The sequence below is a fragment of the Onychomys torridus genome, chromosome 8 (assembly GCF_903995425.1).
Source record: "Onychomys torridus chromosome 8, mOncTor1.1, whole genome shotgun sequence".
In the NCBI taxonomy this organism is placed as follows: domain Eukaryota; kingdom Metazoa; phylum Chordata; class Mammalia; order Rodentia; family Cricetidae; genus Onychomys; species Onychomys torridus.
Window position 1 is genome coordinate 20057266 of NC_050450.1, and position 125730 is coordinate 20182995.

The window sequence follows — 125730 nt, forward strand, 5'->3', positions numbered from 1 at the left end:
TCACCATGGGCAATCACAGTAAGACATCCCAGATGGCCAGTGGTGACACCCAATTGGACTAGAGAAGGTTAACACTTAAAAATATCCAGAGAGGACTCCAGGCATGTCAAATCAGAATGTTCTCTAATCAGAGAGACCAAGAATGGCTAGATAAATCCCCAATTCTTGCTTTTCCAGATCCAGTGGTGCTGATCCTCGGAATACGAGGGAGGGAGAATACTGAGGGAAATTCTCAATTTATAATTTTTAAGGAGGCAATATGATCAGAAAGGCAGAGAGCATATCCAGGATAGCAGATTCAAAGCTGGTGGCTTATGTGGAGATGTGTTTGTGTCTGTGGCAACTGTGGTAAGTGCTGGTCCACGTCAGTGGAAGCATAATCCAAACAAACACAGGCTGAGAGAGTGGGATTAAGGAGACTGCCTGGGCATGGGACAGGGCTCAATGACAGAAACAGCTCTGTGTCTGACTAACAAGAAACATGAGCTTCCTAGGGGAGCTTCAGTATACTGTGAAGTCAGTCTTCACTGCCAATTAAGAGGAAGCAGGACTCATGTGGCCGAAGTTCCTGTAACCTAGAACTCCTGGGCATAGTCCACCGTCTGGCCCACTTCCCCATGATTTCCAGTGGCTGAAAGATAATTAAGTAGTAAAACATCTCACAGTCCATTTGTCTCCAGTAAGCACAGATACCTTACTTCATAACCCGGGTATCCTTGGAATATATTTTGTTGTAATTTATCATTGAAAGTTTAAATGTATCTTAAAATAGAAATGTTGACACATTATAATACTCGGTAGTTTACATGAGACATGGACCAAATAAAAGACAACACATACAGAGCTATGGGATTATAACCCCGGAGGCCACAGCCTGTAACACCAGTCTCCAAAAGAACTGAGTGTTCAAAGACAAAGGAGACTTGTTTTGAGACTAGAGATGAGGCTCAGGGATGGAACATGTGCTTAGCACATGGGAGGTCCTGGGTTCAATCTCCAGGAGGGAGAGAGAACATGTAGATCATAGGCTGATACCCCACCCCAGATACACACACACACACACACACACACACACACACACACACACACACACACACGGCAGCAGGAGAACTAACAGCAAGGCCAAAGACACTTGAGCTGCCAGCTCTTACAACTTACATAAGCTAGGAATGCTGGCCCAAGCACTCAGATGACTAAACACTTTGTCAGACTGGTTTGTTCGGTAGGGGCCTAACAGGACATTCCTAGTGTTTTAAAAATGTTATATTCCCAACCGGGGAATCTACTTATGTTAAAAAGAAATAAGTATAGTAAAAGAAATCTGAGTTAAAAGTTTTATTCATTCAACATCTCACATTACAAATATTTAAAAATTATATGCATACTGGTATAAATAGTCATTTGCAAACTATTTAATAACATTAATTTTCCACTAGCACTTCAACAAATGAACTCTTTTAAAAAAGGAACTGTGTTATATAACTTAAGAGTAGAACATACAAAAATAGGAACTTAACGTGAAAATGACTTTAATAAAAAAATGAATTACCCTTATTTAAAATGCTAGAATAAATACTACAACCTCCCCATACACAGTAAAAACTATATGGAAATTCAGCCAAGTAGTACAATTAACTGACGCACTTAAATAACGCTTCCTTCTGATAATATGAGCAATCACTGGGAAATCAGGGATTAGTAAAAACTAGACACCCACTTGCTAAAAGTTTCACTTCCAAAAAAATATAACAAAAATCTGATGAAATTATAAAAACTAATTATACTTTAAATTTTAAAAATATAAAAAATAAAACAGTTGAATACAATATTGTCCCAATTCTTACAATGCTATCAATCACAGTAGCTTTAAAATAAGATAATAAAATAAAGCAAATGACCAAAACCTCTTTTATTCCATTTTTAAAAATAATCTCAAATTTACATTAGTAGAAAGATTGATTTCTGATTCTTTTCTTTAGAAACACCAGCAAGAAAGAGGATTACTCTTAACAGTAGAAAATGACATTTTTAAATGTCTGCAATTAAAAACAAAGAATTACACTGCAAAGATCTTCCAAAGTGTGAGATAAGTATTGCACATAACTGGAGTGAGCTTGCCACAATTCATCACATTCAAGTTTTAAATCACCTTTTAACAGAAGATTCAACTCTTCAAAACAAAAGGGGTGAATTATCAAGTCTTTCCAACAGCACTCTCATAAATGCTAAGTTCATTCACTGCAAGTTTTAGTTTGCATTCTGCAGAGGTCTGTGTATGGAGAAGTATATATATTATACCAAAGCCAGGGGGTGGGGCTTGGGGGGGGAGTTCCTTTACATAGAAAATAATCAGAAACACTTTATTTTACATTGCAAAAATAACCATGTAATTACTCTGTAACTACATTGTAAATACATGGCTGGTGCCATGCTAGTGCGCTAGAACTACATGCTTGGTAAATTGAAGTGATACCCTAAAACCTGTAAACTAATTACATGTTAATTATGTTTGAGTTACATGGTAACTCCCAACTACAATCCCATGTAATCTGAAGGACATGTAATCATAAAGTTCAGAGTAATAGATAATCATTGTTTATGCCCTGTAAAGAAGTGGAACCAAATCATCTGTAAACACGCTTGTCACACAATCACAAGTAAATATTAGCAGAATAACAATTTCTTACATTAGTCATGCATACTAACATTACAAACCTGTCCTGTGGCAGGCGATTTTGTTTTATTATATAGAATTTAAAAGAGCAGACATCTCTGAATCAAACACGTAACATCAATTAATTAAGATTAAAAATGGTTAAACATTCACTCAAAATGTCTGCATTTTATGAATAATTTAAAAAACTTAGTAAGAAGCTGTAGACAATTTTGTTATTTTAAATTTCTACCCTATGCTTATGCATTTAAATTTTTAGGAACTACTGTGTTATCTTGTAATTTTCATGCGAATTTTTTTTTCATTAATTTGTGACTTTACATAGACTATTTCTTAAATTATAGGTACACCAATAGCTGGTGCTGGGGAAGGATGTTTAAGCAACATGCTTTCTCTTCTCTGCAGACTCTAAAATAGCATTGCCAGTGCACAACATTCATAATTTAAAATGTATGCAGAGCACTGAAATGTATAAAAAGCAGAATATAAGAAAATAAAATTTATTAAAATTATTTATATTAAAAAATGAAGTATATGAAGATCTCTCAGTAATAAAAGTACAAAAAGCTACTCTTTGCAATATGAAAAATTGAGGTATTGCATAAAGAGATATCCCGTCAGTGAAAAGTGTGCCTAAAAATGTTCACTGTTGGAAAAACAAGATATACAAAAGTAGTGCATAACAAATATACATCATGTGCATGACAAAATAAGTTAGCTACAAAACACTGTACCGAAATTCAGCAGGTCATGTACAAAGGGAAAACTATTCAAAGCTAGTTCTCAAGCAGTGTTATTTCTTAACTCATCACGCCCATTTACTGGGTAGGAACGGCACAACAGCACACCCCAAGCCACCTACAAGCAGTAAAGGAAGAAAAAGAGGCAAATGAACATTCCAATTAGAATCATGTAGTCCAGGAGAAAAGAAAATCCGTCCCTGACCAGCTACACGAGAGCACTCTCCATTCGTACGACTGCTTCACTGTTCTCTTAGCAGGGGAGTCTGACAGCGGCTCCCTCCTTCTGTTGGACTCTTAGACAGCAAGTGCCTCCATTTTGACCTTTGGAACTTAACAGGTGTAGTTCATTAAAGCCTGTGTTAAAAATAAAGGGCTGCTTTTCCTACAGACAGCAGAGGGGTCACCAGCCAGGCGATGACACAGCACTGCAGGGCAAGTCTTTGGTTCTGAAGGATCCAAGATGTTACTGTTAGGCAGCACAGCTAGCAAGACTGCACTGAGGCTGCTGCTGTTAAATGCTTTGCACACTGATAGTAATCCTTTGAACTACGGTAGGGCATTTAATAAGAGAAAGTCAATTAAACAAAAAGTTACTTCCATGACCAGGGCTTCAAGAGACTATTTTAATTTACCTCTGAAGCATACTGTTCAAAACATAAGAACATCTTTCAAAGCTAGGGTTGTATTTATAATAAAGCATGCATTACTTGATGAAGTTGGCACTTCAAACACTATGTCCCATGCTAAGTTCGGAAAGTGTATGTTATTGTACTTTATAGGAAGAGTAAGATAAACATACGGACTTTTGCACAGATTTACACAATTACTTAGTTCAACAGTGCAAAAACACTTTGCAACTACTTGACTTTTTTTTTTAAACCTTCCCCCCCCAACGTTTTCTATGTTACAACTAAATTACAGGATTCCAAAATAACTTCAAATGGAAAACAAAGCCAATGGGCAGCCAATTTGTATGCTGTTTTTATCTTCCAGTTTTGGCTACAAGTATAGTGTAACACAAAGTCAAAAACTCTGTCCTTGAGGTATGTCTAGATACGCTGTTTTCAATGTCAAAATGGAGAGCAAAGGCTGACAGCTGATGACGTAGTAAATTAGGCTATAGAGTTTCTATAGAGCAAAAAAAAAAAAAAAAAAAAAAAAAAACCCCAAAAACCAAAAACCAAATGTATGCATTTGTTCTTCTTTCCCTACCAGCTATCATTAATTCTAGCTTTGGTAGGTTTCCTGGGGCTGTGACTAGGAAGTCAGATAAGTAAATAAATGCACTCCCCTCAGTAGTAAAGTCACCCAATTCTTACATTCAGAATTTTAAGAATTACTTCAAAGAAAACAAACTCAGCTCTGCCTGCTTTATTTTTTTTCTGATGTATGATGCATTTGAGGCATGATCATACCATACTCCGCCTCAAAGCCCTTCCAGTTACACTGCTCAATCTTGCTCATCATTTGCTTGTTCTGACATACTCTTTCCTGTTAGTAACTGCTAACTTCCTCCGTTGCTGTTAAGAAGGAACAAGGATAGAAGAGATAAGGAAGAAAAGAAAGGAAAGGAAACGGCAAGAGCACTTCCCTGGGGGAGACTGTCAGAATAGACAATAGTGTTACTGTTGGTGGTTATCTCAATAAAGTATTCTTATATGTTATATCATTACCAGCAATTAAAAACTCAAAATATTGTCTCATTTCTCTGTTAATATTTCTCTCCTCTAAGAGAATGCTGCAGCAAGTTTGGATCCTCTTGGCCTCCAGCAAAATAAGAGAATGAAACCTTGCATGCAGCATGATGGCAATGTGGAAAGAGTTTAAACACACTGTTTGTAGTGACACGAGAGTCTACAAAATACCTATGTTGTAGGTTGTTCTTTTCATTCTACTACTGTTAGTTACACACTGCTACACAGGACATGCCAGCGTGAAGAGGCTGAGGAAGGGTCGGAATTAACAGAAGAGGGCACTTCGTCTGCAAACGAGCTCTGCAGCCATTCATTCTTCAGTTCCAGCGGAATGAAATATGCCGAGGGCGGTCACCACCTTCCTTCACCAGGGGCTTGTGGAATTCCCTGCCAGCACGAGAGTGAATAGCAGCCCAGCAATATTCACAGTAATACTGCAGACAGGTAACGTTAGCACAGAAAAATGGAGCAAATTTCCCCCCGCAACGAGCCCCCTGACATTCATCACACAGCTGGTCATCCAAGACATATGGCTTAACCTCCACCTGCAATGGAGAGATAAAAGGGAGTTGGCATTTCAGACCATGTGCAAGCACACTTTTATCCTGTGCCTCAACCCCACCTGTGCCAAGGTATCAACAGGGAAGGGCAGCAATGACTTACTGAAATGAAGACCGTCCATTTTATCCTAAGTTGTTTATATCTATATTTACATGCTTGTCTTATTCAAATAAACTTTCAAACAAAAGAGCAAAAGAAGAATTTTATTAGAAATCATAAAGTAAGTAAAACCAACTGTTTAGAGCATTATGAGATTAAACTCTCAGGAGGTTTTCCTCAGAAACCCTTGTTTTAGTTAGTGGATCTAGATTTTTTTTTATCATTACTGGAATTATAATGTAAACAAAACCATCTTCCACAAAATAGCATACAGTAAGGGTTAGTGGGCAAGAAGATGCCTGCTTTCTGCTTCATGAACTTCTCAGAGGTTGCCAAGCCTGGCTGGTGGGACTCTGGTGAAGCACGATATCACTGTGGTCCTCACAGCCTAAAACCTCACTTTGTTCTTTGTTGATGAGAGTGGTTTACTTGAATCTAAAGGTGAGAGGGGATTTTACAGAACTGGGCCTGTTCCAGCATTCAGCCATCCCACGTCAAGCCTCTCAAGCATTAGAATAACCTGTTGTTAACTCACTGGCTACAGCGAGATTGGCAGACTCCTGGATGGAACTCCCTAGCACTTGGAAGATGAGGAAGGGCAGTTAGCCTTTAATCCTTGGACTCTGTAGAGGACCTAGAGAGGGACTGAACACTGACCCAGGGAGTTCCCAAGGGAGGACCAAACCTAAGCATTTTTAATTGTAAACCCCAACTCTGAAACTCACACTGACAGGGAAGTATGAAAGAAGAGCAAGAGGCATGCGACTGTGCTACAGCAAATCCTGCCCGTCACCTACAGCTATAGCCCGAGCTTCCTCTTTCTTTATACCAGCGAACGACCACTGACATAGAATAGACAATAGGCATAACCCACCACTGACTTGTTTTTACAGCTCAGACTGAGACTAGCACAATAAAATCACCAATGAAGACTTCAAAGTGTAGTGTCACGATGTTGGATATCAACGCCAGTGCATATCAAACCCAGTCTTATGTTAGATGGTACACCATTTCTAGAACTTTCCAAACACAGTCCAGGACTTACCCGTTTATCTATCTCTCCATGCTGTAGCTGAACAAAGCGGGCACTGATAGCAGCTATGTAACTCTGTTGATTAGAAAATGCGACTCGTCCAGCTCCTTTTGGGTATTTGAGCTCAGGGTCAGTATCAATCCCAGCGTAGCAGACACCTCCATACAGCCGATCCATTATCATTGCAAGCTCCACTACAGAGAGAGCAGAGATACTTACAATCGGGAACACTTATCTGGCTCACACCTAGTTTCCTCAAAACAAAGTTATGTGGCCTCTGAGTTTGCATCATTATAGTCATTATTAAAATCAAATTATTATAATAATTTTTTTTGCTGGGTAAGTATTTATTCACCCAGTAAGCTGGTTGATTTACAATGTGCCCTCTTAATTTTCATAACTTATGAAACAGGCAGTAATTTTCTGAGAAAACTGAGGCTCCAAGTCTGTCACAGGTGACAGGGCCAGGCCTGGCACCTACGTTTGTCTGCTCTAGGCTGCACTGCTGTCATATCTGTACTGGTTAGCAAGGTATTGGTTACTATAAATTGAACATTAGAAAATTAACTGGTAGATTCTTTGGGAGCCCTTTAGACCCCCTCACCATCAAAGTCTGGTACCTTTGCTTATATCTAGTTATTCACTAGCACATCTTGCATTGGCTGCTCTTTCAGAGGAACTGTGTTTGATTCCCAGCACCCACATGACAACTCACAACTGTCTGTAACTCCAGACCCAGGGGGTTCAATACTCTCTTCTTCCTCTGGGGGCACTGTACACACATGGTACACAGACATAGGTGCAGACAAAACACCCATACACATAAGATAAAAATAAAGTCTAAAAAAAAGAGTTTGAACACAGGAGAGACAGCACTTCTGCCAGACGTGACTAGGGAATGAAAATCTCAGTGCAGGCTCGAGGAGACCTCCCTGTGCATCACTGATCAATGACATCCAGCGGTCCACTAAACAGCACAGATTGTCGTCACTGTCGTCTTGGGTTGTCCACCATAACTAGACTGCTAAAGAAAAACAACATACTGACTAGTTTTCATAGTGCCAGAAGGTGCTATGAAGGCCAATGTGAGAAAAAGCCATCTATGGTATCACACAGCAATGACCTCTGGATGCTACTATACCGTAACCTGACAGGTAGTGTGTGCTCACTGGTGCTCAGTTGTAGCACAAGGGTAACCAACTGCTTTTGGATTGGATTTGAGGCCTTCTCCACAGGAGGGAATCCATGCCTGGTACTATAAACCTCAGCAAATGCCCATGGCTTGGGAGGCCATAGGCCCAAGAGGGAACCCGCCACTGTTGTCTTGCTAAGTGTCAAACTGTCTCCCAAAAGTTTGTTTATTCACATGGATTAGTGTTGCCCTCAACTTAGCCAGAGAAGCTAGGCTCTTTGGTGGGTAGCAGTCAATGTGAGACTCATAACTGGTTAAAGTAAGGAGAATAAGTGACTACTGAGTGCTCAGTCCTAACTGAGACATCTCACCAACTGTCCCCACAATGCTCAGAGGACATCCCAGAAGGGGGTAGAAAGAATGGAGAACAGGAGGATGGGAGGAGCACTGTGCAGTGCTGTCTCCTGACAGGACATGGCCACTGCCCTTGTGAACTCACTGCAGCTGAGGCCATCTGTACAAGGTCAGGCCACTGCAGCCAGCATTCTAGCAGCAGCACCAGGTAGACTCCACAGGTGGCAAAAAATGCCAAAAAAACAAAAAAAAAAAAAACAAAAAAAAAACAGGGAAAGGACATGGAGGCGGAGGTGCCTGGGGAGCCGGGGTGGATGTAATCAAGGCATAGTGTTCGAAACTGTAGAGAATAGTAAGAGATACTCCAGTTCTAAAACTTGAACTAGTGAATGCAGCTTCTCCATGACATTTCAAAAACACGAAACTACATTTTTCTTTACTTTGCTCTTACTTATGCTCTTAAACCTCAAGTTATTTATGTAATTTAGGATGCAATTTCACTATAGTGATTAGTCTTAAAACATGCTGGACTGAAGTTGTATTTGGGGCTCGGTAAACAGCTGCTGAGAAACCGAGGACTTGGGAAGTGACTGTACATCTCAATACAAGGGGCTTTGGGATTCAAGATAAATCCTACAGTGCTACACCTAAGCACTCTGTGTCAGTTCTTTCACTTAGTCCCCAACTACAGAGCACACACCCTTTTGATTTCATTTTTACAGATGAGAAAATTGATGAAGAAATTTACATAATTTGTTCAAGGTTGCTCAACTATTAGTAGGAAACAGAACACATTAATTCTAACCCAAACATTTGGATTCTAGAACTCTCCCTCTTGCACATTAACTCAAAGCTCATGGAGTATTTCAGCTGGAAATCACACATGTGCTAATGATATAGGGATTTTGTCTGTTTAACTATACCAGCTCGTAATGGTCGAGGAACACCACCAACAAATATTGTTTTTCGTGGGTCAAGTGGCTGTGAACCATCCATCACAAAGTCACTGTCACTGAGATTCCAGGGTCGAATCTGCACCTAAGGAGTGTGTAAACCAAAATCTCATATGAAAAAAACGTTCAAAATTATTGCAGAGTATTTTACAATAACCTATTTCATCACAAATCAATAAAGCTGTAAAAACTAAAAGGCTTAAAATCTGCCTTCCCTGCCCTGTTTACTTACTATCAGCCAAATCCCTTAACACACCCATACATCTTTAATTATCTACAAGTCAACTACCTGTTTTTCAGTTTACAGGATCTCTATTTTACCTATCCTTACAAGATCTACATAATTTAAATTTAAATAAAATAGGTCTCAGCACATTTCCAGGAAATGCAAACTTACTATTGATACTAATGAATCTGTTACATTGTTTCAAAAACTATTTCAAAGTAAATATATTGCTAATATTTGCAGAATTTTTAAAAGATTTATTTATTGGGGTGCTGGGAACTGAACCAGGTCCTCTTCAAAGGTAGAAAGTGCATTTAACCACTGAGCACTTTGATAAACACTTTAGTGCCCATTAGCCCAATCAAGAATAATGTACCTAAGCCAGGTCTGGTTGTGCAGTCTTGTATGCCCTTCCCCAACCCCTCCTCTGCCCTTCCCCCTCATCCTTGTCTCTATTTAAACCTTCCCACTTATAGCCTAGAAGGTGCTTTGTAGGCTGCTGGGGAAGAAAAGTCATCGACAGTCTTATCCAGCTGTGTACCCTGTGAGCTAATAACAACCAGACTGGCAGATTTGCCCATTGGTACAATAGTGGCATGAATGTTATGGGAGTAACCAACAGCTTTCTATTGGACTTATGCCCTACTTCAGAAGACAGAATTCAGGTCTGATACCATTAACTGGGCCAAGAAACTGTAGTTGGGTAGGTCACTGGCTCTAGAGGAGAACCAACTATTATTTTGTTAAAAGAACATAGCATCAAAATGACTTCTAAATATTTATCCTTCTACCCAGAGATTAAGCACATCTCATTGCTCATCAGATAAGTTTCTTTATGCAGTGGATGGTGGTTAATACACAGACTCACAACTGGTCAAAGTACACAGATCATGCGACTGTGGAGTGTTCTCTTAAATGGGACATCTGTCTCACACTCCCTCATCCAAAAGGCTCAGAAACATTGAGGAAGAGGGAATGGAAGACTGTAAGAGCTGAGGTTTGGGAGGATGCTGAAAAATAATGTCTTCACCAACTTGAAGCAGCCGTGGTTGCCTGCATAAGATCAAGCCAGTCACAACTTGGGCAGATGCTCACAGGGCCCATCCATAATGCTTTTGGCAGGTGGTGGCTGCTAGGGGAGGGACAGTCAGTTTTCTTCAGTACTGCAGCGCCCATAGTTGGTTGACCATGCTCTAGAGGATGATTCCACACCCATGTACATATATATATGGAGAGCACTAATTGGACTCAATAAGTTATTAGGAGGAGGAAGAGGATGAAGGAGGGGGATGGGTGAGGAGGAGGAAGAGATGTTAGTTAGTTAGAAGGATGAAGTTGGATGTTTTCTAAAAGCTGGAGAGGGGATGGTAGGGAATCTAAATACACTGTATTCATGTATGAAATTACCAAAGAATACATATTAAGACTTGTTATATTCTATTTTCAAATATATAAATTGAAGTAGAAAACATAGTAAGAAAGCAGATGAATGGAAACATAAACAAAAGGCAATTTTATGCTAAGCTAAACTTACTGGTTTATCCTTGATGGTTGGACTTGATACACACAGGTAGAGTTTTCCATCTTCTTCAATGCACGCATCAATGAGAGCCTGGACAGAACTTTCATCTTGAAACAGCAGAAATGCATAGCCTGGTGGGGGTGGGGAGCATAAAGTAAGACATACAGGCTTTCCTGTCTTTGTCAAACATAGGATAAAAAGCTTAAAGTAAAATTAAGGAAGGAAAAAAGAATAGAAAAATACAAAAAAATTAAAACAACATTCCTACTAAAAGTCTGAAATATCAATAATACTCATTTTAGTAGTATCTTTTTTTAAAAACATTTCTCTCTCTCTCTCTCTCTCTGTGTGTGTGTGTGTGTGTGTGTGTGTGTGTGTGTGTGTGTGTGTGTGTGTCTAGATCATGCATGAAGGTCAAAGGTCAACTTGCAGGAGCTGGTTCTCCTTATTCACCAGAACCTTGGTTGTCAAGTGTGCCATAAATACTGAGTCTTCTCACCAGCTCTATTTGGTAGTATCTGGAAAAATATTGCAATGTGTATTTAAAACTGAATTAAAAGTATATTAGGTAGAAAATTTAAAAACACATTTAGAAAAATACAAATTTAACAATGAAAACTTTTGCCATGAAAGTAAATATTTATGAAAATGCTCACTGTTAGACAATCTGAGGATAAAATGTACTTCAATAATGGGAACCTCAAGAATTACCTTTGGGTGGAAAATAAGATTTGCTCTCTGCTTTATGGGGCCAATCCACGATCAAAGGGCCAAAGCGACGGAAGCTAGCTGTGATCTCCTCTAATGAAAGACGGAAAAAGTAGATTTAAATGTTATCAGTTTTAGCAGTTTTTTTAAATATGAAACCATTTTATTGCAATGAAGTCACAAAAAACCCTTCCAAAGCTAGAATATGGCCACTCAAACAAATATGTGCCCAGTTCCAGAGTCTGCACATCTCAGTAAACTTCTGCCCAGTCACAACACACATTGTGACACTGTGGAGCTTCACTTGGGGTTTCCAATTTTCACTATCAACTACATTTGTAATGTACTTATCCAGCACATAAGGAAAAGACAAGACACAAAAGGAAAAAGAAAGAAAATAAAACAAAGGTAAAACTAGAAAACATTAGCTATCTTCTTTCATGACTCATGTGCCCATTACCTATCTTTCCTCATCACCTGATATCACCCTTTCTTGCTGTCCTTTTTAATAAAAATCTATCTCCAACAGCAGTGTGAAAAGCTCCTGTATTACTTCATGTACTCATCATACTCACGATGATGAGTACATACTCAGCACATCTGCCTCAACTTCTTCCTTTTCTTCTTTCTCCCTCTAGTTAGATACATATATGAATCAATTTATCCATCCATTATCTTTTACTGACATTATGTTTTATAATTCCCAAATACTATTAGCTCAAAGCAAGGTTGCTTTCTTCTACACCTCTCTAAGTAGCCTCCACTGTCAAGAAATCAATACTGATCCAATTACTCTCTAGTGCTCAGACTTCTTTCCATAACCTAACAAAATCTTTTCCTTTATTATTGATCAAGAATCCCATCCAGAGCACATGCTGCATTAACTGCCATATCCCTGAAGCACTAGACTTTTTCAGCTCTCCCAGGCATTCTATATCAGCAGTTTTCAATCTGTGGGTCACAACCCCCAGGCTGAATAACCTTTTCACAGGGATCACTTAAGACCATCTGCATATCAGTTATTTACATTATGATTCATAACAGTAGCAAATTACAGTTATGAAGTAGCAACAAAAATTATTTTATGGTCGGGGTCACCACAATATGAGGAACAGTATTAAGGGGTTGTAGTATTAGGAAGGTTGAGAACCACTGTTCTATAGTATGCTGCTATGGAATAAATGTTGGTGCATTCCATATTGCAAATCTCTATGCTGAAATCAAATCCCCAGTGTGGTAAGAACTTAGAGGAGGAACCTTAGGTAGGTGACTGGGTTATGGGGTAAAGCCTCATCAATAGTATCAATTTAGCACCTTTATTCATATAAGAGGCCCATGAGAGGTCCTTTGCCACTTCTGTCATATGGGCTAACAATGATGGCTATTATCAAAAGGCTTATTGGGAAGCAGACACTTGAACAGGCAAGGAACCTCCTAGTGCTTTGACCTTGAGCTTCCCAAGGCCCAGAATGATGAAAAGTTCCTGGTGTTGATAAGCAACCTAGCCTGGGGTATTTCAGTCTAGCATTGCCCTTGTTTGGATTTGTATTCTGCTTCCTCATGACGAGTTTCATGCTGTGTGTACCAGATGCAAACACTACCAAATGATGCTGTGTCACTTCATCTTTTAATTAGACACAATTGATCTTGATCACTTGGTTTCTCTATCAAGGAGAAGCCATTTTCCTCTCTGTATTTGATTAGCACTTTGCAAGGACTACTGTGTTACCTACCAGCATTCTGCTTCATTTGTCATGACATCTATTAGAAGGCACCCACTGATACATATTTAACCACCATGATGGCTGCCAAATGTTGGTGACCTGTTCCCACTGTTCCTTCTACATTTGCTCATTAGTATCACACAGTATGGAAGAGCTCTGCTTTCTCTTCTAGTTATTTATTATATCCGTACACACCTATTTCACTCAACAGGTTATAATATTCCAGTTCTCTAATTATTTTGATTCTATCTACCTACCTATCTACCTACGTACCTTTCCCTGAGAGGGCGAGTGGGTGCTCCCAGGACCTTCTGACCTTTCCCTGTCATTTTAAAAAGCACTTCAACACTTTGTGGCTCAGGAAGATATTCCATTATATCTTGTTTTCCTGCCTCATCTCTAAATCATGTTAACATATGAAATGCTTTTTTATAAAGCAGTCTTGGTTCCCTTCAGCAGCAAAAAGAAAACTCCACATGATTATAACTAGAGAATATGAATTATTTCCAAATCTTCTTCAGTAGATAAAGATAGGAAATAAATGAATATACATGCAAACAAACATGTTTATAACTTTGATGTATTATAAAAGTCAACACACATATTTTGAGATTTCCAATGCAACTCCAACATCTCATGGGTTTGCCTAGCCTTGTTCTTCCCCTTAAGCTTCTTCCTCCAACTGTGAAACAGTGCAGTCTATTCTGTTATACCTGTTTCTGCACAACTTAGCTCAAACAAGACTGATTTGCAGGAGAATGCTGCTAGGCTAACTTGGAAGTTGTATGGTTCGTAAGAGATTTTTCTAAAAAAAAAAAAATAAATCTTTAAACAAAAAAAGAAAAAGAAAGAGATTTTTTTTTCCTGAGCAAGATGGTGATATAGAACTAACTATAATGCTTACCATGAAAGGAAAAGCTTTGGCTTATGTGATGCAAAACTGGAACCCTCTCAGCTCCAGCTTAAGAAAATCAAATCCAAATGTAACAACCAAGGCTCCCTTGCCAGAGAGAGGAGCCCAGCCTCGAGGGCTCCTGGCATCCTCTCAGGTGTTCAGTGGTCCATCTTTACTTGCCATATTTCCATGACTACTAGCTAGCATTTTAACTTTGTTCCTTTAGGGGCATTGTCACAGGACACTGGGCTACCTGACTAGTACTTGGGCTGTTCAAGTTGTATCCAAGTACTAATTCTGGTTTTGTTTCTGTTTCAGGTACAAAGCTTCTTCAATTTCAAATGATCTCCCTCTCATCCCATGTCCCAAAGAAATTCTGTAATTTTTATAGCACAATTCTCCAGAATACAATATTTTTCAAGCTCTGCATTCTGAGGATGATATGGAGAACGAATGTGAATGGAATTGAAATTTCAGCAGTTTTACCAAGATACTTAACAAGTGTGTTTGTTATAATCTTCAACCTTCTAGAAGCTTGATAAACTTGATCTCAGTCTAAGTGACAAATGACTAAATATTATTAGATCTTACAGACTTTTACAGAAATCAATTCTATTCTCTAGAACATGAATTGGTCTATTTCCATTTCCATTCAGAAAACCAAAACAAAAGAAACAGAAAGTATCCAAGGCTGTATGATTGCTGGATGGTCTGACACTGTGATTTTTATTAGGGTCACTGAAACCGAGAAGTAAACTCAATATTACTGGGTAACTAATCCCTCCAGGTCCTAACGATTCAGGTCTCAGCTCAAATACTGCTTCCTTAAAGTGGGTTTCCTTAGCCACCCAATCTAAGAAGACTCCTTGCATGCCAGACCCCCTAACACTGTTTGCTTTCAAACCCTGCTCTCTGATGCTTTCATACTTTCCATGCACCTTCTCCTATTAGAATGTAGATTCCTCAAATGGGCCTTCTGTCTTATTTGCTTCTATAAACAAGCTCAAGAATAGTGCAGCTGCTTAGAGAACATGTAAATGTGAAATTTAATCACTTTTAAGATTTTCTTTCTTGTAGTACAAGTATAGACATTTTTTAAAAGTTCATGCTTAATCTAAAATTTGAAAAAACAAAAGTAAGCAAAGAAAAACACCCCCCAAACCCAATAAAACTGGACAGAACAGAATAGGGCATTTAAACTCATGTTGTCCACAACAGAATCCTTGGGAAATCTTCTCTGAGGTCTTCCTCCTTCCATTGAATCTGGTCATTGCTTCAGCTCATCCCTACAGTCCTGCCTCTCTTCCGCCTGCAACTAATCTTATCGTATGATAGGATGACAGGACAAGAGAACGAGGGTGAGCAAGACTGAAGAGTCAGAGCCAGGTAAGACAAGGACCATAACAACAAACCGTAGGTACAACTTCCCCCTGGGCCACCATGTGGCATGCTGCTCCAAACAGTCCTTCCTGAATATACCTTCATCAATGTCAGGAGGCAATCCACCCACGAACACCTTGCGGGAATATCGTTCCACTCTCTCCCCATTCTGGTGAGTAAAGCAGTGAGGTGAACCCAGGCCACTATGAAGAGGTTGATCCCCACGGCCGTCATCCAGGAATCCATCTTCCATCGGAAAAAGTGAAGACTGACCTGAAACAGAAAGCAGAATAGAAAGCTAATAGAAAGGGCTCCTTGTCACTGATTACTACACACACCAAGGAAAAACATGAGTTGATAAAACTGCTGCTTTTATTTGCTCCCTACAGGATCACTAATGCTCTTGAATTGTTATCACCTTAAAGTCTACTGAATCAGAGAGACTGTAGTTGGTTAAACAGAGGGCTACTCAAGTATCCCACAGGAATCCAGAAGCTTCAGCACGTGAAATGGAAGCACAGTAGAAGAGAGCCCTCTTTTGAAAGCTGTTGGCAACAGACTGCACTGCCTTGGCAGTGCCCCATGGCAACCTACACAAGGACATGGAATATTAAATTTAGCTATAAAATGCTGGTCACATAAATTTCTTTAAATTGTACAGCTTCTGCACACTTTCCTAAGAATGTACTTAAATGAGCAAGTCAGTTTTAAGTGAGCACTCAGTTTACATTAACTAATAAGATATATCAAAGCCCACTTAATGTTGGTACCCAATTCAGCTTCTAGTCTTACAGCATTTAAGATCTGGAGGCATGTTTAAGACATATTAGCTGAGTGATTATCAGCTTACCAAAGATGTCATCTGTTTTGAGAAACTATTCTAGAAATTCCTGTCCTCTGGAATACATAGGAAAGCAGAAAAGACTAGAAATACCAATGTGCGTAAGTCTTCCCATACTCACCTGGCAGGAAAATAGAACTGTCTATAATATAAACAAAGCAGAGAGGTGCAGAGAACTGCAGTCTCTCAGGCTTGCCCCTGCTCAGGCTGCTATTAACTTCGAGGTGCTCTCTGAGGAACTGTCAACTGTACTCTAGAAATGATCTCAAGTCTCCTCCTTTACTGGTGCTCTGGCATGCCCTTTGGTGCCACAGTTGTAATTCCCATTCCTGAGCATAGACAACAGCGTCTCTGTCACAAATTCATCTTATGAGCTATTAGTAAATTATGATCCCAAATCGCTCTACAATTGGAGATTATTTTCTGAATGATCTTTTTTTTTAATCACATTTTAAATCTAAGTGATTTAATGGTCTTATTCTCTTATAAATTAGCAAAGTATTACAGACAAGAAAATTAAGTTTAGTTGGGAACTTCTAGGAAATGAGTCTTTAAAATTCCTATTCTTTCTTGAGCATTTGTAGAACTATTCATTTATTCAGTTCATCATATTTTAAACTAAATAAATACACCATGTTTACTTAGTAAAAGAAGCTCATGTAAGTTGCTTAAGTATAAATGACTCTCCAATTAGAGATATTTTTTTAGACAAGTCTAGCTTTTAATGAATCAAATCTTTAAAAAAATTCTTAAATTCTTCTAAGGAATTAAAAAAGATAAATCTTTAGCTACAAGTCAGCTAAATATCTAATACAAAGAATTCAATCCCCGCCCCACCATTTAGGTAATTTGTCCAGCTCTTTAAGTTTCCTCAATTAGAATGTCTACAGCTCCAACTACAACACAGAGATTCTATAAAGGTCAAACCCATACACTGCCCTTCACTCCTTCCCCTCAGAGATTATAAACTGGGTAAACCCAAGTCCTCTCCATATAGAACTGTACATTCAAAAGTGAGAAACATTGATGTTACCTCTCCTTCGCCCATAAGTCCTTGCTGCATGTCAAATGAGAAGAAAAAACAAAAAAACAAACAAAAACAACCTTTCAAACATTGTCAAAGAATCCACTGAGATTTCATCTATGAGCTTTTGAAATGGAAAAAGAAGGCCACATTCTTCATTTCCTGGTCATCAAAAAACCAAGGAATTGGATGGTTGTGATCAGTCTCATGCATTTTTAAAAAGAACTTCAAAGACCCACAAATCTTTACTGAACTTCACTCGTTTTAAAGGAAACCTTTGGCTGTCGTCATCACCCAGGGCCAAGACATTATGAAGCTAAGGCTGTGTGCAACATGATCTACACTGTTTGTAGATCTACACTACATGATTAGCGCTGTGTTGATTATATTTTCTCTCAGATTTCCAAGCTATCAATTTAGTAAACATACCAATATTAAATTCGTGAATTTTCACCATTATAGAATACACATTTGACAGTACTTTTCCGTTCATTTCAAATAGAAGATAATCATAACAAACAAAAATTTTAGGCAAATTATATATTGGCTTTACTCAACAGTTTTGTATCAACAAACAAACAAACAAACAAACAACCCTCAACCCAGTCTCAAATGTTGAAAACTGAAGGTTTGGCATTTTGTCATCAAGTCAGTTGCAGTTCAAAGGAAGAGAAAAAGGTAATTACTGAATCACAGGAAATAGCATAAACTTTAGAGCATCCTGAGAAAATGCTCTCTCTGAAATGAACTGGCACTGAAGTTCACCCTGTTCAAGGGCCTTGGCTAAATTCAGCATTTCCTGACTCCATGGTCTTGCTAAGCATAGTGGATAAAACAACCTGAGGCTTTGACTTCAAGGAACCAGTGATCATAAATGCCACAGTCACATAGCCATTTGTAATGATAATGAGCCATGCCTATGGCTATAGTGACCTCTCTTTACCCACTTTCATTTTCCATGGTTTCATTTGCCAATGGTACATCTCAATTTGAAAATATCCAATGGAAAATTCCAGAAATACAATTTATAAGTTCTGAGTAGCATTATGGAACCTGGTACTTCCCTTCTCTATCATGTCCAAGATGTGGATCACCTCTTTGTCCAATTTGTTCATGCTGAATGTGCTACCTGCCTATTAGTCACTTCTGAGATATTTTGAGAAAGACTATATTCATATAACTTTTCTTACAGTTTAATTAAATTAAAATCAACAAAAGTAAATTATTGTTAATTTCTTGCATACCTCATCTATAATTAAACTTTATCACAGGTGTGTGTATGTATATATGTGTATATACATACACACACACACACACACACACACACACACACACACACACACACCCAGGTTCAATTCCCAGCACCTACATGGCAGCTTACAGCCATCTGTAACTCCAGCCCTAAGGGATCTGACGCACTCTTCTGGCCTCTGTGGGCACTAACATACATTCAGGTAACCATACACATAATTAATAAGTAAATAAATAAATAAATAAATAAATAAATAAATATATACATGTGAAGGAGAAAACATAGAAAACCATCATCAGTCTTGGGTGTCTTTGGGGAACACAGTTCTGCTGGTTATGTAGTATGTGAAATAGGGATAGAGGAGAATGCGTTGTATGTAAGTTGGTGGCAGGGATGGAATATAGGTGAGATCTTAAAGGAAAAACAGCAGAGTATCAGGATTGCCATGCCACAGGGTGCTGCCATGCTCAGGCAAAGAGTGTATATAGTACAAGTAGGATTTGATTAGGGTCTGTGTTTAAACAGGATATTGGGATAGGCTTTTGAGTTAAATGTAACTCTAAAAACTGCCAGGACTTTCACTCTGTCTTCTAGACACAAATCAGTTTACTCAGAACAGGTGAGTATTTTGCAAAATAAAATTAGTTTTCATACCCAAATACATTTCTCCCATTACTACAAAGCACTGGGTTCCACTGAACCACTGGAGTAAAGGACTAAAACTGCGCTAAGACTTCCTCAAGGAAAGCCTGACTGGTGTTCACTCCATCGAGTTCAGGATTATCAGGTAAAGAGCTACTTTCCAACTTACCAGACAGAGGTTAGAAAGACAAGTGACATGACAAAAGTGGGTGTCTGCTTTTATAAATAGAACATTCCATTTAGATAACCACTCCAAAGACAAAGGAGTTCAAGAAAAGAATGACTTGGAACTCTAAGTTCTATCTTAACAAGTGGATTGATGATACTTCAATGTCTGAGAAAACAGATATTTGAAAGAGTAAAAAAATTTAACAAAGCCCTAAAGCCTTCAAGAATAGCAAGAGATATGGACAAACAGCTAATATAAAGTGCCTGGTGTCGCACACCTTTACTCCTAGCACTCAGAGAAGGCAGAGCCACGAGGATCTCTGTGAGTTCGAGGCCAGCCTGGTCTACAGAGTGAGATCCAGGACAGGCACCAAAACTACACAGAGAAACCCTGTCTCAAAAACCAAAAAGTTTTTATTTATATACCATAAAATTAAATGGTTAGTATAGAGGGATTTATAGTTAAATTCTGGGATTAATGTTTGAAAACTAATCAGACATCTTTTCCTATATTAAGGGAAAATAGGCTGTGGATACATAATGTTTACAACTATAAACACTTTAAAAATCAAACAGAAAAATTTGTGTAAACTTAGTACCGAAAAATAATGATGTTTGGAACTTAAAAACGACAATGTATTTTTTTTTAATTTTCACTTATATTTTACACATGTGAATTTTGACGTGACATATATGGAAAAGTAAGCATTGACATGTGACATATAGGGAAAAGTAAACAATCTGTAGCTTTGATGAACATGCCAACACAACTAGAATCCATGTAGTAATTAAATGCTAAATGCTGCTTCTCTATCCTATATAAAGACATACTAACACCCTTTCCCCACCGACTACAGGTTATATTTGGAATACACATTGTTATGAAATACTTGCAACACAGACTTTCCTGGGGAAAATGTCACAGAGATTTCTAATCTCATGAATAGAAAGATAGTTTGTCATTTGATGTTTTGCAAACACTAGGAGTGACAAGAGGAAAATTCACAAAGACACATATGCTTTGGAAAAGTTCTAGTTAAGTCAGCTGAAGTACACTATGCTAAGAATTTCCCCAAAGTTACTAAAGTGTCAACTATTATCATTTATTAGATACATGCTTGTATTGCTAGACTGTTATGATTTTTTAAAGATACATGTTCCTCTTGCTAGGTTAAGCCTCCCCAGTCTCCATTAGAGTTAAAATGAATACCATTTGTATGGCCCTACCTTTATTTTTATTGCTTACTTTGGACTTACAGAGTCTTCAATGATTTAATGTCTAGAACTAACAAGAGTCAAGAATAGTAAAAATGTGCTTGAAACATATGGTCATAAATGTCTAAAACTTCTGGGTCCATGTTATTAGTTCTATTGATAAGTGCTTCATTTCTAAAACACCTCTATAGGACTGCTTCCAATGGTTTTCTTATCAGCCTTATATTCACAGTCAAATTCCCTCTAGTGAAATATTCCATTAGTCTGTGGGCTAGAATTGCAAAGAAGTTACAGAAAAAATTTTCTCTCCCTCTGAACATATTACATTATAAAGGTGAGTTTCTATTTGTTTCTTAAAAAGCATCCTTTCCCCCTCATTTCAAAGTATCCACATCAAGATATATTCATAAAAAGAAAACACCTATTATGTGACCCTTTTTAACATGTGAAAATATTATTGTATTGTGTAACAGCATGCGCACACACACACAAACACACACACACACACACACACACACACACACAAAGCAAAGATAAAATTCAAAGACCTAAAGTTTATAGTTGTTAATCTTTGAACAAAAGAGGGCAGATCCCAAAAGCTGACAGGATGCCTACATCCGAGATCAAGGCACACAGTCCAACAAAGATGCAAATAATAATTTTAAGTGATTTTATAATCAACCTTTAATAAATTCACTGTCAAAATTAATTTACACGCATAGTTGGTAATTAAAATTTTCTATATCACATCAGGTTTTTGGTACAGTAACATTCAAAGAATGTGACTATAACCTACAGTTTTCCGAGGTAAATTACACTCTCCTTTTTGACCGATTTCTGCCCACATCCAAGCAAACAATCTCCCTCCTTCATTCTAAAACCTGTAATTAAGAGACAGTTGTCTTTGATGACACTCCTTCTCTGGGACAAGAGAACACTTGATGTTTCTAAATGAGCAGATGTCATCAGAGGAAAAGAGCTGTATAAACGAGTTCTAAGACCCAACATTCTGTTGTCGTTCTGGGATCTTTCTTGTGCCCAGTTTAACTTTGAAACAGTTAATTCTAAGGGCTAAAATAGTCAAGAATGGAGAGCTGAAAATAAAAATTAAAGGAAAAATGATAGAACAAAAGTACAGACTTCTCTTTTTAATGGAGGTGATAGTGACAGTTGGTTTCCTTAGATAAAATTAAGCTTCAACATAGGGATGAATACTTAATTAATCTTCCAGTCAACACTTAACTTAGTGTTTAACTAAGTCACAACAGAAAAAAAACTTAGAGGTAAGTCTGGCTCATATTTAGCACTTTTACTTAACTAAGAAACTACGTTTCAAGCTTATGTTTCAGAACCATAAAACATAAAATTTACTGGTAAAAGACATTCATTATGGGTGATTTATATGCTGAAGTCTTACCTTTAAGAACTTCAGAATATGATGGCTTTTAGAGATACAGTCTTTAAAGTCCTTTAAATGAGGACCTTTGGTGGGCCCTAATCCCACATGACCTCTGTCCTTCTAAGAAGTTAGGTTGCAATTGTGTAAAGAGGACAGACTATGTAAGGAGAAGCCATCATTACACCAATGAGAAGTCTCAGAGATCACTCCTGGGCATGCCTTCATCTTGGACTTCCAAGCCCCACAAAGTGGTTTTTGGCCCTACAAAGTGACTGACTTCTAGGCCCCCAAAAGTGACTAGCCTCCACAACTGTAGAGGAATAACTTATTTAAGTCAGTCTATGCACTTGTTACTTCCCACTGAGCAAACTAATACACTAATATGGCATCCAAAAAGTAGCTACAAAGTTTGGATTTTTAAATACATTTAAGTCCAAGAATTTTACCCAGGAAAAATAATAAAAACAAAACCTCTATAACACAGAAGTGAGGTATGTAATTCCCCAGAAGGAACACTAGAGCAGTATCGCAGAGGTTTTAATCACTATTGGTTGAATTACACTAGCACATCTTTGAAAAGGCACTCATCCATGAAGGTTACTGGGTAGTATGAAAATGGGTGACTAAAACAAGAAGTCATGTGATCTGTGGGCGAGTAAGCCCTTTTATCATTGTATAAGCAAATTCCAATGTTATCCCAATATAAACTGCCCCAAACTGGGAAAGGGTTCTGCCCCTTTTCTTTTTATTAGTTAGGATTTAAACCCAATTTCCTCACCCAAAGTTCTGAGATTGCTTAAAAAATTCAAAATAAGTTACATAATAAAAACCAATCAAAATTCAAATTTTTTGCATTAAAATGTTCAAAAGGAGAGGTAAGTAGCTCTTATTTTTAATCCAAAGGGGTTTTACGAAAAGGGCTCTTACAGGTGACACTAGTGAAGCAAAGCTCTGGAAGATGTAGAAACATACTGCTTCATGGACAGAATCACTTCCCATGGTTTTTAGTCTGAATAAACTATGATGACCAGGAAGAACAGCTCCCTCCAGCCCTTCTAGTCTTGGTGTTAAAGTGACATAGTATCAAGCTTTTATTATCCATTTTTTTAAAACAGCAAAAAGTTGAGGGAGCTATATTTAAAAGTGGTGATTTGGGTTACTTATCTCAATACCAAACAGAAGACAACTTTTACAGGCTCATCTCAATAGTCCCGTGATGTTGTTGTTCCTTTTGGTAAATCCTTAGTGTGCATATTCTTAACCACAAAAATCAGTGGTTTTAGTTTGACTTACTATGTGCTTGGTGTGATAAGTGATCTTCAGCTCTGAAGATGGGAGGCTTCTGTAACTCCTGAGCCTGTCTTCATTAAGCACATTTACTCCTATATATCAGACTTCCAAGATAAAATACACCCAAATCTGACCTAGCCTAAGAGCACAGCTACTAAGAATCAGTGCAATAAGATTGATTTATTACAGAAGAGGCCCGTTTGCCAGGATGTTTTATAAAAATGGCTGAAGGAGGGTTGGGGATTTAGCTCAGTGGTAGAGCATTTGCCTAGCAAGTGCAAGGCCCTGGGTTCATCCTCAGCTCAAAAAAAAAAAAAAAAAAAAAAAGGCTGAAAGAATAAGCCAACACCCACGCCTAAATCAAGGTGCTGTCGTCTTTTTCTAACCCACTCTGATTTCATGAATTTTAAGTAATCATTTAAAATTATTTTACTTTACATTTCAATTATGTGTGTCAGTCTGTGCACATGAGTTCAGGTGCCTGAGGATACCAGAGGTGTTGGATCTCCCTGGAGATGAACTAACATGCTTCAGAGCCTTGGGTCATCTGCAAGGGCAATATGTGCTCTTAACCACTGAACTATCATCTCTCCTGTTCCCACTTAAACAATCTTCTAGTATATTTGACTTTAATACTGGAGAATGAATGAATCAGTTCTGGCATCTGGCCTACCCACAAGTTTCATTTTTCAGTACACATGAATAAATCAGCATCTGGTCCTATTGGTTTCCTACTTAAAACTAACACCAGGTTACTCACATCTGACAAAACCTATTTTGGGCCCTGTGGAATTGGATATTAACCTGAGACCATGGCAATCATGACTTCACACTCTTGGGTTTGCCTTAAGGAGCCAGAGTTTCTCCTTTTTTTAAAATATCTTTTTAGTTTTCTTCATCATCACAGCTTTTAGTTTGAGGTGATATTAAGCCCCAGTCAGTATATTTTCATAAGAAATAGAACTTTTATAGAAGCATCAGTGGAAATGAGGCATCTGGCATCCTACTATAGTTTATAGACCAATAAAATTTCAAAACATAAATACTTGGAGAGAAAGGTCATCTTTATTATTTTTCCTTTGCCAAGTAATAGTCATTGAAAATAAACTATTCATAAAAATAAATATTAATGGAGAAAAAAGGAATGGCATAACAAAAGAATCTTAAAATTTAAATGTGTTGATATCTAAGGGAAAGTTACTAGAGAGTTTTTTTGTTTTTGTTTTTTCCCACTTCACAAAGATGAGTCCTACAGGCAAGTGATCCAACTGAACAACTTCATGAGGAAATTAACATAGATAAAGTCAACCACCTTACCTGGAATCATTCAGCTATATCCCAAATCTCAGCTCACTATAATTCCCAGTACCTAGATCTGAGCCTGGATCTAGCTTACAGGAAAAGGTAAACCTTGTTCCATGGAAGGGATATGTGCCTCCTCCTCATGCCAAAACCAGTAGGGGTAGGCTTTAACTTGGATACTTTTGTGCTACTATATTATATTAGTACTAACTAAAAGGAAACTTAGTTATAACAATCATTTTCAATTCCTCCTCTACTATGTGCCACAGACAAGGTGGTTTTGTTTGTTTCTGTTTGCTTAAGGAATGATGTGAATGCAGCAAGAATAATTCTTGGAGGATAGGAGACCTTAAAAAAGATTTGAAACTAACAGAAATCTGGGAAAAAAATACCAGGAACTGGAGAGGTGGCTCAGTGGTTAAGGGTGGTTCCTGCTCTTCCAGAGGAACCAGGTCAGTCCCCAGTACCTACATAGCAGCTCACTTCAGCTCCCGGGAATCCAATGCCCTTTTCTGGCCTCCACAGGAATTGACATAAATGTGAAATATGTTCATACAGACACATACACATAAACTAAGATAAAAATAAATCATACACACACATACATATACACTAGCAAATAAAAAGGAAAAAAAAAGACTTCTGCATTCCAGAAGATCAAAAATTATATATGTACTTTAAAGTCCTTAAATTCTTTGAGTAGATGCCTTTGTCTTCCCTGTGACCTGTAACTTACTTCTGGCATGCACACATAAAAGGAGGATTTGTGGGCACATGAGTAGCTTGGGCCAGGTAAGGAGACACTATGAAAGGAATTGTAGAGGCCAGTACATCTCCATTCTTCATGCTATCCTTGATGGTAAATAATGAATAGCCTTCTCTTCGGAACATAAAGCACTGTGGTCTTGGGCTGCCTCTTTCTGACTCTAAGTCCCTGGCTACCCTCTCTTCTCCTGGCATTTGATCTACAGAAGCTAACTAGCATTTCATGAAGGCGGTCTGTGTCATTATGGGATTCACATTCACTCTCTTCACTAATTTCAGAATGGAGAACCATGTGGCTCTCTGTATTCTTTAGAGAAAAGGTTCTGTCACAATTTTGAGGGACAAGAATTACTGTTAAAGTAGGTGATTAATAGCAAACTACAACTGTCATTGTAGAACAAATAAGTGTCACTTCTGCAGTTCTTGAAGCACAAATACTCTATTTTCTCACCTAATACTAACTTCAGTTTGGTGTACTTCACTAGGGTAAATCAATTATCACTTACCATTAATAAGCAGAGAACTATCGGATCCTGGATATGAATAGTTTAGACGACCTGAAGGTAAAAGAAGGCCGTTACTAATTTTTTTTCATAGATGGTTTAACTTATTCAATAACAGAGCTGAGTTGATGGCTTCTAATATTTACAGTATTTACAAGTCTGTATTTGGGGACAGATTTGTTGTTCTGAGGAATGTAATGATTCAGAGGATCTATCAAGCATTGATGCACCAGAGGGGGAATCTGAATGTAGTAAGTCTCCCTCATATTTAACTATTCATGATATATTAACTATTTAACTATTGAGTCATTCTCGTTTACAAGTCACCCAACGTACTTTCCTTTATACCAGTGTGTTCTGACAATCTATAATAACAATCTTGAAATCTTTTGTCCCATGAATATGAAATATTTTTTCATCCGTGTTGGTTGTTGCTTTTTTAAAGGATGCAATTAATCACAATATTTTCTTATGCGACTTTTTTCTATGAAACAAGGCAAAGGCACGCTGGCAGGTTTGAATTTGGGTTTGGGGCAATGCACAATAAAGGTAAAGAGGAGAGTCTGTCTTACTTGTACATTCTAGAAAGAGCTCAAAGCCCTGACACAGACCACAAACACACTAAGCACTCAATAAATGCACGGTCACTTGGCTTCCAAGTTTGAAATGGTTCATAAATGTTGAAGCTAAAAAATCACTATTTAAGAGCTACTCCCAAAAAAGAGCTTGTGAAAGTGCTGACATTATTGGATGAACTGTTTTACAAATTGGCAAGGAAAGGCAATGGGATTTCTCTGCCTTTAAGAAATTATATTTCTGTATTTTGAAGAGCTATCCAGACCACAAATCCTTATTGAATACATATTGTGTACACGCTAAGTTCTAAAATAAATGTCATTGAGGAAACATTTTTAAGCCCCCATACCCAGCATGCTTATCTTTATCAGTCTGTAGAAAAATGGTGAAGAGCCCTCATCAAGTTCTGCTGCTCATCTGAAGAATGGGCAGAAAAACTAGGTTGCTAATTCTCTGCTAACTGACTATGAAGCATGACAATTCCTTTAGGAGACAACACTCAATTATGGCCTCACAGAGCTGGGAGTCTCGTGGGCTATGGAAAAGCAGAGAAAAGGCAGAGATTCCACTAAGCCTTCAGGCTTGAGCAGGGCTTCTCTGAATGCCAACAAGCCTCTACCCAGTTCACAGAGACTCTAATGTGGTCCTATCAACCCAACACCAAGTCTTCAGGAGGGAGTGTCAATGTTAAAACCTTGTGTCTTGGAAAGGAACTTCATTAGAACATCTCATGTCATGAGAAGAGAGGGCCATAACCTGTAATGAATCTATACCCCAAACCTGGGGTCCCACATGGGAAAACCACAACTGACTAAATTTTACAACTGATTTAAAATCAAATAAAGGGGCTTTCTGAGATTAAATTAACTGCCCTACTTAAGATTTCAACTTATTTGGGGAAATGAGTAGAAGAATAGAAAGAAGGAGAAAGTGAAAACTGATTTGTGATATTTCATTTTCTGCCTAAATATTGGCTTATTTCCTTAATGCTGATATACAGGTCAAGTACCCAACTCTGGTAAATGCCACTGAAACTGCTTTAAACCACTTGGATTCTATTCCCACCACAACACTTTTTCTTTCTGTCTTTCTTCTTCTTCCTCCTCCTCCTCCTCCTCCTCCTCCTCCTCCTCCTCCTCTTCTTCTTCTTCTTCTTCTTCTTCTTCTTCTTCTTCTTCTTTAAATGAATAGACTTGAGATGCTGGAAGCAAGACTATGACATGAACCATTTAAGACCTGCAGGGAAGGGTCCTCACCTGATTTTACTAATGAAATGTATGTCTAGATTTTGTCACTATGCAATCTTCTAAGCAAATGAGTTAACAGGAGTTATCAAACCCATTTTCTTACATCATCAAACATTTCTAAAGATGAACTTCTGTGGATATTGCTCTGTGTAAATAAAGTTCTGATTGGCCAGTGGCCAGGCAGGAAGTATAGGCGGGACAAGAGAGAAGAGAATTCTGGGAAGTAGAAGACGGGGGAGAGACACCGCCAGCCACCGCCATGAAAAGCAACATGTAAAGACACTGGTAAGCCACAAGCCATGTGGCAAAGTATAGACTAACAGAAATGGGTTAATTTAAGATAGAAGAAGTAGATAACAAGAAGCCTGCCACGGCCATACAGTTTCTAAACAATGTAAGTTTCTGTGTGCTTTCTTGGTTGGGCCTGAGTGACTGTGGGACTGGCGGGTAAGAGAGATTTGTCCTAACTGGGCCAGGCAGAAAAACTCTAACTACAATGAACTAAGAAGTCAATACATAAATAAACACTTATATTGGTTAAAATTAGGGCTGAGAAGAGCTATCTCTGTATTTCTATGAATGTGGACTAATTTCTTTGGTGCTAGCATTGTGGTTGAAGCTGGGGCTGTTCCACATGAGCTTTAGCTTGGCCTTGTGATGGACTTACTATCAGGAAAGCACTAGTTTTGATCATGAGGCCAATACAATACCTGTGTGGTATCCTCCCAAAACAATTAAGAACTTTTCCCCCAAGTTTTAAAATATCAGTAGGACATTAAGAGATTTTTTTTCCTTTTAAATTTTATGATGTTTCCACAATGGTTTGCCCAATTCTGTAAATCCTTTCTGTAACTAATGAATCTAAAAAGTCATTCATAATTACGGATAACAACTATCTCTCCCTTTCTGGAAATCCTCGCAAAGCACCCTTCGCACTATTTGGAACTGAATCCTCTATAAGCTATCCCCACTGCCCTTCTGTGCCTTCTGTCTTCTTTGCTCTGTGGCTGCCAATATTGGTCATTATCTTCCCTTTCCTATTCTATGGCTAAGGTCGTGACTATTCATTCCTTCCCACAGATCCACAGTGGGTCTCGTTGCCTATTCCCAGTGAAGGACTAGATATTGTGTCTATCTGTCTAGGTACCTATCTACCTAGAGTTCTTTTTTAAAATTTTCAGCAAAAGTTAGCACCAGACTGGTGCATTTGTTTTAAGTGATGGATATAAATAAGCATTCCATTAACACCTAAAGTTCAGAGGTCCTATTCTTTCATTCTTAGTGTTCAAACAAATGTATAACAACATGTATCCACATGCACCAACTGATACAGAATCACAGTGTAGTTTCATTATCCTAAGATTCCTCTGTACTCCACCTATTCATTCTGTCCTTTTACCCTAACCTTAGATCTTTTTGTTAATTTTATAGCTTTCACTTTTCTAGTATATCATGTGGCTGAAATCATAGGACCAAGCCTTATCAGACTGGCTTCTTTCACCTGGGACTTAATGGTTCTTTTATGTCTTTTCTGGGGCTTGATAGCTCATTTTTTTTAGTATCAAATAATATTACATTGTTTGTATGGAACTACTAAAGGATATTTTTGTCACTTATAAGTATGGCAATTATTAGTTAACCTGTTAGAAACAGCTGTATGATGGTTTTTGTTAAGGATATAAGCTTTCTGAGAAGCTTTTTCAAATATTTTCAGGGTCACCTTTTTCAAGACACTTTTCCCAAAATGGAAATGTCTCTTTAAATTATCTCACCCATTTACTTCTAGCCACACAGCAACAGTCAGTCTTAAGCAATCATTTCACTTACTGGATAATTCTCTTATCTTTTTTATATAATAAATGCCCTTTGGGACTAAAAATTTTTTATTTAAACCTATCTAAGTTTTCTGCTTAGACATCAGAAAGCACTCAATAAGTTCATTCTACTGAACTTAAGACACCAGTACTTCACAAATGAATAAAGGACAAATAAAAATAATTGGGATATGTGAACATACATATAACCTAGTGCCTGTGGCTTTGTTGGGTTGGTTTTTTGATAACTCATCTATCTATAAACATGTTTTGGTATATTTATAATTTAGTTCCTGAAGGAAAAGGAATGACTTTTTAGGATTTCAGGCAAGTGAACCTATTTTATGGCTAAAATTCAATCCTTGAAGGCTTCTGCTATTGACTGTTATAAATACAAAAAATACTACCTGATCAGTAATCCTAAGGGACACCATCGCCAGAAATACGATGTGTCTCTGGAGGCAGCTATGGCATTCGGAGCCAGAGTCTAGCACATATCATACTGAAGGCAGAGGCTATATTTGTAGACATGATTCAGCCTAGCCAAATATAGGCAACTGATACAGTGTGACTACCAAATTCTACAGCTAGAAAAGGTCCATGCATCAGCCTGACAGGTCCATGCTGGGCATCAATGAGTTGGAAAGAAGCACTACTTAGCAAATGATGGACTTAGAGTTAAAAAGGAGAAGATTGTCCTAATGAACAGTGTGTACGATCATGCTCTTTTAGGACTAGGCAAGCTTGTCAAGGAGATAGAAGGCAATGCTCTATTTTATTAGTAATAATGGTACAGGTTACTTTCAGAATTATTTTTTCTAAGGAGAGACCCAGGTATTATTGCTTACAGATGATTCAGCAGGAAATGAAACAAAAAAGCACGTACTTCGAACAAACATAAGCAATGAAAACTATCAATGTTCTACAGTAATGCTGGATATCATACTATGACCTTCTCTTCTTCAGAGTCAAGCTAGCATCATTTGTGATGTGGTACAAGCCAAGTTACATAAGAAATAATGGCTTTGCTGTCTAGAACATAGCCAATATGGTCCTATATAATCCCAAGTAGCATGAAATTCTTAGTTGTTTTTTTTAAGCTGTCTCAAGCTAGAATAACTTAGATACCTCCAAAAGAAAAAGGGAAGGAGTTTTCAGTAACCCTCATTAAATTTTCTAACTCCCATACACATATGCATATATATTTGTATATAGACACATACATTGTAGGTGTTGTTTGATTAAGGACACTCCTCCTAATTCTGAGAGTGGCAATTTTATTTAGTTAATGTCTAACTCAAAGCTATACTGTCACAAATACTTATTTAGCTCAGTGGTAGAGCACTTGCCTAGCAAGCACAAGCTCTGGGTTCGGTCGTCAACTCTGGCAAAAAAAAAAAAAAAAAGTAACACATGTCCTTTACATACTTTTTATTTTTAATCAATACTGCCAGATACTTTAGCAAGATGGTGCTGTAGATACCTAGAGAACATATAACAAAAGCTAAAGGCCCATTATAAATTCACTGGTTATGATACCAACTTTATATTTACATAAATGTAGAACCAATGTCAGTATGACCTAATGCAATGAATGTACTCACTATGCCCTGTGCCTTATAATAAAAAGAAGTGCTTAACAATCAAAGTCCACAACCTCACTTGGTCTCCTGATCCATCTTTCCTGTAACCAACTGTTCATAGCATTTCTATGTAAAATCACAAAGGAAGACCTGACACTGACGTCAGCTGCAGACTCTTGCTCTTTTCTGAAGACCCATTTAAAACCCATTATACACACAGAGTTCAGGCTAAACAAAAACCCTCTATGGGATGAATGTGGCTGTCAGTATGAAGCCAGAAAAAAAAAATCCTTACATGTGTGTTTTCTCCTATCTGCTCACAAAGCCGTTTCCCTACTCTTACTAGATTCACCAGGCATTTAGACCTGCTAACTCATAACCTCTGCGGAATGCCCCAATGTCTCACCACTCAAGTTCCACCTCCATTCCCTGCTATAGGCAGTTCTCTACTGGCCTTATTTCCTATGGAAGCCTGTGTAAGCCATAGTAACATGGTATGAGTGGTGCTGAGTGTCTTAGTTTCATTTCCTGTTGTTGTGATAAAATACTCCAGACAGGAACTTAGGGAAGAAAAGTTTTATTTTGCTTTTAATTCTAGGTTACAATCCATCGTTGTGAAGAAATCAAGATAGCAGGAAGTTGAAGTACATCCACAGTCAAGAGTAGCCAGGAAATGAAAGCATGCATGCTTCCTAGTGCTCAGCTAGCTCTCTCCTAGTCACTCAATCCAGGGCCCAGGCCATTAAAATATTATCACCCACATTCAGGATGGGGCTTCCCACTTCTGATAACTTAAGTAACACAATCCCTCACAGGCCAAACTGGATAATTCCTCATTGGGCCTCCCTTTACAGGTGATTTTGGTTGTGTCAAGCTGACAATTACTATTAACCATCACACTCCTTTTTAAGCTATCTCTTCCTGTATGGCAGCAAACTCTTAGAAAACAGACTTTGAGTCTTGCATTCCAGAGTCTGGGCATAGAATGTACTCAGCAATCAGCTGCTGGACGAATGAGAGAAACAAAGCTGGCCAGTGGTGATGTCTCTGCCTTGGTGGATAGAGGGAAAAGGATAAAAATCACAGTTTTGCATTGAAATTTACTTCATATTGCTGTATATTAGGGACACAGAGTCCTCAGTTCCATTTAGTCATTGGGAACTAGCCCTAAAATAACCTTTGTAGAGTGATAAGACCCTTCTGCCCCTATGGTGTAGTAGTAGTTAAGCAATGAACAGCAATTTCTTTCCCCTCTCCAACAATAGCCAAAGGTAAGCAGCCATTTTCCACCTTGAGGGAAGGGAGCAAGGCAGTTTCTGCTGGCTAACAAGCACTAAACTGGAATTTTGGAGAAGGCAGTAGTAATCCAGGGAATCTCTTGGCTCCAGAGAAATGGAAGTTTGCTAGTGTCTTTGGTTACAAACGGGGAAGTAATTCTTTTCTGAGAAAAGAGAGAAGACAAAACTCAAATGCCTGACTTTTTATTGTAACATCATTGTAGCAGGATTTTAGGAAAGGGAAACTTCAAAACTCACCGGCCGTAAGTTCCCAGTGTTAATGAAAACAAGGAGCACCTTCTTTTTGTACCAAAGCCTCAAATTCAGAATTTTAAATTCTGATAGGACAGTAGAAAACAGATTGTAAAAACCAAAGGAATACATTTCTACAAAATGAAAGACTACCTGACTGTAGTTCAAGGCAGCTATAAAGTTGTAAGGTCTAAAAGCAACTAAGAGTTCCAGGCAGTAAGGGAATGTCTGCAGAGAAGCTACCAAGGAGCTGACCTAATTAAGGAATTCAAAAGATTTCCGACTGCCAGGAAAGCTAACAACAAACCAGCAAGCAGGAAGGCTATTTTTACCCTCACCAGAAGCCTTTTGCTCTGGCTGCTGCAATGAAAGGACATAGCTACAGGATAACTTGCCTTAAGAGGATGTTATGATACCAGTGATTAATGACAAAAATTTAAGACAAAAAAATAGCCATGTTTTTTGTCCAAATTAAAGCAGCCATAGTTAGTTCAAAAGGAGGAGAAGGTAAGCTAATGGGCAGGAAAGAAAAACAGACCAAAGGGTGGGGAGGGAAAGCAACAGGCCTGAGTCACCTGGGGAACAGGCTGCAAAGGCACAGCACAGCCTGAGGAATCAGTCACAGGTCAGGGGATAGAATACCAGTCTCCATTCTGTGACAGGAAGTCAGACAGTAGAAGGACCACATGTCTTCTAGAGAAATTCATCATGAATCATGATAAGATACAAATTTTAAATTGAATTCCTAAACTGAAGTTAGAAAATATTAATGCCCACCCATGGAAGCATGCAAAGCCTCATTTGCTTAGTATCTTCTTACATTTGCTCCCTTCTTTGTGGCTGCATAACAAATGTCTGAGCCACTGAATCTGAGGCAAGAGGCTTCCAGGTTTCCTATGTGGACCCTCTCTCCCTTTCCTGGGAAGCTGAGTAACTTTACGAAGTTGTTTTACCTCTCTGGGCTTTACTTGTTTTTGATTATAAACTAGCGATCACAAAATTCAAACGTTTCTGTAAGGATTTAGGTTAGAGGCAATTCCCAAAAAGCAGAGAATGAAGAAGTGGTGCCAGGAATGCCCTCCGCTTGGATGTGCATGTCAACACTGCTGTCCATGGAGAATGTCCAGTTCACTTCAAAGGAGAAACATACAGAGAAAGGGTACCTTACACAATATGGACATGCAGTCTTTGGGGAGTTAGACTAGAGAGGCAGGAGCCAATGTAGGGTACCTCCAAACCATATGGCTATTGTCTCATCATTCTAGGGTGCACCTATTCTCCTAGTCCTGTCTCAAATGACAAATATAGCTTCAAATAGAGAAACGAAGCTCCAAAATACTATTTGCTGGAGATGAAAATATCATTTCCATTCTCCTTACCTCTTCTTCTAGTTATTCTTCCTTTATAGTACTATGTTCTTTTGGATACTGGGGAACATCCTAACAGCAGGAACACAAAGCAGAACAATTAAAGAAGTTCTCTAGAACTATCTCATATTCTATTTCATAGTGGCTTCACTACATAACAAAGACTCCCAACTCTACCTCAACCCAGAAAATACAAACAACTAAAACTTTAGTAAGAACTCAGCAACACCTTTCAATGTAATTTAACTGCATTACATCAGCATTCACATACTTTTGGAAAATAATCATGCATATGCAAGTGTGGTAGTTTGAATGAGAATGTCCACCATAGGCTCAGACATTTGAATGTTAGGTTTCCAGTTGGTAAAGCAGTTTAGGGAGGCTGAGAAGGTTGGAGGAGGTGTGTCAGTCACTGGGGATGGGTTTCAGGGTTTAATAGCCTTGTGCCATTCCCAGTGTGCTTCTGTTTGTGGTCTGAGATGTAAGCACTTAGTTGTTTCTGCTACCATCAATGGACTCTAACCCTCTGGAAGCAAAAGCCCAAATTAACTCTTCCTTCTAGCTCAGGGGTTCTCAAATTTCCTAATGCTGTAAGTTTTTAATAGTTATGGTGACACTCAACCATAAAATTATTTTCATTGCTACTTCCTAACTCTAATTTTGCTACTGAGCAGTGTCCCAGAGTCTAAGACCAGGAGAAATATGTGTTTTTCTGATGATCGTGAATCACAGGTTGAGAACCATTGTTCTACAAGTTGCTTTGGTCATGGTGTTTTATCACAACACTAGAAAAGTAACTAATATAGAAAGTGATATATTTATCATCTAACTAGTATACTTGGTAACTAATGAACTCACTCCACCAAATAGCCCCCATGGCTGAAGAGATTCATGGTACATAAGTGCCGAACAGAAATCTTTCTTGAGATCACATTTAAACAACTGCTTAAGATAAAAACCTTCACATAACTGATTTAACCCTGACTAGTTTATGATTATATTCTTTCTGCAAGCTACCCAATACTAAACACTAATCAAATCTTCTAGCTTAATGTCAGAACTGCTGATGGTGATTTAAACATTGTTAAGTTCCACCCTTCCATTTAAGGTGAGGAAATTAAAGTCTAGCGGAAAGTCACCAACCCAAGGCCACACCATTGGTAATCAGAGCCAGGTCTAAACACAATCTCAAATGTGTTTCTTATTATTTCTTAATCTTTCAGGATGTCTATTATAGGCTAACGGCTTCTGATCACAGGGGCAGCTTCAGTTGGCTTAAACACCTCTATTTACTCATTCATGCCAGATATTATTTGGAATTCTATAGCCAGTAGACACTGTTAGATTTGTTTCAAGTTAAACTTCTATTAGTCATGATTGTTCTTCAGAACAAAGATTTGCACTACATTGCTAGTTTCTCAGTCACTAAATAAGGGGTCTTCTAATTGGCTGATTCTTCCTCTTTTCTGATGGATAGCAACTGGTATCCACCCTTTGGGCTCTAGAGAAATTCCCTTCAGAGTCTGACTAATGTTCTTAATGGGCAGCTTACCATGTATAACTCAGAATAAAACAAAGTCTTTTAGAATTGGGGCACTGCTGTGGGATATCTTTTTGTATGCTGTGAATATATGTTGCTCTGATTGGTTGATAAATAAAACTGCATTGGCCCATGACAAGGCAGCTTAGAGGCAGGAGGAAATCGAAGCAGATAGACAGAAAGAGAAAGGAGAAGCAGAAAGACACCATCCCGCTGTCCAGGGAGCAGCATGTAATGACACACAGGTAAAGCCACGGAACATGTGGTGACATATAGATTAATAGAAATGGGCTGAGTTTAGTTATAAGAGCTAGCTAGCAAGAGGCTTGAACCATAGGCCATGGCCATACAGTTCATAATATGAGCCTCTGTATGTTTGCTTGAGATCAAGTGGCTGAAAGATGCGGGAAGGAGAGATTCATCCCGACCGCAGGGCAGGACCGGAGAGAACTTATGGCTATGGGGCACCACTGTGGGACTAAATCCAGAACCATTCAACTAGAATAATGAAGCTCGAGAGGCAGCATTGCCATCCCAATGTATTTTACTTTTTCCAGAGTAGTAACCAGTTTAAAACTAGTTAAGCTTATTCAAACTGTACTGCTGAACAGCAACAAATTCACTGGTGGTGGTTGTTTGTTTGCTTTCCTTCTAAGTTTTGGTACTTAGTACATGGGCACCGTGAAATAAAAAAGAAACATAAATCAGGCATAAACATCTGATAAATTATTAACTGCACACAACATTCAGATAAATATTCCATGCAGATCAGGAGTTTTTAAAAAAAGTCCTGCATGTATATGAATGCAGTGTGTGTGTGTGTGTGTGTGTGTGTGTGTGTGTGTGTGTGTGTGTGTGTGTAGTGTGAAAGCAGGTGGTATTTACACAGGCTTTACCATTCTCCTGCCTTATTCCTCTGAGACAGGGCTCTTGCTGAACTTGGAGCTAAACTGAAAGCCAACAAGGCCCAGCAATCCCTGTCTCCACACCCTGTAGTGCTGTGGTTAACAAGTGGGCATATGATCACTTTTGGCTTTATGGGGTTCAGACCTGAATCCAGGAAGTCATTTCTTCATACACTGGACTGTTCTTTCCTTACTGTAGCTAAGTTACTGCAAAAGGAATGTTTTTATGACAGGTATGAGCCAGGACTACTCAACATGATCAGGGCCTAAGGACCATTAGAGATGACAAAGCACTTATTAAATAGATATTTGCATATGTGATTATTTTAGAAGCTGTTAGAAAATGAGCTAGCAAGAATACCACTATATAAAAGTAGTGGAGGAAGGAAAAAATAGCAAAATAAGTGATGCCATCAAAAGATGCACAACATACATATTAACATGGATAGGAAGTGATAGCAGCATGGAGCTCTGTAACTCTGGACCCCTTTCTCTTTTACACAGTGGGAGTATCTAATATTTATCACTGACAGACTTGTGACAATATCTGAAAACTTTAAAATGTCACTCAGCTTTTACTTGTAAATGGAGAATATTACTATTTTTGACAATCATCTGGTATAATCCATGCTTATTCAAGCTGCACCCGATACTTAAGGTGACAGTGTAAAACTGTAAAGAAAATTATTCGCCAATGTGTTCCCTTACTAGTGCCTGTTATCTCAAAAGTGTTTACCAAATTTGGTTTATGCCTTTGGCAATCCTTCCCTCCACTGCACCACTGTATTCCAAACAAGATTAAGTCATAGCACCACAGGATACGAGAACCCTAGTGAAACTGAAAAGAGCAATGTTAGAGGTAAATGAATCTTTTTGAAAGTGCTTAGGATCATTAACTTTCTAATGACATAAAAGGTTTAGTATGACTTCCCACCGCCGGCCCTCTTTACCCTCACCTGCCACCCAGGTAAAATCAGAGTTGCGGCAATGTTTTAAGGTGACTGTGACCCCTCAATTTTCAAACTCAAAATAGGATTCTCTGTGCTCAGTGTTCAAGAAGAAAATAAGGGGATTGCTCAAGCAATTATGACCTCACATCATGGATGACATAAGAGAAATTCTTGTTTTGTGACATCTGCTTAAATGATTTTCAGAATAAAAGTAAATGTCAAATATTCTATCATAGCCAGGCGTTGGTGGCGCACGCCTTTAATCCCAGCACTCGGGAGGCAGAGGCAGGTGGATCTCTGTGAATTCAAGGACAGCCTGGTCTACAAAGTGAGTTCCAGGAAAGGCGCAAAGCTACACAGAGAAACCCTGTCTCAAAAAACCAAAAAAAAAAAAAAAAAAAAAAAAAATTCTATCATGTATGAAGCAGACGAGAGAAGACCACTGTTCTGACCCTGTGTATGCAAGGAGGACACAAGTGGATCTGAGAGGTGAACAGAATGTGTGTGCTCTGTGCAACTGTGGTTCAGTTCAGAGGCACAATGACAATGACGTCGATCCAATTCTACCAGAAAAATCAATGTTCAACATCACATTTTTCTTTCTCCTAGGCAATTCCCGATTCTCTTCTCCCCTACTTTAAACACACACACACACACACACACACACACACACACACACACACACACACACACACACAGAAACAACAGTAGCAACTCCCAAGTCTGAAAGATTGTACCAGCATGTTCAAACTCTACCTCTGCTGACACAGGGCTTGAGGTATCCAATAAATCCTGATCAGAAGTAACCCTGAAAACAAGCAGCTGCTCAGAGTTCAGCAGGCCCTTCCCCAGCAATGATCCAATGAAATCCACCCACCTCCTCTTACTCCTGGTGATGTTGCCCCCCACACCCCCCACCGCCAGCTGAGCCCCTTTCCTGAGGCACCACCATCCAAAGAGAAGGCTATTCAGGATGTTCCATGTCCCCAGCTAGGAAAGGGAGAGTGTAGGGGAGGAAACAACCTTCATTTCAAAACAGCCGCACACTCAGTTAATTGTAGTCCAGTTTAAATTATACTCTTTACTGTGTCTCTCACTCCATTACTCAGGAGACTTTTAGAAGTACGGCGATTTTCTACTCAGGAACCTCAACCACTCCCCTGCTCAGCTGCTTTGAGTTACTTGGTGTCATCCAAAGGGGACCAGAAGGAACCAGTATTCCCAGAAGGCTGGGTCCCATAAACAGGGAAGCTGCTTGGCTGAGTCTGAATTCTAAAAACATGTAATATTTAAGATTATCCCAATTTTCCAGAAGACACTCGATAACATAAACAGTAATTTAATTGGGAGAAGAAATTTGGTTATGAATCCAAGATAAATTAGCTGCGGTTTGCACTGTTCTTTTTAGTTCTTCATACAGTTTGTATTTTGTCTGTTATATGTTCCTTAGAGAAAAGTGTCTAACCCTTTAAATGGCTAGTAGAAGTTAGGATGCAGTGATCTGTTTTCATATAGACAGAGCCAACATATTTAAATAGAAAAGGGGCAAATACTACATGTGCACACATGCATATGTGCTTCTAACTAGAAATTAAGCATTATAATGTTAAAGCCACAGCCTGTTTTCATGGGAACTCCTTGAATTTTTGAAATTTTTGTTTATGGCCAAATTATTTCAGGTTCATAAAATATCACACAAATAAATGACCGATTGTAGTCTTTGTTCAACAGCTCTCAGGTAGTCTAGAGTTCTCTAAGGCTTCAGAGTCAGTACCTACATGAGATCATGTCTAAGGCCTCAGCTTATCAGTATATAACATCTGTTCTCTAAAATAGAGAACTAACTATACTTTGAATTATAAAAATATTAAGAGAACTGTATATAATACAGTTTGCCAGTCATCATTTAATCTTTCCCAAAAGTAGCACTAAATTTATTTTCTCCCAGTGACAAAGGTAAAGAATTTACATAATTATCCTAACCATCACTCTTTCATAATGACATAAAAAACTCATATGAAATTAATGAAGCAAGCTTTGTGCACTAGATTTCAACTGGATTTCATGATTGCCTTCTAAAGAGATTATTACAAATTCTTTTGCTCAGCAACAAAGAGGCACAGATGGAATCACTACTTGCCCACACATTTAAGCTTTTTGTTTAAAAAAAAAAAAAAAAAGCGCAGTGATGAAAAGAGTAGGGGAAAGACCCTGAAATGTAATATATAAAGAAGGAGAAAAACATCAAAAAGTGTTTAAAGTAGAAGGTCACAACTCCCTTGGCAACCAGGAATTAAATGTGGAAGATTCTTATACTAAACCCACAGTCCTTAAATCCTTATGAGGTGAATGTATGAAGGAAGTGAGGCAGAAACATGCTTAACAGTATAACATGAGCCTATCACATACATATATCTAATAGGCTCCTTAGGCATGAAGGGATATGTGAACAGACACTACAAACAATTATTATTGCTTATAGTATGCACATTTAGCATTTTATGCCTGATACACACAGGAATCATTGCTGATAAGTATGTTGAGTCCCATTCCTTCCAAAAATTGAAAGCAAGACTTATTCTAAAACAATGCAAAGCACTCCATTTTTATTATATTCAAAGAAAAAATAGGATACTGACTCATAGTTTAGTCACTATCTGAAGAACATCTGTAGTGTTGCAATGACTTATGGGTTGCATTGTTCTTGTAGTAATCTTGAGGTCTAATTTGGCTTTCTAGTGAAATGAAGCATACTGGATATCAAATGGCTTTTATATATCAGATTTAAAATATTCCACCACTAACATGGAACGGAAGTGTCCTACATATTTTAAGTACTAATTTTGTGTCTTTAGCCAACACATCTGACTCCATCCCACAAACTACTTCCTACTTTATTCCTACTTCCCTTTATTCCCTGCACACACTGAGGGGAAAGCTCCATGACTCTCAGAGGTCTTTTCTACATATACATATGAGAACATAGTTCATGACTACTTCATGTGTCCAACCTATGCTTCAGAAGGCTGAAAACAGCTGTGCTTGGATTTGGCTTCAATCTGCTGCTGCTCCATTTCTAAATAATAAGTGCCAATGTCATGGGTAAGAAAAAAAAAAGGACAGTAAACATCAGTATTCCCCCAAATAATCACTTGAATGTCTAACTAGGTGAGCATTGCCCAGTTCTGATAATCTAACTGCATTATAGCCATGCTCAAGGTGCCACGTGGGAAGATCAAAACTCACAGACTCAGGCTCTTGGCATAGGAGTCTGGGTGTGGAGCAAAGAAAACAAAATTGGTCTCTGGAGACAAGCTTCTGTGGATTGTCACTGGCACTGGTTATGGAGAAGGCAATACACAGTTTCCAGGATAAAAATAACCTAAGGACTTGCCAGCTGACCTCAGCGACGACACAAAGATAAAGCCTAGGGAGGACACTTTTTCTCCCCAGACAGCTGAGGCCCTGCCATGGAGCAAATGACAGTAACTTAAAAATTGTTTTAAAACAACATTGAAAAAATGATTTTAAAAACCACAAAAGCTCTGATACTCATGATCAAATGAAGACTAAGTTTTCCTTTTGAACATCTGTTAAAAGTTTTGAAGAAACCAGGTAGAATCAACAACACATTCATGAGAAAATTAAAAAACTATCTTTGAAGGCCCCTAGACATATCAAGTATCTTATTTGTTGGTGGCAAAAATAAAAAATTTAAGCCCCTGTATCAAGGAAATATTTTTCCAAATGGAAAATGCAAATTCTCCTTTCTAACCTTTTTTCTCATTTAAACTAATATATGCTGCAACAATGACTCACGTTATTGTTCCTAAATTAATTTTAGGCTTTATGATTTAAACACAAACATATCTATGAGGAACTACAGATAAGAGATAAAATAAATGAGGTCATTCATGTTTTATGAAATCATTTTAATACAAAATTATCCCAAATACAAAACTTGTCTTTGTATGATTAAATCTTTAGAACTAATCTCAACTTAAAATTCCCATTTTTCTAAGAGGTATGATGTCCTCATAAAAGGAATGGTAGCTTTCTGCTCTGTTTCTGAGGAAGGAGCATTAGGAGAACGGCTTACTGTATACATGGCTGGCAGGAGGACTTAGCACCTGATGCAGAGGACAATGGATTGTTTTCAAGACATTAGAAGGTCATGATTAGTTTTAAACAACATCTGTAGATTCACTATTCAAGTCAAGCACAGCAGTGTGAACTCTCTAGCTCAGAGAAGAGTTATTGGAGATGAAGTATTGCCCTGAACAGAGCTGCCATTTTGCTAGTGAAGACTACACTGACCCAATGTTCAGGGCTTTTTAAAGCTAAGCAGAATTATAAACTAGTGTTTTAGGGCCATGTCTTCATCTATGGATTCCTTCTTGCTTTCCTGAAGAAAAAAAAAAATTGTGAAGTTCATTTAACACTGAAACTTAAACTGAACCAGGCTTACTCATGTGATGAGCATGATGAAAGACATCGTAGATTCAATTCTTGAGTGTCTTCTAGAGTCAGGCAGATATGTTTGACAAGACACATGCTGTCATTTAAACCTCACACTCATCAGCACAGCTGTGAGGACAGTTTAACTCCAGAGCTGTTCTTTCCACTGTGCTATGCTGCCTTTAGAAATCACAATTCCATAAACTCCTCATGCTGCCAGGAGACCATCTACACATAATTCTCTCTGTCACTTAACTTTTGATTTCCTATACAGAGCTAGCTGAAGAGACATAAGTAAATATCAGTGAGGATAAATTTTTTATGGAATGCAGAATAAAAGTGGAGTTTAAGCCATAATAACTTAACCAAACTAAAAAAGAAAAAGTAACCTTAAATATCTTGGCTAAAACTGATAAACAAAGAAATTCTTCATTTAATTATTCAATATGTGCAAAACTCTTTATATTTAAGTACTAGTTAGAGGCTTGCTTCCTAGAAATGTAACATAACAAATTATATCTACTGAGGTTCTCCCCACCTTTCCCATCATCTAGAGCAGTGCTTCTCAACCTTCCTAATGCTGCGGCCCTTTAATATAGTCCCTCCTGTTGTGGTGACCCCCAACTATAAACTTATTTTTGTTGCTACTTCATAACTGTAATTTTGCTACTGTTATGAATCATAATGTAAATATCTGTGTTTTCTGATGATCTTAGATGACCCCCATGAAAGGGTTGTTTGATCCCCAGATGGTTCATGACCCACAGGTTGAGAACCACTGGTCTAGTACAAGGGAGGTTCTCAAAAAAACTGCTGTAAGAATCTAGTAAACAATTAAAAAATAAATGTCCTTTACAAACTTTTCCTGAAATTAACTTATGCAATAATTATAGACTCACAAGCAAGTTAAAAAAAGGTAGCACAGAGAAGCCCTCATTTACCCTTTATTCCACATTTCCAAACTGGTCATCTCTTATAGAGTACAAAACCAGGAAACAGACATAGATTCTCTTTGAGTTACTTTGAATTAGTGTAATTTTCTGGTGCTAAAAATTACCTCAGACTCTATTTTAATGACAAGAAAAGGAAAAGTGGAAAAAGCTTAATTACAGCCATATTTAAAAATAGAAAACTCTGAGAAACTCAGAGAGATCATATCTCTTCACATATGGAACTCTCACCCAAAATCCCTTGAGGCATTCAGTAAGGACCTTCCAAATATTCCAAAGCAATTTCAAAAATCCTTATTTTCAAGTGACCGCATTAGATGGATACACACATTTCCATACATTATTTCACATATTTCTAGGACACATAAAGATTCCTCATGGGGGATATGGAAGCAGTTGGAGGGGAAAATAAGGGGCAGTGGATATGACCATATTTCAAAAATAAAGGAAAAATTAAAAAAAATAATCAAAAACAAAACAACGAACCCAAATAGTTCAGAAGAAAAAAAAGTTTGTCCTTAAAGGCTTTACTGCCTCAGTGATAGGACAAGCTAACCTCTGGGAAAACTGGGCTAGGTTGGTCAGCACCAGTAGGCTACCTTGTCACTTGGACTTCATGCAAAGCTTTATGTCCAGCACAAGGTGGCCTCATGAACACCAAATAAATAAATGAGCAAGTGTATTAAAACTTGGGTGGATTAACCTAATATACTAAACATTCTAAATGTCTTGAAAACAAAGAAACCTGCTTCCTAGTAAACTGAGGTTCTTACAAGGAAAAAGGTTGCCTCTTGTGTAGGAGTTTTCACAAGGAATCCTGAGAACACCTACTCTTGACTCAAATTCTCCTGAGACATTAGAAAAGAACATGGCAAATCCATAGTCCACGTATGGGGTGAGGGTCTATGGATCTGTATTTAACTTTTAAGTCTCCAAGTGACTGCAAGTCTTACCGAGGTGAAGCAAGAGTGTAGTAAGCAAGTCTGGTGAAACTGAGTACCTTGTTTAAGAAAGTAACACAGCTAGTCACTAACAGACTTGAGACCAAAAGCCAAGAAGGAAGAGGATTTCTTAAAAATCATCATATATAGAAAAAATTCTATAAATTCTAAAATTCTATAAAATAAAACATTTTAAAAGAAACTGTGGACAATTTTTTAAATTGTAAAACTAGACCAAAAGTTGCCAACATGCCTACAACATGGTATGTAGTTACTGCCACATTTGAGAACCTCAGGTCTCTTAGAAAGTTTTTGTCTGAGATACAACAGTCAAGTGTATGGTCTTCGAGTTAATTGCTCACTCTTAGCAATGAGGACTTGTTCAGGAGTCTTAGTTGGTACCATGATGGGTTCTACTGCAGATGCCCATCAAATAAATTTGACTTTTTAACAAAAAGAAGTTTATATGTAGAATTGATATAACTTACCAGACATAATGACTTAATAATAATGATACTGCTCAACAAACTAAGTATATAATACACTGTTAACTATTTACTAAAATAGAATAGTTCCATTTTCAACTTACCTTTAATGGAATCATTTTCAGCTCTCATTATGTCAATGAGTGAGCTCTCCAATGAGTGCATGTCAAATGTCCTGGGGCGATCCTGTAAACACAAACAGCCACAGACCACTTTTAAAATAGCATTTTAAGGTTTGGAGATAACACAGTAGCAGAGCACTAGCATGTGTAAGGCTTAGTTCCCAATAACTTCCCTTCCCACAGCATTTACCTACATAAGAGGAAAATAAGTTGCATTTAATAGGACACAAGTCAAAAAGCACACTTACTCCAGCACTTCCAAAACATCAAGACCCACAAAAACATACAGAGCTCATTAGAGACTGCTTTTATTTCTGACAAGAATTCAACAAAAGCATCACTTTTATTAATAAAGCATAAACCATTAAAATACGCCTTTACATTAAGAACAGTAATGAATGTAAAAGAAAGCTAATCTCCATTATTTTAAACTAGACTAATAGGGCAAACCTTTCCATACTGTTCCAATAGTTCTCTATCAGTCTGGGAGATCCCTTAAGTTCAATGCCAGCCAACTGATTCTGTAAGTCTCAGACTGAGCCAGTTCAATCAATGAGCCTCATTCAGTGAGAGACCCTATCTCAAAAAACAAAGAGAGAGATGGAGGAAAGAAACGTCATGGACACATACACGCACACCTACCAGGATATTGCCAGGACATACACTACACCACAAATACATGCACATACTCCTCACCAAAATAGTAATTTTGATATATCTGTCTTCTCCAAGAGTAATAATGGATAATGACACTAGACACTGTTTTGCTCACTTTGACAGAGCTTTCTTGTCCCACTATTCTCTCTAAAGTAACAAGGCATTTGCTCCTTAAAAAACCTAGTCTTACTTCCGATGGAGGACAAAGGACAATGATCAGAGTGGATATTTGGACAAGAAAACCCAAATCCCCCTTCAATACTTATTTACTTGCCAAACTGGGCTTGACTTTGCTGCCATTAAAGTTTAACAGAAAAAGATCGTGGGGCCCCTGGCTTAATCAAGTCAGTGAGAAATAAGGAAAATTATAACTTCAACTGCTCTAGCATTCCTTAGATGAAGGGAATTATCTAGCAACAACTAAAACTGAAGCTTAGCTTGAGAAGTTAAAAGTACATGGAAACATTTTAAACTCAGGGAGGAAGTGATATTACATACATCTGAGCCCTCACCCTTTACCCAAAGACCACTCTCACAGCATTCCAGAGACTTCCACAAGAACCTAACAAACAGGGTTCTGTAACCTTCTCTGCAGGTACTCACATGACTTTTCACTTAGTTTCTGTTGTTGTTTTGTTCTTGGTAGTAAACTCAGGTCCTTATGAATGCTAAGAATCCACATAGCTCCTAATTACTTTTTAACTCAGAGTTTCTGATTGTTCAAAACCAAACAACCAAACAACCAAACAAACGTCTTAAACCAACACCTTAGACTGTTCCACCACACTTTTACTTGCTGGAACATCACTTCATTTTGATATCTAACTTCTAGGCTAACAGGGCATATCTTCCACTCAAGCTCATTTTCTGATCAGCCTGACATTTCTCCCATCCTTTTTCTGGATCACTTTGCACTCTATACTCTTCCTCATCTTGCCCACATCCAGACACTCAGCAGTATTCCCTGAACCCATGGGTTGCTGACACTCTGCAGGGTTAGGAGTCCAGGTGAAGTTACATCTGGGTCTAATTCCACATTAGAAGAGAGAGTATTGTAGGTTTGCCTCTGGGTGAGAGATTTGGGGTGAGAATGGGAACAAGGGTTGGGGTGAGGAGCTTTAACATTTGATTCTGCTCTAGAGGAGGGCCACTCACTCCAGAACTGATTTTTTTCCCCCTTTCCTCCTGACTTTTCCCTCTTCAGCTTTCTTTTCTCAATTGGGTCCCCATAAAAGTAGGACATACAGCCAATATTAGACTTTCTAAGGTACAGAATGTGTAAAAGGGGAGACTGCTCTATTTTTAGGGCTTCAAGTGCAATATAACATCAAAACCCTTACTGCAATTTCTTTTGGAAGTGAAGTGGATCTGAGGCATAACTCAAGGTTTGGAAGTCAACACCAAGTCACACTACCTCAATCCATAGTAGCCAGATATTTCTTCTTTTCAGCGGACTATGTGACTTATGCCTGTCCCTGGGTCATCACAAAAGCCATAGCCAGTTCAAAGCATTCACCTGTTATGTCCTCTGACAATGTCCCACGAGCAGGACCTGTTTTACATCAAATGTTCTCAGTATGGCACTGACCTCAAATGGGTAATGGTGAGCTAAGACAGTCCTACTACTTTGCCCCAAAGGACTGCCCAGAAGGACCTGAGATGGCAGAAGCTTGGTGGTGATATCTTTGTTGAAATATCATTCTCTTTGTGTCCACACCGTGAACTGGGTTAAGGAGTACTGCCCACCCTTCCGCATTGTTATGTGTCAAGCACATCTACAGGATGGAGGTGCTCAAAATGATTGCTAAACCAACATGTGGGTGAATGCCTTGAAGTGATTTTTAAGCATGTGAAATATTTCTTCTCTACTTAAGGTTTGTTTATTGTATTTCCTATTTCCCATTACAACTGTTCACTTTCATTTGCCAAAATAAACAATAGGGATAGGAGAACAACTTACTCGATTATTCTTTTTCATGGAACTAGCTGCAGTAGCCTTGTGATTTCCAGAATTTGCATTTTGCCAATCACAAAATGAAAAGAGGAGAAGCAGCTGATACAGAATATAACAGTAGTTCTGTGTAACTTCTTTTTTAAAAGCTACTTCTAGTAAGTCAGGAAAGCTTCTGTTTGCTAATGGGACACTAGAACTTAGTAAAAGGTCCATGGCTATCTATCTGGGCCGCAAGTATACTGCCTGGAACATAGAGGGCTACTAAATTAAATAACCACTGACATTAACTGAAAAAGTATACCAAACTAGAATCCTAAATGAAAAATGTGAATTTCAGTAATTTTTGGATTAAAATCCCCTCGATTCTTTTACACCCATACTATTTTTTCTTTGAATTCATTGCGATTTAATTACAGGCTCGCAAGTAAAGGCCATATATAAACCTGGGTCAATTGGCACTGACACTCGGGTATAGTGTGTTGAGACAGACTCCCAGGTTCTGTATACTTTTAGAAGGGAAGAGCCTCAAGAGACCACTAACAATGAAATGCAATGTCTGAGGGCTCAGTGGCATAAGCAGCATCTTCTTTTCAACCCCACTGAAATAGGGGTGAAACAACCCAAACATACTAGCAATTAGACTTACTACAAACTACACTCATATAACATTTGTTTCCTCAATGCTGTGGTAACTGAAGTGGTTCAAAAGTCACATATTTTGTCATTAGCTTCTTATCAATGGAGATTCGAAGTTTATCATTCTTAATATTCTCCTTTGGTGATCTTCTCTATTTTTAACATTTAATTTTTTTAATAATCTGGTCTTGTGCCAATGGGAAGTATGTAGAAGGGTAGAGATACAATAGTAAGGCCAGCATACAAGAACAGAACAAACAGTGCCAGTTTTCCTATTCAAAGACCAAACAGTTTGAGTTTATTAAGGAGGACTTGATTTCCAATCCCTCCCCCCTTTCAACTATAAAATGGATCACATATAATTGCTATTTGTTTCTAGGATCCATTTCCCAGAAAGTAACTGTAAAAGAGTATTTGTCAAGTGACAGCTCTTCTTGGATTGTCCTTGAGCTAATGGCCAAAACATGAACATCAGCCTAAGTCAGTGCAATGAGTATTAGACTCTAGGAAGCCTCAACTCTTCGGGGCACTGCTGTCCTCCACAATGCTTCCCTAGTCCAGAAAAGGAAGGAATTCCATTGCACGCCCACTGGCTTCTTCCTAGCACAAAATGCTTTTCATTGGTTTGCACTTGCAGAGCTGGCAATGGAATCCAGGGCCTTCCATGTGCTAGGCAAGTGTTCTGGTAAGGAGCTATATCCATCGCCAATTTTCTTTTGATTTGCCAATATCCTAACTGCTTGAGCTCTTCGGTGATGTATATTTTATCAATTTTGACAACTATGTCAAAAACCAAAGATGTGAATTAAAATCACTACTTAAAGTTCACTTTTAGCCTATAAAAAGGCAGAGTCACTGATAATAAGAATTGAACCCTTTTCTTTCTTAGTGCTGGAGATTGAACCCAAGGCTTTCCATGCGGTACACAAATGTTTTACCACAGAACTATAGCCCCAGTTCTCTTTACTGGGTTAATAGCCCATTATGCAAATATAAAGCAAAATAACAATTTTTTTTTTTAATTTACCCATACAATTTGTTAGGGAGAACATTAAACAATATCTTGCAAAAATTAAACAAAACCCTCCCCTGCCACCAACAACCATATTTGTTTCAAACCACCTTTGCCAGTCTCCTTTGGGAGACAAGTTGAACTTCTCTGTACTGAGCACCAAATAAGTACTCACCGTCAGTCTGGGCACTTTATTAGCACTGTCGTAATTATAAGTCTCAGACTTCCTAAGTTAGAATGTGTTATTCAGACTTAACAATTACAAACAAAACTAAGATGAGGGAAAATTCATACAATGTACTGCATAGGCAAGTTCCTGCAGAGTTCAGCAACATAGATGTGCTTCAACCTCATTCCAAAGCCGGGGACACTACCTTAGACAAGGAAATCACCACAGGATCACTAAAACTGTATTTGCACAAACTGGGGGAGAGGGGCTTTGTTTAAAGGACTCTGAGGGCATAAACAAACGGCAAATGACTGGAAAACAGTGAGCACTTAAATATTACTCAACTAAAGGATGAACGAAGTGTGTAAGGGTGACAAGGATAGAAAGAGAAATCTGAAAAACACATGAGGAAACAAAGCCCCCGCAGGGATGACACTTAGCTAAGGCACATACATTACACCTATGACAAACGCATTGGCAGGCTATCAGCTGCCAACCAAAGAAAGCAGCAGGGCTGGTTCTGATAGTAATAATACAGGCAGCTAATTTCAAGTAGTAATCATCTCTTGAAAAAAAAAAAAGCCTTATATAATTGTATATTCAATTATCTCCTTTCACAGATGAAAAAACAAGCTTACAGTAACAGAATTACTTTATCCATGTCAGGTATGTAGTATAACAGAATATGAACCCAGGCCTTCAGCTCTAAAAACCGTGTACTTAATAACTATCCATGAATATAAAATCATTTTCAAGGCTCCACAAGCATCTTTATTGCAATAGTCTGACTTTACTTTATTTGTAATTTTATAGGTTTTGTTGAATGTGTTTTGTTTGTTTTTTTAAAGATAGGCTCTCCCTGTGTAGCTCAGGCTGACCTTTAGCTCTCTTTTGTTAAGATTACATTTTCCTTTGTGTGCATGTTGGGGTAGGGTGAATGTGTGCCCTGACACACCTGTTGAGATCAGAAACAACATGTAAGAGTTGGTTCTCTCCTTCAACTCAGGTGATCAGGCTTGGCAGAGGTGCCCTTGCCAACTGAGTGGTCTTGCCTGACCATAGCCTCCAACTCTTGACCCTCCTGCCTCAGCTTCTCAAGTGCTAGGATTTCAGGCATGGTACCACTAGACCTTAGTTATTACACTTCATATTAAGTTGCATGTAACTGATCTTGAACTCATCATCCCCCTGCCTCAGCCTATCATGTAGCTAGAATTTATAAGCCACATTTTGTTTTTAACATTCAGATGATGATCTAAGTCAAAATGTTGTTGCTTGTTTTTTTGAGACAGGGTCTCACTATGTAGCCTGGCTGGCCTAGACCTCTCTATGGTTTCAAGCTCATAGAGATCCACCTGTCTCTGCCTCCTGAGTGATAGGACTAAAGGTGCATGCCACCTGTGTTTTTTATACTTGATGCCTCAGAATCACATGGGAGTGTTCTTATATTTGAGGATGCCTCACAGTCACACCGGGGTCTTGTTTAAGAACAGATTACTGAGTCACCCCAGATTCATACAAGAAGAGCGTAATAATTCATATTTCTGACAAGTCTCCATATGAAGTCAGGGACTACACATAAAAACTACTAAGGTAAACAATCCCAATCAACACGTTAGTTTCACTAGCTATTAGGGGGTGTGGTTTGCATCTTACTATCTTTATTATGATCCTGATGGGTACAGTCCATCTCTTAAGTGAGCTGCAAGAAACAGTTTAAGTTTCCTTATAAAGAAAGGGGCTTTGTTCTCCAGACTGAAAATTTCCAAACTCTATACAGCATACACCTTAGCAATACAAATCAAGTTCAATTTCAACAAAAGGGGAGCTGTTCTTGAGGAAAGCAAGTGGTTAAAAGCAAACAAAATACAAATCTAGCAACTAGACTGTCACTATTATCTCTGGCATCTATAATCTGTTATTTTAGGCATATCATTCTTTTTTTATCCAACAACATAGAATACCTGACTTCAGATATTTATTAATAATGTGTCTCCTCTCAAAACTGTTGCTCAAATGCCCTATAAGTCTTCTCTATTTAAAAAGACAGATGAAGCACATGCTCATTCCTTTTTAGTTAAGAGTCTTAGATTCCTTTTAGTTAGATTCCACCTGAGTTAAGAATCAAGCCCTATCATTAAAGAGCTGTATAGCATATCCTAGTCCACATTAGTTTACCTGTATAAAAAGTGTAGCAGTATGATCTCAGATTTATACTTGAATCTTGGTGTAAAATATCAGTACCTACCATTTGTTAAACATTCTGGATTTTCTTAAAAATCATTTATAAAGGGAAATTATTACCTCTATCAATTCCCTAGGATTAGAGACTCTCAAGGCAAATTTTCTCATGTTTCACTCTTATTTAAGGGGATATCCACATTCACTAGAAAGAACAACAGAAAGCATCCCATTAGATAGTTTGTATGGGATGTCGTTTTGTGCTCAGAGAGTATCTTCAGACTCAATTTTCTCATTGAAATATATCCCATGCTAACCACTACTACCACCACTCTTTATTGGTCCTTTTTATAAACCTGTGTCCCTGTATTTGGGTGCTACCAAACTGGTATGATACACAAAATAGAATTGATTGAATACAACCAGATCATTAAGAGTCCAAGGCAAAATTCAGCTCGCTACTTTCTTCATTCCCTTTCTGTGATCACTTTCAGCCTGCTGTTAATCCATATCAGGCTGGGGAAGTTTCTCTTTCTGGCTTAAATTTTCCCTGGTGAAGGAGGGAAAGGAAAATATTTTGGTTCAAAAGGAAAGTCTATGCCAGTGTGTCAGCTGCCAAAACAAATAGGAAGCTTGAAAGTTCTGGGAGAGCTCATATTTAATCAATGCTAACTATGGGAGTTTTAATCCAAGATTTTCCAAAATATAAACATTCTTCTTGGATGAAATGCTATTTGTGTCCACAAATCACAAAGAGGTGACTGTACAGTTAACCTTCAGGACTCTACTTCCCAAAGGCCTTACACTCCAGCACAGAGTAAGCTTCTTTGCCTCGAGTCCCTCAGCACTCTCCCATGCTGCACCAGACAGACAGGCTGCTGATTATCTCTCTGGATAGGACCGCACACTTCCTGCAGCATAGGTACAGCATGCACCGGGAAAGCAAGAGGCTGCCTTGTTCCTCCTGGCTCTGAGCTGCATTTCTTACACAAATTAATCTGCATTAGTTTCTTATAAGTACCATATAAAGTCACTGTTGTTATTCCATTTTAGGGGGAAAAAAAAGCGTAAAGTCACACTGTAAGTGGTAGAGTTAAGCTTCAGAGGTGAAGTTTAAAAATTTATTCAAGTAAGTCATATCATAACCTAGAATGTTCATTACTGACATGTGCAAGGTATAAACTTCTTTGTTGTGTCTGCATGGCTTGGATGCAGGTAAGTGTTAGGGGTGATATCAAAGAGATAATTACAGGAATGTGAAGAAGGGACAAGGTAAATACATTTACTAGCACCTCATATTTATTTGCCATTTCTCTTCTGAGTCAGTACTTTCTCATCATAACACCTTCAATGAAGGTAAAGAGTTCTTACTTGGGCTACTAAATAATTCTAACAGAGTTCTAAACTATAGCTGAATCACTCTTATCAGTTCATAGCTCCATTTGGTTCCCACAGGAACTATAAATCAGAAGATCTCTTCAGAAAGCCTTTAAGGAAATTGCCTTTTATTTTCCCTTCACTAAATGTCATGTGTACTTATGCATTTTGAGTATTATAGAATCTTTAAAGTTGTTTCTTTAAAAAAGAAAACTTGTTGCCACTCATTTGAATTAAAAAAACCAAACTGGCAATTTAGACTCCATTAGTTCAATGGAGTCCCTTCTTGGCTATTTAGTCATTTTGGCCTTGCTGGAAGAAAGAAATAGTTAAAAGTCCACTCAAGATTTGATTCCAAATCTCTACTTACTAGGTAAGTGATCCTGGCACTGTAATGTCACTGAATCTTGATTTCACACACACACACAAAGAAATATATTATCTCTGTAAAATTGTTACGAGGGGCCAAAAAGATGGCTCTGGGGTGAGAGTGCTTGCTTTGCAAGCATGAGGACTCAAGTTCAAAGCACCCACATAAAAAGCTAGACATCCTGCTCTTAGGGCTCTTTCCCTTCTGATGGGTTGCCTTGGCCAATGTGGTATGATGGTTTTTCACTTTATCTTATTATATTTTATTTTGTCGTGTTAGGTTGTTGTCTCTTAGAAGATTGTTCTTTTCTAATAAGAGACAGAAAGGGAGTAGATCAGAAGGGAGGAGAGGAGCTGGGAGAAGCAGAGGGAGGGGAAATTGTATCAGGATATATTATATAAGAAAAGACTATTTTCAATAAAAGGAAAAAATAAAATCTAAAATACACACACACACACACACACACACACACACACACAAATTAAAAATCTGGGCACAACTTCATGTGCCTGTAACTTCAGCATTGTGAAGTGGAGACAGTTGGGGTTATCTGGTCAGGAAGCCAGGCCAAAATGGTGAGGCTTCTTGTACAGTGAGAGACCTTGTCTTGAAGATACCCAATGTCCTCCTCTGGCTTCTGCATGTGCACACAAGGGCAACTGCACCTGCACACTCACATGCACACACCCACACAACAGAAAATGGGTGAGAAGTAAAGGAGACATGGTATGTGACAGTGAGGCACAATGGCTGGCAGCTAGAAGGCATCCAGTGAACATCCCTGCCTGCCTTCCTTCTGTGGTATAATATGAAAAAAGAGTGTGAAAGTCACATTTTAAGAACAGGTTATTGGCATATCTGAACAATTCAGGTTATCATAATAAGCCAAAACTTCTGGATCCAAAAATATCACTGGAGATGTTCTCCTATCTAACAAGCTATTCAACACAACAGGCCATTGGTTTAAGGAGAGTAAACAAATTAAAACACTGCCCTGAGAGCCTGAGTCAGGTCACAGACACATGAAGACCCTAAATAGCTGTCAGTGTTCTTCTTCTCCATGCCTGCTTGGCCAGTTCAGGGCCCAGTCAGCAGAGGAACTGCAAACCCAAAATACTTTTTATACCTAAGCTGAGACTTCTGTTTTATAACTCTTAACATCTCTTCTTTTTTTGTGACCCTGACAACAATGACAAAAAGCAGTCAGTGCTCAGTCTCTACCTAACAAGGCCACCCCATCTTTACCTTTCTCTGTACAGTCTCCTAGGCAGAACACATTCCTCAACTCTCAAGTAGAACACAGAAAGTTACCAGACTGTACTCTTCATGAGAAGGCCTTCTCTTGCCATAGTCAAATAGCTCTAGCCTACAATCCATCAAAAACAGTAAATACCTATATATTGGAGAGAGATGAAAGAATAAGGTTTGATACACTACACAGGCTTCCAAAAGACCCCCCAATCTCTGAATTCCTTTTAAAAAACAAAATATGAACAGAAAAATAATCCCCAAAGCACAGCCCTGTCCTGTTCTTTTTAATTCTTTCCAGAGATCATACCCACAATTCCACAGTAGCCTAGAATTAGAAGAAAGCCAAGATTTAATATTGTACTCTGCTAGTGGATTTTCTAGTCAGCAGTAGCTGATTTGATGGTTTAGCTGGGTTATTTGTTTTTTTGTTTTGTTTTGTTTTTGTTTTTGTTTTTGTTTTTGTTTTTTTGATGGCCCAGAAAGAGATGAGGTGACTGGTGTATGTGGGAGTAACACCAGGCTGAGCAGGGAAAACAGGCTGAGCAGGGACGACAGAAATGTGAGCCATCAGTATCTTTAAACAATACTTGGAAGAGTCTTTGTGTACCCTTTAAAGACTGTACCTTTGAGAAGTGTATACTTTTTCAATGAAACCCTACCATGTCTAGATATATGGCAGAGAAGAGTTCCGAGGTATAGGTGAGAGAGGAGCCAGTGACAGCTAAAGCCAGGTGACTATTTTGTCTAGTCAATATTTAAAATTTTTCATAATAAAAAATACATGAGGGAGAAAACCTGATTTAAAAAAGGGGGAAATCACCAGTCAGACACTATATTTATTGGTATTCAGGAAAATAAAGATTATTAGGTAGCCTGAGTCCCACTATTATTTATGTGCAACAATTTTATTTTTAAAATTATACTTCATTTATAAAAATTCTTTAAATTAAGTTCAATTATCACATACCAGTCATGCAATGATTTCCACATTTAAATGACATTTATTTTAGTGTGAGTGTATGTGTGTATGTGTGTGTCTTGTGTGTGCATGCACAAATGAAGATCAGAGGGCTATCTGAGTAGGATTAGGCAGGAGCAGGCTATTTCCTTCCACTGTGTGGGGCTCAGGAATTCAACTCATGTTGTCAGGCTTGGCCACAGGTGATCTCACCTGCTGTGCCAACTTGCTGGCCCTGACTAATATTTTGCTATTGAAAATCTTGTTTTCTTTTAATAAAAGAATCTTCTGGAAGACAAATATTAGACATATTCTTATTTTACTCTCAAAAGGGCCAGAGAAAAGACATCAGAAAAAAAGGGAATAATCAGGAAAAAGTAGCATGCTTGTCCTGGGTCATATGACTAATGAACAGCAAAGCCATTTTTAGAGTCCAGATCTAATCTGTCATTACTAGGATTGTTTTAGGGGTAAAAATGTTCTTGAAGTCTCATGGACAATAAAGTGACAGGAGATGTTTTACTAGCTAGCACCAGGAACCTACTAACTAGGTGTATCCCTGTAGGCTTCCTGAAAGAACTATTATTTAAATTGTTACTTCACATTTTAAATATAAGTATGGCTTTGAAATACATAATATCAAAGGATTAAGTATACCTGACTTTAGTTGTAGAAAAATGATTGGGGGATATAAAAAAATACTGTGCAAATTCAAACTGCCCAAGTCCAGCCCAGCACAATACGGGAAGTATTCGAATAACTGAATGCTGAAGTTTAACCACTCAGCCCATAAACAGGAGGGCAATGTACAGTGACCTTTGACATGAAGCAGGACCAGAATTCTGCTATGCAGGGGTTTAAAGTCTGCCTTTGGTGATACCATTTTATCACAGAGTATAAGTAAGTAATGTATACAGGTGTACAAAGTAGCTTATGTAAGAATTTATTCACAAATTTCCAATTTGGAAATTTCTATTTTATTAATGATGGTCACATTTACATATCACTTCTGTTATACCTACAGCTGAATCTGTTAGTTTGCCTTAAAGTTTAATCAATTAAATCCTGAATTTAAATGGAGTTAAATTAGTAGGTTAGTTTATGATTTGCTTATAATGTTAAGAAAAAATGCATGCTAAATATCACTCAGATATGAGCAAAGGTTAGAAAGAGATTATAAAATACATTATCAAATCAATTTTGTGAGCATCTCATACCTATTTCATAACATAATTGCTCAATAAATTTATGCTAAAAATTAAAATACAAAAAAACTAAAAAATAAAATAAAACTAAATAATTATAAAATATATATTACACTATATACTAATATTATTATCTATGTAAATATAATATTAAAGTCATATAATATCCAATTTACTTAAAAAATAATTTAATTATTTTTATTTTATGTGCATTCCTGTTTTGCCTGCATGTATATCTGTGTGAGGGGGTTAGATCTTGGAGTTACAGACAATTATAAGCAGTCATGTGGGTTCTGGGAATTGAACCAAATCCTCTAGAAGAGCAGTCAGTGCTCTTAACCACTGAGCCAACTCTCCAGTCCACAATATCTGATTTAAATCTATGGTGTTATTTCCAATTTCTTATGAAAAGCCACATATTTTCTATTAATATATAAATTTACTATATATATCCTAAATTTACTTTAATATATCCATTATAATATATAAAGTAAAACATGTACTAAAGTTTTTTTCTTATTTTGAATAGGGTATCACTTAGTCCAGGGTGACCTAGGACTTGCTATGTGCCCAGACTAGCCTTGAATCTGTGATCTCCTGCCTCAACCTCCTAAAAGCCTAGGTAGAATACACTGTTGGAAACAACGTGACACCACAGGGATTTCAAGATTATTTTCACTCTATCAAGATAGAAAAGTCGTAAGAAAAAATGAATTTAGACTGCAAAATTCAAACATAAGCATAAGTTAATTTTAACAGTACTTTCACTATTTCTTTCCTGGGAGCATCACCAAAGATTATTCTCACAAGCTTACCCTAGTGAACTAATACCACCTTCCTAGTTTTAATTAGCAATAACCATATTCACTAGAGTTGCAATAAGTAAGCTTTTCCTAATAGGTTTCAGAGCAGTTTGTTGATCATATTTCAAGGCTTCCCTGAAAACAATACAAAATAATGTTAAAATTCTATGCTGAGGGCTCTTGCAGAGAACCTGGGCTCTGTTCACAGCACCTACATGGCAACTCACAACCATCTGTAACTCCAGTTCCAGGGGATCCAATGCCCTCTTCAAGTCTGTAAGTACTAGGCCTCATAAAGTATATAGACATACATACATACATACATACATACATACATACATACAGGCAAATCACTCAGATACATAAAATAAGAATTAATAAATCTTTTTTAAATGAGGGAAACACAGAGGGAAAGGGTTAAAAAAAGGTCTACCAGCCAGGCAATGGTGGCACACGCCTTTAATCCAGCACTGGGAGGCAGAGGCAGAGGCAGAGGCAGAGGCAGGCGGATCTCTATGAGTTTGAGGCCAGCCTGGGCTAGAGTGAGTTTCAGGAAAGGCACAAAACTACACAGTGAAACTCTGTTTTGAAAAACCAAAAAAAAAAAAAAAAAAAAAAAAAAAGGTCTACCCCAGTTGTGTAGTTGCAGCTCTATTAGGAAATAACAGACCTAGTTAGAAGCCCTCTATGAAGAGGAAGAAGTTAAACCCCTTTCCCAGCATGTTTTCCAGTATTTTAATTCTGACAGTGCTAGAACCATCCAACACATATTTCACAATTCCAAAATTGGTTTCTTTCTAACTCAAGCAAAAGATTTCCTGTGCAAAAATCTCTCAGAATCAAATTAAGAAAAGATAAAATGGAATGAAGCTGCATGTTATGGTGATGTTTACTAATTCACCAAGACTTGTCACCTAAAGCACTATAATTACTTTCTGATTATAAGCACACAGTATGATACAAGTGATACATAATTTTAAGGACACTAAGTTGACACCACCAAGTAAGTTATCTTGGTGACAAGAATTACTTGTGTAATTAAGACAACTTAACAATCCTGTGATGTTGTGTCTAAGGTAAGAGCAAATGGAGACCTAAGTAAAGTCCTGAATTCTCTCTCTACCAATCAAGATTGAGGGTAATCTTTGTGGTCACTTTCCTGGTTCTTAGCTAATGGAGATGGGATCATAAATGGAGCTTTAGGTAATAGTATATAGACTAAGGAATTCTGTTACACTTTTCCTGTAAGAACAGATCTAGGCATCACTCCAATAAGGTACTAACTATATTCAAATATAATTACTGGCAGGCTTCCCAATCTATTATTTGGTTTAGAAATTGGAGCTCCAGGATGTATTTGGCAGGACAGACAGGACTTATTTTCTCCTTAATGTAAGGGTCAAATCATACTTCAGTCCCATGAATATGAGCCTTGTCTCTTTATTTTGAAGTCAGGACAATACAACCAAAAGTCACAGGGTTGAGAAATCCTATTATAGGAAGTAATAGAGCATATCCGAAAGCACCTAACCCATTCCTGATATATAGTAACTACTCAAAATTAAAAACAAAAGGATCTGGGGCCAGTGAGACTGGGTAAAGGCACTTGCTGCCAACCCTATTGACTTGAATTCAATCTCTAGGCCCCACATGGTGGAAAGAGAGAAATAACTTCTGCAAGTTGTCCTCTGAACTCCATGCATGTACAGTGGCATTGGCATGCACATATAAATACAATAAACAAATGTAATAAAAAATTTAGTTATCGACCTTAACATTATGAAGTTTAACATTTAGAGTTGATAAACAAATCTGCCATATTATGAGCCAACTTTTGTTTTTTAATGGAAAGCCTCATGTTGCTCAAGCCAGCCATGACTTCTAGAATCTCCAACCTGCCTCAGCCTCCAGAGTAGCAAGAACTATATTGGACTTACAATCAGCTTTTGGTCATTACATATAGTTAACTTTTTCCCTTTCATCTTATATGCTACTGACAGGAGTTCCTCTCACCCCCAACTTAAATCTGTATTAGGATTTTGTGAAGAGGTATCATAGTATAATGGTTAAGATCAAATCTTGCATGTGAATAATAATTTCTACCTCTTAGGATTATTAAATGAATTAATACACACAAAACACAACATAAAAGGCAACTTATATATTATTAAATGCACATTAATTTAATGTGTCTGAAAACAGGATTCAAGTTAAGCCCTCTCAATTCATACCATGAAGCTTTAGACTAGGTTAAAAACAATTTTTAATTATTTTTTTCTCAAAATATACCTCCTTGGTGGATCAGTTAGGGCTATTGGGATATATAGTCAGGACTCACAAATGTGGACAAAATGGAATGTTGAAAATGGACAAAGGAAAAATTGTGGAGGAGGTCAGGCAAGATGGCACACTGGGTAAAAGATACTACCTGAGTTTGCTCTCTGGATCCACTTGGTGGAAGGATAAAACTGGCCCCTGTAAGTTATCTTCTGACCCCCACATATACATGTGTGCACACATGCAAAACAAATAAAAATGAAAAAAAAAATTTAACTTTATTAATTTTAAAACCCTACATACAGACAGAACAAAAACAAACCTGCAGTATACAAATGTAAAAAACCTTCTGGTTCATTTCAAACTAAATGAATGTTGCCCAATATTAGGCAAGTTTCAGATAATTTCTTTTTAATATAACAATGATATCCTGTTTGCATATGAATATTATAACCTCATACTAAACCCACTACCAAAAATGATAGAGATGAGGAGCAGAAAACAATCCACTTTCTAATCTTTCCATATTTGAAAAAAAATATTTTTTTGGAGACAAGGTCTCACTATGTAGCCCTGGCTGGCCTTGAACCCACAGAGATCTACCTGCCACCCAAATGCTAGGATCAAAGGTGTGCACCATGACCAGCTTTTCTGTATGTGAACCAGGTTTACTGACCACCCTTTTTCTATCCTCGGCATAACAGACAAGAAAAAACGAAGAAAAAAAAATTCAGTGCTGGAAATCAAATTCAAGCCTTATACAGGCCAGTCAAGTGCTCTATTACTAAAATCCCCAACCCTCTGAAAAGGTTTCTAACAACAGCTTTTAGTATCAATCTTAGTCTGTTATTTAATCAATCAATTTAATCACTAAAGAAACTGATCCAAAGGATTCCATATGTTCAACACATACTATCTGCACCACAGGGAGAAAACCTGACACACATATATAGATATTTTATTTCTTGACCTTCTCATTTTCCCCAAACAATTCTTCATCATAAGTTAGTAATCTCAGAATGAGAGAGTGACCATGAGGTCACATAAATTTACTGTTAGTATGAGTAGCAAATAAGAAAGAAAAGTGTATTCAATTCCCACAGTGATCATAATCTAGTTAAAAGGTATGTGTTTTTAAAACTTTATTTTATTTTATGTGCATTGGTGTTTTGCCATGGGTGTCAGGTCCCTTGGAACTGGAGTTATAGACAGGTGTAAGCTGCCATGTGGGTGTTGGGAATTGAGTGCTCGTAACCGCTGAGCCATCTTTCCACCTCCCAAGGTATAGGTTTTGTTTTGTTTTTATAATATGTATTTTTTAAATTTTATGTGCATTGGTGTTTTGCCTGCATGGATGTCTGTGTGAGAGTATCAGATCTGGGAGTTACAGACAGTTGTGAGCTGCCATGTGGGTGCCGGGATTTGAACCCGAGGTCCTCTGGAAGAGCAGCCAGTGCTCTTAGCTGCTGAGCCATCTCTCCAGCCCAAGGTATTGGTTTTTTAAATTAGCAATACATAAATAGTTCATAAGTCACCTTTGCGTTAAATTGCTTGAAATTTATGCTCTAAGGAATATTAAAAACAACTTTTTAAAGGTACTGTCAATTTCTTGAACAGCTATTTATCTGTCACTACATAACAACCGCACTTGGACAAAAATGTTTTCTAAAAGCAAAATGCCAACAACTTTTTAACAGGAAAAAAAAACCCTTAAAAATGAAAAAAATTTAACACTAGATTTGACCAAATATTTTAAGATGCCTTACACCTGTATCCTTAAGGAGGGAAGAGATATTTAATTCCTTGGACTGACATGGAGCTCTTTTAGCAAACTTTCACTTCCCTTAAACAGGAACACTATAACTATTTTATAATATGCTTTAGTCCCTGCAGAACTGTATCTAAAATAACCCTTTTGCTGTATAACACATGTGTTACATTCATGTATAAATAATTTTAATCCCATGTTTAGTTTCCTTATCTGTAAATGGGTTAATGATAGAACTCACCTTGTAGGTTTGTTGCGAGGACAGGTTCAGTGTACCTTATTACTTTCTATAAATTTTCTAATGACATAGCAATAATCATACTCTATAGCATATAAACTGAGTGCTGCAAGTGATGTTCAGCTGATCTGAAATTCCCTTTACTTTATTTCTGTGATATAAACTGGCTGTTCACTAGTTCAAAAACATCAAACAATGTGACTCCTACCAGATAAAGGGTATACTAGTAGCAACAAAGACAAGTGATCTTTGCCTGGACCTATTTTTAGGAATGGTTTAATTATCTACACCCCTAGTGTTAACAATGGAAAATAAACAAGTGGGTGAAGGGCATCACATACCAAAAAAAAAAAAAAAAAAAAAAAAAAGGCACAGCATTCTGAAATCAACACCTTCATGATTTTCAAAAAGAAATCATTAGCATTTAGAAGTCCCCGAGTTCCACACCCAGAACTGCAAATAATAGTAATAATGACTTTGAACATGACAAAAAAAAAAATCATCTACCATTTCTCCCTAAGTAGTAGTCCTTACTAATACAAGAAAGGTCAGAGTTTGTAAAGAGATTTAAGAGGAATTGCTGAATCCATCAGTTCAGACTGCTCAGACGACAAGGTTCATGTCTAAACATAACCGGGAGGAAAACGGCCACCTAGTAGTTAGCTGGTTTCAGTGAATCCTACCTTACAATGTCAAAAAAGGTCATTTTTAGTTAGTTCCTTCAGATAGGCAGAAAACATTCACTAGTTTCCACAACAAAACACATATCTACTACATATTACCATTCTTCCTCAAGCAAGAAAAAATTCTCTTGTTAAACAAGAAAGGTATCATAACTAACTAGGGTATCACTAACTACCTGATATCTGTAATTATAAATGGAAAAATTAAGGCCCAAGAAACAAGTGTCTATTTTGTTCCAATTATACTCATTTGCTAAAATAAAGATAGGCAATCAACTCATTTTCTAAGATCTCTAATGTGAAAACAGACAATTCCAATTCTTTCATTCCACAGATACTCCATCACAAAACGTCCTTATTCATCTTAATCTATTAATGGAACAACATCTTACCGGAAAAGGAAAAATGTTGTCAGCCCTGTTCAAGCTATCCTCCATCCAGGATTTGGGAGCAAAGGCTGAGCTAGGGCGAGCATACTTCTGGAGCTGAATATGATTGCTTGCAAAATTTTTCTTTAAAGGTGAGATGGAGTTCAGGGGTGTTATTCCACCATTCAGCCCTCTGCGGTGATCTCGGCCTTGAGAAGCTCCCCAGCCACCATAGCCACCACCTCCTGGGCTCCAGGAAGAAGAGGGGGTTGGAGAGGGACTCTGGTAGCTGCTCCATGGAGAAGGAGGCTTGTTAAGATTATTCGCCAAATGAGGCAGCTGGTTAAAAGCAGCATTTCTATGTGTGAAAGGTGGGGGGTGGGGACTGGCAGGAGACCTCCTTTGCTGCTGATGCTGGCTGTGATGATGCTGGAAATGGGGATGATGAGGATGGTGCTGGGAGAGAGGCCCAATTTGAGGGGAGAAGCTACCACCAAAGCCGGGGCTCACATGATGGGGGAAATTTTGAAACAACAGAGCACCATTATTAGCTGAAGCGCCAGGGACCCCACCCTGGTGAAAAAAACTTGCATCTTCATTGATTATCGTGGAGGAAGAAGGTGCTATCGCTGCTGACCAGTTACTGAAACCAGTAAGGGACGATGCACTAGATGTCAAGGGTTGGGTGGAAGTACCGAGGCCCGTGGCTTCTTGATAATCAAACCCTGTCAGCACTGGTGATTCAATGCGTATTTTTTCTTTTCCATTGCTGTTTTCTGAAGAATTGTCCCCTGGATTTTCTTCAGCTTTTGCCTTTTCAGTTTCAGGCAGTATTCCAGCTTCCTGACCTGGACTCGGGGAGAGTTGTTGCTTTTCTAAAGGGTCTTGTTGTTCCTGCTGTTGACTTTTTCCTTTTTCTGATCCCAAGATCTCATCCTGAATGTTATGGGTAGCTGGAGCAGGAAAGAGCCAAGCTGACCCAGCGCTGCTGCCATTGGCAGCTGTGTTATTATTTATAAAAGCAGCAGGGTTGGGGGTGGCATTTTGGTGATGGTGTGGAGGCTGCAGATGTGGATGGAATCGGACTGGAAAAGCAGATTTATTCCCAGTATTGCTTTGCACTAGCACTCCAAACCCGTAATCCCCCATTTATTATTTTTAGGATCAGAATCTCACAATTAAAAAAAAGACAATCTAATGTCTTGAGTCTTTCCCCGCTGTAAATTTGTTGGTTTGCTTGAAGTATCTTATTTATAGCTAACTCAAAGATCACAGCTTAACACCCTAAGTATCTCTGATTTGGAATTCTGGTCTCTCTGGAAGGAAAACAACTAAAAAAAAAATCTCTTAAAATATTGATATGAATCCAATTAGGCTTATTTCTAGGCGGGAATAAAAAAGGAAAAAGGTAAAAATCAAGTCTTTGGTTAGTAAAATAGGCGCTTTCTTTTTCCAAAGGAAAATGTACATGAATGACATAAACACAGCTTCTCAAGCATCTATGGATATAGAAGAATAAGCATTGTGCAGAGTAAAAATATATATATATAAAATTTAACAATCACATATGGTCTTCCTCAGCAGTTTAGAATCACATAAAAATTAGAATAGGATTAAGGGGAGAATACGTTCTTTTCTTGGCAGCTTGGTTAAAAAAATCAGGAATAATTTAAGAACATTATATATTATATATTTATATATAGATAGATTATATTAGGTTATCTGGGGCGGGAGGTGAATTTCTGGTTGCCAAAGAGGAAATCAGCCTTGACTAAAGGAAAGATGATTGCAGGGAGGTTTCTGCTGTTCCTGGTCCTGTTTCTGTTCTTTTGTAGGGTGCAGTGTGGGCCTCTGGGACTGTTCCTGGGGCTCCGGGTGCAGATCTTGCTGCGTTTGCTGTTCTTGGGCTCCCCTCGGCCTCCTCTCCCCCATGAAAGGGGTTGGAAACACCCGTTTCTCCCTCTGGGGGGTGTCGCGATCAGGAGGGATTAGCGAGACTGGACAAGGGCGAGCTGGCGGCCCGGGGGTGCGGGGAGCAAGGGGGCGACCTGGAAGGTCCTGCGGTTTCTGCCTCTTCCCCTCTCTGCGGCTCCGGGATTTTTTTCCCTCATGGGACCCAGGGGCGGTTTGTTCAGTTCTCTCAGTTCGATTCTCCGCCGGGGGGAGGGGGGCCGAGGTGGGGGGGAGGGGGTGGACAAAAAGGAAAGCCCCGCTACCGTAGTTACTCTAAAGGAGCAGGGCCTCCCCCTGGGCTCGCGCTCTCTTTCCCCCTAGACTGCTTTGAAACTATAATTTAGAAGGCTTTTGTTTCTCCTCACGGTTGCTGGGCCGCCGCCGCCGCCGCCGCCGCCACTTTCCCCCGGGTCCCGCAGTCCCAGCTGTCGTCGTTGGGGACTCCCCCCGGCTCTTCTTTTTCTTTGCTTCTTCCTCCTCGTCTTCCTCTGCTGTCGCCGCTGCCGCCGCCGCCGCCGCCTCCGCCGCCGCCGCCACTGCCTCGGGTGCCCGGGTCCCGCAGCCGCGGCTGAGTCCTTCTCCTCAGGACCGAGCCGAGTGAAATGACAACCAGCTGGAAAGACCGAGAGACACTTCCGGTTCGAGGAGGGCGGGGCAGGGTGCTGCGGAGGCCCCGCCTAGCCTCCGGAAGACCAATCCGAAGCTACGATTCCGACCAGGCCACGCCTCCAGAGCTCAGAGACCCTCCCAGGAAGGTCTCCGGTCATCTCAGAGCCGCCCCTTCCGCCTGCGCCTCGCCCAGCGGGGCCGGCGCGGGAGCCGGGTCCGCGCACGCAGTGAAAGCGGTGTGCCGCCATCTTTTTTGTGGGCAAAGACTCCTCCGAGGTTTATGTTCCCAAAGTAGGCTTCTGAGGAAACCCATAGAGGGATGTTCGGAAGAGAAGGGGCTCCTTGCACACTGAAATACTGAGCTGAATTGTTGGGGGTCGAAGTGGCAACCCATGATACCGAGAATAAACGAGAGGCCTGCCCTGAGTTAAGGTGGGTGCCCCAGGCATCACGTGCTCTGGCCGGAGCTCCTCCCCAGAGGGTTGGAAGGGGAGGAGGGTTTTTCCGGCAGCTGTGCTGTGCCTAGAACTGCGTAGTCTTTATCCAGAATGTGCATCTCTGAAGGGATTCCCTTCAGCCTCCATTCCTCCACCCCCACCGCCTGCTCTCCCATCCTTCCCTTGAGATGCAGATGCTGTAGGCGTCCAAGGCTGAGCCACTATGGGCTTTCTATCCAACCTTCCAAGCATAACGTAAGGTTGTTTGTAAAAAACGAGAATCCAGTACCGGTCCTGTTCTACTTTTAGCTTTTTTTTAAATGGCTGTCTGTTACCTGGAGAATAAAGGCCAAACTCTGTAGTTCAAGCCTTCTTGTCATATGGCAGTAATCTCTAATGCCTTCTTTCGTGCCCTTATCGCCTCCACTTGGTAAACTCGTTATTTCTTTTGAGGAGTCAGCCCCTAAACTACCTACTCTACCTTCTGAATCTTCTTTTACAGACGTACACGACCTTGCACTTGTACATGGATACAGCTCGTACTTGTATAATGCATTGGTGGCTTATGTCTCTGGACTGGTGCTTGCTCTAAACGAGCAGTTTTCAATCTGTGGGTCGCTACCTCTTCAGGGGGGTTTGAATAACCCTTTCACGGGGCTCGCCTAAGACTATCAGAAAACATAGATATTTATATTACAGTTAATAAAGTTACAGTTATGAAGTAGCAACGAAAATAATTTTATGTCTGGGGGTAGCCACAACATGAAGAACTGTGTTAAAGGGTCGCAACATTAGGAGGGTCAAGAACCACTGCTCTAAAGAGTTGACAGTGTAGATGGGAAGCACCAGGGATTGAATCTTGAATGGAAACATAAATGGGTAAACCAGCAATAAGGAAATCTTTCCTCACAGCTCCTATTTTCAAATCTGAATTAACAATTTAGTTCCTTATGCCATTTGGTTTGGAGCTCACATCTCAAGGTTCCGCCATATTGGTTGTTCACTGTGTATGCAGGGACCTTGTGTCATTGCCTTTGTATAGTCCTACTGTGGTGCACTCCATAAGCTTTAGATGTATGTTGAATAGATGCTTTTCTTCCATTGGGAAATGAAAACTGAAGAAAAAGTGAAACTAGGGTAGAGCCCTAAGTAATTCTAACAAAATAAGAAAAAAAAATTAAAGTGATAATTGACCCAGTGTGGTAGCACATGCCTTTAATCTCATCACCCGGGAGGCAAAGGCAGTGGGTTTGTGTGAGTTCTAGGCAAGCCAGGGTTACATAGTGAGATCCTGTCTCAAAGAAGAGAAATCATCACCACCATCATCATCATCATCAATCATCACCTTTATCTTTTATTCCATTCTTTCTTTAGCTGCTCTTCCTGACACCTACCTTCTGCATCTAGTCTCTCAAGTCTCCAACACTTTTATATGGCTTGCCTATGTGGACCCTCATTCAGGGATTTTATTCTCCTTCATTGTATATGTATCATCGTAATCTCTGCAGTTCTGGGAGTTCTTTGAGCATGGGTATTTCTGGATCTTACTCTATTGTTCCCCTCTTCTGCCTCCACCCTGTACACTCACACCTTGAGACTGAACAGGCTCAGCCAGGTACTATTTCTTCCAGAATAATTTCCCTAACTTCCCTTCACTAGAGTCTTTTAGATTCCTCTTTTTAAATTACTTCTAGTTGTCAGTAGGTTAGTTTCATAAGGGGAGAGATTGTGTGTGATTTGCCAGTGACCAGTAGAGGCTCTGGCTCAGAGCAAACTCAGGACATGTTTACTTAATGAATAGATGGGTGTTCTGTGTCCAGTAGATAGTTATGGGTCTCTTGGGGCTATCAGTTCTTCTGCCCTCAGAACCTATTAGCCTTGAGTTTGAATCCCAGTTCTGCTACTTACTCCAAGTGCACCACCACAGGTCCTTCCTTCCCCATAGATAAAATGTGGACTGTATTCTCCAACCCCTTGCCAGGTTAGTGAATTACATGAGGTCTGTGTAAATGTTGTGCCCATATGCAGTGTTCAAGATGTTGGTTCCATATTACCATATTGAATCCAAAGTCACTTAAGCTGCATCTTTTGCCTAAAAGTTGCATGAACCAAGTGTTTAAGAACCTCTCTTGATTTGCAGGGGGAGTCATGGCAAGATCCATAGTCAGTGCTTCCACCCCTAGATCAGTCTGATCATTTAAGGTTTGGTCTGGGCTGAGACTAGGATGATCACTGATGACATCTGAGTCACCAAGAGTCAGGCCCATGACCTGCGAGGAAGAGAGAAGGAAGGGAGGAACCATGGTTTTAAGTCAGTTGCATACTCAGAAACCTAGGATATTCAATCTAAAACTACCCTCTTGAAAACACTGTAGCCTCAGAAACTGTCCTTTGGTAACTATGACAACAATTCAGCAGTTCCATTTAGGATCTTGAAAGGGATCTACAGTTGCGGATAAGAGCTGGCTGGAGTACTCTGCTGATGGAAGGAGTCCTTCCCATGAACTGTGCTCACCAGGAAGCTTGCAAGTTGCAGGGAAAGCATACTTTGCCCAAACATTAAGGTGCTGTCAGGTTCAAAAATGGATTTTACAAAGCCCCCTTCCTGTCTAGTATACAGATGCACCTTCACAGAAGCTATAGGCTAGGGAATGCCTATACCCTTCTAGCTGCTGACCAGCCCTTGATGGGTCTTAAGGCCAGACAAACCCCAAACCTGGAGCTCCCAGGAAGCAGTGTTAATGTTTGCTTCACCAGCCACTTTCTTCTAAATCTTGGCAGATGACATAAATCTCATCCCATAATCATACAAGGTGAACACTGGCCCCCTGGAGCTCTAATGTCCTCACTGCTGCTTTTGAAACATACATACATTGCCAGCCGTTTCCAAATAGCTCACACCCAAGCTATCTAGAGGCCTATCTAATGACTTTGGCAATCATAGACTTCACCCAAGACGACTTATATTGTGTACAATGCAATTCCATAAGATACCATAAACTAGTACATGAATGAGACCCACAGAGTTGTACAATACATGGGCCCTGGTACCTTTCCTTTCTATAAAACACTGGAACACATTATAAAACATGGCACCCCTACAGAAGAAGCCACCATAATGACATTAGCTCTTATTCATACATTCAGAAATATTTAAAACCGTTGATCCTTTTAGACTCAGCAGCCCAGGAGTTTTCCAATTGAATTGAAGGACTCGGTGTCCTTACTATTGGTTTTAGTAAGAAGATAAGTCTAGACAGGTATATAGTCTGACCACACAGGAAATTAATACTCAACAGCTACTTGGCTAGCAACATTAATGAGATTTCTAATAAAATGTCAATATATACTTTTTAATGAATATAAAAATTATAGGAGTTAAAGCAACTTCTGTGAAAGCAAAGAAAGAATGAAGGATGGGATAACTCTTGGAATAGCCTCATTTCTACGTCATTTTCGGGAGTGCCTGCAGCTTGCTGCCATAAGGTGAGCTGGACAGAGATGGAACCCATCCCAGAATAGATCTTTCTCAAATTCTACTTCTGCTCTTCACTGAGACTCAGTGCTGGAAAATAGTGTGTGTTTACTTAGAACACATCATTTTTAATGACTAATTGTTCAGTTGTTTTTACTTCTCTTGCTTAGTGTTCTGCAATGTGTGCAAGTCTCTGAATTTTCCTCCCACCTTCCCATAGCATGCTAGCACAGAGTACTAGTTAACAAATGGTTTGGGAGGAAACAGCCAGCTCCAATGCATCCTTACTAAACAACTGGTTTGAAAAGATGAGGCCCAACATGTGGACATGTTTCCCTTGAAATGTCTGATCCTGTAAGACACAGGTGAGTGAGAGCAGGAATAGCCCTTTACAAACTGTGACATGCATCACACAGGATAACTTGGTGTCCTAGGGTTTTTATTGCTATGAAGAGACACCATGACCATGACAACTCTTATAAATGAAAACATTGGTTTTTGTTTGTTTGTTTGTTTGTTTGTTTTGTTTTTTGTTTTTGTTTTTGTTTTTGTTTTTCAGAGCTGAGGACCGAACCCAGGGCCTTGCACTTGCTAGGCAAGTGCTCTACCACTGAGCTAAATCCCCAACCCCATGAAAACATTTAATTGGGGTGGCTTGCTTACAGTTTCAGAGGTTCAGTCCATTATCATCGTGGCAGGGAGCATGGCAGCATGCAGGCAGATGTGGTGCTAGGATAGTAGCTGAGAATCCTACATCTTGCTGGCAACAGGAAGTTAACTGAGACACTGGACAGTATCCTGAGCATAGGAAACCTCAAAGGCCACCCCCATAGTGACACACTTCCTCCAACAAGGCCACACCCACTCCAACAAAGCCACACCTCCTAATAGTACCACTCTATGAGATTATGGGGGCCAATTACATTCCAACTACCACACTTGGATTCTCTCAAGGCTCCAGCTCCCTATGTAGACAGGCTGCAGCTCTATCTTAATGCTTGGAATAGACACAATTTGCTTCTTTCATCAAAACCATGACTATCCTGCCAAGTAGCTGCACTACCCATAGGTAGGCTATAGAATTTTACCTGCACTGCCAGGAAAAACAGCAGCTTTTCAGAACATGCTGGCAAGCTGTAGGGTCCAGAGGACAGAGAACTGGGAGTCAGGTATTACAATTTGTGGAGAAACTCACACATACTAGTATACTGGCCTAATGATTTCCTCATGACCAGAATTTATATTGCCAAAAGAATGTTGATTCTGAATTTTGTTGTCTTAAAAAAAAAAAAAAAAAAAAAAAAAGGGCAAAAAAGTGCCATCTGTCTATGGGAAAGGGTGACTAAAAGTGATCCTTTTCTTTCATATCTGAATTTCTTGCTCTCTTATTCTTTGAGCATATGTTACTAACAAACATTAGCCCATGGGAAATCATCAAATACAGATTCCCTGTCTAGGTCCCAAGATACAGGGGGCCTTGCTTTTTGTTGTTTGTTTTTGAGTCAGGGTTTCTCTGTATAGCCCCGCTGTCCTGGAACTCACTCTGTAGACCAGGCTGGTCTCAGATTCTTAGAGATCTGCCTGCCTCTGCCTCCAAAGTGCTGGGATTAAAGGCTGGCTTATCTTGCATTTTCTTCATAGCGTCTTCTTATAACATTGCAAGATAGAAGAGGCTTCTTTGTGGTGATGTAAGAGCATGGAGAAACAAAACTAAGAATTGCTAAAACAATACTGCCCCTTTCTTACATAGACTAGTGTAGGGACTGAAACAGAGTTGGTGCAGTGAATGATTTTCAGAGCGCATCAGGAAGCCAGGTTTCCCATTTCATTGCTCTTCTGTCCTCAAAGTGTGCCTTCCCCTTAGAGCCAAGATGTGTGATAGCGTTCCAGTCTAGAGGACAGAGAAAGGGATGAAGAGAGACCTAAGTCTTCCCTTCCAGGAGACTTTTCAGAAGACACAGGCATCATGTCCACTCCCCCATTGGCCACAATAGGCCACATGGCCACACCTACTACAGAGTCAGAAAGCATGGTCTTTGTTGGTGTTCCTGGGTACTCTGTTAAAAGTCAGACTCTGGGGGCAGGGGAGATGGCTCAGTGGTTATGAACACTCACATTCCCAGCACCCACATGGCAACTCACAACTGCCTGTGATGCCCTCTTCTGGCTATGCAGATGTACATGCTAACAAAGTACCCAAATAAACAAACAAACAAATAATTAAATCTTTAAAAAACAAAAAACAAAAAAAACTCAGGCTCTTGATATTAAAGTAAGGTGGGTATTTGAGGGTTGGACTCGCAGAAGCAGCAAGATTTAGTAACTTGCTAGCAATCCTATAGCCTATTCATTCAGAGTTGAGGAAACTAAGGCCTTACAAAAGGGCTGGGTAAAAGAATACAGTTAGTTTTGCACAAGTGTCTTCACTACACACTCTCTCGCAAGCCCTGTAGCCCTTAGGCTTTAGCATGCATTGGAACCACCCAGAGAACTGCTAGACTATATGTTCTGATTCAGTGGGTGTTGTTAGTTTCCCATTAGTGTAACAAAATCCATGCCAAGTCACATGTTATCAGGAGAAAAGAGTTATTTGGGCTTGCGGTTGCAGAAGTTTCCGTCCATGGACACTTGTTGCTGGAAGATATGAGAGAGCCAAGCTGTGGCCGTTCCAGTGAGTTTCCAGGGGATGCTGACATTGCTAATTTCATGAATACACTTTGAAAACTGGCGTTTTGGAGATGTTCTTTTCTGGGTTTAACACATTGGCTCATGCAGCCAATTACACACCACTCTCCTTCACTCCTACTCCAGTCTTCCTCCCATTTTTGTAGTTTTCCTGTGTCCCAGCCAGCTGGCAGTTGGGACAAATCTCTCTCACTCACATCCCCCAAGTAAGCACACAAAGGCTTATATTAATTATAACTGCTTGGCCATTAGCTCAGGCCTATTACTGACTAGCTCTTACATTTAAATTATCCCATAATTCTTATCTATATTTAGCCACATGGCTTGGTTCCTTTTCTCAGTTCTGCTTTGTCATCTTGCTTCTTCAGTGTCTGCCTGGCAACTCCTGACTCTGTCCTTCCTCTTCCCAGAATTCTCCTCATCTGTTTATCCCACCTATACTTCCTGCCTGGCTACTGGCCAATCAGCATTTTATTTATCAACCAATCAGAGTAACACACATTCACAGCATACAGAACAACATTCCACAGCACATTTTCTCTAGTTCGCTTCATGGTATAATTCGCTCGTTAGTCACCTGAGCCAACCTTAGAAGTCATCTTAAGCTCTGCCTGCTCTGTCCTTGGGTTTTTGTCCTTTTCCTTTCCTTGACTGTAGCTGGAAGTTTTCTCTGGGTCCCGCCAAGCCCCTCCAGTCCTGTGGCTGCTTATAAAATAATCACTCAGAAGCTTATGTTAATTAAAACTGTTCAGCCATTAGCTCAAGCTAACTATTGACTAGCTCTTATACTTAAACTCAGCCCTTTTCTGTTAATCTATATGTCACCACATGCTCCGTGGCTTTACCTGTGTGTCGTTACATGCTGCTCCCTGGATGGTGGGCTGGCATCTACTGACTCAGCCTTCCTCTCCCAGAATTCTCCTCATCTGCTTATCCCGCCTATACTTCCTGCCTGGTTACTGGCCAGTCAGCATTTTATTTATCAATCAATCAGAGCAACACATTCACAGCATATGGAAAGACATCCCACAGCACTTGACATTCATTTTCTTCTCTCCTCCTTTGGTTCAAGTCTGATCATGTCTCATCTTGTTTGTTTGTTTATTTTTTTACTTTGCCAAAGCAGTTGTCAGGCTTAATGCCTAGCTTTGCTCACAAAATCTTTATGAGAGTCCAATTATATTACTCCATGACTGAGACGTTTTCAGCAACTATCACATGTGCTCAACTCTGATCAAACTTTGGTGCTTTTCATTCTGGAATCACCATTTGCCTTACTTGATATTTTTCTGTTAACTTGAGTTGTTTAAAAAAAAAAGGGGGGGGGGGGTTGGGGATTTAGCTCAATGGTAGAGCGCTTGCCTAGCAAGCACAAGGCCCTGGGTTCAGTCCTCAGCAAAAAAACAAAACTGTATATATATATATTCAAAGAAACATAAAGATATAAATGCTTAGTATCACTTATTATAGTCAAAAGGTGATTCCCAGAATGATAACAGCGGAAACAAAAGAATGGTGTTGACTTTGTCCTGCATCCTGTATGCACGTCAAAGGCTGTGAGTTTGAGATCTTCTATTTGGAGCAAAAATTAATAAGGTGGGAAAGAGTTTTAAAGACTTTCTAGTCTAAACTGTGAAAAATACTTTCTGTAATGGGAAGTACTGGAAAAGAATGGTGAAGAACTAAGTTTCTCCTTGGATGATTCAATGCCTTGCCTTATCTCTACTACCGCAGTCACCTCTCATACTCCAGTAGAAAGTCTTCCATTGTTTGAAAGCCAATGCCAAACTCTTAGGACATGGCAAAAGGGCCCATCAACTTGGTGCTTGCTACCTGACCCTCTCTTGCCCAGCACCCTGCAAGACTTGTCTCCACAAACTGAACACTCAGCCATAAGTGTCATTTGCTATGAGGAACAAAACACATGGATAACAGCACTCAACACCATGTGAAGAGATTTCTGTCATACCTAAAGGCAATGTGAGTTGCTGATGCTGGCAGGACAGTGATAACAGGGTTCCAGATCTCTGGATGTTCTTGGCTTTCTTTGAGATCTTAAAATGTTGATCTCAGTCCCCAGGCCCAGATGTCATGCAGTGCCTTTCAGCAATGAGAAATGGGGCTGCAAAGAGTCTAATTTCTCCTCATGCTGGAAGGTCTTTTCCAGAGACCCACGACTCCCTTAACAACTCATGGTTAGGCGTTTTTGGTGGATCTGGACCCACTTTCCCTTAAACTAGAGAATCCACCTGAAACAGTAAGCTTCTGCAGATAGAGGAAGAGTCCTGAAAGAACAGATGTCCCATGCCCACCACCATCACTGTACAGCTTTGCATCTGTACCTGTTTGCCAAGAGCCTTCTTGTAAAGGATCCTTTCCTAGGTGCCCTTTTTTGGCCACCAGCATAGGTGGTACCCCCTCTGAGGTCAGCATGTACATTCAGCATGTAGTCTACTGCTGTGTAATCAGCTGTTTAACTCCCATCAGCTCTAGCTGCCTCTCAAGCTCAGGGACTCTTTCCTCTTTGTACCAACCCATGGTAGGCCTTACTGAGTATTTTTGGAATTAAGGTGTTTTTTGTTTTTTGTTTTTTGTTTTTCCCTTCTATACGAATCACAAGTAATTCCAAAGCAATACATATTAGGTTGAATTTAGAAAGAAGGAAAGAAAACAGAAAAAAAAAATGAAGTGTTTTACAAGCAGTACTCCTCATTTTATTGTTGAGTGGATTTTTGTGGGGAGGGGAGATACAGCAGTGTCCTAGAGGCATATATGAAGTTCCTGTTCACATAAAACTTCTGCTTTGTTGTAGGTCTCACAGCAGATCAGTCATTATAAATCCCAGAGAGTTATTTTATAAACAGTAAGCCATCTCAACCTTGTATAAAACGCATTATACATAATAATTGCTTCACTTGGCTGGATCGTTTTAGGTGCAATGCTGTTGCTGCATTAAGCTGGTCTTTATTGATACACCCTCCATGTTAAACTGCTTCTTAATGAAGTGGATTGCTTAGAAGCCACCAGCCAGTGTGCATCTACACACATGCATACCTGCCCATAATGTTATCACTGCCTCAGAACAAGTGCAGAGACAGAAATTGTCTAATATTAATGAGCAATATCACCTATAAGTGGATACTCTGGTCTCTAATGTAGTGGAGTTGAGTCTCAGTAATGGGCTTCTTGAAATGACCCAGCCCCCACAGGAGTACCTTCACATTCAGCAGCCTATGTAAAGTCTAATAAGTGCATAAATATTTTAGCAAGGGAAATAGGTAGCATTATGGCCACACTCTGTGCTGCTGGCAGCTTGGTAGTTAGAAACCACCATGTCCAGAGGTGTAGTAATTCACCATTTGCTCAGAGTTGAAATGAAACAGGAGAGCTCAGGGTCCCTAGCTCATTTTTTATTTAGAGGCAATTTTTAATCTGTTCAGCTATTTAAGCTCCAAAGATAGAAAGAAAAAAGGAAGAAACATCCTTCAAATGCAGAAATGTAGGACTGTATGGAGTCTCACTTGACAACATCTGAGGTACAATTTATATCTTAGGTGACATTCTATAACCTATAAGTGCATGGTGAGAATTTAAGATTTAGTTTCCTGGTGTGTGTGTGTTTGTGTGCGTGTGTGTGTGTGTGTATCTGCATGCATGTGTGTGTTTCTTTAAATCTATATGTGGTTGTTTTGAGGCAGTTTATTTCCAGTTCTTTTAAAATAGGCAGATTCATAATTTACATTATATCACTCTACTGCCTCTCTATAACCTATAAGTGCATGGTGAGAATTTAAGATTTAGTTTCCTGGTGTGTGTGTGTTTGTGTGCGTGTGTGTGTGTGTATCTGCATGCATGTGTGTGTTTCTTTAAATCTATATGTGGTTGTTTTGAGGCAGTTTATTTCCAGTTCTTTTAAAATAGGCAGATTCATAATTTACATTATATCACTCTACTGCCTCTTACTCAACATTATTTTCAAATGAACATAAGTTTTAGACATAAGTAAATAAGCTAAAAGAAAAATTTGTGTCGCTGATTCTAATTTTTAAAAGATCAGTATGCCATGCCATGCCATATATATTATCTGTCATTAACTGTTTTCTAATACATGCTGAAATAAATGCATATTGAGTCTAACAGATGTTGTAATCAAAGCAAGAGACTGTCTCTTCGTGAACTGTCTGACTGGAGCATTTCAGGAGGCACCAGGTCACTGGGTAAGAAAACAGATGTTTTAATAGGGTAATGGTTCAAGTCCCATCTCTGTCACCAGCTGAGTGACTTCTATGACTGTCTTTTTGTCTCTTTGACCTCAGTTTGTGTACCTGGAAAACAATGACATAGGTGCCCAGGAAGTTTTCTAGAGGGTTAAATGAGGTGAGACATGCTAAGCTCTTCAGGTAGCTTGTAGGCTGTAACAGTGTACCAACCATGATTATTATTAACTTTTTGATTGGAGACATACATGTCACTAGAGAATGCCAAACACCAATGACTGTGCCTCAAGACAAACAAAATCTACCAGGTGTCTACATCTGACAGGCTCTTTAGTAGGTCCTGGAGACGTGCTGATAATTCTGAAGTGACAGCTGTGAGCTAGATAATGACAGCAGTGTGTGTGTAATGTAGTGAGAGCCATGTACCTAGGTTAAGATGGCAGGTCAGGGAAGGAGGAAGGAGAACGTGGTCAAAGTTAGCATCAGAGGAGAAAGCATGTGGATCCATATGTCAGGCCCCTCCTTGATGGCTCCTGGGGACACATCAAATTCCAAGTGGGTGGCAAAGGCTGCATGAAGTGTGAGCATGTGTTCAGGCAGGGAGCCCTGCTTACTTACAGGCTTACACATATTGTGAAGAGTTGAAGAGTACCGTTTTCAATTAGACGGTGGTCAAACAGCACATAATAAAATACTTAATTTCCTTCTACAGAGATCTCCCACATGTGATACACAGAAGCTGACTGCCTTCCTTATCTGTGGGTGCAATCAATGCTGGTCAAAAATATTTACAAAAAGCTGTAACTGCACTGAACATGGATAGATTTTCATGCGTTACTGTCTGAATTATATTTGTCAGACTACACAAAATTTATATTGTGTTAATACTTTAGAGGTGACAAAACACACCACAATGTAGGTTACATGCGAATACCATGCCATTTTACATAAAGAACTTGACTACCCATGGATTTTAATGTTTGGAGGCTTCTTGGATGCAGTACTTTTGCATATTGGGGTAACCGTTTAAACACGTGAGACGGGCTCCCGTTAGCCTCTTTCCCCAACGTTCAGATGTTAGCAGCTGCTGAGCTGCCCTGCTGGTGGGTGACCCTTCTTTCCTATTGCTCTCCACCCTGTCTGGCATTTGAACTGCTGGCTCTCACTGCACTGGAAGCTTGTGAGAGAAGGGATTGTATCCAACTTGTTTACCACTGTACCCTCTGCCCCATACTGAATGGGTGACTATCTCATCTGAGAGAAGGACTTGGGGAGCAAGTTATTTAGGAGTAATTTTCTCCTGGTATACACGACATGTAACAGTATCTAACTTTTTTTTCTTAGAAACTCGATTAATGTCTGAAAAATGTTTTGGCTATTTCTATTTCTCTGATTTAAAAGTATGCACATAGCAAAATAAACTGGGATGCTTAGAAATGCAAATCTAAGCAGCTCACATAGCACCCCAGCTCCACAGCAGCAACTTCAGTTATGTTTGTTCTATTTAATCCTAGTCTCTTTTCCTCATCCATTTCTTTTCAGAGTTGACACCCTTGCTAGGAATTTAGGACAATGAGTTTTTCATATTCCAACCACTAATCAGGTTTCTGTCTTATTCTCTGTGGTGTACTTTAAAAGATAAATCATATTAAAATCTTCTAGATTTCTTGAATAAATGGTGAACTAAGAATATTATAAATGCTTTCCAAAGGGATGAATGTTATTCAATTTTTGTATGCAAGTGGGAAATCCTGACTTACTTACTTATCAATTTTTCATCATATCTATTGAACTCATTATCACCATTGAGAGTCAACCATTGACTATTTAACTTTTATAGTCCTTTTGTGTTGCCTGTGAAGATAGCAATATATGCTTGATTCCTTCCTCTCAACACATACAGACATTCTTGTCCTTTTCAGTGATCTACAGTTTTAAGGTAACTCTCAATTGTGATGCACCATTAAAGCCCAAACTATCCAGATAACTATTAAGTTGCAGTGAGCAAGAAGGGCCCATGAATAAGGGTGCCATGGGGACACTGAAGCTTAGCTGCCTTACTCAGCCTCATCTGCAAGGAAGGCTTCCAAGAATGGACATTTGAGTACTGTCTGGAAAGATGAGCAGGGCTTTGGCAGATTCTGTGAAAGGATTCAGATGTCCAGTGGGGCCCTGAGAGCACCTAACCCATATTCATTCGCTGCTCATCACAGGTCAGGGACCACAGTGGGACTGGGCAGATAGGGATGGAGAACTGCTGAATAAATGTGAAGAGACCTTTAGGTGTCAACTTATAGAACAGAACACTTCAGTTACAGCCTTGATAATTATACCTAAATCATCAATAAAAGTAGTTTTAAATACCCTGTACAATTTGACAAAATCTATTAAAATGGAAAGTGTGCCTATCCCATGAATGACTCCGTAATCCCATTGCTTAGTTTCAAGCAGAAAAAAGAAAACAAAAAGTTCTGTCAAAGGGTGTTGTTGGTACCACAGTTTGTGAAAACTAGACCAGGATGCTTCAAATCTATACATGTAGGGAATGGCTAAGGAGATTGATGTCTGTCCCATGGAAAAGTATGGAAAGGAGTCAGATATATTGGTATCCTTGCAAAAACCTCCAAGTCCACAGCTCAAGGCATGAACCATGACACATGATGTACATGCCCCCCTATGGAGGCAACCCGTGTGGAGGCTACCCTTGTGGAGGCTGTCCCTGTACAGAAATGCTGAATGTCTGTAGTTATAGAGATGTATTTTTGATTAGTTCAAACACAGATAATGGAGCCAGTACATCACTACAGGTCTTTCATTACTGAAAACTGTTAAGCCCTACAGGCTTCGGACATTGGAAGAGGCCACTAAAAGAGACTTAAGTCTTTTAAAATGTTTTTGCAAGGAGATTGTATCCCATGAATCACTTGTGTAATTAAAGATTAGTTAAAATAATGAAAATACCCCAATTTCCATGATAGCTCAGTACCATCTCTTTGGAAGCAAATTGAACAACATGAAACATGATACTTAGAAAATGATCCTACTCCATGCCCCAGTAATTTTTCCTTTTAGGAATCTATCCAAACAAGATAGCCCTATTTATTCACAGCGATATTCACAAGAAGATGTTCAAAGCAGTATTATTTACAGTGACAAAGGGAGACAGAATTGTCTAAACTGTCTAATCATGGATGAGAGCTTACATGGTAAGTTGATATAGTGGATTACTGGGTAGCCATTAAACTCTTGTTATAGAAGAATTTTTTACTGAATTGTGAATTGGTTCACAAAATAAAATTAAAACATATAAAATATGAAGACAGTGTGCTCTCAGATATGAGATACACACAACAATACATATATAGGGCTGGGGTGGTGAGGTGCCAAGGAGAGCCATTTGACCAGGCCCTGTATTTATTTAGACTTTGACATGACCTCTTAAGTGCAACTGTACAATGTAGAGGGGTATTCTGGATTCTGTCACAGTCACAGACATAGTCTTGAAGTTTATCTCATGACTGTGAGTGTGAGGCATACTCACCTAAAACCTTCTTAGCTTCAGAGATGGAGGAAGCCCAGGCTCCCCTTCCTGCTGAGCAGACCTGTTCTGCCACTGCACAGGAGACAGGAAGCAGCTACTCTAAAGGTGAGTGTTCATGTCCTGGAATTACAGGCTTACTTACTCACTTATTCATTTATTGGTTTTTTTGGAGACAGGTTCTCTCTACATAGCTCTGGCTGTTCCAAAACTCACTGTGGAGATCATGCCTCGGACTCACAGAAACCCGCCTACCTCTGCCTCCCCGGTGCTGGGATTAAGGTGTGTGCCACCATGCCCAGCCATGTTTTTTTCCCAGAAACCTTTAAGAACATAGGTTTCACTGGGCAGTGGTGGCGTATATCTTTAATCCGAGCACTTGGGAGGCAGAGCCAGGCAGATCTCTGAGTTCGAGGTCAGCCTGGTCTACAGAGCGAGATCCAGGACAGACACCAAAACTACACAGAGAAACCCCCAAAAGATAGGTTTCTGCCCTTTCTGGCTCTCTCCAATGAGCATGCATTCCAGAATCTAAAAAGAGCTTCTTTTCAGTGTGTCACAGAAAGGCCACCAGTGATCCCTACTAGCCACCACTCCCCACGATGCACTTCTAGGTGAGGCCAAAGCAGTTCTCTCGGCTTAGCTCCAATTCTAAGCTAGACATTGTGTGTAGAGAGCCTGGAGAGATAATCCAGGCTCCTTATAGACTGGATAACCCAGAGTTCTGGCTTCAGTCAGACTTGTGAGAGGAGACATATGTGAAGGAAATCCTATGGGAGGATTTTAGAACAAGGAAATTATTTGCATAGCAGATGGACTCTGGTGATGACCAGGCATAACGGGATGGGAAGAATCAGTAGATTAGTGTAGAATCCCTTATTAATGGATATATTTTTTAATTTATTTAATTTTTTTTCAAGACAAGGTTTCTCTTTGTAGCCCTGGCTACCCTCAAACTCAGATCCATCTGCCTCTCCCTCCCGAGTGCTGGGATTAAAGCTTTGGGCTACCATGTCCTGCTCAAGATTTATTTTATTTTAGGTTTTTTGTTTGTTTGTTTTTGTGTGTGTGTGTGTGTGTGTGTGTGTGTGTGTGTGTGTGTGTGTGTAGGTATGTGCATGTGAGTGCAGATACCCATGAAGGAAGAGGTGTCAAACTCCTGTGGCTGGAGTTTCAGATGAAAGTGGGCCACCAGATGTGGATGCTGGGGATGGAACTCTTGTCCTCTGCAAGAAGTATGTGCTCTTAAATAAGTTCTCCAGCCCCTTTCTTCCTCATTTTTGATGCTGAGAAAAGCATGCATGCTAAGCATGTGCTCTGCCATTGAGCTGCATTCCCTTGGGCTTTATTCTTGCCCGTATCTGGAGGTAGGAGATGGGAAGGAGAGAGAAAGAGAAAGGGGAGGGCGGGAGACCCTTCCTCATTGCCACCTCTCCCCACACCTCCCACCAACAGAGCAGGTGTAACTGGTTCTATATGCAGAAGTAGTAGGAGACTTTAGCTGAGCTGCTGGGACTGGAAATTATTGCCCTCCTAACAGCCGCTGCTCTTTCTAGCTGCTGCTACTTAGCAAAAGCAGGTCATTATATATACAGTACAATTTTTGTATTATTAACCAAATTAAAATAATAATATGTTCTCTCCTTTCATGTATTTTACTGATAATCTCGATTTATGAATGAAGCATGCTGATTAGTTAAAAAATAATTAGTATGAGAATATGCTTCAAAGTTAGAGGCTTAATGAATGCATACAAATCTGCTTTTCTACAAGTCCTCAGCAGATCAGCCATTTGAAGGAAATATTAATAAAATGTGTTTGAGAGAAACACATGAAGTAGCTAGCAGCTCAGTTTGCTTTCCTTTTTTTGTTCTCTGTACAAGGTAATATTTAAATGTTATTTGGGTGCCATGTGGGGCTGGTGCCCTTAGGAGAGACGCACCCAGTAATGGCTGCTCTGTTTGGCTTAGCTGCAATGTGCAGACTATCAGGGTGAAGGTCCCACCCTCAGAGCCAGGCTGTTGTAGAGCCTTCATTTTGGGGGTCTGACGGCTAATTACAGAAATATCAGGATGGTGGAGAGCCCTTGAGTAGCATCCACAAAACTAGGGAGCAGTTTATTAAGTTTTATTGTGTTCTCAGGGCTGGAAATAAAAATACTAGATTTTAGATAAAATTTGGATGTTTTTGGCCACTGAGAATCAGAAGACCCCAGGACACCAATGCACCAAGATTGTTGCCAAGATCCTTTGGCTTACAGACCAGCTGGCCACCACTCAGCTGAGAGGCTACAGACTAGCTGGTTGCACTTTACCAGGTCTGTGACCTTCCATAAATAGCTTGGACTGCTTTGTATATTATCAAAGTTGTCTCTCTGTTCCGGAATATTTGTTTACACTGTGTGAAGATGTGTCACTGTGATTGGTGTAACAAATGGCCAATAGCAAGGCAAGAGAGAATAGGTGGGACTTCCGGGCAGAGGGAAAACTCTGAGAAGAAGAAAGGTGGATTTGCCAGCAAGATCCAGGGGAAGCAGGATGTACAGTACAGAGAGGAAGTAACAAGCCACCTGGCAGAATGTAGAATAAAAAATACAAGGTAATTAAGTTATAAGAGCTGGTTGGAAACAAGCCTAAGCTAAAGGCCAAGATTTCATAATTAATAATAAGTCTCTATGTCATTATTTGTGGGCTGGCAGTCTAAGAAAGTCTGAGAAAAACGCTTGCTACACCTCCCAAAGGGCCCTATCTTTTGTATTGAGTTTGCACAGCATAGGCTTGTTTGATTCCCACAACTGGCCCAAGCTCATTATTGGATTTTTGGACCCCAAGTGAAGTAGTAGATTTGCATCTAGGATGCTGTATGCAAATTATACACACATAAACCCAATTACTTCCTTACAGCTTTCTTTCTGTGCCCAATTCACCTAAGTTGAGTTGCCCTACTACGCTCTGGGAATATGGCTTAAGAGATTCGGGGCCACAAAGGTCTGGCTGTACAAGCTGATGTTATTTTCTCTGGGTGAGACAGTCCTTTGGAAGAATATGTGTCAGGGACTATTCTAGGCATTCCTATAGCTTCATCTCTCTCGTCTTGGCCATTGTTTTTGCCATGGCAGGCAGGATGGAATAACACTGCAGTCGACTGAAGCTGTTTCATTGCCTTATTGTTGCTCCTCAGCCTTCTCCACTGTGGCTCTATCTCACTTCCCCCACTTCTTACATTCACTTGTTTCTTATTCTTTTGTAAATTCAACTGACATCGACTACTGGCTGCATCCAGCTGTAAGCGATTAAAAACAAAGTGGTCCTGAGTATTTCCCTAGTAGACATCCTCTCCTTCTCTGCCTTTGCAGGTTCCCTCGCAAAGGCAGCTCCTGTTCAGTATGTCTGCTGAATGAGGACATGAGTCATGGCTGAGCACAAGCACCAGTCTTCCATGAAACTGCTTCTGTCAACACTGAGCTGGAATCCATTTAGGTGGACAGGCAGTCTTTAGCCTGGTCAGTCAGTACCAGTCATGAAACATCTGGAAGATCACCTCAGAGCTCTTCTGGCTCCTCTCCACTCTGTCCCCACAGCAGAGATGCAGGATATTCTGGGAACTGTGTCTGTAGGTCTAGGTCAAGTTCTTGGTGTGGTCTTTTGATGCCTTGAGACAAATATGGTGTGGGACTGCTGCTGGGGTAGCAGCCCACTTTTATAGCAAAGACTTGTTTTATAAGCAGTAGAACACACTCTAAATAATGACAAATGAATAGTACAGTGAATACATAAACCAGTATGCAACCGAGAATTATGGACTGTCCATAACCAAATGCACTACCCACTGATATTCCTGAAATATGCCTGCAGCATCACAGACACACACACTAAGTCCACTACATTTGACCCATGATATTACTAGACAACAAAAATCCTTTCAAGCACTCTATTATCCTTACAAGAGCCTTGTGGTCCCTTGGATGACTGTGGTGTCACTATGTGACTCTAGACCATATATGTCCTTGCTCTATTAGCCTGGATTTGCATGTTAGCTTTATTCACTGGAATTGAAGCCTCTGGAAAGTGGGAGGAGGTTGATTATCTCATGGTGCTGTAGCTAGCTAGCCCAGGAATGGGTACTAGAAGGTATTGGTGACCTGACAGGGAGGAGAAGGAAGGAGCTGGCGTGCTTTACCCTCTGCAGAAGTGGTCCTAGGCTGGCAAGCTATCTTTATACATACCTTCTGCTCCTCAAATTCTGGTACAAGAAATCTCAGCCTTCCCTATGAAAATGCTAACACATGAGCATTGCATGTAAGTATTCTGTATTATGTGGGGTTAGGGTTCAGAAAAGGGGAGAGCGCCAAACTCTTGCTCTTTCCTTGTCTGAGTTTCATTTTTGAGCCTTGGCAGCCCTGCAAGTGTATGCCAGTGTGGATGGCTGAGAAGGGACTGTGTGGCAAAGGAAGAAATGCTTTCCTCTGCCAGTTCTCTGGCTCCAGCTCCCGTCGGGCGCAAGCTGCCTCCATACACTCCAGGGACATTCCCTGTGTGTCTCACTTGCTGATGCCTTTCCAGGCAGGCCTCTCAGGACACTCTCTGACTCACTGCAGCCCCTGGGCCCATCGGAGGCCTGGGGCCACATGCTAGACCCCACAAAGCAAGGCTGCAGGGCCCTGTCTGTCCTCATTAAGGGGCCATATGCAGCAATGGAAAGTAGCCAGGCAGATGTAGGTACAAATGTGACCCAAGTTCCCAGCTGTGTGTTTGCAGGTGAGCTGGACCACAGTCTCACTCTCCTTAGCTCAGCAGAGTGACTGTGAGGACAGGTGCTCAGCTTTACGTATTTTGAACTTTTCTTTTTATGTAGATTTGCAGGAAGGTTTTACTCCATTGCCCAGGTCAGCCTTCAACACTGTTGTAAGGTGATCCTCCTGCCTCCGCTCTCCAGCTTAGCTGTGCATGTTGATGTTTTCCTTATTTTTAATGTTGGGGATTGAACCTGGGGCTTCATGCCTGCCACACATAAAAAAAAAAAAAAAAAAAAAAAAAAAGGAATGTGAGTGGAAAGAAGTGCCACAGAGGCACCAGGTTCTAACAACTGCTACACTCCACAGGTTAGATGAGAAAGGCCAGCCAAGTACAGAACTGGAGTGTTAATGATGAGGGATGAGTATGTAAAGACTACCATAGGAAGGGGTATATTCTTTTGTTCTCAGCCCTGGTCCATGGAGGCTCTCAGATAGCTTTGTGGCCTGCAGCTGCGGCATGAGGTGGAGTTGAGGTTTTTTGTTTTGTTTTGTTTTGTTTTGTTTTTTTTCGTTCCTGTTTCTGGAAGCTACAGTGGCTGATGGCAATGTATAAGTAGGGGCATGACCCACATTCTCAGGTCAGAGGCAAGTAAAGCAGGGACAGGGGCCAGAACATGTATTTAGAGGAGCAATAGGGATGCTAGCTAGCCTCGGCTCTAGGAGGAAGGTACCTTGTCTAGGGGGAGTACCTGAGTGGAGAGGCATATTGGGGAATGAAAAGAGCTGGTCAAAGGAGAAGCCTGCCTACATTAATAGAACTGGTGTCACAGGTGGCCAGGGCAGGCTGCCTCCAGAAACCCTGTAGATCATCCAGGAAAGAGAATGTCAGCTGAAAGTACCTGCCGGCCTCTGAGAGGACAAAGCCAGCCTTTGACAGTACCAACCAATTAAGAGCTTTTCCACCCCCCCCCCCCCCCCGACTTCCCTCCTTATCCCCATGTGATTCCTGGAGGGACCAGAAACCAAGCTAGTGGAAGAGCAGAAAGGCCAGACCCACAGGTTCTTGCTGGCAGCGACCCAAGCAGGAGTTACACTGTGAACCGAGGCCCTGTCTCTGACTTAAAGTGACCACAGACCTTTTATTATTGTTATTACCTAACCAAGATCAGAGAGTGCATGGACCTCTCTGTATTCCCTTTCAGGAGCAAGAGACATGGTACTCCATGAGTACCTTCAAAGGGAAGTGGGAGCCAAAAGAAGTCCGGTTCATCCAGTGTCTTCACATTATCCAGTATCGACGTGTCCAAAGTGCTTTGCATTTTTAAAATCAGTCATGGAGCGGGGTTCAGCGATGGCCTCTCTTCGTTAGGAAGGAGCAGTTGCCATCAACTGGCTCTAGCTGCAGGGTGACTGGGATGGGCCAGGATTGGAAGCAGGCTGTCAGGCTCTGGAGCTGGCAGCATGCTACCCTCCCGTTTCTGTATCTGGAAGCAGGTCAGACAAGGTATCTGGGGATACACTAAAGTCCCTAGGGCCTCCAAGTGCACTCAGCTAAAAATACCTCCAGAGTTCACAGGTTTCTCTTCAGTCCCTTTGAGGAAGGTTTTCAGGAAAACATTGATATTGTGATTGCAATGACTTACAAGCTAGCTGAAGGAGAAAGAACGTTATTATAAGAATATTGAAAAGTGTTTTAGAAGCTTGTCATATCCTCCATCCCTCTCCTTATTCATCCCCCTCCTTGTCCCTCTGCCAATCCCCATCCATTTTCCACAGCATAGGTGCCCCAGCTCCTGGGTAAAAGGAACTTCAGCTCTCTCTAGGGAGACTAATTGGCCAACTTGGGCCCAAAACAAATGCATAGTACCTGCTAGTGTCAGGCTTTATTTTGAGCATGGGCTATAGTAGTGTACAAAGCATGTGTAAACTTTCAAAGAAAAAAAATAGGGAAAAATCCTGATTCTTTTGGGCTCTAACTTCCCAAAGATTATGATTGGTCTATCTTGAGTCAGCTGATCTCTTGTCCTGATCCCATGATCACTTGGGAGTGGTGGTCACGTGACCCTGGCTAAAGGCCAGTTCCTAGGGATGAGCCAGATGTGGAATTCAGACTGGATATCCTGGAAGTCCCCTGGACCAGAAGGTTCCAATGCATAGTTGAGCTGGTTCTAGCAAAGCTTTAGCCCCTCTATTATGGTAGCTGCTTGCCTCAAGGTCCTATTGGTGTTCTGTCTTGGGAAGGGCCCTACTTTATTAGCTTTGTTTCAGTATCTTTTATACTAGGTTTGACCCACCATTGTCCCTTATTCCAACCTTGTTGTAACTGATTAAGTCACATCACATTTTTCCCCATTACTTTTCTCCCTCTCCATCCAAGAGTCTTAGCATTAAATGTCAACTTGACACAGCCTAGAATCACCTGAGAAAGGACTTTCAATCAAGTAGTTTTTCTTATCAAGTTGGTCTTTAGGCATGTCTGTAAAAGATTGTCTTAATAGGTAATGCTTTAGATGGACCCAGGTTACTGTGGAGGGTGCCATTCCCTGGGCAAGTGGTCCTGGCTGTTAGAAGTCTAGCTAAGCATGAGCTAGCCGGTGAGTGAGCCAGCAAGTAGTGTTCTTCCATGTTTTCTGCCCTGACTTCCTTCAGTGATGGACTATGACCTGGAAGTGTAAGCCAGATTAACCCTTCCTCCTGCTTAGTTGCTTTTTATCAGAAAGAAAACTAGGATAGTGAGTAAGCTTCCTGAAGGGGAGAGGGGGGTGTCCCCAGTTCTGCTGCGTGCTCAGACAGAGGCAGGGATAACAGAACACACAGAAAAGGTGACCGCACTGGTGTCCCCTGGATGTGCTCCTGCAGCATCAGCTGGGCTGACTGTGGGAGCCTGAAGGGACCTTGTCAGTGCCCTTTCTTGCTCTATGGCTTCGATCCTGATGGCCTGGGTCCTCTCAGGCTTCCTGTTTGGTGGCTGCTGTGATCAGCTTTGGTGATGTCAAGTGCCATTTTTCAGCTGCCAAAGCTCTAGGCACCCCTGTCTTCCTACTCTTCCTCCATCTTTTGTTTTAATGTCAGCCACTGCACATTCCATAATGGAGTAGATTACATCAGATGCTGCATTTGCCAGCCTCAGCACTAAACTAAGCTGTGCTTCTCACTGTCACAGCAGAGAGCCAGCCTGGTTTATGGTAGGAAACTGTTTACACTGCAGACAGGCTTTCAGGAGATTCATGAAGTGGAGAGCCTGGTGGCTTCTGTCTTTTCCTGGTGGTCAAGAGCATGGAAGTCTGAGCCAGGAGACTAGCCTTCAATCCCCCTGGAGGCCTTTCTATCCATGCCCTTATGCATGTAACTCAAGCCTTGGGTTCTCGGGTTCTCATGGAAAATAGGGTTGAAAATAGGCTGTATTGTTTTGATCTGAAATCAGGATAGCCACATATGAAGTGCTATCACGGTTCCTGGTGAACAGTAATGGTCCAGGTCACAGCAACCATTGCTAATGGATTTATTACACTCTGATGCTTGAATTCTGTCACACAGTATAGCCTCATGGCCATAGAAACAGACCAAGCTTCACAGTCAGGAAGACTTGCAAAGTTGTGGCAATCTCATGAGGTCCAGGACTGACCTAAGGATTAGCTAGGATAATGAGTGTAATCATAATGTATGTGCATAGGTGTTTCACATACTTTACTCACTGATTCATCTTGGCAAGTCTAAGGGCAGGTAATGTATGCATTTTACACACGAGAAAACTGAGGCATTAACAAGCAAGAAACTGGTTCAAACTTTTAAGTTAGCAAGTGGCTAATCAGACTGCTTACTGTGCCAATGGCCACTGTCTTCTCTATGGTCTGAGGATCTTGGCACTAGTAGGAGATTTAAAAATGCGAATTACATTTCTACACATTGCAGATGTAGAAACAATAAGGTAGCTACAGAGCAGAGCAGGCATTTAGAGCAATGTCCATGGAGTCACTAGGAACTGACGTCACGCCAATAACAGAACCAGAAAGGGCCCAAACTCCTTGCTGTGTGCTGGGTGTTCCGCTGGGAGCTTTAGCACACAGGATTCTGTGGAGTCCTGAGAAATACCATGTATGATAGGTGTATAGTTTCCATGGCCCGTGTGAGTTCTGTCTCTATACATACCTCTGAGGTTCTTGGTCCCAGAACAGACGGGAGAAAGCTTTTCCTAAGAATAGGGACAAAAAGCAGCTCCCATGGTTGGCCCCAGCTGAACAGCAAACGGGATGTGGAGAAGATTTGGAAGGACAATCTTGTGGTGGCCAAATTCCCAGCCTTCTTTTCCACTGGTCCAGAAAACATGCACACAGCACAGCAGCCTCCAGGCTGGGTACCTAGAGGTGTCAGTCAGTGGCCCAGAGGAAACAGATGGTACCATTCAAATTAGGCAAGATGTGAGGAGAGTTTAATAAAGGAGTTATTTACAAAGGTGAGGGGGACCCATGAGTCAGAGGACAATTCCCTGGGGCTGGTAATAGCCCTGTGTTGTCACCCCCCTGGGCCTTTGGGCATAGGGATAGAGAGTATCCTGGAGGCAGCCACCTGGCAGGAAGTATGACTTGGCAGAGGATCTCACAGAGCACACTGTGGCCTTCTAAGAGAGAAGATAGGGTGCGAATGCCCCAGCTACCATCCCCATCTCCTCAGACTTAACCTGTTTCCTCATCAGGACCTACAGGAGTAGGAACAGCCTCCAAGAGGCACAGAACAGGAGAGTAGAGGTTGTAAGGGTCTGGACAGGCTAAGGAAGCTCTTGGGACCATTGGTGCCCAGGAAAGCTGTTGTTACTTTGAGACTGAAAAATTTCCAGGTAAAACATAAGTTTGGAACCTCAGTGATAATGGTATGTTTTTTGGATTGTGTGGGAAGATAGCCAAGGCATGCCTATATTTTTCTGGCAAACTTGCATGTCTGACATTGTCTACTCTCCTGCTACATGTTAACCCACTCAAAGTGAATTGTGTCTTGATCCCAAGCTTTCTCTATGGCCGTGCTCTTTGGTGCAAGAGATAGCCTAAGAGGATTGCCAGCTCCTTCCTGTCCCTCACAACTGCCTTGTCTTCACTTAAGTTCATTTCATATGCACAAATAAAACGTGACATTCTTTAGTATCTTTGGGAGAGTTGTTGACATGTGCTGAGCCCTCCATACCAAGATCTGTACATGCTCTAGTCCCTTACATAAAATGATGCAGAACCACATAGAGCCTCATATATCTTCCCATCTATGTTAACTCACTTCTAGATTCCCTACAGTACCTAATGTAATGTAAATACTGCATACATAGTGATTGCACTGTATTATTTAGGAAATAAAAATAGGAAAGAGTCTATATATGTTTGATAATAATGCTTTTTATCATATATTCTTGACATTGGGTGGAATCCATTGATTCAGGAATCATAGAGAGGAATGAGTGTGTCCAGTTGAACTGTGGAACCGCCCCCGCCCCACACACACAATGACATGTTTTATTTGTCTCCATATGCCCAGAACCTGGCACAAGGCTGACATATTGTAGAATACCAATAAGTATTTGTTAAGTTTGTATGTCTCTGTGGTCCTCAGATTCCCAATTAGGTGGCATTTATTAAGCCCTTACTGCTTCTCAAGCATTGTCTCAGGCCATTATCACTTCAGTATTCCAATTTAATATTCCCAATCACTCTAGTTATATCACCCTCACTTTTACAAGTAAAGGAACCACGCTTCTAAGAGACAAAAGAGGCAGAATGTGGTTTGAATAAGTTTTCTGGTCTCTTCCCTGCTCAGAAGCCGTCTCTGGATTGGTCACTAAACAGTTACGTCATGCATATGCATGGGCTGACAGCATGAATGAGCCCCCGAGCCCCTGTGCATGTGTGCTTTGTGCATCTCTGAGCCCATCACTGAGTGTGCTGGCCTGCTGGCAGTTGTAGGCCTACTTTTTAAAGACCAGTTAAAATAATTTCCCTTCTCTATAGTTAGACTTGACTGCGGGCTGTGGCATGCTATTTTGATACATGTATACAATGTGGCCTGGCCAAATCAAGGAGTTCCTGTTTCCTTTCCCATCATTATTTTGTTTGGAGCCTTTGAGCTCCTCTCCACTAGTTATTCATAAACCAGATAATGGATCATTGTGAGGTGCAGCCATCCCCTGTGCTGCAGAGCACTAGCACTTAGTCCTTCTGTCTCAGTGTCTTTGATGCCCAAACTGCCTGTCCCCTCTGATGTGTGCTGCCAACAAGAGCGTTGATAGTGTCCGCCTAACAGAACCCGTTATGCAGCATGAGCTTGAGATCAGTGTCAAGGTGGACACTGGCTCTACATTAGATGCAAGGAGCCTGGCTCTGTCATAGTTGGCTTTCTCCCATTTATTCAGAACACACACACCGCTGGCAGTTTCCTCAGCAACCAGTTGAAATAGAATTGTCAACTGCCTCCCATTACAGTGTTCTGAAATGGAACAGCCATACACACACACACACACACACACACACACACACACACACACACACACGCACGCACGGACTGGGAAGGAGAGAGAGAGAAGGAACAGGGTAGGTGAGATGGCTGAGCAGGTAAAAGTGTTTGTTGTGTAAGCCTGATGACCTTAGTCGGATCCCTAGAGGAAGAATCAACTCCTAACAATTGTTCTCTGACTTCCACACAGGAGCAGTGGCATACACATACCTGTACTGCCCCCCCCCACTAATAATAAACTTAAAAATTTTTAAAGAGAGAATAAATATTAAAAGTTGGTCCTTATTGTACACAATCCACATGTCCCATATTTGCGTATAGTTTCTTCAACTCAGAAGGTGGGGAATATTGTTAGTTGTGTTTGGGAGACAATGGGCCAGAGGCTTTGGGGTGTTATAGCTGTGGTCCACAGGGCGTACCTGCTATTGTCATCACATGGGAACAACTCTAGACTCATTCTCTTCCTCCCTGTTTTACTAAGGATTCAGAGAAGGTTTGGATTGAGCTAGAGAAACGTTTTCCTAACCTTTGGTAGGTGGTGTAGGATTAGAGCAGGGAGACAGGGAGGGGAGAATCTACTTCTAGGCTGGTCTGTATAAACCTAACATGACAAGTGTTTCTTTTTCCTACTAAGCTTTAGGACACCCTCCCTGCCTTTTTATGTGACCCTTGTCCCAGGCTCCCCCTTATCTTCCTTTCTAGGCAGGAGGCAAGTTAAAGGCAGGTCTGCATCGGATCCTTCTTTGTCCCCTTCCAGGTTCTCAAAGTCCACCACGTATTTCCTGAGCTAGCTGAGGAGAAAGCAGAATATTACACATCTTCAGAGCTGTGACTGTTTCCTCTCTGGGACAGAGCAGATGGTGTAGACCATAGGTGAGTGGAGAGGGGTGAGAGATCTCCCTGGGCCATGGAGATAGCAAAGGGGGCTGACTTGAGAGTGGGCCTGCCTCCCTTGTCTACTGATCCTTCTGCAGCCTCCCACAGGCCAGCAGGTGCTCAGCCAAAGTCAGTAGACAGATAAGGAAGGACATGCAGAGAAGAGAGGATTGGAAAGTGTGGGATCCCGTCCACTACAAAGGAACAACCAAGTCTTTCCAAGCAGCAAACTGGTAGAAGGTTAGAGGCCTGGGTCTAGGTCTCATCCCTCTCTTCTGAGGTTGCAGGAAGAAAGTCACTCACCCAAGGTCAGGGGATGAGTCGCTCACTCACGGTATGACTCTTCTACTGCGTGTTGTGAGGGTGGAGCAGCGTGTGCTCTTCACTGAGACACTGATATTCTGTACTGTGAACTTGGATGTTTTATATACAGTATGCATACGTGAGTATGTGCAGTGGGGTTGGGACTCATGTCCATATCCCAGCACTACTGCTTCCTAGCTGCCCAGGTTTAGGGCGAGATTCCTTACTCAGAAAAGAGGCGAGCCCTTAGTATCGAAGCCTGACAGCCATAGTGTTTCCCCATATCACTTTATCTCACTAGTTCACATTTATGTGGTATTGGAATGGAATCCGTCTTTGCACACGCTATGTTAAGGCTCTACCACTGAGTAACACCCAGCTCTAACTAATTCATTAGTTAGGAATGGATTCATTTAGTTAGGAAGGGCAGAGAGTGTCTTTTTGCTCCTGACTCAACTCCTGACTTGAGCTGGTTAGCACCTGGCACTGTTCAGCAGAGTGGGTTGCTGCAAACTGGAGTCAGATGGGTAGAGCTTAAACCTGGCTCTTCCCATTGCAGGTTGGGTAGCCTGGAGCAACTTGCTTAACCTTTCTTTGCCTCAGTGTTCTCCTCTGTGAGGTGGGGAGAACTTGGACCTTTTTCTTAGAGTTCTTAGAAGGACTATGGTCCCTTGGAAGGAGACGCCTGCTGTGGAACAAGTGTTCAGCAAGGGTGAGCCATTACAATGCCATGTTCCTCTGTGGTGTTTTCTTCTGGCTATATGTCATGGTTGCACTGTCCCCTCCCCAGCCTCCCCCACACTCCAGCTGCTGAGCCAGAGAACCCAGATCCGCAGGGCAGCAAGGAAACGCCTCTTCATGTTGTCATGTTGTCAGGAGGGCGCCTTATCAATAATGGAACAGTTTTTCCAGGAACCCAATCTAGAGAGCGCAGTGTCCTGGCCGCTGCAGGGCCTGGCTGGCTGGTGTTCCGGGAAGATGCTGGGCAGAGAGGAGTGTTATCTGAGTGTGTCTTGCCTACTATGTGGGCAGCGGCGAGGTATCCTGCCTTGAAACAGGGCTCTTCCATGCTCCCACATCCTGCTACAACAGCCTCAGATAGACAGCCCTGTACCTAACTTTGAGGCAGTTGTTATGTTCAAGGCAATCACTCTGAGTCCCTTGTTGCTTATTCTCAAGCCTTCAAATCCAGATAATTTTGTTTCTAATGGATCCCCCATCTTCCCTCATCTCAGTGCAACAGATCTCATCTAGGCTTGCCTTGGTGTCTAGAACATTATCACTTTGCTTCCCTGATGTCCATGTAACCTTCTCCCATGTTCCACTTCAACACGCACAGCACCTATACCCACACAGATGCACAGGCAGGCAGACATATACACACTGGCATCAAAGAATCATCTAAAATGCAAAGTTGATTCTGTCACCTCCACGCGGGAACCCTTCGATGTCTGTCCTCTTTGCAAATGTTCAGTCTCACTGCTCTGTCCTCAAGACCTGTGGTCAACCTCTGTCCATCATTATGCTAAGCCCTTCCGGTCTTCCTTTATGACCTCTGGCCAAGCTGCTCCTGTGGCCACCTCTGCCCCAGGGTGAGCGAGGTCTAACCTTTAGGCTTTGCACCTGTTTTCTTTGCCATGGCTACTCCTACCTACCACACAGTTCTCAGGTACTATCACCTCCTCGGAGGAACCTTCCCTGGCTAGTCACTTCATGTTTTCATCTCTTCTGCCTGATGGAGCCTGAATATTTTTACCACAAGGCTCCTCTCCAACAGAACCTGCTTGCTTCCTTTCTTAGTCTCTGTCTCAAAGTGAATCCCTTGGGGTTCAGGTCTATCCCTCTTAATTACAGCTATATCCTAGTGTCTTTACTAACTCTCGGTATGTGGCAGGAGCTGTGTGGTAGAGTGGAGTGTGTACTCAGAGATCTCTGCTCCACTGCATCCTGCTGTGTGAGTTTGGGAAGGCTCTCACCTCCTTTCCCTGGGCTGTTATATGGAGACAGGAATCACCCAGATTCCATGAGATAAAGTCCATGCATATAGGTGGATTTGGCCCCGTGGTGGGGAGGGGCCTCCATATACATTGGTTATTTTCACACTGATATTGAAAGACCCCTTGTGCACCCATGGGAGCTAAAAGTTCACCACCAAGTCAAAAGTGTGGTCAGACAGCACACTGCTTTGCACTAAATGGGACCAATGCCCAGAGGGTTTGCTGGCTTCAGACTTCTTCTTTGGGCGTGTGGCTGCCAGGTTGCTCAGAGAGACCATTGCCACTTAACTGTAAGCTCCTCTTCTCCTGCATTCTGATGTCCATTATACAAACACTATACAATTGGCTTTATTGGGTCCCCCTCCCTCTCACCAGACCACAAGAGCAACAGATTGGAAGACTTTGCTGCAGTGCACACATGCCTCACTGGAGAGACTTTGTCACAGTATGCTAGGACAGCTGACAGGAGGAAAAAAGGATACATAGCATGTTTCTCCAGTGTCAGAGCTGTGGTGATAAGGAAGGTGCAGTATGATGTAACACTGAGAGAGCCGGGAGAATTTGGATTTTATGGTCCTGAACGCCCAGCTATAAAAACACTTTCAGTGTTGGCATTCCTACAGGAAAAATCATTTTCATTATTGTGACTTTAAAGCACCTTCATGTACTCCCCGACCAGTTTTCCCCAGTCCCGTTGAAACAATTTATTTTATAGCTGTGAACCTGAAGTCAGGGTTGCTCTGCCTATAAAGCCAGTGAGGACCACCAGCACTTAGCAGATATGCTCTGTCTGGTTGCCAGAGTGCTGTGGGCCGTTTTGTCTTTGAAAAAAGCAGTGTGGATGGAGCACTTAACACAGTACCCACCCACAGTCCTAAGCACTGACTCTTATTCTGACTCTTTCCATGTAACACACTTAGTATGATCTGATGCTCAGTGGCATGGATTTGGTTCCAGTGCAGATGACCTTGACACAGTCATGTCTACCTCCCAGGCCGTTCCTGGCTGTACCTTCTAACACAGTAAGAAGCCCCTGCTTACATGGAAGGAGGGAACACACATAATAGACGCGGATACCTGCCACATGCCTCCAAACACGTTCTTGGAAGATGGGGTGGATTCTCCCCAACTCACAGTCTGAGAAACTGAGTCTTAGCATACTGTAGTAATTTATTATAGGAACTATAAATTGGCCAGGCTGGACTGGAGTTCAGATCTGACTCAGGACTGAGATTTTCTATGATCTGGAGTAGATTCTCAAGGCCTGGCCCCTCTATTAGGGGTCTGCAGGACTTAGGAGCTCCCCAACTCTACATCTCTTTCAATGGAGAGAACCTTAAGCTGCTGCCTGCTTCTCTGTGTGCATCCCCTGGTGGTGGTCGGCCCTGCTCAGCCCTTCGACTGCCAAGCCTTAGCTGGTCAGGCCTTTCATCTGTAACCCAACCCACGACCCTAACAGAATCCAGTTAAAGGAAGCTATCTGCTGTCAAGACTGCTAAATATTTCATGGTGTCCTGGATTGCTCTTCTCTGGGGGCAGGCAAGGCTGCTAATGGATCAGCCACAGGCACCAGATGTCCTGGAGCTGGGGACAGATAGATGACCCAGTGGAGAAGCAAATGGACAGTGGTGCTTCACACTAGACTTCTTGTGAAGGACACATCTGTGTATTTACTGTGATCAAATTATAAAATTCTCAATTTAGGTGGATCCTTGGACATAGATGTCAAGGCAAAGCTACTTAGGTGCTTTTATTATCCCTACAACTTCCTCCACACAGTCTTTTAAGGAGTATGAACCTGTACACATATACACATACATACATACATGCATACATACATACATACATACACACACACACACAGGCACACACACACATGCTATACAAATTGGCCAAGCACCCCAATCTGCTGATGGAAAAACTGAGACAGAGTTAACCTGATGAGCTCTGGATCACCTGGGAAGGTAATGAAAGCTTTCAAATTTGGCCTAGTGTTTTCTGTCCCCACCTCATAGGTTACTGGAAAGAGCTTGGAATACAAAGACAAAGGAAACTCAGTTTTTCTTCCATCATCCACTTACTACCTATAGCAAGGTCACTTCTCCATCTGAGTCCCCGTTTCCATTTTCTGGGTAATTCTTGGGCACTATGATAGCATTGCCACACTGGTTTACTCCTTTAGGATCAGATTGGGTAGGGGCATTGGTAGGGGAGGGGAGATGGCCAAGGGAGATGATAAGGCCCTTCCAGGTCTGTGTCCAAGAACATAGTCACCAATCCTGAGCCAAGAAATGAGAGGCAGTCCAGGCTGCTGTGGAAATGCTGCTTGTCTGTTTTTAGGAGTTCATTGGCAAAAATAATAAAAACAAACAAACAAACAAATAAATAAATAAATAAATAAATAACATGCTGAGTGGGGCACTTGCCAGGGAAGTTGCATCCATGAGCTACAGAAACAGGAGCCAAGGAACCTGAATCCTAATGGAGGCAGACAAAGAGATCCGAGAAGCATCTAGCTTGCCTTAGAACCCCAGCTGCCTGCCTATGGTTTGGAAATGACTTATTTAGTGCCTTCTATATGCTAGGTACTGAGCTAAGTCCTAGAGGTGTGGAGTGACGAAGTCAGACACACCCCTGCCCCAGGCCCGTGTTCTAGTTTGGGAAAGGGTTGCTGTTTCCAAACAAGAGACACAAACGAGACCCAGGGGCTCTGTAGGAAACAGATAAGATGGGGTAGAGTTAGGGGTCTAGTTAACAGGAAGGAGTGATTTTTGAGCTGCTGGACCTGAAGGATGCCATGAGATCAATAGGCATCACACAGGGAAAGCATGAGGCAGCTCTGAAGCAGAGTACCAGCTAGGACATCCCCCACTGAAAGGAGCAGAAATGCCAAACTCAAGATGGCTTCCATAAGAAGTCCACCTTCACCTTACCGAGCTGGGAGTGCTCCTGTGGAAAGCTGGGCAGTGGGAGGACACAGCTCAGCCCTGACATGGTTCTAGGATCCTCTTGTGCCACCTCCCATCAGACTCCAGCATCACCCTAAGGCTGAGTCCCCTCGTGGTACTGTGGTGTCAGGCACATGGACACCTGTGTGTGTCAAGGGAAAGAAGAAAGTCTGCGGTGCCTTTTGTGAAGGAGTGGATTTCTCCAGTGTTCCTCACCCTCATCAACCCAGCTCCCAACCACCCACAAATAATGTTTGTCTTTGTACTGGTATGGCAACACCGTTTTTTTTTTAAGGCTTATTAAGACCAAGCCTTGAGAGCCTGGCTAGTGTGTTTGGCTCAAGGTGGGATGCTGAATTTCTTTCAGCCTTCTGTTAAGAAAGCATGCAATGCTCCTTGTGTCTGTTTCCACACCTGTCTCTGCTGCTTGCTAAGGATGCAATGCAGTGGAGTACTGGGGCCTCCGACCCTGCCAGCCCACCATGGCGGGTGTGCCATCATTCCATCCTTTCCCTCTTGCTGATAGAGGAAAGCTGAGACATCGCACCCCTCAGAGATGCTAGAAGCCAGCCCTGTCCCAGCTCCCCTTCAGAACCCAGCTCCATCTTGCTGCCTCTGCGTTAACAGTCTGAAGATAATGGACACCACTTTAGACCACTACAGGGTCGAGGAAATGCCGTGCCCCTCCCCACCCCCACCCCTCGTCTGTCACATGCAGCCAGATGAACCTGCTTTTTAGTTGCAGGCACTAATGCCTCCATCCAAACCTCCTGAGGCAGCAAGGTACAGAATGTTTTGAATCAACTGCCTTCTGTTTTCCTTCCTGTACGTGGGCCTCGGTGCCTGTTTGGGATAAGATTGACTCGAATCCTTCCTGAATTCTGGCAGCCCTGGTTTGGCTTGGAGTTAATTATCTCTAATATGCTGTACAATTCCCTCTGTGCCTTTTATGACATGGAGCTGAGGCATAATTTATCCAAGTCTATCATTGGAGACTTCAAGAGAAAACAAAATATCGTGTAGGCCTTATGAAAGCCAGTTCAGTCAGTCGATTGTTTATTTGCTCGATGTTTGTAAGGAGTTACCTCTGGGTCTTACAACTCCTCACCAAGCTAGTGTTCCCCGCTCCCCGCTCCAGCCTCTCTCAGGTTCATCATCCGTTGGCAGAGAGGCAGAGAATGCTAAGCTGAGAATGAAGAATCCCTGGCTGCCCTGGAAATTCTCTTTTGCTGCCCTGAATCCTCTCCCCACCCTGTGCCCTCTCTTTGTTCCAGGCTACTGTGTCCTCTGGGCTCCCTGCCAGTTCAGCCAATGGGAGGCCCTGGCATGGGAAGACAGAGGTCGAAGGTTGTTCTCTGTCCTGCCCGGCTGGTGTCACGTGCGTGCCCCTCTCTGTGTCCCTCATGGATCAGTGTCTCATAGGCTCACTTCCAACTTCACCCTCCTCGGTTTGCCCCTCACCCTCACTGTACTCCTTATGTGTTTCCTTTCTCTAAACCATCTGCAGTGGGACTTCTTCCTCTGGAAGTCTTGTGAGAGACCATGGGACTGATCATGTGGTTGGCCTTGGCCACATGACATATCTGCCCACAAATCCACGTCATTTTGCCCTCCCACCCTGTCAGACTCCACTAGTACCGGTTTAGTTTTAGATAAGAAAAACTAACTTAGAAGAAATCAGACCTTTTCTAGAATCTTCCAAGAGTATATATTTGCTTCTAATACTCTATGCAAACTCTCCCAGGTTGAAATCAATTATTTGGTTTATTGGATTCCTTTGAAAGACTTTTGTCCCCTGTAAATCCAAAGGTGAGGTTGTATTCAGGTAGCTACAGCAAAGGTCCACAAACCTGAAAACAACAGAAACATTCCCTCGAACTTCTGGCAGCCAGAAGTCTCCAGTCAAGGTGGGCCATGTCCTCCATCTTCCCCACCCCCCACCCCCGAACCTCAGTCAAGTACCTCCTTGCCTCTTGCTGGCTTCTGGTGGCAGCTGCCAATTTGTGGTTTCTGGGCCTACAACGCCATCTGCCCACTGCCTTTGTTGTCCCAGAGCACCCTGCCTTCGTGTCCACATGTCTAGGGCTCTTCTTGTCTTAGGATACACCAATCAGATTGGATTAAGGGCCCACCTACTCTAGTGTGACCTCATCTTAACGAATTATGCTCCCTGACCAAATAAGCCATACTTGGAGGTGCTGAAGTCCGGGACTTCAACAAATGTTTCTGGGAAACACATTTTAACCCATAAAAGAGCGACTGCCAAAAACTGATAACCATCTTTGCTGGGGGAATCTGACCTCCCTGAACATTATTTAAGAAAAAGGGACCCAGAGCTGTGATAAAGAGGGCAGGCTCTTCTTTCTATTTACTTCTTTTTAAGGCCACTGAACAATGTTGTTTTCAGAGCAAAGCAGATTGACCCTGTCAGGAGTGATGAGCATGCTGGTGGGGGAGATGTAGAGACACGGATGGGGGTACATCACTGTTCTCATAGAACTGACAGGGCCAGTGGTGTACAGGGAGGCTTTTAAGACCTGCTCATTCTTGCCTTTCTTAGTGACGCTTCTTGATCTGCATCAGCCTGGACATTATATAAGAATAGGAGGGTGCCGTGGTCGGGGAAGCAGAGAAGATCCTGAGGTCTAAAGAAAGAGGCTTTGAACATAGTCTACAAGGTGACAAGCATCTACATGTCTTCCTTCCCCCTCTCCCTCCCTCCCTCTCTCTCTCCCTCCCTCCCTCTCTCCCTCCTTCCACTCATTCTTCTCCCCAGCTTTTCCTCCTCTCCTTGATGGGCTCCTGGTATGTACCACATCATGATATCATAATCTTTGTAAAGGAAGATTAGGTCTTAGGTATTAGCTAAATGGAAACAGAAGTGGGCCCACTGAGGTGTGTGCGGGGGGGGGGGGGGAAGGGGGGCGGGGGGGGCTGTGAAAGTACAAGGGACTTTTGTGTCCAGCTATGACATGGTGTAGGCACCTAGTAAACAAATGCCAACGTTTCCCTAGGACCCCAGGGAAGACCCTAGGATGGAGTGGGAAGGAAGGACCCTGAGTTCCTGTGCCTTTTTAAGACCTCAAAAGCTGGGCCTAGAGACACGTGCCTGGAATCCCAGCGCTGGAGGGGCTGAGGCAGGAATATGGTGGGACAGAGGTCAGTCTACATCTCCTAAGCCTATGAGAAGAGTCTTTGAGGAGGGCAAGGCTGATGGGAACTGTCAGAGCTTGTAGCTTTCCATCAGTATAATGAAACACCTGTGGTAATCAACTCTACAGAGAGAAGGTTTGCTTTGGTTCACGGTTTTGATCAGATGGGCCCATTGCTAGGAGACTCTGGTGGATGTACCACCTGTCATTGGCTGTTTACTGCATGGGCAGAAAACAAGAGAGGAAGGAGCCAGAGTCCACAATTCCATTCAAGGTCACAGGGACCCATCCCCAAATAACCAAAGTACCTTCCACTCCTAAAGGTCCCACACTACCTAGCAGTACTGCCTCCACCCTCAAGGGACCACGCTCAGATGGAGGTGTAGAGCCTGCTGGACTCCACTATTGTCACGGTTGTTAACGGAGTGGGCTGGTGAGGAACGGGTGATAAAGTCTATGAGCTGGGCCTGTGTGAGACTGTGGAGAATGGCAGGGCTTGAGAAAACTAGAAAGCCCATCTATCCAAAAGGACACTGGCCTCAGCACCCACAGACTGAGTTCAGGGTGGTCAGCTACTCTTACTTTTCCCCAAATAGACTTAGAAGTTGGAATTTTAGGCACAATCTTCCATTGTAAAATATTGAACATGAATATTTTGAAAGGTTTTTTAAATCTCTTGCCAAACAAAGCAGAGGAAAATGACCCCTGCAGAGAGATCACCAGTTGATACCTGTGTTTCAAATTTTAATGCATACTAAATGTTTACTACTGCTTACATCCACAAAATCAAATGTCTATACTTGACTGCGTCTGACTATCTGGTATGTCTATAGGTGGAGAGAGGCAGAGGCTGCTGGTAGGGAGGGGTGTAGATCACGAGGCTGGATGCATTTGGGCAGGGGCTAGGCCTAGGGCTGTGGATCAGATCTCTGTCACTCGTTAAGACACAAAACTCTGGAGCATGCTACACACCTAAACATTTTTAATTTTTTGCTTCATTCAAGCAGAAGTGTGGGGAATACATGTGGGAATGGATCTCAAGGGTGTGGGGTAATGGTGGAAGGAACATAAAAGTGGATCAGGCTAAGCCTGTTGATACGGCCCAATGACAGAGATTCTAGGTTTGATATTGTAGCTTGTATAGTTAAAACAAACAAACAAACAGTGCCAAGCATTTAATTGGTTGGCTGAAGTGTCTGTCAAAAGATGGCCCACTGAGAAGGAGCTAAAGATGCCAGATATCCCTTGGCTTCGAGTTGAAGGGATTTTAAGACTCAGGGAAATTGCAATACTGGAGTATGAGAGTATGAAAACTTAATCCGCCTCATGGATGTGCCCAGAAGACATGCCCCTCACTAATAAGACGTAAAATGGTAGGAGGAGCACCTTCACATTGAAGAGTTTTGTGGCTGTTCTCCTCATGTCAGATCTTAGGACAGGTGATGCAGCTGCTTAATTATAGGACTCTAATTGGGAGAGGTGAGGGTTTTTTTTTTTGTTTGTTTTGTTTTGTTTTGGCTTTTTAAAGACAGGGTTTCTCTGTGTGTAACCCTGGCTGTCCTAGAACTCACTCTGTAGACCAGGCTGACCTTGAACTCACAGAGCTCCACCTGCCTCTGCCTCCCAAGTGCTGGCATTAAAGGCAGAGGCACACACCTTTAATCCCATGGCCAGGTGTTCTTGACTGAACTTGGAGTCTAGTTTTAGGACTTGGCTAAAGCTCCAGCCTAGTCCCTCCTCATTCCAGAGCCCCTACTCCTTCCTGTTGCCAGGCTCTCTCTCCCTGGCCAGTGTGTCCCCACCACAAAGATAAATGTGTCTCTTCTTTCATGAAGGAGGTATTGGCAAAGTTGGAAAGCTACCTGGAAGCTAAAATAAGGCTAGGTATAAATGTGATCCTGCAAGAAAGGATGCAAGCTTGGGATGGGCTGGGGAGGAACAAGCCAGCTCACTGGCTCCTTGACCTTACAGTTGAGGTCTTTGGTGTGAAACACATCTACATCCATGGCAAGCTTCTGGAACCAGAGTTGGAGTGATAGAGTAAGAAATCTTGCTCCTTTTTCCAAGCTCATTGTCCACACCTCTACCCAGACCACTTCAGGAGCCAAGTAGGCACCCTCCTCCAGAGCAATCTCTTGTACATACTCATCAGCAAGACCCTTCATACCACCTTACCTTCAGAGACCTGCCTGCCACCTCTCTATCCCGATCCATTCCCTCCCCAGCACGACGGCCCCATTCAGTCTGTATAGCACTTGGCACAGTCTAAAGTCACCTCATCCATTTCTGTGTTCACCTGATTTCTTTGCAGACTGTCCCTGTAGAATGTGAGTCTGAAGTCATGGGGCCCTGTGTCAGCCTTGTCACTGTTGTGTCTCCAGAGCCTCCAGTGTGTCTGACACCTGTTAGTCCTCAGAAACAGTTGTTGAGAACAGGTGGAGAGAGGAGGGGACCTCAGTTCTGCTCTTGATGGCATCACTGCCACTGCCTTGCTCTCCATCTCTGGAGTTCATTTTTTTTTCCACACTGGGAGGTGGCACCAACTCAGGAAGTGTCCAGGTGTCCTCTGGGGGGACCATGGAAGGTAAAGGCAGCAGAGTTGTTTTCCGGTCTTTGCACTGAAAACAAGAAGAAAGCCTCTGGAAAAGACCCAGCTTTGGAGTTCAGGGAGTGGTCCAGAGGCCTGGCAGACACACAAGCCGGAGAGAAACGACTCCTTCAGACTTGTCAGAAGACAGCAGATAAACTTACACACTCTTGGTGACAGGCAGCCGCTTTCTCCCTTCCACTCTACTGTCATCTGCACTAGATTAGACAAGACACTTTTTAAAATTTTAATATTCTGGTCAATCATCCTTGTAATATATAATTATCTCACATCAATGTATCACTTACAATAATAATAGTAGATAAAAATTGCACTCTTAGAACAATGTACACTACAATACTACAATAAGCTAGAGAATTGTAGATGACAAAGTAGGGTTGGGGAAGACAGATTGAATATGCTAAGACCAGCAGGATGGTTAGGATATAAACAAGCCATCTGGTGAGTCCAGTCTTATCAAAACCATACATATGGTTTCTGAGCCTTCTAGTAGCAAACCATGATAGCGTTTGAAATGTAAAAAGAATACAATGCTGTAATACATCTGTACCTATATTATTTATACATATCACAAAAATACTAATTTCTCAGGAGAAATTGGAACAAAAGATGAAAAAATGGCCCATGTATTTAATATGAAATGATACTATTTATTTTAAGGAAACAAATATACATGTACATAAATTGTGAGGGACTAGAGATGTTGAGGCAGGAGGATAGTGGACTTGGAGGTCAGCCTAGGCTGCACAATGAGACTCTGTTTTGAAAAAAAAATTTTAGTGGAAATAAACCAGATCTTTGATCATAATTCTCTATGTGGCAAAATGGAAACTTTAGTAACTTGAGCTCCTAATGCTCATCTAAGTTCTCCAGAATGGATGGATATAAAATTTATATTCAGAAAACAACTGTGATCAGAAAAATCCAATGGGTTGTTTGAAAATATTTTATTATGATAAAATATTTGTACAAATATGATATAATTTATCATTTTAATGATTCTTAAGAGACATAAAGCAAATTTTAAAGTACAGAATGCAGGCCCAGTGCTGGGCACTGAGTGTACTTAAATACAGAAATGATATTAAAGGGCTGTATGAATTTTGTCAGCAAAGCAGAAAAGGCTAAGAACCTCGTCATTAACAATTTAACACTGGAAAACAGGGAGGGAAGAGGCGAGGGCTAGTTCTCCTGTTCACTTCCTTATTGCTCATAGCAGAAGATCACATTTAAATCATCTGGACTTTGACAGATTCTTTCTATGAAGCTCCAGCTTGAATCCTCCTGCCTCAGCCTCCCAGGTACTGGGATGACAGGCGTGAGTCAGCACACCCAGCATGAAGACTTTCTTTTTCGAAATAATGGTGTTTTTCAATGTTTTAAACCGTGTATTTTTCCTAACTGTCAGGAGATTTTTTTTTAGGATCACTATCATAGACTGGCACGTAGACATTTTTCTACACTGTAAGGTTTTGTTTTTTTCCAATTTATTTTCATTTGCTGAAATCCAAATAGATTTAAGTAATTTGAAAATTCAAAGTCAGTATTGTCTAATATGTTTTCAAGTGACATTAAATACATTCATAACGTGCCAAAACATCCCCACTTTTGATCTCCATGATTCATTTCATGTAGCACAGGGAAACCATACGACCTGAACTGTAGTTCCCTCCCTGTCATCACAGCCATCAGCCAGCCACACGCCTGCCTTGTGATTCGATTACTTCTAAGTACTTGTTGTGGGCTTTTATGATGTCACGTAAAACACCACACCGTGTGTATGTTCAGGCTTTTAAAGAAGCCAGAAATCATCTGATTGGCAATCATTTTCTTAGAATTATACTGCGCCACTGACAAAGGGGCCGTGTGGAGGAAGACAGGCAGTGCTGTGGATGTAGCAATAGTGGGTGTTCATATTTAGAAGGATACATGAATCCAATAGGCCCGAGTAGTATTATCAACTCTTCTCAGTAGGAAAATGAATGAAATGAACTACAGTTCACTAGGCACAGGACTAAAAGAATGCAGTGCCACAGACCTGAAACCTGGCGTTATCCTCCCAGCAGGGGAGCAGTGGGCGGTCACTTCATGCCAGTCAGCCTCAGTAGACACCCCTGCGACAAACCACAGTTTAGTAGGAGAAAGACCAACACACTGATGTAATCAAAGTTTGCAGGCACAGCTCATACTAGGACTCTAAGCTCCAGAGTGAACTGTTCATTTTTATGCTTAGACTCAATAAAGTAGGGATAGCAAGATACCAAAGTGAATGGGTCTGAATTATTGCTAACAGGCCAAGTAGGAAATCCAACCAAACCCGTCTGCTCAGAGCCTTCTGGGCCCCTCCGTTTTACCATTTCTTCTTCTCTGGTATCGGGCAGGACTCCTCTAGAAGGAGTCTTGATTGGTTTGCTAGTCTGCTGTCACATAGAAAGGAAGGGAAGGGTCAAAATAGTATTTTTGGACTTCTTGACTGACTTTTGGAAGAAGTTCTGGTACATAAGGCTTCCATCAGGACAGGGTGTGGGGGCCAAAGAGCAGCTGGCCTCTGAGGCTTCATTTGGTGTGTCATTTTCTGAGCCCATCAGTCCCATCAGGGCGAGTTCAGCCCTGTAGAGATTATGCAGTTCTTAACACTGACACTTGTGATCTGGATCCCAGGGTACAACAGGCTCTTCCTCACTTAGGCCAAACCATCATATGCGTGAGTAATGATGAGACCCCATTGTGATTCACCCTGAACTCAAAGGCGCGGAGCTTGCAGGTTTCACACTAAATTGAATGCACATTAATAGCATCCACGTCAGTTTCAGCGGGGAAACTGACGACTGTATCAAGATGTATAACATGGTGGTTATCTGTGAAGGGGAGTAAGAAAGAGAGAGAGGGGGAGAAGGGAAGAGAGTGAAGGGGAGAGGAGGGAAGGGGAGGGGAGCAGAGCAGAGCAGAGCAGAGCAGAGCAGAAGGGCAGACATGCTGCCCTGATGTTGCTGGGGAGAGCAGGACAGGAGGGCCTCCCCAATTTCCAGATGGCCATCTGCCTTGCATTTCCTCCTTTCCCTGGCTGGCCTCTGTTGCCATAAAGCCAGCTTCACTGGAAGATACATACTGGAAACTGAAAAGCTCCTTGAAGAAAACACTCATGGAATACTTTATGTCTACTCTCTCTCTTAAGTCTCGACTTAGAGTCCTGGAGTCAGCTTCAGACAGTGACCTTATCAAGTTCCTTCGACAAGTTACTTAGCCCCTCTAGCAATAAGAGTGCTGAGCCCACAAGGCCACTGGGAGAGTCAACTGAAATGCTGAATGTTACGTGTCTGGCACACAGTAAGTGCTTAATGGATGGAGTTATAATTATCCCCTAGCTTAGCTTACAGCCCATCCCTGAACCAGTCACACTGGTCAGGTGATGTCATAGTCTAGCCAACCAGGCCTGGGTCATAGAGTTATATTCTGAACTGATTGCAGTAGGACTAGACATTGCAGAAAGGTCAGGATATGAATGGGGAAGACAGATTCAGAGCCGCTGGTGATTGGGGTTTCGGGTTCAAGAAGCCTGCATCTGGCTTCAGGTGAGCTGCAGGGAGCAGAAAGTTCTCACTTCCAACAGCTCCTTCTCTGTGAGGTGAGGAGGGAAGATCATAGGTCAATCAGCATCACCAGCAGGCCCCCTTTCCTCCCCCCAGGTCAGGCCACCACATGCCACGGCGTTGCTATGTGTATAGGACAATGCAACCCCATAGAGGGAGGACATACTGTTACTTGAGAAACAAGTTCAAGCGTCCCCTGACAGGCATGCTTACTGCATGCCTCAGACAGTCCTTAGGCCACACTGGAAACTGTCTTGCCAACCCCTACCACCCATCCTTGATTGCAAACAAGTCCTTGGGTTTCAAAACAGGAAGTACCAACTGGGGTTGCTGCTCTTCCTGGTAGCCTCCCTTCCTCTACACAGGAACAAGTCGGCTGTTCTGCAAAGAGCCCTAGGGAGGGAGACACTTGGGGCAGGGGCACCAGGCAGGGGCTGAAGGCAGAGGACAGTGAGGCACAACTGCAGCCTGGCCTGCCACCTTTGCACGAGGCACCTGGGGTTTGAGAAAGAAAGTGTCAGACAAGAAGGAAGGGATGCTTCAGGCAGTGTGAGCTGGCCACGAGGGCACTGGAGAAAGGAACCTTGGAGATTACCATCAGTGATTCTGAGAAACGGACATTTTGTTTCCCATTTGACATGGTCTAAGTTACCACAAAGCCTAGGCTTTCTTGGTCAGTCTCCCAGCTCACTCCTCCTTTGCAATCTCCTGTGCCTCCAGCTGATTGCCTTTCTCTCCATGGAGTGGGACGAACCAGTGGGAAAGCAATCTGAGACCACCAGCAGCCACTGGCAGGAGATAAGGACAGCCTTCTAACCCTGTACACACAGACACATACGCATGCACTTTGCATATCGTGGCTGGTAATGGAAATGTCAGGGCTTATCACCGTGAGCAGGCTGCCATTCATCACACCAATTCCCCTCTTAAATTAGGACAGTCTAATTTCCTTGAAGTCAGGAGGCACCTCTATCGGTTTCATCTTGCTCACCCAAAGTGTGCTAAGACATCACTATCTCACATGTGGCAGGTGCTCCTGTAAGGTGCTTTAAATGGAAATGAGTGGGATTGTATGTTTTTTATCTGTGTGCCACAGTTCTTTGAAATGTAAAGGATGGCCTCATCAACGTTAAAGAGCTGCAAAGTGGAATGTTCCTTGAAACTCCAAAGGAGCAGAAACATTAGTTTGAAAGAGTATAAGGCCATAGTATTCATGCTCAGACACAAGGAATATGTGTGCCCACCCGTGTGAGTGTGCGCGCGTGCACACACACACACACACACACACACACACACACACACACACGCACACACACGCACACACACACACACACACACACACACACACCCTCTGTTTTCCATTTTGGCTTTGATGTGAGCCTGATCAATACCCAAAGGTCTCTCCAGCCTAAAGAAGCTTCTCTCGCCAGAAAACCAAACTTCCCATCCATTAATCATTGTCTAGTCCCTACCAGGCCCAAAATAAACCATTTGCCTGTAAAGATGTCTGAGGAAGCTGCCAGGGGCTTCCGGGAATAGCTAGTGTGAGCGGGAAAGACATAAACTATCATGAGATGGGGCAGAAGAGGCATAGAAATTGGGAGGGCCCTGTCGGTGGGTGCCTTTATCTAAAACAGTGTGATTCAGGGGTGGGGGGGTGGGGAAGGAATAGAAGGCATAGTGAGGACAATACCACTTCCTAGCTCACCCTGAGTTGGAACTCAAACAGTGGCTCCCTGTTTTCGTCTTCTCCTGGAGGCAGGATGTGATCACAAGTGAGGCGTGCTGACCAATCCAAAGTCACTTGCTCTCAGTTTACTGGCCAGTCAGAAATTCTCTGGAACCCTGCTTTTGTTTTGAGTTATTCCTCTGAGAGCTTGGCACCAATCCTCCTGCAAGCATTCAAGCAGAGTGAACCGGAAAAATGTTAGGAAGGACACAGGGACATATAATAGAGTTTAATTGATTTAGTGAGAGTGTTGTGCTACACACACACACACACACACACACACACACACACACACACACACAACTCAAGCAATTTTTTAATGGTCCTGTTAAAATAATTTCATGATTGCTGTTCTGTTCTCATGCTAATTGATCAGGACTTCATGGGTTATTAAAGAGGGTAGTCAGCCTGGCAAAGATAGGTGTACTCTCTTTGCTTTTAAAAAGGGGGGGCAGATTTATTCACCTGCTTGTGCAGTGACATATTAAAGGACCAAATCCTGAATGTCAGCACAAGGCTGAGGCTGCTATTAATAACAGTCGCTAGGTAGGAAATTCTTCTGCTGACTTTAATCAGGAATTTTCCATAGTAACCCAGGCTGCCCACGGGTAGCCGGGCAGTCGAGCTTTTAATTCCATCACACACGTTTTTGTGTTCAGCCTAGCACGGGGAACATTACTTAGTGGAACACGTGAGCTGAGCTGTGCTTGCTATAAGTAGAAATCTTGTCATTCCTCCTCCTTGGGACAATTCCTCAAAAAGACCAGAAGACATCCTCTTGCAAGGAAGAGGAGGGGCCAGTCTCACCACTTGGGTGTGTTGTGGTTAACTCCAGGCCCCCAAGTTGTCCTGGCATCCCTCTGTTTAGGAATATAAATCTTGTCACGAAAAGTAGGGCAGTTGTGGCAACCATCATGCTCATGTGGACCCCAGGCTATGTCTGCACAGAGGTGTCCTACCCCCACTAAAGAAGCTTCCATGTCTCTTACGACCCATGGAGAAAACCTGGACGTTTTAGTCTGATGATCAAACCTGTTCCGACTCTAGCCACAAACTGTTTCTGACCCCCTTTCCCTTTTTTTAATTCTACCCCCAGCTAGACCCCAGGTCCCCAGAGTGGCTTTTGGTGGGTTCCTTAACAAAAAGCCCATCTCTTTGCTTTAGAACATCATTCTCTGTATCTATTGAGCAAAAATTCTTTCCCTCTTTTAGGGCAAAGCTCAGATGGTATCTGCCACAGGGAGTCTCCCTTGAAGACTGCAAGAGGGACACTGAGGCCACTTCATAAGAACTTTATGTAGTGGCCCCGGGCTGAAGCATTTATAGTTTATTTTATTTTTTTGAGCTGAGGATCGAACCCAGGGCCTTGTGCTTGCTAGGCAAGCGCTCTACTACTGAGCTAAATCCCCAACCCATATTTATAGTTTAGATGTGTCATTTACAACTGCTTTTTAAGACATTCCGGATAAAATTGTGACTCCCTAGAGCTTTGCTCCTATTAAGGTTTGCAAGACTGAGTGAGCATCACCTGGGAGTGACCACACAATTTTCTGTATTTCCAGCTATGCTGACTCAACCAACTACAGATTGACATTATTCAGACAAAAAACAAAACAAAACAAAACAAAACAAAACAAAAAAACAATTGTGTTCATACTGAGCATGTGCAGACTTTGTGGGTTTTTTTTGTTTTGTTTTGTTTATTGTCATTATTCCCTACACACTATTGTACAGCAGTCATTATGTGACATCTGTGCTGTCTTGGGTGTTAGAAGTAATCTAGAGAAAACAAAGAGTGCACAAGAGGCTGTGCATGTTATATGTCCACATAATGCTGTTTTATAAAAGGGCCTGGAGCATCTGCAGATCTGGAAACCCATGGGTCTCCTGGAGCCAATTCTCTGGGGTTACCACAGATAACTTTATTACAAATATCTAATACCAGATTTAACCCAGATCCACCGAATCAACCTGCACTGTGACCAGATCCCCAGGTGAGCCCTTTCTCCATGATTGAAGCACTTTCTGAGTGGGCCCAAACCTCATGAAGACCATCTTCAATTTTTCCACGCCATATGGCTGTTCAGCAAAATTAGGACAGGACACTTTTGATATCACAGGTGCCAGGGCCTGATCTATTGTTTAAAACCATCCAGTGGGGATGGGGTAAGCCCAGAGCAACGTCTGTCTTCAAAGATGATGGGCAATCCAACATGAGTAGCAGCAAAGACAACTGTTGGCCAAACCTGTTGTCCTTAGACTTGAGCTCTTTGGTAGACTCACCCTGGCTTATTCAGACCTACTGCTAGCCTGACCCCTAAAGTTCTGCTTCAGTTGAGCTGCAGTGGTGCTGAGAATTTGCATTCTGTCAAGTTTCCCTGTGATGTTTGTGGTGCTGGTAAGGAGCCTGGAGCCACCAGCTGACACAGGAAATACTTGGTGGGTGTACAATGGAAGAGGAGACTAGAAAGCTGTGGATACAAGAACTGTCTGCTCGTTTGTTTCTCAGTGGCTGGGAAGAAGCCATTCTATATGTTAGGCCTTAAGGCCCTAAAATAACAACCCCTGCATATGTCTGACTTCTCACCATTGGGTAGACTGCCTGGGCTCAGAGGGATGGTTCTCACTCCACGCAGTGGAGCTGAGAGTACTCATGTAAATGCCTTTTCCTGGAACAGACTGGAGCTATAGTGACCAAGATGGCCTCCATCCTTCAAAGTCCTTCCCCAAAGCTGCCTTTCAAGTGGGAGAAAGCAGAAGCTGCTCATATTTTTAAACCTGTCACTTTGACACATTCTGTTGTTCAAAACCAAGTATCAGGGAGGCTTAGACTAGGTGAGGGCAGTATTTGCTACCCACTGGGAAGAGGAGGAAATAATTCATAGTCCAATGTTTAGTGTGTTGCAGAGGGTAAATCAAGGGGGCTGGTGGGAAATATGTCAACTCTGCCTCTACTGAAGCCATCTCTCACTCCCTGTGCTGGACCATCATGGCTGAGGATTCAGTGGTGGGCACTGGCTCTGCTCAGCATTCCTGTCTGCTTGTAACGTCCTTTTGCAGGTGATCCAGGCTTCCCTCTGAGATCATCTGATTGCCACAGATGGAAGGGGTTTGGAAGGATCAGTCTGTGAGTATCAAATACCAGAAGGACTCTTCTATGAGGTTCCAGCTCTAAGACAATAAGGGTCTCTAATAGGGCAAGGCAAACTGTAGTGTCCCCCACCCCCAAACTTTCTCCTTAGAGGGATGTTTTTTAAAATCAAGGAATGAATGGGAAGTGGACGACAGTAACATGGACTCCATCAGTGCTCCGTCCATGGAAGCTGTTTCTAGCTACTATTTTATTTGTGTTATGCTGGCAGCTTTTGGTGTGTGTAGAGAACCCTTTCCCAAGGCATTATCATGTCTGCTCCTTTGCAGCCATGCATTGGTGGCACCATTATCCTCATCCTGTAGATGAGGAAACCAAGTTTCTGAGAGTCAAAGTTCACCAAAGTCATGATAATGAGGTAACTGCTAAGATTCAGACCCAGGACTTGAAGCCACAAATCTTTTCCATGATTGTGTTTCAGGAAATTCTTTGAGGAAAGAATTATACTAAATAGCTTCATCGGTCAGGAGGAGCCATTATAATGAGAAATCCACGGAGTCTGTTTAACAAGTAAAGGAATTTATTAGGGTAAAAACTCACTTACTGTACATAACAGAACAGTTGCAGGTTCTGGAATGCTGTTCTGGCCGCCTGACTCAGTCCCATGTCCAAAAACTACCAGTGAGAGAAGAGACCTGCCTGAGTGCATCTCAGGTCTTAAGGATCCTCGAGGCTACACCCCAGGCATGTGTACTTCAAGGTCATTGGCAGGTGGAGCAGTTACCTGATGCATTTCTAGGGGAGGTGCTTCAAGGTCATAGACCAAACAACTACCCACTACAAGCCATAGTATAATTTAGATCAACACGACTTAAAGCATGGGAGGGTTTTTGCTTTGTTTTGTTTAGAAATGCTAAGTCTGAACCTGAATCAGCAGATGCATTTTAAGAAGGTCTCTTTCACTCAGGGTAGTTGGAAAGCACCAGAAAGCACAGTGTGAGAGTCAACTGGGCAGGGGTCACATCTTGGCTTTGACACCTACAAGTTGTTATTCTCTGAGCTGAAGTCTCTTTTTCTGTCAAATAATGATTTTTAAAAAGCATCCATTGCCCAGGATGACTGCCAGCATAATGCAAGTCAGTGCCCCTAAGGAGCTTAGCCGAATGCCTGGCTTTCTGCTATGGCTCAGTAGTGTGAGTGTTACAGTGTATTGTGGGAAATAATAACCTTCCCGATCAGCCAGCCAGAGTTTACAGTTCCCCATGTGAAGAATTTCTCTCTCTCTCTCTCTCTCTCTCTCTCTCTCTCTCTCTCTCTCTCTCTCTCACACACACACACACACACACACACACACACACACAAAACAAAACAAAAAAACTAAAAAACACACACACACTGGAAGAAAGGACAGGACTTTGGTCCTTGAGTAGCTCAGGGAATAAGAAATGGAGAATGGAAGTGCAAAGGAAACAGACAGCAGCTCCTCCCATGGAGCCTCCTCCTGAAACCCATGCTCTGGCCAGTTACAGGCTGTGTGAGGAGGAGTCACAAGGAAGGGTGACGGTCTTGCATCTTTACTAACCCATGAGTCAGTGGCAACAATAGCTGAAGCCAGAAGATGAAAATACACAGGCTCAGTCTGGCCAGGATGCACTCCCTCCCCCACCCCCACTCCTGCTTAAGAAAGATGCTTAAGGACCCTGGGTCCACAAGGGCAGTGTGGAAATTGGAGCTGGTTCCTGGGTCAACAGAGATATCGGGGACTGCAAGGATGACCAACTCCAGACTTAGAGGAGACTGAATGCTGGGAATCCAACCTTGGGGGCAAGTCTATAGTTTCTAAGTGGGAGGATGGTGGGGTAGATGTTATGGGTTAAGAGTTCAATGGCTGGTAAGGCCTCTGAGATAAGGGTGTTACAGACATCTTGTGCTAGAGTGGCATCAGAGTACTGTTGAATGTCTTGAATTATAATAATAGCATTTATCAAGGGCTCGGTATGTCTTAGTCCACTTTCCTTGCTATAATGAAATACCAGAGGCCAGATACTTTATAAATGATTTTTTAAAAAAATTTTGGGCACAGTTTTATGGGCTAGGAGTTCAGTCAAGTGGCCTCGTTTGTCCTGTCTCCGGAGGAGACCCCCTAAGTAACATCATGGCCCAGGGGGTTCATGGTGGATGACACCAAGCTGGGAGGGAGAACTAAGAAGAGTCCCATGAGAACTACACTAATTCCTTTCAAGGGCAATAACCTCCCATCAGGCATCACTCCCAGATTTACCATTCTCAGGCTCTGTTCCCACACATGAATCCTTAAAACACATCTGCCAGCTGTATTCTTCAAGTTACAGTGGTCTGGAAGTGTAAATCCCACCTCCTCCTCCTCCTCTTTTTTGTTTTAGTTTTAGAAACATAGTCTCTCTGTAGCCCAGAGTGATCTAGAATTTGCCATCCTCCTGCCTCAGCCTCCTGGGTGCTAGGATTACGTTACTTCACTCAGAGTCTGGTGACACCTTCACCCATTGCCTCACTTCATCCTCACAGTATATGAAACTGGTACTCTTGTCCAGGTGAGAAAAATAAACTAATAGAGATGTTAAAAACATTTGCCCAGCATTGCCTAGCCAGCAGAGCTAGGTAATGTGGTTCTGGTATCTAGTGCTCAGAACTATTCAGTTAGACTGACGATTGGCTTGTCATCAATGCTCTTTATAGAGGGGACTATTGTGTGACTGGACCTGTTTGTCTTAAAACATCTGGGTGAGAAAAGAGTGCTATAACTTGGGACTGGAAAGATGGCTTGGTAGGTAATGTGTGTTGCTGGTTGTTTTTTCTCTTTACTCTTTCAGGGGGCTCCCACCCAGCTCCCAAATAAATCACACATGGAGGCTTATTCTTAATTATAAATGCCTGGCCTTAGCTTGGCTTGTTTCTAGCCAGCTTTCCTTAACTTTAAAATATCACCTCTACCTTTTGCCTCTGGGCTTTTTCCTTTTCTTACTTTTGTAATCTTTCACTCTTACTTTGTGGCTGGCAGTGTGACTGGGAAGCTGGCCCCTAGCATCCTCTTCTTGTTCTCTTGCTCTTTCTTCTTTCCTCCCAGATTTCTCCTTCTATTTATTCTCTCTGCCTGCCAGCCCTGCCTATCCTTTCTCCTGCCTCACTATTGTCTGTTTAGCTCTTTATTATGCCATCAGGTGTTTTAGACAGGCAAAGAATCACAGCTTCACAGAGTTAAACAAATGCAACATAAACAAAAGTATCACACCTTAAAATAATATTCTGCATCAAATGTGCTTGCTGCACAACCATGAGGATTTGAGTTCAGATCACCAGAGCCTTGTGAAACTGGACATGGCAGCATGTGTCTGAACTCCCAGCATTCCTACAGTGAGAGCTGAGCTATAGAAGACTATCAGCAAGCTCTGTGCATCAAAGAACAAGACACTCTCCATCTAAGGAAATGAAGACCTAGTCCAGGTAATCCTCTGACCTTACCAGGCATGCTGTGACAAAAACACCAAATTCACAGTACAGCACACATGCATGCACACACACACACACACACACACACACACACACACACACACACACACTATATACACAGAGAGATCTTTGAAATTCAGAACGAAGAATGGGTAAATCTGTGATCCTTTCTTTTGAAAAGGTACCTGCCCCAGAGATGAGGTCACCCTAAGTTCATTTTTCCCCAAGTTTCAGTTGATGTGGGCCAGACAGTGACCAAGTACCTGTTCTGTGTCACACTCCAAGCTAAGTTCTGGAGGATATAGTTGACAAGGACTGAGTTGAAGGTCTCAGAGCCACCTGTGGAATCAAGGTGGGTGAAAGGTGCATACCACTGAGGGACAGGAAAGGAGGCCACCTTCTGTGACACTGACATTGAAATGGTAAGGGGTTGAGCCCACCTTTCCTGTCTCTGATTTCTTCTGTGGCTTAGGTCCTTGGGAATCTCCCTCTCCCCCCATGATGCTTTACTTGCCCCCATTTCCCTACATGCTTCCTCAGATCTAGCTTATGAGGACCATAGAGCTGCTCACAACAAACTAGGAGGAAGTTTTACCCAAATCTTCACTTCAGGTGAAAGGTTCATTTCAGCCCATGGGTTTATGCAGCCTGTTGTCCCATTGTGTGGGGCTATAGTGAAGCCACACGTCATGGCAGGAAAACATGGCAGAGAAAATTGATCCCCTGGGGGGCTGGGAGGAAATAAGAGCAGAGGATAACAGGGTCCCACAATCCCATTTGAGGTGTCGGCCCTCGGGGTCCAAAAGATCTCCCACCAGGTCCCACTGCTTAAAGACTCTCCCATCTCCCAGTAGCACCAAGCTGTAGAGCTATCCTTTAACACATGGACTTTGGGGACATTATAGATCCAAACCAGCCATTAGGGAAGTTCTCTTGTTGAAGATGAAGACCAGGAGTCAGCCTGGGTTTGGCTTGGAAGAGCTTCATGCAGTGAGATCTTGGATTGTGACTTACCTTCTTTATTGTGATAATACCCACCCACTGCTCTCTGTTATCCCCCTCCTCCTCTGTTAGACTCTTCTTCCTAATTAGTCCCCCTTCTACTTCGTGTGTGTGTGTGTTTGTGTGTGTGTGTGTTTGTGTGTGTGTGTGTGTGTGTGTGCGCGCGCGCGCGCGTGCGCGCGCACATGTGGGTGCAGGTCTTTTGCAGGACCATAGCCATTGTGTGTTCACAATTGCAGCAGCCATTTTGTGTCTAGCAGATAGCATTTCATAGCACTCCTCTGCTTCCAGGTCTGATAGTTACTTCACCACAGTGTCCCAGGGCCTTGGAGGGGTCAGGATGCTTTTCTCTATCACCTCAGTCTGTTCAGTGTCCCTCCCAATGAGAATGCCACTTCTGGCTTCTGGGCCATTCCACACACTGGCTCCTCTGCCTGCAGCGGATCTTTCCCTTCTTCCACGGGTAAAACCCTATCTGGCTTCTGCCACTCAGCAATATCACATTTGCTCCCAAGTGACGAGTAGAGGCATCTCCCCTCTGTGATCTGAAAGTGCCTGCCACTTACACCTCTATCCTAGAGTCCGGCATTTGATCACACAGAGCAGACATCATAAATTTTCATTGAATTGATTGAAAACAGCACAGTGAAGTCGAAAATGAGATATATATGAAAAATAATGCACATTTTCTTAGTAATAGTTGACAAGAATTATTTTAATTAGCATTTACTGTGTACTTTCTACATGCCAGCCATTGTTCTAAACATCTTACATACCTTATATTGAACTCCAGCAAAAAAACAAAACAAAAATGTATGAATAAATCAATTACTTAGCAAGACCTATGTTTTCATAACATAACAATGATCAAATCTCAGGGATTTAAACATGCTCAATTCATGTTCACCATCCTTTGTGATCTGAAGGGATCTCCAGTCACTGTACACCAAGCTGGATCACCTGGTAGTTCTAGCATGCATGGCCTGTGCTGTGTCAGTCAGTTTCCCATTACTGAAACAAAGTCCCTGAGCTCATCAGTTTACAAAGAGAGAAGGTTTATTTTGTCTCATGGTTTTAGAGGATTCAGGACAGTTGCTTTGAGGCTGTAGCAAGGCAGTGCATCATGGTGTGTCAGAAGAAGCCCATCCTTGCTCTGGCTGGGAATGAAGGAAGAGAGACTAGGGATCACAATAGCCTTTGAGGGTACACTCTCAGTAACCTAAGGGCTCCTATCATGCCCTCCCAGGTCCCTCTGTTGCCAAGCTGGGGACAAAGGCTTGCCACATGGCCCTCTGGGGGCACTTGAGATCTAAACTACAGTGTACTCAGGGAATACCTCCACAAGTTCTGTCGGGAAGTGATGTACCTCACTCCCTATCCAGTTCCTAGATCCAGACAAATCACAGAGCCACACCCACCCAAGTTCAAAGGCCAAAAGATGGGGGCTAAGTGACTTAAACTTTGTGAAGTAGGGCAGAGTTCATCAGCCTCTGTCTGTTATGGGTCTGGGAGGGAGTATTTTAGTGTTTGAACCTAAAACTACTTATTATGGGCCAACAGTCTCAGACAATGTGTAGATAAGCAGGCAGCCTGGCTGTACTGTAGTAAAATTTTATTTACAAAAATATAGGTGGGCCATATTTGGATGTTGGGCCCTGATTTATTGATCCTTACCTGAGAGTTCTTTGCTCTTGACCTCAAGGTCACCTGAAGCTTGGGAAATTGTGAAATGAACTAATGTGCATTGTAACTCTTCTCTGTTAGACACCTCCCACATTAGCCCCGCTGCTGGTCAGCATTAAAGGATTGCACAGACCCACATGGGTCACTTCACTGAGCAACCAAGGTCAAGGGTAACCGGCCTCTCGCGGCAGCCTTCTCCAAGGACAAGCATCAGGGTTTTATTGTGAAAAGAGGAACTTGTGCTTGAATTCATTGGTGGGGTGAAGGAGTGATGTTGGTGTGGTATTGACACTCATGGAGGTAATAGGTGTGATGGCAGTGACTGTGGTGACAGCAGCAATGATGGATTTGGTGACAGTGGTGGTCCTCGGTCCTGATGGCTGCAGTGGTGTCTGTGGTGTTGATGGCTGCAGTGGTGGTATCTGCGGTGTTGATGGCTGCAGTGTTGATGGCTGCAGTGTTGATGGCTGCAGTGGTGGTGTCTGAGGTCCTGATGGCTGCAGTGGTGGTGTCTGTGGTGTTGATGGCTGCAGTGGTGGTGTCTGAGGTCCTGATGGCTACAGTGGTGGTATCTGTGGTGTTGATGGCTGCAGTGGTGGTGTCTGAGGTCCTGATGGCTGCAGTGGTGGTGTCTGAGGTCCTGATGGCTGCAGTGGTGGTGTCTGTGGTGTTGATGGCTGCAGTGGTGGTGTCTGAGGTCCTGATGGCTGCAGTGGTGGTGTCTGAGGTCCTGATGGCTGCAGTGGTGGTGTCTGAGGTCCTGATGGCTGCAGTGGTGGTGTCTGAGGTCCTGATGGCTGCAGTGGTGGTGTCTGAGGTCCTGATGGCTACAGTGGTGGTATCTGTGGTGTTGATGGCTGCAGTGGTGGTATCTGAGGTCCTGATGGCTGCAGTGGTGGTGTCTGAGGTCCTGATGGCTGCAGTGATGGTGTCTGAGGTCCTGATGGCTGCAGTGGTGGTGTCTGAGGTCCTGATGGCTGCAGTGGTGGTGTCTGAGGTCCTGATGGCTGCAGTGGTGGTGTCTGAGGTCCTGATGGCTGCAGTGGTGGTATCTGCTGTGTTGATGGCTGCAGTGGTGGTGTCTGAGGTCCTGATGGCTGCAGTGGTGGTGTCTCTTGCTCCTTCAGCCTTCCCTGCTCTCCTCTACTCCTCATCCAGCTGCAGAGCTATCGGGGGCTCCCAAGTCCTGCCATGTTCTGGGCATGCTGGCTTTTCTCTTAGAGATTAGTTAATGCTTCCTTACTATTTAGCTGCCACTTCCCTTTTTACAGAAGTTACCTGGCATATCTATACTCCCATGTCCTTTGTCTGTGTAAATGTTCCCCCTTTTTATCCCATGATCCTTTCTGTGGGGTTTGGGGAAGAAGAGGTTTTTAAATAGAAGTTCCCCACTGCCTTTGGAACAAGATTCTGTTTCTTATATTTTCTTTTCAGATTTCCTGTTTTTATTTTATTTTCTGTGTAAAGAGTAGATTCTATCTCCAAACACAGCAGAGCACTCCAAAACGAGGTGAGACCCTTGAGCTCATGTGTGTCCTGGGCTCCTTTTCTCAGGATACAAAGGGCAGGGACTCTTCAACTTTTGAGGATTATTTAGAGTAGACTTTTTAAAAACAAAAAACAAAAATCAAAAACAAAAACATGCATAAGCAAATTTAAGAAAATTGAAATCAATTTTAAACATTTACATTTACCAAATTCCTGCTTTCAATAGCGAAAACAAAACACAAAGCAACATAATTTTGTGCTGTTCACAAGATAATTACAGAATTGATTAAATATATTAATTCATAATACATAGGCAGAGTGGTACAGTAATGAGATGCAAGCCCAAAGCAGTGTGAACCTATGTGATGGATGTGCTCTTTGCATTTCATTTCAACTCATTTAGATGCAGCATCAGCCTTCAGAGTCATGATTTCCATATCGATGGTGGGCCATGCACATGCTCCATTTATGCTCATGTTCCTTGCCTCAGCCAGCACACGCACCCTGTGATATGCCAGCTCCACAGACAAGAGCCCAGCTTCCAGCAGGCGGCAAGAACTCAGTGCCTGGATGTGAGCAAGTCACTGCTGGGTGCAAAGGGCCTGGTCTGCATCATGCTTGCTCAAAGCAGCTGCTTCCTGCAACCCAGGCAAGCTTTGGAACTGTGTGTCCTCTCTTGGCTCTGACAAGAAGACAGAAAGGGGATTAAATGACCAACATGGCTTATCTCCCTTAAAGATACGTAGGGCTGCTGGGAACCCCGGAAAGGCTGGAAACCTCGCAGGGTATCTCTCTTTGCAGCATACTTTTAACACTTAGAGAAATACAAAAGGGAGGAATTCGCCCATTCACGCAAAAGGAAAGTATCAAGTTTTGTTTTGCCACATTTTCTCCTTCTCGGTCACAGGTGTGTGTGTGTGTGGGGGGGGGGCAAACAGAGAGACAGAGAGGACAGAGAGACAGAGAGAGCTTGAAATAAAGCAATTCAATCCAACCAGACTTGGATTCAGCTCCCATCCGCCCACTTCCCCTTAACAAGTGCCCCACCCCTTAACAAGTGCATGAACTTAGATAGACTTGAACCTTTGACAAATCCTCTGTGCTCCAGTTTTCACATTCATGGGCAGAATAACTATAGTACTGATTGCATATATTATTTCAGAATAAAATAATACAAAATAATACAGGCAGAATAATGCTGGTCACAACCACAACTGTCTTGTAGGCACTCAGTGAACAGCAGCTGAATTCCTGCTGTTGACTCTTGAATTTGGCAGGTCTTTATTAAGAGCCAGGCAGCAGGGTACAGACAGAGCCAAATGTGTACATGTCTATTACTGAGGTCTGTGTACTAAAGACTCCATCTCATGGGACTAGCAGCAGTGAGGCCTGAATGGGCCTGGACCATGAAGACAGGGAGGGAGGAGTAGATAGATGGGATCTGGCTGATGGTGAGAACTTGCAGAAAGATGAGTTGGTACTCTCTGCCTTTCTAACTGAGCATCACATTCCAAGCATCCCTGATGCTTGCAACTGCCTAATTTTCTCATCACTTCTAATGACGGCATGACATCACCCGGCTTCCAGGTGTTGCATTCTCCTTCACCCTTCCCTGTCATTTGATTTCTCAGTTGCCAATTTGGAGCTATTACAGGCATCACTACATGCACCTAACAGTTCTTCCTCTTGGGAATTATCTCCGTGTCACACCCTGGACCAAGGGCTATGGGCACCCTCTGCAACTCCTGCAGCTCACTACCAGGTTGTTGTCAGTGGTTTCGGCCACCCGATGTTATAACTTTATGTAGTTTGTCCAGAATAGGTAAAAGCGAAACTTCACTGTTGTTTAACATCAGCTCATTTTAATGTGGTTTGGTGGCAGAGCACCCAGTCACTAGGCAGGAGAGGGTGGGGAGGCTGGGGAGAAGGAAGCTGACCTCCTGAGAAACAGTCATGGTGGGGGGCGAAGCAGGCCTAGGCCTACAAGCTGACACTCAGTGTGGCTATGGTGTTGAGTTTCTCGTCCACAGCTAGCTGGGCAGATAGTTAACAGAGTAATAGTCATCACTGACCATAGATGCAGGGGAAATCATTGCTGTTTCCAGCACTGACTAGTGTGTGTTTGTTTGTTTGTTTGTAGGAGGATGGCAACTGTCAGGCAGAGATCCTTTACTCTGCCCCAAGCACTGGGAGGTGGGGGGGGGGAGCAACTGATGCCAACTACTTTGTTGGTTTTCCAGAGGGGCCCCTGTTGGGTTTGTTGATTTGTTGCTGTTATTTGGCTGTAATCTATGGTACTAGCACATTTCTCATTGATATGAGAAAATCCCTGAGACTGGATCACTTATAAAGAAGAAAAATGTTTGGCTCATGCTTCTGTGCTTACAGGTCTAGGAGCCTGGCACCAGCACCTGCTTAACATCTGGGGGGCCCTCCTGATGCGACAACATTGTGACTCAGATAGGTGTGCCACCCAGGTGTGTCTTCCTGCACTGTGCCATCATGAGGTCCACCCTCAGGACCTCACCTAATCCGAGTCATCTCACACAGGTGACATCTCCAGACACCATCTGTGTTGGGCATTACATTCTCAACACACGAGTTTGTGGGGGAACACACAGTCAAACCACAGCACCTGTGAAGCTCACCTGAAAGATTCAGCCTGGAGGAAGTCCTGAGCTAGTGGAGGTGAGGGAGGGTGCTCTGCTCCTCCTGGGTGCCCCCACTCTTCACCTCATGTCTGCGGGCAGTGAGAGGACAAGACCAACTGGCCACACAGGATCTGGCTTTTTCAGCTCTGGGAGTGGCAACCCTGGAAAGGGTCAAGGCAGAAACACCAGGGAGGGGCTGAGACCATGTCCCTGGCAGGGCAGAAAGGGAATCTGGTGCCCAGCTGCCCAAGACAATGGTGCAGGAAGCAAATAGCTGAGCCTTTGTAGAAGAAAGCAGCCAGGCAAATGAGAGGGGTGGTGCACAGTGTGAGAGGCATGTGCAGTTCCTGGGAGACCCAGTGTGGGACATCAAGTGTCTGAGAAAGGCTAGTGTGGGTAGATTTAAGAACTCTGGGTTTCAGTGATGGGTGGCCATGCTACGCCAAAGCTGCATGAGACCAACCACCCTTGAGCAGACCCATTCTGGGCACCAGGCTAGACCAGGCAGTCCACAACAGGAAGCATGTAACAAAACCATGACCTCAGCTTCCATCCACCTTGAACACCAGCTGCTACTGTATGCTACCCACGTCCGTTTACCATTACAACGAGGAAATAACTGAATCCAGGTACTTTATAAAGAAAAAAGGAATAAAAAAAAAAGAGTTTAAATTGGAAAAAAAAAGAAAAGAAAAGAAAAGAAAAGAAAAGAGGGCCGTCCAGCTCACAGTTCAGAGGCTGGATGTCTGAATGCCATGGCTCTGGCAACAGCCTCCTTGGCCATGTCATATCATTGTGACTACTATGAAACCCACATGACAGACAGGAAAACAGCACAGGGGTGGGGTGGGACAAGTTGCTCTCACAAGAACAATCAAAATACCACAAAACTACCCTGCCCCCTTCTGACAGTCCCCTGGCACCTGACTCTTAATGTCTTCACACTGGGGACCGGGCTTCTAATGCAAGAACCCTTGGGGTACACTCCAATCACGCCCAAACCATAGCAATGTTTGCACCCCAGAAGCAAAAGAGTTTGAAATCCCTGTGGATTTGGGAAGAAAGGAGGGGGCGTGCTGGCAAGTGGTTCCTCTTCCTCTACTCCCCCAACCCCACACAGTCAGAGATGAACTTGCTTTGTGGAAAACAAGGCTTTGATGGAGTCCTGAACAGCTGTGGAGTAGACTGGGGGCACCCACACAGCAGCTGGAACCCTGAGGACAGAGTCCTGTAGAACCCACCAAGGGTTGTGCCACACAGCCGCTTTTTCCTGGACATGCCCATCCCTCTGTGCTAGGGTCCTGAAGCAGAAATGGCAGGGCTTCAGCAACATACAGCCTCTATCCAGGTCTCCCTTCCCCACTCTGGAGCCACACTGTTACTGGGCAGGCCATCGGACTTCACAGCCTCCGTCCTATGGTCAGAGCCCCAGAGCAGAGTACTGAGTACCTCAGACCATTCTGCCATGTAGACAAGGAGCTACCACAGCAGTGCCCTGTACAGGTATGGGCTAGCTAGTGGCAACAATAATAGAGGGGGTGCTGGTGACTGTAACGTCCAGGACCATCTTCCTGCTGTTGTCACTGCTCCTGTTCCCTAGCAACAGCAGCAGGCCCAGCCATACTGGTGAATCCATGAGTTGGAGGTAATTTGTTTGTTTGTTTGTTTGTTTGTTTTTAGTTGGAGGTAGTTGCCATGGACATTTCCTCCAGCGTCCCTTAAGGCAGCAGTTCTCAACCTTCCTAATGCTACGACCCTTTAATAAAGTCCCTCATGTTGTGGTGACCCCCCAACCATGAAATTATTTTTGTTGCTACTTCATAAGTGAATTTTGCCACTGTTATAATTCATAATGTAATTATTCATGTTTTATGATTGTCTTAAGAGACTCCCATGAAGGGGTCATTCACCCCCAAAGAGGTCTCGACCCACAGGTTGAGAACCGCTGCCTTAAAGTGATGTGATGCAGCTTTCACCAATAGGGCTTAAGAGAAAGTGCACTGTGAGGGTTTCTGGGGAAGTTTTTGTTTGCCCTAATTAAAACACACACACACACACACACACACACACCTGGCTCTCCTCTGGTAACACCTCTGCACCCCCCCCCCCCCCCCCCGCGATCCCTCCCCACCACCCCCATGCCTGGAAAAGGCATTATGAGGCACTAAAGGATTCGTTGTTTTGCCACAAACCTCACAAATGCAGGCAAGTACTCTACCTCAGAGCTTCGCGCCCAGCCCAGCACTTCTTACTTTTCATTCTGAGACAGGGTCTCACTAAACTGCTCAGGCTAGTCTTGCCCTCTGTAGCCCTCGCTGACCTTGAACATGCTATTCTCCAGTCTCACCCTCCTGAGTAGCAATGGTTATAAACCTGTGCCACCAGGCAGCCCTGGCTGGCATCATATGACTCTGAGAGATAAACATGAGGGAAGAGGCCAAGGGAGTCTGAGTCACTGGCCTGGCATTTGTGAGTCCCTGGACCTAGCCTACCAGCTGCCTGCTCTAGGCTCTCGCTATAAATGAGGAGAATAAGCTGCTGGGTTTATGCTTCAGTTACCTGCAGCCAAAGACATTCCTAACAGAGCCAACACTGAGCTGCTCAAGAGGCAAGATGTCCAAGTACATGTGCAGCCTCCATGAGAGCAGGCCTTGCAAAACCCTGTGGCATCCGTTTCTATTCCCCCAAGCATCCTAACATCCCCATCCCTAAGAGATGACTCTGGGAATTTCCCTACTTTGCCTATCAGAGCTCAGCTGGTAACAAAAATAAAAAAAGAGACCATGGTAGTGTTCAAAAGCAGTGAAAATGGGACGTCCAGAGAAACCAACAATGAAGAAATAGCAATGGAGGAAAGAGGGGGAACAGAGGAAAGAGGGGGAACGGAGGAAAGAGGGTGAGCGTTGAACCACAATCGCTGCCACCCTGGAAAATCCCCACACTCCTGTGGCAGTTCACTCCCACCAAGTTCCCAAGGATTCCAAGGGCCCCTGCTTACCAATCTAGTCTGTTCCTATCTTGCTGCATGGCTCCCTGAGGCCCAGGTTGACTATTCCGTGAACTTCCTGTGAGTGACAATCAATTCTTAGTTATTTTTTTAGCCCTAGTGCCCAGCTTAGGGCTGGCATGGGTTAGAAGCTGAATCTAGAATGGGTTAAGTGGATGCAGGACTTCTCCCCAAAGCAGGAGTGGAGCTGTGGGCTTTGAAGACAGCTGTCAACCTGCAGTAGAGCTGAAGATGAGTTGGAACTGCATGGGTGAGCAGTTGCCACCTAGGTTCAGAAATTATATGATGGCCTTGGGTGTTTTTGAGACAGTCTTGCAGCTTTGTGCCTGGTCCCACATGGTTTCCTCTTCCAGTGTGGGGCCAGCTGTGCTGCCTTCACAGGACCCGCTGTCGTCCTGGGGGCTGCTTCACATATAGCATAAGGAATGGGAGCTGAGATATCCCTGCCTTTGTGTCTGGACACTATGGTATTCTCCCCATCCAGTAAGGCTTGTCACATTCATACTGCAGTCCTCAACCCAGTGTTTAACTCAGTCAGTCTGGGACCGGGCCTGAGCACATTCGTTTCTAGTAGGCAGTGACTGAGCAGGGGCTTCGTAGAGCAGACTAGACTTGGCAGAAGGTAGTGAAAAGAAAAAAGAAAGAGTCTCGGAGCCTACTTGGACTATGCCAAAGGTGGAAACACAGGTCCAGAACTGCCTCTCGTTCTTCAGACAACCCCCAAAGACAGCCATCATCTGACGCCCACCCCTGAACATGGCCATCATCTGAAGTTGACCCCTGAACATGGCCATCAAGCAGCTATCTAGCTTTAGCTTCAGAAAATGAGACCAAACTTCCCCCAAAACTGCCTTGATGAGGTTTCTGAACACCCAGTCCTTAGGGAAGTTTGGAGGAAAGATGGGAAACGGGTATCTGTTCTATTCAGTTGCCCCTGACCCCAAGCAGGCTCAGCTATCTAACACAAGATACCATATGAATACACTCACTTCCTACATTTGCTGGAGCCCAAGTGCCTTATTCTGATTATATATATATATAATTACTTGGTTTTTTTGAGACAGGCTCCCACCAGGTAGGCCTGGCTAACCTTGAACTCAGAGAGCCGCCTTCCTCTGCCTCCGAACGCAGAGATTAAAAATGTACACCACCCTGCTCCACCCTGATAGCCTTGTTCTAAAGGTGCACTACTCAATACTGTAGTTAGAAAAGTGGCCAGACAAATGGACATAGCCCCTAAGTATGAAAGTACCAGTTTGCCCAAACCTTGAACATAGAAACGCAGGGGCCTGTTTCTATCAATCAGGCTCAAGAGCCAGGCTAACTGAGCAGCGAGGCAGCACCCCTGCTAACATCAGAGCAGACCACATGACCATGGGTGGCCAAAGAGACAGTTCGGAGCATTTTCCATCCATGAATGTATTTATGCCCCCAGAGTGCATGTGTCCTTCAAAAATCTATGCTAAAACCCTGACCTCTGTTGGGTGTACTGCCTTTGTTTTCTGAGC

General features: G+C 41.8%; 1 protein-coding gene across 4 annotated transcripts; it reads right to left on the reverse strand.

Annotated features, from left to right (window-relative positions):
- Positions 1-4589: 4589 nt before the first annotated feature.
- Cpeb4 (cytoplasmic polyadenylation element binding protein 4) lies at positions 4590-65035 on the reverse strand. 4 transcript variants are annotated; one of them, XM_036195776.1, is made up of 10 exons: positions 62498-65035; positions 44549-44630; positions 26103-26153; positions 17573-17596; positions 15798-15971; positions 11703-11792; positions 11004-11122; positions 9214-9328; positions 6817-6998; positions 4590-5656 (listed from the first exon to the last, which is right to left on the reverse strand). In XM_036195776.1, the coding sequence occupies exons 1-10, from the start codon at positions 63620-63622 to the stop codon at positions 5429-5431; spliced, it is 2190 nt and encodes a 729-aa protein (XP_036051669.1). In that variant the 5' UTR covers positions 63623-65035; the 3' UTR covers positions 4590-5428. The 4 variants fall into 4 exon arrangements, with proteins under 4 accessions (XP_036051669.1, XP_036051671.1, XP_036051670.1 ...); XM_036195778.1 differs by lacking the exon at positions 26103-26153; XM_036195777.1 differs by lacking the exon at positions 17573-17596.
- Positions 65036-125730: the final 60695 nt, after the last annotated feature.

Coding starts and splice junctions, on each gene's coding strand:
- Cpeb4 (XM_036195776.1), bottom strand. CDS start 63,622: ATGGGGGATTACGGGTTTGGAGTGCTAGTGCAAAGCAATACTGGGAAT. Junction 44,631..62,497: donor ACAACATTTTTCCTTTTCCG/GTAAGATGTTGT, acceptor TTGTGTTTACAG/GATCGCCCCAGGACATTTGA. Junction 17,597..26,102: donor TAGTTCTCTGCTTATTAATG/GTAAGTGATAAT, acceptor TTTGACATGCAG/CAAGGACTTATGGGCGAAGG.